This window comes from Salminus brasiliensis, chromosome 5 (genome assembly GCF_030463535.1).
Source record: "Salminus brasiliensis chromosome 5, fSalBra1.hap2, whole genome shotgun sequence".
Lineage (NCBI taxonomy): Eukaryota > Metazoa > Chordata > Actinopteri > Characiformes > Bryconidae > Salminus > Salminus brasiliensis.
In genome coordinates, this window is record NC_132882.1 from 27604230 (window position 1) to 27748408 (window position 144179).

Sequence of the window (144179 nt, forward strand, 5' to 3'; positions counted from 1 at the left end):
AAGCTTCAGCTTCCTCACTGAAGGCATGATGTTTTCTCCCTGTTACTTTGTTGAATCCAGCTTGCCCTCCACAAGCTGCAAGTTTCCAGTGCCAGAGGAAGCAAAGTAGCCCCAGAGCATCACAGAGCCCCGCAATGTTTCACTGTAGGCAGTGTGTTCTTTTCAGGGTATGCTTAAGTTTTCCTCTTCCAGACATTCCAATGATCCATAGGCCTGAAAAGTTTCAGTTTTGTTTCATCGCTCCTCAGAAGTTTTAGGAATCCTTTTGCGATGGGCATTTGATTGTAACTGCATATACATACACATACACACATATATGCACCATGTGGAGAAAAAGTATTGGGACACCCACAGGAGCTTTAATAAAATCCCATTCTATATCCGTAAGCATAAATATTGAGTTGGTCCCCCCTTTGCGCTCTAACAGCAGGTTTGGAGCTCTGCAGTTACTGACTCAGGAGAATGTTGCCTGCTGTGGTTCCTAAATGCTTCTATTTTTCATCAAATACCACTTACAGTTGATGGTGGATATCTAATTTTCAGTGGCATCCTATTAATATTATATTATTTTATAGTATATATATATATATATATATATATATATATATATATATACATATATAGGTATATCAGCACTTTAGAACCACCAATTCTTTCACTAATAATGTAAAGGTAGACTGCATGGCTAGGTGCTGGATTTTATTCATCTGTGTCAATAGAACTGAATAAAACACCTGAATTCAATGATTAAGAAATGTCCCAAAACTTTTGTCCATATGGTGTATATTATTTCGATAGTTTAGCTCTTTTAAAACCAGCTCTCTCTGTTTTTTCCTGACTTTTCTTCAGCCCATTCCCTGACTGTCCTGTGACTAGTCCTCCCTTTGCAGCAACATCCTCTACATGGCTGTAAGGATTTAATTACATTCAGCCACTAGAGAATTAGTGAGATCAGTTATTGATGTTGGATGATTTTTTCTGGATCACAGTTGCAACTCTAAAAAATCCCTTGGGTACTGGAAGAAGCTCTATCATTCCAGAGAACACAGTTCCACTGCTCTATAGCCCAACGCTAACAGGATTGGTATTCCTTGTATGGAGATCTTAGAAGTTGTGCTGATACCGTTCTTCTCTGCTATCATCCACAGTATTCTGACATCATTCATCACTGTCTGGTACAGCAACATCAGCTCACTCACAGAATGAAACTGGAACGGATTGTGCACCTGGCTTCAAAGATAACAGGCGGTGTTCTACAATCACTGAAGTCAGTGTACACCAAGTACATCAGGAAAATTACTTCTGACGGATCTCAGCCAGCAAATCTTATATTCCAGCCTTCCCTTCCATTTGGTAGATGGCAGATGACTCAATATTGATCGCCAGAACAATCTGCTTCAGCAACTGTTTCCTCTCTTCGGTCATTAGAGGACTGAATTCATACCTGCACTGCAGTGGCTGCTGTTTACCACTGGTTCTTTCAGCTTGCAATGCTTGTTAGCTGCTAACATGTCACATCTCAGCCTGCAGTGCATCAAAGGCATCATTATAGTACTATATTGTTGCAGCCAAGCAAAAGCCTCATATCTCCGAAACAGCAGCTTTACACGAGAGGAGAAAAGCTTTTTAGATTTCAATGGAAGTCAATATAAAACAATTCCATACCAAGTCATTTTGAAGCATATCTGGTCCATTCATCATGAAGTTTGGATAATTTGGATGAAGGTATATATGATATACTAGATTTCAGCATCTCTCAGGTCATTATTTGTCATTTTATGATTACATTTTATTATTTGTAGTGTGTAGAGTCCACATGGAACTGGTGGCACTGAGCATGCATTGAGCGTACCAGTGGGGTTAGGTAAGGCCTTATTTACCAAGGAGGCCAGTGTGGTTCTATATTAATGAAGTTAGTTAAATGATAGTTGGAGGAGAGAGGGTCTAAATTTAGGGAAACACTGATGAAGGGAGGGGCCTATCTGATGACCCCCGTGAAGAGCTTGCAATGTAGTGGGTGATTAGAATATGGGAGTGAAGGGAAATGGGCTGGGCCCTATGTGTAACCCATAGTAACAAAAGTATTAGGAGCAGGATTTGTGTTTCCTGTAGTATTTCAGGTGGAGTTTATGTGTAGGTTTTGACCGTTATAAATGCATATTCATACCCACACAGATCTGTACTGAATGTACTGAATACCACCAATACTGTTGCATAGCAGACAAGAATACTACATTTTGAATATCAGCAAGGGGTCAGGAATGGGTGCACGCTAATGTAGCCATATATATGTATGTATATATATGTAAAATCACAGATGTTGATCCAACTTCTTTGTCTAAATCTGGAGGTGGGTGGACAATAATCCTTCTACCAGCTACTTACTGGCATTTGGTTTTAATATGTGACCTAATCCATAGATAAAAAGAAAAGCCTAGAAATAATATACATGGGCTTATCTTTTTTACTAGTCACTTTATTTTCGACCATGCTTGACCACATGTTTGGTGATGAATATTTCATCTCACCAGATTTATAAAATAGTTTCTGTGATTTGCTCTATCACAGTCCATAAAACACTCCATAAAACACTCTTTTTCCCCATTTTGTCTATCAGCAGTTCGTCTATCAGTAGAGAGTTTGATATTCTTTCTGTTGAGTGTAATCAGTTTTCAGTTGACTGCACTCTTCATGCATACAGCCCCTTTCACATGTGCAGTTTTCAGCAAGTCAAAGCCACAGAGGAGATCTTTTTACACCACTCTAGAGAAAAACAGTGAAACTCTACCCTTCATAGACGCTTGACCAGTTCTGCACAAAAAGATTTCAGTTTTCAGAGAGAAAAAAAGTCGTAGGAGTGTGTTTTTGCATATGATTGTGAAATGAAGAAGCTGTTGGACTTTTATACTGGGGACATCGTGTCCTATTTGCAAGGACTTTATGGTTAATATGAACATGTGCATAAAATACCCTTTACAAGCTTCACATGTGACTGTGTGATGCAGAACCCGAATATTATCGGTAAAAGTGGCCTTCTAATGTCCTGTGGGGTTTGAGTGTGAAAGCAACTTAAGATTCTTTAAGCCTCATTTTTTTCATTTAGTCATTAAACAAGTAACAGTCTCAGAGGTATGCGTTTCAGTTCCACTTCAAGACTCATCATCTTACAGTCCTTTAGGGCTGTGGTCTGCTTTTGTTAAGCAATGAAGAGACTCCATGGCTCTTGCTGTGGTAAGTGAGAAGCAGAGTGTAGCCTGCCTACTCAAATGGTATATGTTCAGTTCTCATTTCACAGAAATGGAATTTAGAGCATAGTGATAAACTGGAAAAGGTTATTTCCTGAAGGTAACACAGAATGATTACCCAGCTTAAGTGGTTTCCACCTCCATGCAGTTGCTAGGCTGTTGCTATGTAGATAGATCCTACAGGTGTTGCTAGGGTGGTTGCTAAGGTATTTTGTAGTTGCTGTGGTAATTGCTAAAATGTTTTTTTGGCAATTGCTAAGGTGTTTCAGGTGGTTGCTAAGGTATTTTTGTGGTTGCTATGGTGTTTCTAAGGTATATATAGATGGTTGCTATGGTATTTCAGATGGTTGCTGGGGTGATTGCTATGCTATTTCTTCTGACAGTTGCCAAGGTGTTCTAGGTGGTTGCTATGGTGGTTGCTGTGGTACTTTAGGTGGTTTCTATTGTGCATCAGTCGGTTCCTAAGATATTGCTAAGTGGGTGCAATGACAAGGTGGTTGTTAAGGTATGCTAGAGACTTGCTAGGATAATTGCTATGATGTGGTTTTTGGGGTTGCTCCAGTTAGTTTCTGAGGTGTTCAAGGTGGTTCCTAGGGAGTATTTAAAAAAAAATGACCGGCCTTGGATAGAAAGGTCAGATTTCGGTGTGGTGAAGACCAGAAAGCAATCACTGACATTCAAAATTAATCAGCATGACTGTTTCCTCTATTTCTAAAAGACTCTACTGTAGCCTTCTAATGAATGCATTCTGCTACTTTAAGTTGCACCCATTGCTGACACAGATGTGCAAATGCACACACACAGCTTGTCTAGTCCCTATAGGTAAGTACTGCCAATAGGATAGGACTGACATGTGTGGGCCATAGTGGTATAAAACCAGCCAGTACTGAGCTGTGGAGCAGTGGAACTGTGATCTCTGGAATAATGGTGGTGCTGCATCTAATACGTTTGGGATGAGGTAGAGTGATGATTATTCAACATCTCGACCTCACTCAACTTTTATCTAATGCAATCAAATCCTCACAGTAATGTTTAGAAAGCCTTCCCAGGACTTTCTCAGTAGAGAAAGTTACTCTAACAAAAGCAGGTGAATTATTTTTAATACCCTTCATCCTTTTCATCAATTTACAGGCTAACAATCACCCTTTGTACCTCCATGTCACTGTAAACAACCATGTATTTCTTCAGACAGTGTCATATGACTAAGTTTAACCCCTTTATACCCTGGAGGCCTGTATTTTCACAAGAATGTAGCTAACAATCAGTGGTTTTCAAAATTACCTGAGAATGAGTTCGCCATAAATCTGTAGCTTGGTGGTTGCATAGGTAAAGAATGCCACTAGTCACATAATCAGAAGAAAAGCTCATCAGTGGAAGACACACTTTGTAGTGTACCAAAACAAATGAGACGACTGTAAAACAAGGGCGTATCTTTCTTTACTCTGATAAAGGACATGGGCTTTCACTTCTCTGTGCTAAACCACTCGCATGTCATGTACATTCGGTGGTCCTGATTCCCACTTCTCCAAAACACAGTCATAAGACTGCTAACTCACTGCTAGTTAATTAGTTAGCCACCGAGTGCGTAGTGATTGCGAGGTAATTTCACTCATGTTGTTTTCACAGATACAATATTTGATTTAATAAGAACTTTAAACTCTAATAAACTTCTCCAATCATTCTCTCTAGATTTTTTTTGGGACAGTGCCTTTGGAATTGCCCAGTCTATGGGTAATCCCCTTCAAAGGTCTTTCCTCCTTGGGTACTTTTCCTTTTGTTTATTCATACAGGATAAGACTAATTTATTAAACAGCTGTAGTCTTTTATTTGAAGACACACTCATGTGACATTACCAAACAAAAGCATTTTTTTAGCTGAACTAGCTGAACCTGATGCTTCATGCCCTACTGCATTGCATTAGAACCGAGCATTGAGGGCTAGTATACATTAAGAAAAACATGTCAAGATGAAACCAAGAATAACAAATCCACTGCATGTTTCAATTTGCCAACCAGAGCCTTTCCAGTTTCACATTTCTGCTGCAGCTGGAGAAACATTACGACAATGTTAAAATTTCTATGAGATACTTGATGGTAAGAAAATCTCATCTATCATATCTATTTACAGGAACAGAAGAAAACGCTCTTAACTTTCAATGGTTTCAGAAGGTTTCTATTGGTCAATTCACTATATAATAAGAACACAGTGTAAAGCTTTCACAGGACTACCTATTTAATTTAATGTATTATAATGTGTTATATCACTGCTGTCTAATGAGTTTTCTCCATGGTTTTCTCTGTACAATGTGCAAATAATTCTGGATGAATTGACCAATAGAAATGCTCTAAATGATTTGGAATAAACTCTTATTTTACTTCCATTCAAAGTTAGGACCATTTTTGCCCTTTCCTGTAAAGTCACCTTTTTGGAGATACAAGTTTTTCATTGGACAGCAGCGATATACTTTATATACTGTGGGTCTCTGCTCATTTTCATGTTCCTGCAGCAACAGCCTGTTTGCATTAGCTGGTAACTTTGAATTTTATGGGAAGACTGTGGAACATTGCTGTGAGAATTTGAGGGCATCATTGTGCCATTAGGTACTGTGTTAGATCACAAATGCCTCTATAAAATATCTAATATCTAAGAAAATATCTAATGGAATCCACTGTTGCACAGCCCGAGACTCAAGTATCCTCTAACTAATGCTTGGCCTTGGGTATAGTAACCTTGGACTCAATGTGCAGCCGACCCAGATCATCCCATTATATAGTCTGTGCGTTTCAATGGAGATAATACTTGCTGTATTTGCACAGATGAACACCTTCTAAGTACAGTAATTAGAAAGGGTTACTGGCTATAGAAGTTAATATGTAGTGTAATGTCCGATCATAGTATGTACTAAAAATACTCAAATACTAGGTTCACTTACTGTACTCTTAGGGTGCTACCAAGACTGACATTGTTGTTTGAAATACACATTCTTATTCTCCTAGTAGTTACACTTGCAGCCTGTAGTCCTGCCTTTGCCCAGCCCCAGCTCCCACCCAAACATCCTGCCCATACACACTCCCATACATAAGCACACCACATGCAGTCTGAGGCTCACTACACTCTTCCACACTCTCTTACTTCTCCAGCATGCACACACTGCTCTCTATCTGTGTGACTAGCACTCTGCTGCTGCCCTTCTGCTGGGGTAAGTACCACATCCCCTTTCTATCTCCCCTTTTTAATATTCTCCACATATTCAACACACACATTCACGAGACTTTGACAAAAAGCTTATGTAAATGAAATAATGAATTCATTCACTGTGTTCTTTAGGTCCTTTGTAATTCTATGCGCATGCACATTAGATCAACAACATGCAATTAGATGAATAAGGAGGCCTAAAGCCTTTTAATTAAACAGCCAGTCATGTGTCACGTGTGTCAGCTTAAAAAGTTAATGAACGTTTTGTGGGCAGCTTTGATCTGTTTGTGCAGGCAGAGGAAAATGCAGGAACGCCTACATACAATGCAAAAAAATAAAGATAAATTATTTCGAGAAAATAAATTATATGTATTTCCTATTTATTTTTGGAATTCATATTGAGGAAAACCATGAAAAGACACCATAAAAATATCATGTATAAAATGTATGACATTTTATCCCCCCAATAGAAAACAACTAATCAGTAATTGTGTATTGCTTTTCTTATGTAGAATAGGTGGTCCTAAAAGTGGGTCAGGTTAACGTCAGCATACCCCTGACCAAGCGAACACTGGATAACGGGGTGGTTTAACCACTCTCTGTGTTCTGTGACTTCAGATTTGTAAAAAAAAAAAGCTTCAAAACAACGAAAACTGTGTGCTGTCTAGTCTAGATAATGAATCGCGTCTGTGAGGCACAGCTCCCAGTGTGAGTTTTGTTCATGCTGTGGCGTGTCTGATGCTGATAAACATCCCCACTAGAGTCACTATCAGGTGCTAAGATACATGGCACGCATTTGCTGGGATGTGCTTACAGTTTAGGTCATATTAAGAATTCTATCATATATAAATGACTTAGAAAGGCACACGCAAATACATGTTTATTGATTTGAATATTTAAACTTGATTCTAATCAATTGAAGCTGCAAACAGAGTACAGTGAACTGAAACCAGTCACCAGTCCTATTCACAAAGGTGCTATTGAGAGCGATGCCATTGAGGAACCACCCTTATTTCTGTTGTCTTGTATAAATTGCAGTGAACAAATTGATTTTTTGCAGCCTAGAGGATATAGCCAGCCCACCTACATAAAAGTGTTGGACATCCCACTCCAAAACCGTGGGTGTTAATATGAAGCCTCTGCTTTCCTAGGACGGTTTTCTGCAAGCGAGTATAGGTCAGGCACTGTCATTGGACAAGAAGGCCTGGCTCACAATTCTTGTTGCGGTTCATGTGAAAAATATTTAGGGGAGGGTTGAGGTCAGGGCTCTATTCAGGCCATTGGAGTTTCTTCACACCAGACTTGTCAAACCATGGACCTTGCAATGTGCACGGTCAAACTCTTGTGCTTTGTCTTCTGTAGAAATTGAAATTGTCCCTTCAGAGAACATGTTTTTAGCACTCCAGAGATCAGTGGCTATGCGCTTTACACCACTCCAACTGATGCTTAGAATTTTCGTAATAGTATTTTAGGATTGCATGCAATTGCTAAGCCATGAAAACCTTTTTACTACAGTTCCTCATTCACAGTCCCCATGCTGACGTTGCTTTCAGAGGCAGTCTGGAAAGAACTTTGTGGTGAGCGATGTAGCATAAGTCAGGAAAATTTGATGTGCTGTGCACTTCAGGAGTTGGCATTCACACTCTATGATTTGTTTGCATGGTCTACCGATTTGTGGATGAGCCGATTTGTGGTTTCTCCTAGATGCTTCCTTCACAATGATAGTATTTACAGTTGTCTGGGGCAGCTATAGCAGGGGTAGAAATTTCACAAACTGATTAAGGTGGCATTGTATGACAATGGCATATTTAACTTTGCTCAGCTAATCAATATAGATTTCATGTACAAAAACAAATATTTGCTATTATCTATTATAATAATAATCTTTTCTTATGTGATGCTTAGGGGTGATTCGGGCTGCTCCTGGTTTAAAACTGGATGCAATCAGTATTTCCCTAAGGTTCTTGCAGACAGTGATTGCGAGATTGAAGAATGTGAAGTGGACACTGAGCGTATTCAGTTTTATGTGTGGGTAGTAGTCAAATTGGTTTGTAAACAATGAGTCTGCATGCCAGTAATTATGATCTGTGGATAAAAGTCTTGTTTCAATCACTGTAACAATGAATAGATATGCATTTCAAATGATAATCTCCTTCAAATCACACCAAAGTTGGCAATCCTAGGTTTACACTCTACACTCCCTGGAAATCTATATGGTGTTCACAGTAGGGTAGGTTGAACAGTTGGCTTACAAGCTAACAGAGTCCCCCTCTGGCTTTTTGCTGTGGGCAGGCCTCTGGATACTGAGCCTGCGTAGTTAAATTGTTAGGTGTGCTCAAAACATGCTTAGTTTATGGTTGGCATGAAAATGTCTTGATTTCTTACTACTTGTTGGTGGCAAAAATGCAGAAGTGTGACTTGTTGAAACAACAAGAAGATGTTTGTAGTGAGGGTATGATGAGATCCGTTGGCATCAAATATATTTGCGACCCGCTATACCCCAGGTCTGAATCCAGTTTTCAGTCCTGCATTTTGTTCTGGCTGGAAGTTAAGGAAACAGTTAATGTAATTGACTGACCATGTAGTGTCACACCTACTAAAACTAAATGATAAAAAAAATGGTCAAATGACTGGCTGTAATGATTGCCAAACAAAAGCTGCACAAATAAAGTCAAACACTATCTCAAATTCAGTGAAAAAACAATACATTTACAGACATTTTTAATTATCTATCAAAACACTGACAGAATAGTTCTGCATGAGAGTGAACACTAGCACACGACCAGCACAGAGTCACACTCTACAGAAAAGGCAACTTTCTCTTTCAGCCTACAACACTGAGGCCAGGCAATCAACCATTGCATAAAATACACACATACACCTGAGTGAAGGTGGCCCCAGAAACACAAGTATTACAACATGTGTCCACATCATGTTTGGACTTGTTGAGAAGCAGATTACACACTAATTCATAGAGTGATACAAAAGTTAACATTTGGGTCCATCAAATAGCATGTTTGCTTGTAATATATGACCTGATAACTTGACTCCATTGGCCAGTATGATTCCATGGCAAACTGTTGTTGGGCCAGGCTTTCTGGAGTAGGGGTGTATAGGAATAAATAAAAAAAAAACATACAGAAATACAGTAATTTTAGCAAGGTTGACTGATACTGGATATACAGTTCATAGTATGGTATTTACAAAGCGTTATAATTAGTGTGAGAACAATGAACAAATTAACTCATGTCGAAGAGAAGATATATGTGCCATGTGAGTCATGGCACACTGAATATATCTAGCCTAAGGGAATCACAATAGGGGAATTACAAAAAGAAAACACAAAGAGAGACACTGTGCACTTATGACTTGTGCCACTGACTCAAAATGGAAAGGAAAATATCCAATGTTGCCAGCAAAGCACTCTCACTTCAGATCTGTATTAAGCAATGCTGTTCAATGTACCAAAATCCTGTCTATACTTGTTCTGTATGGGCAATGTGGTGAGGAGCCAGATTCAGTTACAAGAAGATGAACTGCTGCCCTCTTACGAGAATAGGTGTGCTCTAGCACCAAGTTCACATAGTCTGTTTGAGAAAGATGACAGCCAAAACAGACTTAAGCAGGCGTTCACTGCCAAGTTTTTCAACGTATTGCCTTATCTTGAATTCTCATGCCCTGAGCCATTTCCTCATACATTCCACCTCAGTGAAAAACACATTATACATTAGATCTGAAAGAAGGCCTAAAATAAAAGCAGAAATAACTTATATGGATGTGAAAGCTCCTTTTCAATAACTTCTTCCAAACCTACATGTGACAAATGATCGTACTACATGGACACAACCCATTAGATACCAATCCTGCTCTTTGTGAGAGGTGGGAAATACTAAACACATCCACCAAGACAATGCACCATATACCCCACAAGAGACACATCCTCTTACATTTTATGAGAAAATCACCAACAATATAACCTTGCTTCATTAAACAAGCTTTAATAGACAGTTACTCATCCGTGAATGGACGAACAGGAGGAAGTTTCGTACTCAGATTCTGTAGCAGGAGTCTAGAGAACATAAGATAGTCAAAGGTGTCAGACGTATTCACATTTATTATTCAGGTAGAAGTGTAGATACTAGAGTTTAAAAAGACTTCTATAGAAGTTGAAGTATCAACTTCTAAGCTGAAGAATCATCTTTTTACTCAAGTAAAAGTGTAAAAGTACTGTTTTTTAAAACTAATTAAAGTATAAAAGTAAAAGTAATGTAAGAAAAAAACAACAAAAAAGGCACAATACAAACTATAATGTTATATTAAAATGTTAATGTTGAAAAATGTTGGGATGCACTAGGCTACCTGTTTCAGCTGCATATCTGCCCATTGAAAATGAATGCATTTTAGTAATATTAAATATAAGGATCATCATTGTGTACTACTGAGCCTTAACGTGTTTTTGAAGCTAAAATATTGATTAGTAGTTGTCTATAAGTATTGTAATGATGCAAAAAGTCAAACTTCAGAGGCATGTTACCAATAACCTTTATTGGAATGTAAATGTGGTGTTTAGTCGGGACATTTCACTCGAGTTCTCTTGAGTCTCGGCCACGGACGTCTTCATACTAGACTACATACTGCAGCTATATCCTTGCTGGAGTGTGTCATGTACAGGTTCAATGGATCACTTACAAACCAATAGGGTGTCTGTGTTTATACTTTTTATCCAACACAATCAAATTCATACTTTCCAGATGGCGCACGAAATGAAAACTGAAATGAAACTGGAGTAATGAAGCTATAGAAGTAAAAACATCAGCTGAAAAACTATTACTGCAGTAAAGTATTGCTAACCAAAATTTCTACTTACGTAAGGTAGAAGTATTTGTACTACGTTACTTTACACCTCTGAACATAGGTCACAATTCTGTGGCACTAGAATCTGCTATAGATGTAGAATATGTAACTCATAATTCCGAGACAAGTTTCCATTTATGATGGAAAATAACACTGTGTAACAAGTAGAACAAGGCAGAGTTGATTTGAAGTGATTCTGTGGTTTGAATTGAAGTAGAATATTGCCTTTATTTATCTTGCTTCATGAAACCTGTTAAATTTTAAACTGCTGCTTTCCACATATTAGGCTGTGAAGACAAACCAAGAAGTAAAAAGTGGATGTTTTGTTTTGACAGTGACTGTAAAAGGGAATAGGGCAATGCTGTAAGGAAATAAGAAAGGTCATGCTGATGCTTTCCATTCAGGGAAAGCATCAGCATGACCTTTGTTATTTCCTTACAGCATTGCCCTATGTCCCGACCTATAAACAAAACAAACTGTCTCAGAGCTTGTAATGACTCGATAGAAATCAGTGCATATAGAATGATATATATATATACATATATATATAGTGGAATCAAATTTCTAAAGACTTATTTGGGTATATGTTCATAGGGTCAAGCATTTCAAATGGACAGTGTCCATGAGTCCATGGCTGTGATGTCAGTTTTTCACAATATATAGGAATTGGGTTTCATTAACTGGGCTTAATTTTTTTTTGCCTATTTAGAAATCATGCATTTTAAACTGTTCATTCCACCCCAATCAACAACCTACTATCACAACCTTCCTTATAATACTAAACACAAAAACTATACTAGATTTCCTGCCCTTCCCAGTGAAACACAATGATGTTTTTCTGAGCCCACTTTCAATACTTTGGAGGGAGCCATGCAATAATCGATATACATATTTGGTTTGTACAAAACACTTACAATGACATGAAACTGTATCCTTATGGGAGGAGGAATTGAGGGTGGAAATAACTGGCGAATGGGACCCTATGGGAGTAGGTACACATATCTCTTCTGTTTGAGCATGCCACAGCCTTTCTCAATGTAAACTCATTCACAGGACTTACTGGACCAAAGCACGAATATCCAAAGTTTACAAGGATGTGAATCTCAACTGTGTGTTGTGACCAGTTTCCTGCCAATCATGTACATATATTTGGATGTTGCCTGACCATTACTGATTTCAGGAGGGATATTTTTAAAACACTTTAGGCAAAAGGATAATTTTTGCTCAGTTGGAAAATCCCCTGTACCTCCTCCTCATACTCTCTGGATTCAAACCATCTTAAATTGCACATGGTTAGAACAACATATTTAAAAAAATTCCAAACAAAAAAAATATACATATAATATAATCTTGAGAAAACCAAACAAATAAATAAACAAGTAAATAAAGTTATTACTGAAATCAAGAACCAAAACAAATACAAAAGCAAAACAAAAACTATAGCTGTTTAGCTTACCAGACTTTGTGGAGTCCCACAGGGTTCTATTTCAAGGCCTTTGAAACTGATTTAAATTATGACAGTGTGGGAGGTTAAAGGGTCAAGTTATAATATGTAGGACTAGATGTTGCACCTCTGAGACATAACGGGAACTAATACAGGGTCTGATGAACGTCAGGTGAGAGGGTGCAGTGCTGAATTCTGCTATCCTGAAGCTGTCTGCTTACTTAAGTGCTTTACCTTTTCATCCAGAGCCACTGACTGATCTTTCAGCTGTTCTGGATAAATCTGCAATCTGTCTGAGGAGTCTTGATGTGCACATAGCTATAAAGCCCATGGCCAGATCTTGACTTTCCAACCACGTTATTGAGCATTGGATGCAAGCTTAGAGTATCTAAGCTTCTTATGCTCATAGCCTCCATAGTTTACAGAGTTCTGTAAGCTCAACAATATAGGCGATTTTTAGTGAGCTGGACCATAAAAGGAGATCTGGCCTCTTCTGGAACACAAAGCCTCTGCCCTAAGTCGACTGCCATATTCCAGTATTGTGCCTTGCCATATTCCAGTATTGTGCCTTGCCTAGCTAGCTACCCGTTGTCTGTTTCTTTTGTGAGGAGACTGGCTTGGCCCTCATCTTTCCAGCAATTGGATGGAAATGGATGAAGGCTGTTGATGCTTGTCCTCCAACTTTTCAGCACTGTTGCCAGACACTGGGTATGTACCAGCTTTGGCGAAGGCTTGTCTTGAAGCCTGCCAAGAAGATATTCCTCTGTTACAGACTAGAGGTGGATGGCTCTAAATTACCTTTGCCATAGAGTCCCATAGTGCTAAAGCCTAAAGCACATAGGAAGGCTAGTCCATTTTCTTACATATGAACTGATCACCCCCTCTGTTTACACATGGGGCATGGCAGTAATCCAGACAGCAAACACCAATAGCTTCAACTATTGCTCTGTCTAGTATGATGCTATTGATTGTATCCTTGGTTGTTTACCTGCTGTATCCTAGCTGCTTTGAGAGGGATGCATTATGGCAACACCCTTAAGTTCATTATTGGCTGTTCAAAGATTGATGGGATTGTTTCTGAGCCAGGGTGAAACGGTTGAGCTTCCCTTTGACCCTGGAGATGCTTCTAGATTTGTTAGGCCCACTCAATGGCTTATTTAACAGTCAATTCATATATGTAATCCATATATGTTTATAACTGGTGGTAGCTTCAAACTTATCTGCTGTCTTCTGACCACCCACTGTAATGCTCTGATAATCACAATAGGGAAAGCTAATGGGCAGAAGGTGCAAACAGCCATGACTTTTATTTTCAGGCATTGCCAAGCCATGCTGCATTCTGCTGTTGACAAGCATAGCTGCAGCTTTTGTGAGTCCTTAATTAGGGTTGTAAGGGTTACCAGGGCCCTGAAATACAATAAAATAAAAATGCTGTCCAAAGGAAGCCTAAAAAAACACCTCTAAAAAGTCTGCATGTTCCTTTTTGGCACCCTGAATCTGACACCAGATGGTCCTTGCATGTTCCAACTCCCAGCGACATTTTCGGCTTTTTGGATTGATGTATCAACCAGGCGGTTCCTATCCAGATAATGTTTGTGTCTCGCTTTCTGCCAGGTACCACAACTCCTGATTATGCTGAAGTGACACCAACTACAGATTACCAAGATTACACCTTTGACTATGACGGTATGTTATGAACAAACACAGGCTAAAAATGAAACTCATGTTTTTACCCATCCTGTAAACACATGTTAATTGTCATTAAAGGTGACACCTCAATAAATTATGATCAGTATGAAGTTCTCCAAAAAAGTGATACAAAACACTCAGTTCGTCAAGCTCCGAATGAGGTACAGTGGACCTTTAAAAACATAAGAAAAACTTGAGGAGCTCAACCTTTCAGAATTAACACACACTTTTCTTCATCCCCAGGCCCCAACGCTAAGTCATGGGTACTATGCTATACTACTGGCACTCATGGTCCAACAATTCTGCCAACGAACATGAGTGGGACTGCACAGACAAGCTGTTCAAAGGTTAGCTGTTCAAACAGTGAGTAGCACAGTATGTACAAACTGCAATATGGGGAAATTATATAAGAGCCTCCACTCCTATACATATATTACTATATATTTTTTTAGGATTCGAAGCCACAGCGAGATACAATTCCAGATGACCAAGCAAAGTCACACCAATTCTTCTTAGAAGATTCACCATTTCCCTCAGCCAGCTGTTCAATTTGAGCATGTTCAATCTGAATTCTGTGAAATCTTAATCTTCACTGTATTGTATGTACTGTAGGTTTGTAGCTCACTCATACATCTATTTACCTTAAGTACCCTGAATAAAATCAATGCTTAAGTGGAACTTGAAAACCAGACTTTAAGTTTACGTTTGTTTGTTTAGGTTTTGTGACCGCTGCATAAATCCAACCTAAGTTTAAACTTTTCACAGTTTCACAGTAATGCAAAACCCTTATATCACCACCATTGTTTGCTGTTTTCCACTTTTTGACATCATTTGACTCCAATAGTTTTTTTTAACATTGAAATTGAAAAAGAAGAAGAATAAATGAATTGAACGGCAGAATAGAAATGTAAAAAAAATAAGTAAAAAAAAATAAATCCTGAAAGTTGCTATTTTGAAGATAAAAGGTTTTTGCATGACATCGATAAACTGTATCCCTTAAACATTCCACTTAAAATAAATGTTAAGATAAGTTAAGGTGTTTTATGCAAGTCACTGGTCAAGAGTTTAGCATAGTCTGAGTCAGAAGTTAAAGATTACTCATGTATATTTCAGTTTGTATATATTATTTGATCCAAGGTGGTACTGTGAGCTAAAAAGCCAGATAGGAATAGTGATTTCAACCTGCTGCATAATTCTATACATGACCTTTACAACTGATCTTTACTGAATACATTGAATCATGTTAAATGAATGTATATGAATCTTTATGCTCTGTTCTATATTGCTGCATTGGTATAGATTCTGCTACAGTTTTACAGTAAATCATGAAATGGAAGACTGGGCTCCTGAGTTGTTGTTTTTTTCAGATTATATTTATAAGGAAAACTCAGAGGTTCAGGTTTTAGTTTAAATGTATTAGAATGATGGTATAGGGTAGGTTGTAACATTTACTCTGCCGTGTTTACTTTACTTTCAGCTGAATTGGACATGAATAATAGATGATGGAAACCTAGCAGAGCTGTGTAGGATGCTTAGGAATAAATATTATAACAATTATAATTATATTTATATATATAATTCTATACACAATATACAATATATAATTATAATATATAACACTTTTGCGGTGTTAGTTATTGAGATATGTTAGATATGTTAGATTGTGCCCTGCTCTCCTCTGCTCTCCACTGTTAAAATGAATAAAGACAAAAACTGAGTTCGGGTAAACACTTGAAAGAACTTTCAGTGTATGGTAATTTTAAAATGTATAAAATTGTACATATTGTAAATGTTAAATATGAGTTCAACTGTCTACTCAAAATATGATTTGAGAAGTAACCATTTTTTATAAGGGAGCCACTTAACAAACCACTTAACAAACCCCACATAACACCTTATTTTAAAGAGTGTAGACAGAGGCAGAGGCAGAGTTTTCGTACTTGTTTCCATCTCCATTACCTCACACCTTCCCCTAAAGGCAGACTTAATGCTGTATCTTTGACATGTTGCTGATTTGTTATCTTTGATTAATCTACCCTGGAGATCTCATGATTGGCCTTTGTAAGCTAATGTAATTTACAGACATGTTTAGCCTTGTTTTGTTATGTTGAGTGGCGTACTGGTGTTATGCTCCAGTAAAGTTAGATTGACTTATCTTAATCAGGTGTTTAAGATAACAAAGAGATGCGCTGGAGCATGCTTCACGACTAAGGACACATTGCCCAATGGTAGGCATCAGCTAGATGGTATAAAGCTAGAAATAAAGCCCCCCAGCACTGGGATGTGGAGCAGTGGAACTGTGTTCTCTGTAGTGATGGCGCTCCATCCAGTACCTTTGGGATGAGCTAGAGTGGTGTTTGTGATCCAGAACTGACCAACATCCAACATCAGCACCTGACCTCTCCAATGCTCTTACATTTACATTGATATCTATGGCATTTAGTAGACTCTCACAATATCCAGCAGAAATTTGTGACAGCAGAACTTTTTCAATCAGGCACACAGGTAAATAGCACCCAAAAAGAATGCTCAGAAACTCTCTACCTTCCCTCCATAGGTTTTACTAGTGAAACTATGGGCATTGTGTGGTAAATACAATCTCCTAAGTGAGTCTTATGACTCGGCAATACAAGAAGTGAACAAAAAACAAGTATATACATCCAAAATAAATGTAATCACAGTAGGCCTTCATTGTGTTCATGAAGCCTAAACAGAACATCATCAGTGATCAATCTTACTTTAAAATGGAAATAAGCAGAGTGGTCCAAAATGAACAGAACTGCCCAAACAAGTCCAGGCTGAGAAATCCTTTCGCTGCATTCGCAAAGCTTTTATAGGTCATAAATAATACCGCAAATGCCAACTTGCATGCTATAGCCAACTCTGAAACACTCTAAAGTAAATTCCTACTCTGCACAGGGTTATGATTACCAGCCTTCCAGCTCCTTCTGCTGGTCAGAGTCTAGTAGCAACCAGGACTCTTTAGAGAGCTCCAATTTTGCAAGCATGCCCATTTCTCCAGAGACCCCAAACAAGGGTTACACAAGTTCATAAAAAAAAACGGCACTCCAAACCTTTTAAAATATTCCATTAAACACCACTTGGTGTTTCTCCATCCTGCACACCCATGAGCTATAGTACCAGCAACATCTGAAAACTCTGCTTCAGCAGTTCTCCAGGGCACAACACTGAATAATGTCCTCATGTGGAATTTGCTGAATATTCAACATGGCGGCTTTTGTTCATTGTTCTTCTGGCTTAATAAATCAGGCTGCTGCTCTGTGTTTTGAGTGCCCAATTAGGGTGATCTGTTTAGCCTGCTGTGAGATCATTAGTAATGGATACAGGTCGGAGTGAGTCATGAGGCCATCTGCCACACAACCTTCTGTGACTTCTCGTATCTGCCAGTGAACTAACTCTAAGATATATCTAAGATTTATACAGCAGGTGCCCAAAAGTGCCCTGTGTCCCCTACTAATTTTGGAGATGAGCTATTTGGAGATGTACCCTTAGCTGACACAGGTGTATAAATGAGCACCTGCAGAGGCACGCAAATGTTTTCACTGAAAATAGTTAAGCAAGTAAAGGAAGTTGAAGCCATTCTCATTTTCATCTTTAGCATTTCTTTGACGGTGTGATGTTTTCAGACTTTGTGGGTATTTCTTGTGGATAGTTCTTCCAACAGTAAAAAGTTCCACTGGTCCACTGGCTGCCCAAAGCATGATTGATCCACTCAGATGCTTAACAGATGTGTTCATTAAAGTTCTGCCACTTTCTTCAATTTTCTTTAAATATACCTTTGCTAATTGCACCCCAATGGTTCTTTTCTAACGTCTTCGGCCTATGGGACCTGCTCTGAGAATGCATCAGGCATATTTATGTGGTCCTATTACAGCATTTTATTTTAAAATTTTGCTGAGATTTGTAATTGTTCTAAAATCCCTTCCCAGACTCATCTGCATCTACAACCTTCTTTCTGAAGGCCTCAGAGAGCTCTTTGGATCTTTCTGGTGATACCACTCACTGGCAAACCAAACTAAATGCCTGAGGTTTAAATAAGAGGTCCAAAATCTGGGGGTGTCCTAACTTTTTCTTCATAAAACACGCCTTTGTATAAAGGACTTTCTTCACCTTTAGTGATAAGTTATATTACCACCATCCTTCAATATCGTTCAAGTGACAATCAAATGTCCAGATGTTTCAATATGTAAAAATGAATGTTTTCGTGGTACGTCCTCATTTTTTCACACCATTTGTGAACCAGATCTGATGGAATGTTCAACATCTAGTGTAAAGTGTGGAGAGTGTTGCTGGAAATCAAGACTCATCAGACATGGAAACCTTATATCCAATCCTCTAAAGTTCAGTTCTAAAACTTGCATGTGTACTGTAGGAGCGTTCAAAAGTGGACAGGGGTCAGCATGGGCATTCTGACCTGCTGCCAGTTTGACTTGTTGCACAGGTGGCATCCTATCACGGCACCACGCTGGATTTCACTGAGCTCCTGAGAGCGACCCATTCTTTCACAAATGATTGCAGAAGCAGTCTGCATGCCTAGGTGCTTGATTTTATATAGCTGTGGCTATGGAACTGATTGAACTATCTGAATTCAATCATTTGGATGGGTGAGTGAATACTTTTGACAATATAATGTATCGTTCATGAACTAATGTAAGCACCTAAGCTAAGGCCTCAGTAAGACTGGGTGGGTGATGTCAACAAAAGGGTATTAGCAGATCAGACACAACAGTGTTGCTTGGATTTTCACACCTCAGTGTTTGCTGCTTGGCTGAGAATAAACCACTAACTAAACACATCCTTCCAGAAGTGGCCCTGAGGTCAGAAACAGCATATCAAGAGCTACAGGATGACTAACACAAGAAGTGCATGGTCAAATGAGCTGTGATCTCTAACTACCAACAAGATGTGTCAGCTAGGGCGGTCAGCGAGAATTCAAAAACCCTAGAAATACAGTGCAGCACCTGACACACTCATAACAGTGCAGCACATCACCTTGATAGTGGCACAGTGCTAAAAGTGGTCCACCATTGCACTAATATCTGGCCACATTCTAAAGAATGCTGGGTTATTTTTTTCTACTCCAGTGCTGGATTGAGTCAGTTAGGTAGCTCTTGGGTTAGTTTACTATGCTGACACTAAAAGTCTCAGTGCTTACCCAGCACATGTTCTGTCTAGGATTTACCCAGCTCTGGGTTGCCAAATAACCCAGGTTGGGTTGATTCCAAACTCTGTGGCCATTTACCACTGATTGATGGGGAAAAGGGGGGTCTGATAAATTATGCAAAGTATCAGATAGGCTACAGAGATTAAGGCTGCATTCACACAGCAGGTAAAAGTGGCCCAAATCAGGCACACTGATTGTGACATTTTCACATTGTGTCATTTTTTACACCTCTTTCAATGGAATATTTTATTTTATTGATGCTGAATAAAAAACACAATACTTATTTAACAAATATTTAAACAGTAAATTTAAACATGATACAATTATAAATCATGGTTATTATGATCATATTAATTTAGATTTATATATCTATAATAATTATATTAGAATACTAAATGTGTGTCAGCCACTTTTAAACCATCACTGTCAAAACCTTTCAACCTTTAACTCTCTACTAGTTTTAGACATGAGATTTCATCAAAATGATTGGCCCCCTATTTGGCCTCTTTCTGGGCCAGATGTGGGTGCTATACAGGGGAGAATCAATGTTGCCAGCCTGGGTGAGCATTCCCTCAGAGAGACAACATGATTTTTTATGAAGAAAAATAAGAAAAAAGTCAGAGTGTATTGAGTCAATGTAACCTCAGAACAATTGCAATGGAAACGTGTCCTACCTTTGACAACTTGGTAGATTTTTTTCTGAGACAGTGAATTATTATATCTCCTCAAGAATATCTCCTGAAACACGTGTAGCTTTGGTTCTTTTGTAAAGACAATGGTTATACAGAACTGTACCAACTCAAAGAACAGATTGCCAAAGCTCCATTATAATGGCAAATGTCACTCAAAAAAAACTTTGAATCTCCAAAATGGCAACTTTACTGAAAAAGAAAAAAAAACCCCTTCTAAACCTTCAATGGAGAACAATTTGAGGGGGCATAAAGAACTGTCAAACTGCGTCAAACTATGGTAAAAAGTAAAAAATGGAACCCAAAAAAAAAAAAACTTTTTTTTTCACGAAAGCGACAATGTGTGTGTGGGAGGGTGTTTTTACAGAGCCTCTAAAGTATCAAGGTAGAAAATATTTTTTAGAGACTTTTAGAGAGATGTTCCCTAGACTAAAAATAATAAATAAATAAATAAATAAATAAATAAATAAATAAATAAATAACCTATTTAAATCGTTTCCTTAAATTAACAATCCGTTCTCTCACTAAAAAATGCTCCGATTTAAAAATCAATAAAAATCAATCCGACTTAACACTGTTTCTTCCTCTATTTAAAAAAAACAGTCTCTTTATCTATTTGCTTAATTTAATAAATAATTCCTCAAATAAAAAAAAACATAAATCTTCCTCTCAATTTATCAATTCGTTCCCTCAGTTTATTAACCGCTGCCTCACTTTCAAATAAACACGCTGTTCTCTTACTGTAATAAACTGTAAACTGAGGGGATGGTTTATTAAATGGAGAAACAGGTTTACTACATCAGGGGAATGTTATTTTCCTATCTTGATCATTTAGGGGCTCTTCATGTGTTTCACCACCATCACGCTTCTTAACGCTCACCGCAGCCAATCACTCGGGTTCATCAGAGGAAGCCCCGCCCACAGACAGATGCTGCGCGCTCATCCACACAGTCGGTTTTCTTACGCACTTCTGAGGGGATGGAGTTGACCGCCGGGTCTGGACCGAGGCACCCCGGCCACACGAGCTGCTCTTCGCTTCGGCCCAGCGTTTTCATCATCGATACGGATTAAAAACTGGAACTTTTTTTGCAGCGCTGTGGGAAAACGGCAGCCTCCCCTCAGCCAGTGTCCACACACACACACACACACACACACACACACGAAGAGAGGCTCCGCTGCGGAACGGTGACTGACAGACCCAGAGCCGCTTTATGTCCTCTCACAGCTTCTTTATTCGATGAAGAGTGTTATTTAGACTATAGGCCTACTACGAACTAGACTGCAGGCGAGGGCCCTTTCTACAAACAAGGAGATGCCGAGATTACAGCCCCCAAACAGCACCTCCAGCATCGCCAACAATGATTATGAATGGAGGTACGAATACTACGATGACGAGGAGCCTGTGTCCTTCGAGGGACTCAAGGCGCACAGATGTGAGTGACTGACTGTTTCTGACCTGACTGAGATCAGGCTTGTCTTTGTGCTTTTGCTTTTGTACTATAGCAGAAATATAAAAATGATCTCCTGTAGCCTGTCTGAACCACTGCGAGACAGTTTCCCACTCAGGGGGGAATTATGAGGGTGGGAGGGTAGTGGTGGTGGTGGTGTTTGGGGGCAGGGGGGGGGGGGGGGGGGGTTAGTACCTCTATAGGATGATAGGATCTATCTGTAAAGACTATAGCTAGATCAATTTGGGCTTAGAGGCTAAGGAAGCCCATAAGATGGGTTTGGTAGCCCACAGTGCATGCTGTAAACAGGGCACCGTTAATTCACATCATCAGTATTGGTGGACTTGTGGAGTTGTGTCAGGTCGCTACTAACAGTTGCATCCAATTTTGTTTCAGATTCCATCGTGATTGGCTTCTGGGTGGGCCTTGCCGTGTTTGTCATTTTCATGTTCTTCGTGCTGACACTGCTGACCAAGACAGGAGCTCCACATCCAGAGTAAGTCACGCGCCACAGTTCAGCCGCTCTGGCACGCCTCAGCCGGCGCTCACGTCACTCTGAGGGACGTCATTAAACTGCATGGTTCATACATTAATCAATACGTGCTGCGAGAGCCCACCTGATCATTTCTCCCATAAACATATTTCACTGAATCCACCTCAAAGCACGGCCTCCGTCCCACATGTCCCTAATGTTCCCAGCCTGCGTGGTGAAGCAGTTACTGCATGCTCCTTGCTTGTAAGTTGTGTTCAGAGCTGTCTGTGCTGTCCCCATCCTGATGTCTCATTATCTTCTCTTGCTGCGTGTGAACTTGCCAACCTCTCATTAGCTGCCGGTTAGGTCTGCAGATCTGGAGTAATGCACTTTTAACGCAAACTCTGGAATCCTCCCAGAAACCTCACCTCAAATAAACACGGTTTGGAGATAATATGCCATTAGCATAACGCTCTGCAGCCATAACCACCGGAGCACTGTGCAGACCTTGGGTGGTTTTGTCATCTTACAGCGTAAGACATGCGTCTGTTGGAAATAAGAAGCCCACAGACACACACCACATGGAAAGTTGGCATCTGCAAGGGTTCACAGAGCATGTTAATGAATCCTATCCATTTATTAAAAGAAATTAATGAGTAAGAACCCAAACGGTATTATATAGCCATGTTTGTTTTCCCCTCCTTAACTAAACTGCTCTAAAGCTATGACTCATCCTTTTCTTTGGACAAGTAATAGTGCCAACCCTTAACAACGCCAGACTGTTGAATACCATAAAAAAAAAAAAAAAAGCGCATACCTTTGACTCTCACGGATACAGGAATAAAATAAAAGAGGACCATGAAACCAAGGGCAGTTTATGCAATGGAAAGCTCCAGAAGTGTTGGGACATGTGGCAGGTTCTTTTCGGCTGTGAGCTTTTTGAAGCAGAATTCAAAATACTGACACATTGCACAGTTTGTGTGTTGTGCAGTAGCACCACTGATTATGGCCAATTCCTTTTCTTCACAGTAAAATAAAAAAAGGTAGGCACAGGTCTGATTGGCTAGCCCACGTTATTTATGTCATAAAATTGTGACACAGAGTGGCCAGAATAAAAGCAACCTGGCTGACACATCATATTTTTTAGGAATGTCCTGATCAGGTTATTCTGCCCCTTAATTAAAGCAGAGTCTCTTAATGCTGAGTATTAGCTGATACCGATCTGATCTGAAAAACAGTTTAGATAAGATGAGCTGCTAATTAATACTTAAGTTAAAGACTTTTCTTAAAATGACTGTTTTATAGTGTGTTTAATAATTTATAATCCAGTCTGACTCCTGACCTCCCTGACCATTCTTCTCCCAGCTCCTTTAAAACACTGCAGTCAAGTCACTATATATGTGCCCTTATTTCTGCCTGCTGAGAATTCTGTTTGTTAATGATGTGTTAAGGATACCAGATGACGCACTGAACACTGTGGTTTAAACAACTGGATTGGGATTAAAATACCCGATACCCGATCCATTCAGACATGCCTAGTTCGGGCCCGATCCTGATCCACTTGATAGGATCGGAACAGTCCTAATTTGTTCAGTAAGTGAAGAGGCCTGTTCAGTTCTGGGACAAATTCATACTAGAGCTGGGCAATATGACAATATTTTATTGTATTGTGATACATTTTGTTAGCGTGATAACAATATGCTTTTCTAAGCATATCAATATTGATATCAGCTGCAGGTTTCATTACTAACAGAGTGATTAGACTGGTTTAATTAGATGAAGTGCAGCAGATGTTGAATAAATCACTCTATTCAGTACGGGAGAGTGTCTGAATAGCAGTTTATAAGGATCTGTTATTACAGATGTTTTTAATCTGTGATTACATGTATTATGATAATTATTGTGTATCGCGGAATATCGTGATATAGTCTTTTTGCCACATCGCCCAGCCCTAATTCATACTGCATGACACATTGACATTCCCAGCCCACATTATTTGAACAACATCTAGTATGTCTTACAAGAGTAATGCAAAAAATTGTTTATTTATTAGTTTATTTTATTAGTTTATTTATTAGTTTATTTTCCATTGTCAAGGTGTGCAGTTTGGTCTGATGCATTATCATGGTGCTTTTTAGTGACGTTTACAAGCCAAACCTAAAGTATATGGACAATGATACCGTATTACCGTTAAACATTAGTCCTTAATCACAGCCTAGAAAACCAGTATTAGCCTAGTGTCCAACCTATTTATGTATTTTAGTTATTTAGCAAGTAACTGTTTTAACACACCTTAACTGTTTAAAACTTTAACTGTTTTTAGACTGTATGAATATTTAATATTAGAGAAATGATATTCAGATGTTCTGTAGGGTGAATGGATGTAATTAAATAAGAATAGGTAATATTATTCAGAAAGAACTGCAGGAAATGACTTGCTTAGTTGCATCTAAGACATTTATTGTTAATACATTCATTATAGTATTCAAATAATTCTGTTACTAGTGCTGCTAGTTACAAGTGGCGTAAAAATGCTTAAACAGCAGGGTGTGCAAGTCTAGACAACACAAGGACACGGTGCACCAAAACAAACTTGAGTACTAATAGCGCCCCCTTGCGGAGCAGCTATTACGTGAGTGAATAAGTTAGCTAGTAACTACCAGGTCTATGAGGTGCTTCACATCTAAAAATAGCATTGTGTGCCATCAGTTATGTGACAGTGTGGCCTGATGTACTATTAGGATGTTTTCAGTAAAGTTCTGGAAAGGACTCTTCAGCAAACCCAAAACACAACTGTAACTATTAGAAGGGGAAAGAGGTTTACACCATTTTGTAAGGATAGAGCAGAACTGGCTTGCACAAAGACAAGTATTTGTATTGGAGACTGGCTACTGGCCACCTTATCTTCACGCTCCTACAGCAACCTCAGAAAATTCGAGTGGTCCAAGGTTATTTGTTGTATTTTAGTGTTGCCATGTTTACAAGATTGCTAACAGCTTAATTGCTGCATGGTTGTCATAGAGACGTTGCAACCTATTTCTGTCCATAAACACAATTGGGTTCTTGTTTTAATTAAAAAGCTCAAATAAGGTTTGAGGCAACAATTTGCCGAAAGTTGCTCGGAATACTGGCTTGTAGGGCTGCCCCTTGGAAGTCGACAAGTCACATCATCAGTCAGATCCCCGTCAGTCGACTAAGGTTCTTTTTTGCGTACAAAACACACAAGGGTTACATTTTAATGCAGACTTATAAATAATGGGAATCATAAATATATGTATATATGTGTAGCAGGGCTGACTATCTGGTGCGCTTGCTAAAAGACAGTCTACATGACAGCCTGCACTGGTGGTTCACTGTGGAGGCAAGCTGAAGCTGAGAAGCTGAGAAAGCGGAGGGGGTGGGAAATTAGGCTAGCAATAACGCTGTTTCAGAAAAGGTCTAAAGTATGAAGGCATTCTTACGTCATACCTAGCTATGTCTGCAAGAATCTGCTCATCGTTCAACAACATCCAACATGGCAAACCATATAAAACGTCTGAATTCCTATAGCCAGTCATTTACAGGCTAATTCAAAATATATGTTGTGTATCTCTCTGTTGGACCTGTCTGTCCTTTTAGACCTATTAGCTCTTTGTTGTGCAGGAAAAAGAGACTGGAGACAGACATTTGCTTTTCCATGTCAAATACTTTAGAATCTTAATCACAAGGGTTTTGTTTGATTATTCATACATTTATATGTATGATTTATTTATATTTAATGAGAAATACAGAGGCCTAATAAGCGTGTAGAAGACACAAAATTATTATTTCAAAGACAAAACTTTGTCAACCTTTTTTTTCACTGTAAAAATGATTCAAATCTTCACTCATTTCTTTTTTTATGTTTAAGGTGAAATAAAGAAGCTGACTGATCCTGTTGAAGAAGGGATTTTAATGTTTGAACTGAAATAAAAAAGTAAAACAAGCCATAGTAAGATATCTAGATTAAAGAGCATATTTTAAACATAAATACATGCTGCTGTCTGTCTCAATATTTTACAAATCCATATGGTAGCCCTACATTATATATCGGCAATTAAAATAGTCTGCAGTCTTTCACCATGTGCAGTGTCTACTGATTTTTAAATGCTCAAAAATAAAGGCTTGATGTCCAAAGTTTCAAAGCTTCTTTAGTTTTGCTCTGAAGCTACAAGGCTAATATAGCTAATAATAGAAGCTTCTAGCCACCAGTTTACATCATGCAAACTGCATTCCTGAACCATCACACAGTCACCTTGTAGATATAGTTTATGCTCTATTACACTCTTAAAAATCAGTCTTCATCAGTCTTAGATTGATGGCACCATAGAACTCTTATTTCTCTTGATATAAAGGTTCTGTACCTATTTAAAGGGTCTTCGCTCTGATCGACACATCTCAAGTACAAAAACGGTTCTTTATGGAACCAAAAGTGGATCACAAACGCCCGTCAGAGTATGCAGCACCACTGCTCCACAGGTGACCTTTCAGTGATTTTCTAAGGAGATTATACAAGCTGTGTACAAAATTGAACATCTGTGACAGCAAAATGTGCAACCTAAAAGTATCTGAATGAACTAATTAGACGTGGTATGTGGGATATGTAGGAAATGTTGTTCCAGATTTGTGAAGCACCAGATCTGTTGTGGCTTAAAAGGAAATGGCATGGCAGTGACTCATTCATAAACATGGCTGTGATTTTACTGGAGGTTTTACCATTTCCGCGGAATTCCCGCTCCTCCCCCCTCACTTGCCTGCGCCATCAGCAATTCATAACCCACACCATCACATAAGCAGTTGCAGCACCTTTTCAAATTTTCAAACCATTTAGGTCACATGGGGCAGTCTTTTTATTTGTTTTATGTTACGTTTATTTACTTTTTTATGTTTATTTATATGTGTATGAGCTTTAATTCCATGCTTGTACATTGTCATGTTATTATTAAGACACTTGAAGTATTACAGTGCTCTTCCAGTGTTCCTGTTAGTGACAATCCTGAGGATCTACAGCTGGAATATGCTATATATACATCAAAAATGTATGCTCAACGACACTCATTGGATTGACAGACTCACAATTCAATGGAAAGTTTACAGACTTCCGATCTGAAAAGGATGATGGTAGATGTACACAGTCAGTAAGCTCTCTTGAGGCCATTTTTCTTGCAGATTTGGCTTTTTCTTCAGTCTATGTACCTACATATAGTGAATCTTCTTGTACCTGCCTTCTTACTATCTGTCAATGTCTAACCATACTATTCAGTATGATAGCATATGTATGAAGTATATGTCATAATATTTAAAAAGGAAGTCTCAGCCAGTTTTTTTTATCTTTATGTATTCCGTTCATATATAAAATAAGAACCCTGCATCCCCCAAATATCTAGAATATAGAAAATTCTCTCTCTATGACTTAATGAGGTGACTTCCACTGTAAGTAGCATATTCTATACCTGTCATGATGATTTTATACACCTGCAGCAACGGGATTGAATGAAACACCGGAATTCAGTGATTAAGAGGGGTGTTCCAATATGTTTGTCCGTGTAGTGTATTATATCACACCGTCTTAATAGGCTAGATCTCAGGTCTTTAAACTCTAGACCTTGAATCTAGTTTCCAGTCCTGGATTAGAACAGGAAGAGGAACAGGACATGTAACTGATTGGCCACATAGTGTCACACCTAACAAGATTACAATTAACAGGGCTGGAAACTGGATTCATTGGACTGGATTATTGATACTTTTTGTGTCAAAGTTCTTTCCATTTTAAGCCATCTGGGCTACACCAGCAAGCTCATGGCCTTACCTGAGCTGTATGATTGTAATCCCCTAGGCAAAAGGAGGTTTAATCCTTCCTTGTTCGTTCTTAATTGCATTGTTCTAAATGTTATCTTAGGTTTTTCCTTTGCCGCAGAAAGCTTGATATTACCCTATCCCATTCATCAAACTGCTGAATAAAGCCACTTTGATGTGTTCATTTTCATAATTTCTATGCCCAACAAAACAAAACAAAAACAATATTTCATTTCATGTATGTCTTTACTTTGGTATTTGAAGACATACCAGTTCATTGAACACATTGTGTATAATTTTGAGATCATTTAGGCATGTAAACACCTAAATATTGATTTGATCTGTCATCTCAATTACATTTTTATGTCTTTCTAATATACTCAAGTCATTAATCTTGATAATGACTGTGTGGGTTGAAATAAATATATAAACTTATCGTCATCAGAGCACGTTGGCGTTCACCAGATGTCATTATTTTTTACTTCTAAAAACATTCAAATTTAAATTGTCAAATCAACTGACTGGTTCCATTCAGCAAATCAGAGGGGTGAGGCTGGGCACCACTGCTTCGTTCCTCATTCCAAAATACAGGAACTTGAAATGCAGCAGTTAATCTTAAACTTTGCACATGGTCCATCTTGCAGTGCCCAGTACTTTGTAGGTCTAATGATGTGTAATGACCTTCAAGTACTGTTCTGTGTTTGTCTTACTCTAATAAAGCGAGTCTGGTCTTAATGAAGTCAGTTCAAGTAAAATCGCTTCTAATCTTTATGCCAACATGAACATACTTTGGACTGAAATGTTTGCCGTCCTCCTAGAAGGTAGAATGTGCCATTTTTCAACACCCAGTTAAAACATTCAGTAATATCAGGGGCAGCTTCTCTTTAAATGACTTGTGCTGCATTCAAGAGGTTTTGGAAACTGGCAAACTGGCAAATAGCACATCTGTCAACAGCTGTCAATTTCTTATCCCTACTATTCAGTATGATAGCTGGAATTATATGGTATAATATTTAAAAGGAAAGTCACAACCAAATGCTTTATGTATCCTGATGTATCCTTTTCAAATATGGAATAGGAACCCTGCATCCCCAATAAAACAAAGTAATGGTTAGTATCATTTTGCTATCCAGTGTCTCCAGCATTCTGGACCACTATCTAGATGTAGCTTTGATATGGGCGTCATAAACGCATTATATTTTTCCAAGAAAATTCTCCCCTGATGACTTAATGAAGTAACTTCCACTGTTATTGCCTGTTATTGTTGTTATACTGTTATTCTATACATGTTATGAGGATTCCATGTAGCTGTGGCAATGGGACTGAATGAAACACCTAAATTAAGTGATTAAGAGGTGTGTTCCAGTGTGTTTGTCCATGCAAATGGACTGGGAAATAGCATTCGTACCACTTGAACAGCCAATGAAGTGCTATTTGCAAGCGGGAGCCTGAGGATTCTAGATGATGCATAAGTAGCTGACAAGTAGCTTAACACGTAGCTGGACTACTATTCAATCGTTTGGTTTAGTAATTTGCAATAGGTTTTGTTTAGTAGTTTTGACAACAATATCCTTGTCTTGGGCCCTGGGTGGTCCAGCACACTAAGGCGCGGTCACTGTAATCAGAGGATTGCTGGTTCGCATCCCCATTACACTGCTAGCCATCGGCAGGGGCGGCCTCGAGAGTTTTCTTCCAATTCTTATGAAGAGCAGCACTTGCACAACAAAATATTGGTTGTTATAAGCATGATATTTGAAAGATGGTGAGTAAGCAGTAAGTAGATCCCTCAGTCCCTTAAGTCACTTTTAAAAGGTACTAGATGCCAATGTTCATTTTGCCTTTTTGATCCATCACTGAATGAAGTCATCACGCCAGTATACTCTCTCCCACAGGAGTGCTGAGCCCTGTGAGGACTGTGTGCATCTGACCAGCTGTGTTGAAGAATTGGGCCGTCCGAGGGACGCAGACAACGCCAGAGCTGGTCTGTCCCGGCCTTTGCTGGAGGAGTCACGCTTTCTCTTCAACTGCTACATTAATGAAGAGGAGCAGGCAGGGGAACGCTCCCTAGACAGAGCCGGCAGAGCTCATGCACCGTCCAGCAGCACGGAGTCGAGCGGGCAGGTGGAGACAGTCGGCCTCGTTGTCCAGAGCACCCAGGTGGAGACAGGTGAGGATAACGAGGCAGCTTTCCTGGCACATTTCAATATCCCGAACTTTGTGAACTCTGAACTCAGCTCCACACTGGGGGACGATGACTTGCTGCTGGGGGAGCCGCCGATCATCATGGACAGCGAGTCCCATTCCCACAGCACCCACCACATCAGAGACTAAAGCGCTAAACCACTACCGTTGTGTCTGATCTGACCATAGTAAAACATGCATGGTTGCTAAATAAAGGGAATGGCACATCTACTCTAAACATTAGCCTGAACACAATCCATGAGGTTGGTGGAGCAACCAGTGGAGCACACCACTTCAGTATTTTGTGACCTCTTATTAGAGTTGGGACAAACGGTGGATTGTTTGGGAGCCAATTTAGAGGTGCTACAAAAGAGAAAGATGTGCCTCTTGAGAAGCTACTACCAAAACATTTTCCATGCATCTTCATGTATGCTCACACTACCTAAAATGTGGATCACCAAGAACGAAGGAGGCTAATGAGAGAGGCTATCAGGAGAGCGACACCAGTGGATAAGGTACAGGCTTTGATAACTGGAACAGATCAGGTAGACTGATGATTTATTTATTTATTTTTTAAATTCATGCTAAATGTGAAACACTTCCTGGTGTAAACAAATGGACAAACAGCCGAACCTGTGCCAACATCATGATTCACATAAAGGACATTATTTTGAAAATGCCTTTTCCTTTTACATGGACACTGCCCTGGACTGACCTCGCTGGAGTCAGACTCAAATCAAAACATAAATAAATGCAACTATTCAGAATCTGATACTGTGAAAACCTCCTTAGTGGATACTTTAAAGTCACTGAACTTCACATCAGACTTTCTTGGATAATCGCAATGAAGGAGGAAATCAACTCCCCAGCTGCCGCACTCCAAAGACCGCCAAACTCACCCAACACTGGCTGCACTCATCAGTGTAAAGATGCTGTAGATTAGAACTTTGTCTTGGCAAATATACTTCTGGGATAAGGGGTTATACTATTTAAGACTGGATGGTAGACTTAATTTTTATGGTCTGTTGTGGTGGTGGTGGTGGTGGTGTGTACTTTTGCACTTGTCAAGACCAGTTCAAAACTGTGCCAAGTGACCGTGAATGTGAGAATTCTCATTAAAGAACTGCCTTTACAACCATGTTATAGCGTTTAGAAATGGGTCCCATGTTAAGAGGACTATGTAGCACATGCATTACGCTGGTCTAAAGTTAAATCCAGGTCATGGATTTTTATCAAATTTATTTAGAACATGATTTTTCTTCACTCTCCTCTTCAATAGGAGGTTTCACTTGTTTATATATACACACATATTACTGCACAAAGGTCAGAGACCACCCTTCATTTAAATTCCATTCAGAACGGCCATGAAGGAGATATGATCCCAGGAGATATGTCTGAGGAGATAAGACACTCTGCTCGTATAAGAATGAGTAAAACAAAAATTTGAGTAAATGGGACTGCTAAGAACTACACAAGACCTGCTAGACCACCAGATCTGTCCCCTTGAGAACAGCACTTAAAGCTTTCATCTTTCAGAGATGGAGGACAGTTAAGCACCACTCTCGCTTCAGATCTAAAACAATCTACAGGTGTTTCTGTCTGTCCTTTCACTCTGAGATGACGCTGTCGGCCTAAAAGGCAGTGGAGCTGATCAAGAAGCTCTTAGCAAGAAAAGAAAACAGATGGAATGAAGAGCATTTGATCAAATCAAACCACTAAAGGCTGCCGGTGTCCTCAGAACAACAGAGTGGTAAGTTGGGGATTACTTAGATGGAACTTCCAAAGCCCCACACGACATATCTGTATTTTTTATTTTTAACCTAGCCTTTTCTCTGAGTTTTAGGCGATATGAAAGGTTTTGTTCAGAAGTCACATTTCTGTACATTACTGAGCCAAGTGCTACCAACTATTCATGAGGTTTTTAGCAGATTTGATCAGTGGTTTATAATATATATTTGAAACAGTATTTTGAGTTTAGAAAGTTTAGAGTACTTTGGGCCCTCCCATTCATAGAGATAGGAGGGGGGGGTGCAAAAATGGCCGCTGAGTGAGCAGACTTGCCTACAATTTGCTTGCTCTTGCTTGTTGCTGACTGATAACTGGGTTTACTTTTTCGTTACAGTGCAACAGAACATGCTGCCCTCACATTTGAATAAAAGCTATAAAACTCCACCTTTCTGATTGATCAGGCTATGTGGGAGATTCAGTGACAGCAGGGTCACCATGGCAACATAAAGATTTTCTTTCCTGGTATTAGCCTTTTTTCTCCTGATCTGGATTGTTTTTTTCAGTCTGTGTAAAAACAACAGAGCGAGAACATTATTGGTAGAAAATGCTTTATTTAGGTCTGCTTTGGCTGTTACACTTGTTTTTGATGAATTTGACACAAAACATTGTAAGGTGTTCACTCCCCCTGCTGGGCAGTCATGCTCATGCTATTATTTTAGGGGCGTTTTTGGATTCCTGTGTGAATAAAGAGAGATTTTCAGTGGCTGCAGTTGCAGTCTCAAGCTGCTGGAGACAGGGAGGAAAAGTAAACAGCACAACAGCAAAGTATAGACAAAGAGGAATATGTTTTATCTGAAAAGAAACTACCCAGACCTGCTGAGCATCAAAACAGAAAAATCTAAGTTTGTAACGAAGGCAGACTTGTCAAGTGATTTAGACAGTATGAAATACTGCAGTATTGCAACAATCTTCCTGCTGAGTTCTGAAAAGAATGAAAGCTGCATCTGATCTTATATTTAGTGTATACATTTTAATATTTTAACTGATGCTCACAAATGAAAACTTCATGACTTTTCTGACCAGAGATTAAATAAAGTGGTCTTGAACCCCCACTGTACTGTTTTATCCAGTATTGTATTTAAGCACATAGTATATAGAATACTACAAAAAAGTCCTTTGTAGAACATGGTGGCCCTGCGCAGCAGCATAGAACTGTTACTTGATCTTTGCCCATCTCTTGAGCACAAGCCCTGCTTTCCTGATTTTTAGAACCACTTACATTCTAGTGTCAACTAAACACAACAATCTGGCATCTAGTCAGTGTTTTCTGTCAGATCAAGGCATGTTTCTTACAATGTCACTTTTAATATCTTGAATAACATGAGCTGAATTATTGCTCAGATCATTTCTGTATCACATTGTTGTACATTTTTCAAACTATCACAGTCCTGCTAAATGATTTTAGCTGGATTTCTCTGTACTGTCTTGTCATTAAAACAATATTGTCCTGTTCTGTGCTGAGTAACTTCTGCTTTGTTGTACAGCTCTCAGCTCATTCCTTATGTAACTGCAGCTAGTATCAATGGCTTGTGAATATGCTCTCTGTAGCGACTGCATTTGTTTCATTAAGAAATCTAGACCCAGAGTATTGGCCATTAGCGGTTGCGCTCTCCAGGTTGGTTGGATGGCACGTTCTTCTCACATCACTCCAGTGCAATGCCAGCACTGGTGTCTGATGGCTGATTCATCAGAGCAGAGTAAACAATGCTTTCCTCTGGGTGCGTTGGTTGCCCAATGGCAATGCATTGCCAGCAGTTCGGGAAAAAAGGGGCTGGCTGGCTGAGAACATGTTGGAGGAGGCTTCACCCACCCAGTGTCGGGAGCATTCCATGGGATAGGGGGATAATATGTATGGGTTGGGAAAATGGCTAAATCTAGATCTAAATGTAGGAGACAATAGGTTACAAACAAACAATCAATCAAATATTTTAATGTATATTGTCACTGTTACGCAGAACAGTCATTTTCTACTTTTGAAATTATTTGAATCAGGAGTTTTTCCACATTGTGTCAGTTTATGGTGAATGGACCAACAGAAATGCTCCAAAGTTTGAGCTTGAAATAAAAAGTTTTTAGTGTTCAAATGAGGCTATATAAAAGGTAGACTTTAGAAAAGCTATCTGATGATCTAAAACGCCTAAAACAGGCATTTCGTTCGGTTCATGGGAACTAACAGCGGGCAACTGACAATGTCTTAAATGTAAAATGCTAATCAAGCTGAGATCATCAATTTTGTTGTTAATTCTGAACCCCGACAGACAGTTTGATTTGAAAATGGTTTTGGCAGACCCTGACAGCCCTGAAAAAAAACAGTTAACATGCAATTGCATGTGAACGAGGAAGAAATGATGGCAAAGAGAACTGTGCAGATTGGAGAGAGGAGAGCATGCTTGCTTTAAAGGCAGAAATCTGTTAACAAAGATTTCAACTTGCTCAAGTGTTCATGTGCTACAAAGGAGACTTTCAATCACAAATTCTGCTATTTTAAAAATATCAAAGGATTTAAATAAAACTTAGCACTAACGACTGAAACATTTATTAAATATTCAAAACACCTCAACACACTAACTAAACAGTCCTGTTATCTACATTATTCATATATTAATGAAATTAATTGAAATACTAGTGGTAGGGACCACTAAGCAAGTCCCCATGTGCTTCAGGTGTGGGTGAAATTAAACTTGCATAAAAGTAACAGTTAACTGAGTGTATGCTGACCTTCTTTGAGAATGTCAACAGAGGGCGGCGAGGGGGGTTGTTATTAGTCCTTTTATAATCGGCTGTTTTCTAAAGGATGGTCTGCAGATGTTCACATTTGAGGAGTCATATTATATATGATTCCATATAAACAAACAAACAAACAAACAAATAAATAAATAAATAAACAAAGGTCTTCTGTTAAGGCTAAATATGCTTTCAGAGTGTGCCCCTGTTTAAAGTGGACATAACAGTCGTTTGGATACTGGTCAGTTTCACACAGAGAAAAGGACTAAACCAGAGAATCCAAAATGCACTGGTCAAGATCAGTGTAGGTATGTAAAAATCTGCATGTAAGAGTTTTATTTTACCTCTATAACTCTAATCTGCTCTACAAATTGTCTGTAAACAACAATCAATCTCCACGTGCCACCAGAGCTTACTACCTCATTTCTAAACTATCTTTTCAAGATCTATCCAGCTGGCACTCAGGACAAACTGAGTGCCATGCTGAGTCACTACATCTGTGAAAGCGAGAGCATGTGAAAACACCCTGCCCACACACACACACACACACAAACAACTGTTTGGAGAAGGAGAAAAAAGAAGAAAAAAAAAAATCAAGTGAATTTGACAATCCCTAATACAGTACAAGCCTTTTCAGTAATAATGCAGTCCTTGAGTTTGCTGTTCTCACAGTGTAGGGTGCTCCAGTGCTGCTCGCAAATTTATAATAATACAAAGCAGGTGACCCAATTTCCAGATTAGATTGGCAAGAGGTGTAGTCAAATCCGAACTCCAAACATACCTGAGTGTAACAGTTAGTTAATAGAAAAACCAAGTCAGGATCTGAGGGGCCGGAATACGAAGCCAGAAGCAGAGGAGTGCTGTGTGGCAGGGATGACCACACCCTGTCTCTGGAGCTCTCGAAGCACATCCAGTATGGAGTCCAGCTCCAGTCTGAAGGCCTCTAGCTCACTGCTCTTCCCCTGTGCTAGCCTTTTCCAGCGAGCCACCTCCGTCTGCTGCTCCTGCTCTACCACTGACCGCGTCTGAGCTATCACCTAAAACATGGTAAACAGCAATGACAAGGTTTGTATGTGCATAGTGAACGTACGTGTACATGCATTACACACTAATCAGCCATAACATTAACAGCACCTGCCATTAAATTAAGGTCCCTCTAGTGCTGCCACAACATATCTGAGCATTCAAGGCAGGGATCCTCCATGGATCGCACCAATGAGCCTCAGGTGCCCATGACCCGGTCAGCCTGCCTGCATGTTTTGGAGATGTTCTGACCTGTCTAGCAATCACAGTTTGGCCCTTGTCAAAGTCGCAAAGGTGCCACTGTAGATGAAGATAATCAGTGCTGTTCACTTTACTGTGAGTGGTGATAATGTTATGGCTGATCCAAGTATATTACTGTATATTATAGATTAGAGACCAGTAAGTATTTAAAATGTTTTATGGGAACAAGGAGTTTTTACATAATAATAATAATAATCCTTTAATTAATTAATTAACTAACTATTACATTTTGTCTAAATGGTTCTGACTGATCAAGCCTTGAAATAAGGGGCATTCCAAACATTATTCACTGTATTCTAACCTTCTTCTTGATATTATACAACATTCTTAGTTATTTTACAGTCTTCTACAGCCAGGTTGATCATTCTGGAGATATCTAAAACATTTACATCTCTCACTTTTTGCAGTTTCCTTACAAATAATATAGAACTATCAACAGCATTATTTACATAAAACAACAGCATTCTATATATTATTGACCACCACACTGAATAATACGTTTTAAATAGTACTGTATGATTCACTTACCTGCTGCAGTTCTTGCTCACGCTGCTGGTATCGTAGCTCCATTGAGTGGATTTTGTGCTCCAGGCTGGTAAAGTGCCTCAGCTCAGGACTGTGGGCCTCTTTCGCCTGCTTCAGCTCTTCTAAAAGCTTAGCCAGCTACCACAAAGAAACACAAACACTTTTTGTATGTATGCATGTATGTGTATGCATACACTTACCAAGCACTTTATTAGGAACACCTATATACCTTGTCATTTATGCAGTTATCTAATCTGCCATTTGTGCGGCAGCAGTACAATGCATAAAATCCTGCAGATGCAGGCCAACAGGTTCGGTTGTTTGAGTATTTCTAGAACTGAAGATTTCCCTGCGTAGCCTGTTCAGCATAACTAAGGTTAACTCAGAATGGCGCAATGAATTATAAAAATAATAAATAAAAAAAACATCCTGTGGGCGGCAGCTCTGCAGACAAAAGCACCTTTGGGATGTTACAGAATGGGAAATGAAAGCACTACTGGAAAATCTGCAGGAACTGCATGATGCAATAATGTCAACAGGAACCAGAATCACAATGAATGCTTCCAACATCTTGTAGAATTCATTTCACGAAGAACTACTGGAAGCTTCCATCCAAAAATCTACCAAAATCTCCAAAATGCCAACTTTACAACTAGCAAAAAACATGGGAAGTTAATATACAAAGATTGGAGTCAATTTCTAGGATACATTATGAAATGTACAGGTGCCATTTTTAAATTAGACAAGAATTAGATGACATTAGATCACAAGAATATTTTCCCCTTGATCGCGATTATATACATTTTAGACACTTGGTCAGCTACTTGATTAGCTACACAGAAATGATGCAGATCACAAACGATATCCTCTCTTTTTTAGCTGGTCCTGCTCAGAGCATCACATTAGGGAATACTGCCGTTTGGTATTCCATGGTGAAACTGTTTTGAATGTAGTGATTTAAATTGTATGCCTGCAGGTTTAAATGCCTATCCAAGCTTTGCTTAAGGGCTTTAGGTTGACCTGTTCTGACCACTGGCAAGGAGCTGCAATATGTAAAAACAGTGCTCTAGCAAATTTCAGCAACAGTCCAACTGCCTCAAACACAAATGCCTCTTATGTAACACACTGAATGAATCAGGATGGAATTATTCAACCTTAACAAATAATGTAACTCCCAGATAAAAAGTCATTATAGATTCTAATGCAAATGGTTGTGCACCCCAGGTCAGATTACATGTGCTGATCATTTTCTACTCCACAGAGAACATGGTTTTGCACATTCTAAAGTAGGGCTGCACAATATATATTGTTTCGGCACCATCATCACAATGTGCAGTAGTTAGTAGCCAGTAGTCACACTGCAAGGCCATGCATTAATAAAAAAAAAAAAAATGAAATCCCCACTGTTCTCAATTTTCAATGTATACATATAAAATATAAATAATGTCACATAAATTAGTTATGCTTTGTTTTCCTCCCCAATATAAAACATTCAGAATATAATAATTGTACTCCAAAATAAGCACCATTGACCAGCCTGTAGCCATAAGGCTGTATCTCAGCAGCAAAAAAAAATCCTTAAGTGTTATTAAAAAAAAAAAAAAACCACACACACACACACAAAAAAAGGACTTTTTGTAAGAATTGGACAAAAAGACTAAATATATACTGTGTATACACATTGGATGATATGATGGATTGTACTACCTGGTTCTGCAGTGTCTCTTCTCTGAGTTTAGACACAACAAGAGCATCTTTAGTACTCTGCAGTTCCTTTAATTGCTCACGCAAATGCAGCACCATGATCTGGAACACATACATAAAACATATTTCAAAATATATAAACCTTTCCCACCCTACTTTTAGTTGAATATGCATTTTCTACTTGTAATCATTTTTGTAATAACCAACATCATTAGATCTTTTTCAAGCAGTTAAACTTCACATTCAGTCTTTTCATGGAAATTCAGAAGAGGCATATTTATGTTCTTGTGACATCAAGCTATAACAGGAACAGAACATAAATGCTGACAAACCTCTTGTGTCTTCATTTGATTTGTGAGTTCCGCCACTTTGGAAGAGGAATGCTCGAGGGCGTGGCGTGCCACAAGATGCTCTACCTCCCTCTGGTGCTCAGCCTTAAGTGAGGCAAGCTGCTCTGCAATGCGGTCCTGAACCCTGAATAAAGGGTTGCACGGCTGAATCAGTAATCTAAGCCATTCAGAAAACAGACTAAATGGTAATATATTCATTGTCTTAAGACACTCTCCAATCTCCAAGAAAATTAAGGTCATCTTGGTGAGGAGGTGTTATTACTCACCGTTGGAGTTCACTGTGTGCTTGTGCAGCAGCAGCCTGCAGTGAGATCCTCTCCTGCTCCCACTGCAGCTCAAGCTGCTCCTGTCTGAGCATCAACCGGTCGTTCTCCTGCTGCACCTCAGAAATGTGAAATCCTGAGAAAGCCCTGGGCTGATAGTCTTTCTCGTCCTTGGTAGGAGGGAAAGTCTCGGTGGCAGCGACAGGAATTGGGTCTTTGTCAGGGCCAGAGTGCTGCTGTCTAGGCTTTGTGCTGGACCCCTCGACCCTTGAAGGCACAGAGAGCATGGTCCTCCTCTCTCTCTGCAGCCTCTCCACGGTGCGATGGAGGTCCTGAATGGTCCGGCTCTTTGCAGAAAGTTCTTGGGTCAGGCGTTCCAGCCGAGCCGCCTGCGCTGCTTCAGCCTGCCGCTGGTGTCGTGAAGGGCTGCGGGTTGACTTCTCTGGCTCTGCTGAGGAACGAGCCTGCTGGACCTGTTCCTGCAGGGAGGCCACTTCAGCCTTCAAAGCATTCACTTGGCTTTGGTGGGCCTCCTTTAGCTGCTTCAGCTCCTCCTGCAGCAGCTCAGCCTTAGTCCTCGACTCCTGGGACAAACCATCTCGATGCTCTGGGCTTCGCTCAGTTAACTGCTGCTCTAGCTCTGAGATTTGCTGCTCATACTGGAGCTACAGAGAGTGAGACATTCAATTTAGGTTTAGATCTCACAACCTCACAATTTAGATCTCTGGAACTGTCTGAGAGATTCATGCAGATGGTCTGAGATATTAGACCAAGAATGGGCAGCTCAAATTCATAACAATGTATAGAAATCAAAATATAACTGCAAAGCACAAACCTGAAAGTACTGCTCATAAGTTAGCATAACATTAATATATTATTATTATTATTTATTTTGGTAATTTCAGTAGCATGCCATTAAAATAATAATAATAAAAAGTCTATAAAACTGCAATAATAGTTTCACTCCAAACAGTGTGATCCACTGGTTATGTTACTTTGTTTTTGCTGTGGCTTCTGTGAATAAGACTTCCATTAATTTAAAATAATGAGCCACAACTGAAGCGTGAAACACAGGAAAAACAAATCTATCTGGCACAAACAGGCTTCCATTAAAAAAAAAAAAAAAAATTATGTTAATTAGATGTTTGTGTTTGTTTGCATTTGCAAGTTCTTAGTACACAACACACAAAATTGGCCACCCCACAGGTGCCAAGTAACTGTAGATGGTATGCAATTAGCACCTTATTTAATACAACTCTCACAAACTCATTTAGATTCCACATCTATGTTTAGAGACCAGTGGAGAACCAATTAAATGCACTTCAGAACATCCTCAAGAAGTTAAACAGCAAACTCTAGCAGTAACAAGACCAAGACCAAATCCACAGCTTGGTACAGCACAGCTGGCTTGGATAAATGCCAAGCCAGCTAAAACAGCTTTAGAGTATAGGTATAGGGAACTGATATACAGTCATGTAAAAAAAGAAAAAGTTAGGACACCCTATGATGGCCTCATAATAAACATATGGACACACACACATTATATATATATATATATATATATATATATATATATATATATATATATATATATATATATATATATATATATATAAAAACATATGGACATATATATGGGATATATTTGATCTTTAACAATTTAGAGAGATAGCGAGGGTTTTCTCTTTGATCACCTGCCATTAACATAAACCTCTGCAGTCTCTTTCTGATGGTAGATGATGGCATTTTAGATATGTTGAAGACTCTTTTTTTTTTTTTTTGGCACATCTTTGGCTGAACTTGCTAGGATGAGCTGACCTGGCCATGTTGGCAGTTGTTTTGCTGGTAAATTATAATTGTGAACAGTGGAATGGCTGGTTTCTAAGTGTTCTGAGATGCTTTTAATCTCCTCCTAGACTCTATGTCTACAACCTTCTTTCTCAGATAGCTCTTTGGATTGGTCCCATCATCCATGGCGATGCCACTCACTTCAACACTCAGGAGCAAACCAAATTATATGTCTGTGGTTTAAATATGATAAAATCCTCTCTTACCATGTTCTTAGCATCGGAAATATTGTCCAAATGTCCAAATATTTTTTAAAAGACCAAGGTTTCCATGAGGTGTCCTATATTTTATTTTTTATTTATTTACATGACTGAACATAATGGGAGATGGAATGTCTTGCACAAGTACAGTCCAGATGAATGAGAGAGAAACGCTCTAATAGGGTTACATCGTGGCGCTTTCAGAGCTTTAAATAGATTTCCACTGCGTAGCCTGTAACTCAGCCTGTTTGCCAAGACGGATTTCAGGATGAGGTACAAAAAAGCTTATGCCATATGCATCAGTTCCTTTTTTATGTAAATTTGTACATAAAACAACGCTGGCTGTTTGCAATTTGCTGCATGGACTTTAAACCCAGGGACCCTGGGAAGTGTGTCTAAAATAATTACTGAGGGTAGTGCTATTTTGGGTTCTATGCATGTAGAGATGACTGTCCATGTTTGGTTCAGGTCCTACATTTCTAGTTCATGGTGTTCCTCTCTGTTTTGTACTGGCATAATTACAAGATGATCCACTGTATCTAATTTGCAAATGACTACAGAACCCGATGGGGCAGTGGTGGCTCAGCGGTTAGAGCTCCGGGCTGTCGATAACAGGGTTGTGGGTTCGATTCCCGGGCTCGGCAAGCTGCCACTGTTGGGCCCTTGAGCAAGGCCCTTTACCCTCTCTGCTCCCCGGGCGCTGGAGTTGGCTGCCCACCGCTCTGGGTGTGTGTGTGTACTCACTGCCCCTAACACATGTGTGTGTGTGTGAGTGTGTTCACTACCAGATGGGTTAAATGCGGAGGACACATTTCGCTGTACACTGTACAGTGACAAATACGTGCACCTTTACCTTTACCTTTTATTTCGGTCTGTTTTTTTTTTTTTTTTTAAGGGACATGCCATAATGGCATACTCTCACTTTCAGGCACTCGTTTCCTCAGAAGACTTTCTACTTGGAGTGTTGAGGTAGGGCTGCAACTAACGATTATTTTATTAATCGATTAATCTGCCTATTATTTTTTCGATTAATTGATTAATCTGATTAAAATGTCCTTTGTCTTTATTTAAAAATAGAACATTAAATAACAGAGCAAATATGTGCATACAATAATTCAATACTAATACATCTGTAAATTAAATTAAATCAAATGTATTCAGAAATTAAATAAAATGAGCATATTGCTGATTCAAACTCTGCACTGTATTGGATTACTTCTTGATGTTAAACTTTTTTGGAATATTACGCCTCCGCTCCAGCTCGCTTCGTTCAACTTGCTCTTATGTATTATTTATTTTTCTGTGTAGACGAAACAATGCAGGTGATGTAAGCGGATATGACAAGGTGAATAACACGTAAATCGTGCAACGGATCAATAATGAAATTTGTTAGCCTTTTAACACTTAACACTTTTAATAATTAATTCTATTGATTCGTTGTTGCAGCCCTATGTTGAGGTTAATGTTATTATGCTTTTATCATCATACGGTACAATATTTATAGTGATGCCTTCGAGAGAAACTCCTTACTGACGGACTCTGTGATTGCATTTTTGTGATGATCTGCACAAAACGCTGTAGAAACCCATTAAATATGCATGTGTCTATGGTGGACTGGGAACAGAGAATGTTAAAAATGCAGTCATAAAATAAACTTTCTGTTTCTATGGCAACAACCTGCTTGTCTAAAGCATGAACCACTGAGAATGAAAACACACACACACACACACACACACACATACACACACACACACATACACACATACACACACCATGGTTTGCTCATTTTGCAATAGTATAAAATTAAACTGTACTTGTTTTTCTTATGTCAGGGCTACACCGAAGCACCACAGCGGCACCATAAGCCGCTGTGGTGCTCATAAGTATCCACAGCGGTGGATACTTATGAGCACATATGTCATCCCTGTTGCTTCTATTATTTTCTGATCCATTGCAGCTTTAATGTACCTAAACCAAATGCACAGCCACAAGCACAACTATTGTGCAGAATGCACTTTTCCAAGAAAAGAGAACCCTCCTGGAAGCCACCCCACATTTAGTAGAAACACTTCAACATTCCTTGCCTTCTCAAAACAGTGAGACTTAAAAGCAGCAGCCTACACTTCATGCCACAAACCTTAATTCTCTGGAACTGCTGCTCCATGGCTCTGAGAGAGCGCTTGGCTTCGTCATCGCGGCCCTCGAGCTCAGCCTCCAGCCTGTGGATGCGTCGCTCTAGTAGGGCTACCGTCTGGGAGGGTTGAGGAGCTGCATGTTGATGGTTGCTTCCTCCCTCTTCACCACCTGCTGCCACTGCAGCATAGATCAGAGCAGGCAGGGAGTTTGGGTGCCTACGCCGAAGGATCTCCTCCATCTCCCTCACCTGTGAGACATGTTTGATGATATAAGCACTCGGAATTAGGAGTGGGCCAGACCACAAAAAACAAAGGACACTTGATTTCCATGCTGTGTGAGCAAGCTGTAAATAAGTAAGCACTCAGCATGGAAGGTGAAGAGCCATTTGAGGAACACAGATGGTGTATAGCTCATTTCTGCAGTACTGAGGAGATGAAGCAGAAAGAGGAGATGTGCTCAGAATGAGAAAACTGCAGAATGAGACAGCTGCCTACTAGCTGAGTACACAGAACTATTCTCTACAGCTTGTTTCTGACCTGCCGCTCCAGGTCCTGGATTCTCTTGGCCTCCCCAGCCCTTTCTTTTGCTTTCTTCTCCTGCAGGTTGGCTCGCTTGGCTACCTCCATCTTAAGCTTCTCCACCTACGGAAAAACACACATTGGGCAAGCACTATAAAAATATGAACAGCATATTTTGTCCAATTTCAAAATAATAATAAAAAAAATAAAAACAAAAAACAACAAAAAAAACTTAACTGTAGAGCTACACAACCCTCTAGATGTGCCACCTAGGTGCTCGGTCAGTCTTTCATCATTTCAATATTTGACTACTGGAGCTCCCTCCTGGCTGGTCTTCTTACCATCAGGCTATTCTTTTTACTGATATTTTGCTGACTAAGTTCTCCTCATCAGATTCAGAACCCTGAAGTTGGCCTACAAAGCCAAAATGGACCTTCACTTTCACCTCTAATGTCAATGCTCAAAACCCAACCCGGACCAAGTGCCCTTCTTCAAGGGCAGCATGCATAGACTGACCTTCCCTCGGAAGACAACCATTTAGAGCGGAGGTCACCAATGAGTGGACCATGGTCCGGGTCTACTCAGACCAGGACCTGATAAACGTAATTTTGAGTCTTTACAGTACAGGTTTAGCAGCTTACAAAACTAAAAATCACATGCGACGCTATTCAGCCAATGAGATCTGTGCATTATGATAAACACTGCAGCTCGGGTGCATGACACATACAGGGAAGAGATGAGAAACAGTGGAGAAGAATGGAGGCAGAGGAAAGTTAATTCACATGTTATTTAATAGGTGCTCATTGTTTTTCAATTTTTTTGTTTTTATTTTACTTGAAATGAGAAAAGAACATTTATGTTCTTTATTATTCAGAATTGCTCCAGTTCAGTGTAAATATGACAATATTGTTGAAATATTGAATTAGACATTCAGAGCCACATCCGGTATACTGAAGCCAACAACTGAATCATAATGCAGGTCGGACATTAAGATGTTCTGGACTTTGGCTTGTGGAAATGTTCTTCCAGTTTCTCTAACTGGACCATAATAAATTTGAATGAAATACCCCTGATCTAGACTTTTCTCTGTCCTGAGGTCGAGGTGGTGGAATGAACTTCCCCTGGGTGTCTGAAGGGAGCGGTCTTCAAACACTGACTGTAGACCATCTTTTTCAAGAACACCCAAATTAGCACTAATATCAGACACAGTGTCTATTCACACTAACTATGGATATTTTCTGATTGACCAGCAGAGCACATGTGTAAGTCACTCTGGATAAGAGTGTCTGCTAAATGCCATGATCGTAAATGTAATTGGGATTTTGCTCCAGGTCTAATGTAATTTTTAACCACTGCTGTAAAGGAGCTTGTGACAGTTTGCAAGTTGTGCCTCAGTTCACAGGGGTACGCCTGCTTGCTGTTTCACTGATAAGCAACTACTGTGCAAACACAAGACAAGTGAATCTAGACCCTTTTAAAAACCTAGACCTTTAAAAAAAGTTCCACTACAGCTGTGCATCAAGAAGCCATTTTTAGTACTATATAGAACCCTTTTCAAGGAGACCGATATCTCTCAAGAGTCAAAATATTATGATTATTATATTTCTATGGCCTTCAAAATACCTTAATACAGTATACCTATACAGGTTGTTCTTGGTGTTTACTGGAAAAAAAACTGAAAAAGTTGCACAGAACTTCTACAGTGAAATCTGGACTTTAAAAACTAGGTTACTGTATATCCAGGCTTTTGTTCAGCATACAGCAGATTTTAAACCATATGGCCCCTAGACATATAGACTGACAGTGTAGATTACACTGTAAATTCAAGAATTGCTAAGCATTATGTAATACGTGTTTAATGGTGCTTTTACGCTCCTGGACTGGAGGCGTTAACACAGGGATCAGGGACCTAAAATCTGTGCGCTGCTCATTAAGCATGGCCATTTTACATAAATGAGAGCTGAGCATTTAAAACCACTACTGTATAAAGACGTATTCAGACACATCAAACCTGTAGGTGGTGATTGAAAGCAAACTTGTTTAAGGAATGCTACAGCAACCACACTCTCTGCTGCAAAGCATTCAGTCCTCCACAGAAATAAATGATTTATTACATAAGAATGTTTCAAGATGTTTTATACCCGTATGAGTGTTATGTATGAAGGTAAACAAGTTTGTTAAAGTAAAGTTTGAGAACATATTTTCTTACAAAAGCTTTAATAAACAATCTTTAGAAAAGGAATATATAGCTGATATGGTATCATAAAAATACTCTCATGATACATGAACAGTACAGACTAAATACATCAGTACAACAGATTCTTAAAAACTACTATTCAGATACTCTCCAATACTGAGCACAGTCTGCTGCACTTAATCTAATTAAACCAGTCCAATTACTCCGTTTGTAATGAAACCTGCAGTTGATCAGTGTTTAAGTACTGATGATGTCCTCGATATGCTTAGACAGGCTTATTGTGCATCACAATAAAAAATCATCTTATTGACCACACTGTACATTACATATTAATTAGTCAAGCGTGACTTTCTAAGTATAAATAAGGAACTAAATGTACATATGACATGTCCTGCAAATTTCACAACACAATTTGCTTCATGAAATCATCATACGGAGGACAATAGAACATATTTAAATGTGTCATTAATTTCGTATATACCACATTTTGAAATTTGATGTGAGATGAAGTAAATGAACAGTACAAAGCATGTGGTAAGAATTTCAGTTATGTCCTGAAGTCTTAAAGCATGTAAAATACTGAAATCTTTTCAATACTGACACTAGAAGAAAGCATATATTTAAGGCATACATTTTCTGTCTTAGCTGCTGATCTCAGGGGGAGGAAAAAAACTACAGTATTTCAAAGCCATGAAGCAACAATGTTTTAGCTCTCTATGAAGGGCAAAATGTGAAACAGTCACTTAGGGGATTATCATGTCTCCCACACATGAACGTCAACTCTGTGAAATCAGAACATCCTGACCTAGTTCTTGAGAAACACAAAGTTCTAGGCGGAGTATTAGTCCAAGAATACTGGTCTGTAAACCACTGAGCTAAATCAGCGATTCCAACCCTGGTCCTGGAAACGGTTAGCTGAATCAGGTGTGAATCAGGTGTGTGAACCACAGAGTTAGATGATCCACTTGGCCTGCTATCAAAACAACTTCTCATATTTGCCAGTGTGTTATTTTGTCCTGACTTGAATGTAATGAATGAAGCTGCTGAGTTCCTTTTGTGGATATGCAAAATAAAACACTGTTTACATTTACTGCTGACACCACCTGAGCCCATAATGTATCAGTGTAAGTACAATGCATGTTAATTAACAATACCCATTTGTTTTCATTTTGCGTGTGTTGGATAACATTGTCAGATCTTCATGGTCATTTTTCTTCACATCATGTGAAACAGCAATTAAGGGTATTCCGATTGAAGTACATTTAGTAAAAAATGGATTTAAAAAGCATATTGTATCAAAGTCTAAATATGTATTGCAAATCCTAATGCTTTGATCTCTTCCCAGGGCATGTCAAGTGTTAGCATTTGTGGACATCACGGTCCAAAAGGATTAAGTAAAGTGGAGTAATGAGGAGTAGTTGGGGGTTATTCATGCACCTACACTGAATTTTTATAAATCAACTATATCTGTTGCATTGTTGTCATTTTTGTTAGCATCTAGTTTATTCCCAGGTTTATTTTGTTAGAGGGTGGCACATCAAGCAATCAGTGTGTAATTAGTACTCTGTGCAATGATTGTTTTCAAATGTTTAATAAACATACAGAAAATTTTAATTTTAATTTCACTAGGTATGCATCCAACTTTCTCAGTACTACACAGAATGCTTTTCAAGGGGTTTATCAAAAACTAAATTCAAAGCAAACAACATACGGGTTTATCTTGTGTGCTCCATGCTCGACATGAAGTTTTGGATAATAGCATTCAAAAGCACTTCATTCTCAATTCTTAAATATCAAATTTTAAATTTATACTTGTATGTACTTACAAATATGTCCATCACTATTGCTGAGTGCAAACATGATCAAATGAACACTTTAAAGTCAAATGTATATTTGATGTATATTTGATTTTAAGACCATTGCAACATCAGTGTAAATATTATTGTTAATTAATAAACATCCAAAAAAAACATTTTTTATAAGGATAAGAAAATGAATTCAGATACATGTTTTCTGCTACCTGGCGAATTGCACCACAAAATACATATTTTACACACACAATTTCAAAACTTAAATGACTTAAAATATAAAAATATAAAATATAAAAAAAGGCTTAAACAGTTTTTGTGTTTTATATATTTTAGTTTGTTTAAAAAAAAGTTTTTGTGAGCATTATATTCCAGATGCATCAAATATGACAAAATTAAAAAAATCTATATATACAAAGTGTTTATATTTAAATATATGTAAATGTATATTTAAATATATTTACATTTCTATTTTGAATAATTGCTCAGAAGGTTATAAAAACAGTTCAGTTTTAAAGAATCAGATTTTTCTGACAATTATTTGATGGTTCCAGTTTGGGGGCTGACATTACCACAAGGTACATATGCAACAGGGTTAACAACATTAGGGGGGCTGAAGGCGTAGAAACATTGTGAAATTGCCAAACTGGGGTGGGGGCAGTTGCGGCCTAAAGGTTTAGATGAAGCAGGCTTGGGACCAGAAGATCAGAGGCTAGATTCACAAAAACATTTATAGCTGTTCTAGGCTGAGTATTAGTCCAAGAATACCATGTTGGAAAACTACTCAACTAAATCAGAGATTCCCAACCCAGGTCCTGGAAATTGTAGTGTTTTCCTGCTCCATCACACTCATGTCAACTCAGGAAGAGCCACTGAGCAACACACCTAACCCCCCAAATTTCTCCACAACACTGCTCTGGGTGTGTTCTTACCAGCCTAATCAGTAGTGTGTGTATATTCACTGCCACAGGTTAAATGGGAAGGCTGAACTCTTGAATTGTTGTACTGCTGTGCAATGGCTGTAAAGCAAGTTCATGACACTCCTCCTGCCTCCCGGCTGCTGTCTCATTAGTAGAATATTGTACACGTGGACAGCCATTATTTTTCTTCATTCAAATTTTAAAATATTGCCAATATTGATTTGTTAACCCCTTGACCTTTGAGATTATTATTGAGATATAGATTTAAGACCTATTTTCAGGAACTGCTATAAAACTTAGTTAGAACTCTAGAGTTTAAAATGTGAACTCCGGACACGGTCATGAATTAAACAGCTTGGTCGGTGCGCACATTGTTACACCCCTAGCGACGATACAAAACAACTGGCCACACATTATTTGATCTGAGTGTGTGTTTGTGTGTGTGACCTACACAGATATATAGAGAGTGCTTACCTGGGTCAGGGTTACTACTGTGTGAGCTGTCTTACCTGCTCAGTTAGTTTCTGTGTCTCTGCACTGGCTGCTCTCAGTCGAGCTGCATCTTTGTCCAGCAGCTCCTGATTCTCAGCATACCACTGTAGCCTCTTTTTTAGCTCGGACACCTCTTCCTTATGCTTCTCTTCCAGAAGCTTCAGCTCAAAGCCTTTATCACCTGAGAAAATGGTCAACCTGTTAAAATGGTACTCACCTAACCACAGATACACAGGCAGCTCAAACTACCATATTGGTTTGTCCTACCTGAGGTGTAGAGGACCTGTGCTTTTGCTAAGTCCCTCTCTTTTTTGATCATTTGCAGGTCCACCTGTAGGGCCTGCTTCTCTTGTTTTAGCCTGTGGGTTTCCGCCTGTAGCTTTGCTTCTTTCCTCTACGGAAGCACATACATAGACAACACAGACATCAGGACAAAACCAGATATTTATTTAGCTAAATTACAAGGACTGGATCTGAACAGCTTACCTCTGCAGCTTGCACCTGAGCCATTAGCTCAGTGACACTGTATCCTTGATCTGCAGCAGCTACACTTCCACTTCCCATAGTCTTCTGCTTATTGATCCTGTGTAACTGTTCTCTGAAATATACAACAGATTAGTGCTGAATGTTAAAGGTAGGGGTTTTGGCTATTTTACATTATTATTATAGATTTGTTTAACAAATGCAACCTCCTAGTTAAGTAAGCCAGGCCCTAACCTTCTTGTAGTACAAGGCTACATTTTACTTGTTGCCCCCAATTCTGGTCCCCATTTCAATTTCAATGTCTCTGGTCTGAGTCTTATAGATAATGACATTCGGTTGACATAAATGTCTCAATGGTTTGGCCCCGGATTTGTAATTTGCTGACTCATTTTTAGCAGGCTACAAGCTGCTATTAGCTCGTAAATGGCTTGTGTGCACCACGCAAAAGTGAGGAATCCCACACCAGCAGGATCCAATGCAGAGATAATATTTCTTTACACATATTTAAAAACAGTGAACTGATACACTGTTCACTGTTATTTCATATGTGAGCAGGGAGTATGGGTTCCAGTGTGGCGTCATATGACATTTTTTTTAATGCAACATAACTGAAGACATTGTATCTGTTAATAACAGGCTGACGTGTTGTGGCTTTGGATGGATCAGTTCGGAGGGGCTTTGTGCTCGATTGTCCATCACAGTAGAGTCACTGATGATGACTTGAACCGTGAAAAGGCCTTCACAGCTGAGCAGTCACAGCCAGTCAGAGCTCTAGTCTTGTGACAGATACCACACGGCTACAGCAACTGTTGAAATGTTAAGAAGCTGACATGCTTCTCTTTTTCTTTGTTAGCTTTGTTGTATTCATAGTCGCTTCTTATCACTGCATTTTCACATTTTGAGCCATTCAGAATGACCTAGAACTAAGTTTTTAAGCTAGTAGCCTACTAGCCTAAGTTTTTAAAGCTAGTATTACTTGTAAAAAAACAAAAACGTATCATAGATCAGAAAGAATGGGATTCCATGGTAAATCATATAGTAACATACCAGTAGTCAAAAACAACATTGACAATATGTTGCCATGGCAATAGGACTACTCAAAATAGCTGTATGCATGATATGTTTTGCTAGTAAAAAATGACTGTTCATTAGAATTAGAATTTCTACTATTACAAATGAATTACAGAGATTAAAATAAAATTTTACTAGTAAACACTGAGCTATGACTTGCACTGTTGGTGGCATTTTAGGCTTTGTTTCATAAGCTTTGCAGTGTGTGTTCAACTTCCTGACATACATAACATTAAAAAAATATTTATACCCAGAAAGTTAAAGACAAGACTTGTATTTTCTTTCTGTGTAATGGATTAGAAAATGCATTATTATTGGTGGTTAGTTTTATAACCCACCCTGAAGCCAGTTACATCTGCTATTTGACTTCATGATGACCCATGTAAACTGTTTGGCTTAAACCTTACTTTGCGGTCATCCTTGTCTTCTTGTTTAATGTTCTACCAGATCCTAGAGCATTATGTAGTGAGCTGAAGGAGGGGTGGAAATATTTCTTTTTAACTTACACATACACTCACATACAGATAAATATGTACATATATATATATATATATATATATATATATATATATATATACACACACACACACACACACACAGACACACACTATTCCATCTGTATATTTTCTTACTTCTTTTATTTCTATATTTATAAATATATCTATATATTTTATTTTTACTTAAATGTAACTTTAAATTTAGATCTTTATTGTATAGCTTTGATGTGGGCAGACTGTCTAAAAAGCATTTCACTGCAAGTTATACTGTGTATGACTATGTATGTGACAAATACAATTTGAATTTGAATTTAAACATTTTTTGAATTTGAATTTGAGTGTGGGCTGAGGCCTACAAAAATAATCTGCGAGAGCACCTCTGTTTAATGAAGGTTGGGGTCACACGGGCAGACTGCACAATTCCATGACTGCTAAAGCTGCCTCCGGCAAACTCATAGCCTTAGGCAACTTCCTTATTGCCTATGCCAGGAACTGCTACTGCCTACACTGCACTAATCTTGTTGTACAGACTGAATGCCCACCTCACTACGCATGTGTCCCAATCTGTTTTCTTAGTATTCTTAGACAGATGTATTTATGTTAGGATTAAACAAACATTCAAAGCTTGAAATGTTTCACCTTCAATTCCACCCGTGAAGTGAAACAGCTCATTTAGCTGTATCTATCTAGATACCTGAATTGGTCAATTTATCTTTATCATTTAGCCCTTTTGTTGCTAATTAAACCTTATAATGTAATAAGCCTAGAACTGAAATCTTTCAGGGTTTAAAAACAATCTTTTGACCTTTAAAGACCAAAGGTGGTCCTGAGTTGATTGAATATATATATATATATATATATATATATATATATATATATATATATATATATATATATATATATATATATATGGCATAAGAAGAAAAGAAACAGAAAGTACAGAAATATCCAGTGTTACCAAGGCCCTCTTCACACCATAATAACCACTTACTTCAAGCATAAAATATTTCCTTTCCCTAACACTTGAATTTCACTCCTCTGGCAATACCCTTCATTTAGCTGTTAGAGATGTCGTGTGAAGCGTGTGAGAAATGACATTCTGCAATGACAATGACAATAAGCCAACATGCAGAACGATTACATGTTGAATGCTGCCCAGACGGAGTGTGTGGGTAAAATGTTTCCCTAAAATTTACATGAGCATTGCCATTAGCTGAATATTATACACTATTAGGAGCGGCCAGGACAGCTGCGTAAAATGCTCAGACCACAACACGATGTCTATCCACTCCATTCATTTGCCAAGTTTATATCACTACTTAAGCTACTGTATGATAGAGAATGCACCACAGATCCTTCACAGAACCTTTCCAAATGTGAATATGACTATTAAAAAGCGCAGTGAAGATAAACAGATGTACATGTTTGTCGCACCGCAACGTGTCAGTGCCACAAATGTGCATCGCAGATGGCCCTTAAGTGTGAGGAGAGCCTTTATGGACACATGACTGGAAAGACTCACTTAGTGAAGGCTAATTCAGAGAGCAGCCGCTGGTTCTCTGTGAACATGGCCTCTTCGTTTTGTTTATTTTGCGCCTGGAGAGCCTTCATCTGCACGTATAACTTCTCGTTCTCCTACAGGGCAAAAAAACACAAAAAACAAAGCATTTACTTTGTGGCTGGTTTGGCACAACGGATGACACCAGTACCTAGCATTGAGCTACCATACCAAGTGGGAGACTGGGGTTTGATTCCTGGTCTGGGTGACTATCCTGTGCTACACCAATTACAGGCCTTGGGCAAGACTCCTAACACTACATTGGCCCACCTCTGTAATTTAAGTAACCTATGCTAAGCTAAATGCCATAAATGGAAATGTACATTTAGAGACCGCATTATGCAAATAAATCACAAAAATTAACCAAAAATCAATCACCACACAAGTCCACATCAAGATTTCTAAAATTACACCATTAAAAAAAATAAAAATAAAATATATATTTTTTGTAAGCTCTTTTATTGCCATCCTATTTTAGATTTTCCGTGAGGTCCACTTGCATAATTTCTGTGGCTTAATGTTCGACAAATGTATGTAATTCATTTTTACACCACTATTTTGTACACCAATATCCTTTTGTTATTTTCTTTGGTGCAGTGCAGTGTTGATTCTCCTGAGAGGTACTAGCTAACACAGTTGTTGTTGTATTGCTGTTGTAATGTTTGTTTGATATCTAACTTTAATGAAATAGTTCAACACTATTTCTGTGTCTGTTTCTCACCCCTTTTTTCTGTTTTTATTGACTCAAACTGTCAGTGCCATGTTATTAATCTCATATCTTAACACCCTAGACCTAGGAATAGTTCAGCCACACATCCTAATGTTGCTGTAGTTTGCTTTTTTTCTTGTTATATGTACTTGTACAGTACAATTAAATTCTTCTTTTTCGATTAGCCCAGCTTACAAAGATGGGTTGAGAGCGCAGACTCAGCCACGCTGCAGCAACCCTGAAACAGAGAAAGTCAAGGTCCTTGCTCAAGGGCCTTTAGTGAAACCTACAAACCTGTGATCTAGAACTCTGAGAGAAGCTTCAGGTCAATCACACCATGGCCATACAGACTTAAGAAAAGCTTCTACCTCAAGGCCATACATGAACTGAACACTACCAGATACAAACACTGACTGTTTTGGGACCTGCTTGCATTTACAACATGTTTATTCCAAAGGCACCTTATTCATATGTTCTTGTAACTGTAAAGAGCACTGGATCCTGTATATGTCAATACTCTCAGCTGCTATATTTACGTACTACATATTATGATATATTATTAGTTTTTTTTTTCATTCATTAATTATTTTTAGGACCACTGCCTTCACCATTTCCAGAATGTGTGTAATTTCTCAGTACTATACATCAGGTAAATGATTCATGTTTTTATTTCAACCAGCTGCTATATTTCTATTGCTGTCTGTTATGTGTAAACGCTATTGCAGCGAAAGTTTGCTGTACACTGTGCAATGACAATAAGAGGAATCTAATTTATAAATAAAAATAATAATGAATAAATCCATTATTAAGACAGTCTTATTAGTGGTACCCAAAGGTGTATTCAAAGGATGCAGTCGAGTCTTAGACTTTAAGATACTGGATTTATAGTGTGTGTGGCTGGATTTGATTCTTGGCATTCTTTTCTTTTAGCCTATGTGCTCTACTCTGGAGCGGAGAGCAAAATAGAGACACAAGTTTACCAGGTGATAGCCCTGAATCAGTGTCTCCTGTTGCTTCATCTCTTTCTCAATCTGTCGGAGTTTCTCCTCCGTTGCTGGGTCTGAGACCTCGCCAAAACTCCATCGCTGTTTCTTACTGGTCTCTTCTAGGCTGCGCAGCTGAAAAACAAGCATTTTCAGCGCACCATTAGCGCAATTAGCAGTTCATACTTTAGCAGCCTTCTAAAGTCAGTTCCAATGCCAAGCACAATGCTAACTGACGTGAACTCAAACACACAAAAACATTGGGTGAAAGCAACCACTCATGCAAAGCTAAAGGATGCCCCTAAAGCAAAAAGAACGAAGAACGACAATATTTAATGGGAATAACGCAGAGTGTTATGTAGCATGGGCTCACTCAATCATTCTTCCTGTTGTCCATTTGTCTCCCTATGGGTCTTCTCTCTCTAAAAGGGCACTTATGTAATCAATCTCACTCTCCCAGTTCACAATAAAATTGCCTGAAATCCATTTAGAAGCCCAATATTTCTTTAGGAACATTGTTTTTTTTTCTCTGCAGCTCCGTGTCTGAACATTAATGACCGCTAATGCACAAAATTATACATAGTCAGTATCAGTACATGTGTATATATGTACATTTAGTTCTGTATAATATATACCTTTGCTCAGTGGTCACATTAGCAAAAATGTTTCTGTCATTGACTGTTTTTGTTTTTATTTGTTTCTTAGACTTGTTTCTTTAATTGTTTTTTAGACAAGGTCTAAACTCTGCCTGAAGTGGCGCTGCTAATTTCAGTCTCCAGTGCGGCAGAAGAATGCGGGTTTAGCCTTCAAAGAGCATATGCAGAAGTGCTCTGCTGCTGTAGCCCATCCCCTCAAGACCGGATGTGATGTTCATTCTAAGACGCTTTTCTGCTCAGCATGATAATAAAGAGTGGTTATCCGAGTCACCCTAGCTTTTGTCAGGTTAAGGTAGACTGGTCATTCTCTATTGACCTCCTTCATCAAAATGATGTTCTTGTCTGCAGAACTGACACTTGCTGAATGCTTTGACTTTAATGAAGCCTTCTGAGGAAACTCTAAAGATGTGTTGTAAAGTTGTGGTGAAAATTCTCGGAGATCAGCAGTTCTAGAAATACTCAAACTACGGAGATCACATTTCCACCTTATTCTGATGGCTGATGACTCGTATCTGCATGACTGCACTGCTGCCACATGACTGACGGATTAGATTATTGCAATAAGTAAGTGTATATTCCTAATGAAGTGTCAAACTGAACCTGAAAAGCAGCATGAGCAGACAGAAGCACTAACCTTGCTCTGTAACATGTAGTTCTCCTGTTTGAGCGCACTTATCTCCTTGCTATGCTCTTGCTGTAGCTGCTCCTCTCTGAGCAGGAGCCGCCTCTCGTTCTGAGCAAGCTGCAGACTCAGTTGCTCCAGAGAAGAGCGTGTCGAGAGCAGGTCCTGACCACTGACTGCAGGTACTTCCTTTCCTAAATCACTCTATCACAGAGATACCAGAGGAGGAAAGAAATGAAAACAGTAGCACAGCCCTGGATCAAAAAAGGAAAGACATTTGAATTCCATGCAGGTAGTGAAGCAGGAGATGTTTACTCACTGTGTTCTTTGTTGTTTGCTGTGTGTTGCGGTCTGAAAGGTCAGGGCGGTCAGGGTTCAGTTTCATTTGATGCTCTAAAAAAGCAGCAAAGGACTGGACTGAGGTAATGAGTTCACTGCTTACCCTCAAACCAGAGTCTGCGCCTAAACAGAAACATGAAGAACACTACTTAATAAAAAAACACACACTTAAAAAAACTAAACAAAAAAACAACAAAAACAAAAAGGTGATGTTTCACTGATCATATTTTGGCTCATTTTTGACATCTAGTGGCTCAAATCTGCTTTTACAACCTGCAGTTTTTAGCAGAAGAAAAGACATAAGTACTAGCAGTGACCAGTTGTATGTAAATTAAAAAAAAAAAAAAAAAAAAAAAAAAAAAAAGGTACAGAACGGTTAATGAAAGTCAAAGAAGCCTGTGGACTGATTAATAATATTAATATAAAGAGGCTTGTTAAGCAATGAGTGCTTTTTTTGCCCAAGTCACATATTTGCTACTACTTAAAATGTTAAAAATGCTTAAAATACTAATTAATGCATTCCTTGGCAACTTTAAGAATTTCTTGAGAAACGGCTACTGTAAATGTCAAGCGGACCGGTTTTACCTTTGACAGTGTGTGTCTGGTTTAGAGCAGACGATTTGTTGGTGATATGGCTCGGATTCTTTCTTTGAGCCAGTGGAAATGGAGGTTTGGCTATACGGCCAGTCCTGCTGGGCGCAGAAGGCTTCGCCAGCGGTCTGCTCTCAACTTTTTTAGTCCTCTCTGATGGCACTGGAGCTTTTCTAAAAACAGATAAAGTGGACCTTGTAGTAGTAGATCTGCCAGAAGCCTAAAAAAAAAAATTTATACCACACAATTATCAATAATATCACAATAGGACCAATGCAGAAGCTGATAAAGAGGTGAGGGGGCCTGCAAAAACTATGTGCACGAAATGATCCCACCTTCAATTTCCATTACTGTATGGTCCAGTACTACTATTAATCTGTTAGCTCAAATAAATATATAAATAAATAATAAATAAAATAAAAATATATATAATACAAAAGGGGGGGGGGTCAGGTTCCGACTCACCTGCGGCTTCTTGCCCTTGCTGGAGACACTAGGGCGTTCCGGAGAGTCCTCCTGCATGAGCCTTTTCAGCTCCTCAGCAACGCTCCTGTGTCTGTTCTGAAGGGTGGCTGTGTGCGGCTCCATTACTGCAGGGATCTCTTTATTTACTTCTCTGAGATCATCAGCTCGCACTGGACTGCCATCTAAAGCCATCCTTTCAGCACTGCCATCACCTGCTGCTTCACTATATCAGAAACACAGGGCAAACGTCTCTATTAGGAGCAATACCTGCTAAAGGTCATATCTAATTCATCTGAGGGGTGCTGGACATCTTACATTAGGGGCTGAAGGGACAGGCCATATGTGAATCCAGAGTCGGGTCCAATAGCCTGCATCAGTTCCTCTGCAGTCGGTAAATCTTCAACACACAAACAAGTCCTTGTGTTTTGTTTTGGCTTTTGGTAAAGTATATAGCAATAAACCTTAATTGTCTGACCTGTCCAGATGACCTGACCGACATTTTAAGTGCTTGAGAACTGAACTATAACCATGGACAGGTCAAACCGACACAGCTTACAAAAGAGCTCATCACGATGCCTGCTGGTTTCCCAGTCACTGAGACTGACCTGATCCTGCTGTGGAGACATGTCTGAAGGTTCCTGTAGAGAACACTGGAGTGGTGGGAGAAGTTGGACTCCTGCTGGACTCTTGCACTTTGTCATCCTCGTACTCTCGCACAGAGTGACTGATCTGCCAGTATGCCTCCTGCAGTGCCTCCATCTCACTCGCACCACTCTGACCATACGACTGACCTAGACAGGACAGATGGACAGGGAGTAAGAGAGAGTACGAATGGGAGGGGAAAAAAGACACAGAAAGAGAACAGGCACAAAAAAAAACATTTTTCACTTATAAGATCAATAGATATGGCCAGACCTGGAGCACCTGGTCCTGCTGCCTCTGGCATTCTGGAGTCAGGCCATTCAGGTCTTTCTGTACCATCAGTTCCCACAGCAGCCCCTTGATATCCATCTGTGGAGTTCAGAGAGTCATGAAGTGACACTAGAAAAAAAACAAAAAACAAACAAACAAAAAAAACAGTTGGTAAGACTTTCTTTCAACGGGACACTTTAGATGCTTTGTAGATACTTACGTTTTCTTTAACTTACATTCTAGTAGATATAAATTACTCCTGATCCTACACCTGGTCCTCACTTTAACCCTAACTTTAACCTTAACCCAAAACTAAAGTGTTCTTGTAGTTGTGGTTTAACATGTGCAAAACATAAATGTAGTGAGGTTCACTTTTAGCCAGTCTTTTAGGATACAATCCACAGGATTCATAGATGTAAACAGACCTGGAGCACCTGGTCCTGCTGCCTCTGCCACTCTGGAGTTGGGAAATTCAGTTCTTTCTGCAACGTAATTTCTCAAAGCAGCCACCTGATCTCCATCCGTGTCATTCAGAGAGTCATGAAGTGAAACTAGAAGAAAAAAAGGTAGTTGTGGTTCAATAAGCGTACAGACAAACAAACAAACACAGGCAAACACAACCACATGGTCGCTCACCTTTAGCCAACATGCCTCGCCTTTCAGGTTTCTGAATAAAATAAAAAAGGGGAAGAAAAAAAACAAATTAAACACTCATTTTTTTAACATAAAAGTTGGAGTAGAAAAACCATCCAAATCATCAGTTCATGAAAAAACATCTTTCCTTAACAGCTGATGGGAAGTGCAATTGTGGCTTTGATTGATGAATGCTATAGAGGTATTGCCACTGTAGTGTGGTAGTGTTGCAGTTATTGGACAAATGTAAAAGCTGAATGACTAAATGACTAAAAGTGAAGACCCTAAAATATGTACTTACCTTCTTTTCAGCTTTCTTCTCACTTACTTCATCCTCAAAATCGTCACTGTAAGCAGGTGACGGTGCTGAGAACACAAGTGACATTTATAATTATATTATAACTTATTATATTACACAATATACGGGATGACAGAAATGCTCCAAAATGATATGAAATGATCCAAAATAAAATGACTTCCACTGAAGAAAAAAAAAAAAAGATATGTTTCTTATAATGAGTCTGTCTTAACAATGCCCTTACATGTGTTGTCTTTAGCAGAAACCCGTTCGCCATCTTCTCCCTGATTTTCCATTGTCAAAGATACAGCTCCTTCCCTAAAAAAACACCCATTCAAATTAAAACCTCTGAAAGCCTTTTGCAGGACACCATATTATTTAATAATCACATGACAGCACTTTGTTTGCTCTGTTCATTGTCGGATAAGTGTAGAAAGGCACCGTTTTGGTGAGGTGACAGTGGAGCTGCTGGATTCTCTCTCTTTGTTCAACCTGAGGTCATCAGACTCAGAACCTCTGTCCAGGTTGGGAAAAAGTCTTGCCTTCTCCTTCTCATCCAGGTCTAAGTCAGCTGCAATTTGTGCAGATCGAGATACAATCAGTGATTCTGTGAGGAACCCAAAAAACAGCTGCTTACTAAAAATACAAATCATTCAGGGACTATGGATCAGGGGTGTTCCTGAAGGGCAAGATGAATAATTTTCCTGCTCACGTAACACTTAACAGTGGAATCAGACACTTTTTTCAAATATTCTAGATAGAGGAAGTAGATGTGAAAATATTATAGACCTTTTATATGTTACAGAACATTTATAGTGATTGCAGACAAAATGCATCAGTAGTGACCAATTCCTAAAAACTACTATTCAAATGCTCTCCCATACTACGTACAATGATGTTTATTTAAAATGTGCTGCACTTCATCTAATTACACCAGTCTAATTACACTGTTATGGCATGTGCAGCTGATCAATGTTCTCTAAGCACTACTGATATGCTTAGAAAAGCATACAATTTACCATTATACAAGGAAATTGTTATATTGGCAACCTCTAAACATTAATAATAAAATCATTAAGACAATAATGATAAGACAGATGTGAAATGACAGTTCACTATAGAGAACCTACAGAATCAGTGTTCTTAACAGTGGTGTAGAGTTTAATGCCTGTAAAAGCTTTGTGGCAAAGTAATTATATGAAATGGTCAGGCATGTGCATTTTAACTTTTTTTTTCCACATAATTTGAACCTGGTGCTCTCACCTTTGGGTCAAAATGTTCTCAATGATGAATGGACCAATAGAATTGCATCAAAATGACTTGGAATAAAATATTTGCACACTGAGTTCCATAGAAAGTTTTAATTTCCTTCGAGTAAATTTGTTATTTGGAGAGGATTCTGTGTGACAGTGATGATATTTCTTTTTAATGTTCAGGGAAGAAACACTACCCAGGTATGCATCATCACTATTTTACTGCAGAAAAAAATATATAATATTAAGACTAACATGCTTGTTATGCATAAATAAAATGGCTGTCTTTGCTTTTTAGACATGCGATCCACCCCTATTATAATAAACCCAAGTCAATAACTTTTTACACAACAAACCATTTCACACTCAAACGCTCTGAACGTCTGTTTACATCCCACTCATTAAATGATGCCTTTTTGTTTAACTGTACATTTCCCTACAGCTTTGTTAAAGAATGTCTGTTTGAGAAGGAAAATCATCAAACTGTGGTGGACACCGGCCTTTAAAAACAAAAGAAACAGAACTATGGATAAGAAACCAACCCTCTGGCTCTAGACTGTCTCTGCTGAAGATGACTGCATCCCCTCTGGGCCCATTCTCCAGCAGTCGCTCTTCGTCAACCTCCTGGATGGGCTGAGACTTCCTTAAGGATTTGAGGAAGGTCTTCCCAGATGCCAACAGTCCTATCAGTAACATAAGACCCAGTAATTAGAATCAAATCAAGGCAAAACTGAAGGAACATGACACTGCATTACTGTCCCTGCCTTCGCATTAGTCATTCACATCTGAAGCATGATTTACCACATACGCTTACAGCTCATCAGTCACACATAGCTACAGCTATTATGTGTTCACCAAGCAGTAAAGGGTCTGAAAGGAGTCGCAAGCACATTTTTCAACAGAGCTTTCTGCTGCAGTTCGACGTCACAGGACGATGGATGAACAGAGGATTTCATTTGAATGGATATATATTTATGTTGGGGGGGGCAGTGCTCAACCATGACCTTCAGAGTTAAATAGGAGTGCAATGACTAATATACTTAGTTGAATAAATTCAACAACAAACTAGTGGGTGACATCACATATGTTTCTCTGCTAACTAGGAATAATTCACCACACACATGACCTATGAATTATTCACCCAAGTTTAACCATAACAGTGTGAAATGCAATAATTCTCTTAATCTGGATGCAGAGCTGCAGCAGAAACATAAAGACTGTCTGTCATGTGAGCAGAGCATGTGGATAAAACCATTACGCAGCCTTTACACAACATGGCCACACATCTGCAGCGGCAAGTGGAGAGCAGACTCATAACTTATATGGACACAGGCTGAGTTTAAAAAGGAGGACTCTTCTCGTAAGCCCGTCTAGAAAAGTTATAAATACACAGATACACAGTTACAGATAAAATTACAAACAAAAAAGAGCCAATCAGCTGGCTGGTAATAAATAAAATTCCTGCCTTTCAACAAAAAGAGCCAATCAGCTTCATGATTATGGATAAGTTCCCACCCTTAAACAAAACAGGCCAATCATCTTGCGGAGTCGCGTCAATGAAATTGTGGATCTAGCTAAACCACTCTTTTTTGAGTCACCTCGCAAATCTTGGTTTTAGTTTTTGACAGGAAAAAGCTACTGGAGATGTATTAATCTTTTATAATACCAGTAAAGTTCCATAAAAGTTTTTTGGTAACTGAGTGATTTATAATCGGAATAATCAATTATTCCTTTCAACTTTCAAAATAGTAATTTATTGCAGAGTTCAATGGGAATCAACTGTGAATATGAATAACCACCAGCAGATATTCTACTGTTTCAATTTGCATTTGCATTTTTAAGTCCTAAATATGCTTCAAAATGAACACATTTTTGCACTTCCCCAGTTTGAGAAAAGCAACACAAAGGAATAGAAAGAAGGACAACAGAGTGAAGGTGCTGAGAATATTGTAACAGGCAGTACTGAGTTAACTGTCTTAGAGGTTTACCATTGTCACTACTCGATGTGTCACTGCCACTGCTCTCTCTCTCTGAAAGAGCGTTATCAGAGTCTGTCAGAATGACACTTGTCTGTCTCGGTGTACTGTGGGAGTACTCAGCCGTGAATGGACTATCTGACTCCAAGGGAAAGTCGTCTTCAGAGGCCCTCTTTTCTTCTGAACAACTGTACTCATTGGTTAACAGCTTCTTTGGCTTTGCAGCAGTATGTTCAGAGCCCCTCTGCCTATCTGTGTCAGGGGAAGTCTCTTGATAAGGCAGATTGATCTTGTCCAGACGGCTGGCCCTGTCGAGGGCCTTGCTGCGAGGTTTAGGGGTGGGCTTAGAGGGGACTATGGAAAAGAGAGGGTGAGGAAAACAAGAAAAAGACAAAGAAGTGAAAGAAATAAATTAGAGCAAAACGAAAAAAAAAAAAAAAAAGGTAGTCATAGCGACGGGGTTGTGAATAGACAGCAGATAAAAAGGTCAGCACACCACTGACAGTCACAAATGGGCCAGACAAGTGTACTGCTAGCTAAGATTGGGGGGGGTATTAGGGAACACACGACAAGAAAAGTAGAGTTATGAAACAAGCTACATGACACGGGGTATTTCTGGTGACGGCTACAGCTAACACGTCAAAGGTTCCTATTCACACAGCTGTACCCGGCGAAGGAATCTTTTTCTGCCCGCTCTTCTCCTGAATGTCCGCCGCTTGAGTGTTTTTACGCTTGACGAATCTATATTTAGCAGCTTCATCTGGGTCAGGAAATAAGAAAATCAATAACAATAGTGCATGATATGTGCACAGAAATGGTGTGAATATGAGATGGGGTTAAATGATTAGTCTACTTGCGGCAGAAGACAAATGGCAAGGCAAATGAGTTCATGATGATATTAGAGAGTAATGAAAGGCAACAAAAATCTCAAGGACGAGAACAGCAGAAACACACAGTGCAGAAGAACCTTGATGAAACACAATGTTCTGTGGCTGATTAAGCAAGGAAGGCGCAGGAACACTTTCGCATGGTATTTTTTCCCCCCTCTACATCACATGTTCACTCAAAACACTCAAGGAATACATGTCCGCACTCAGGGGACCTGGAAAGGAATTAATTACTAAATGCCCCTGGCCTCTTTAAACAATCTTTATAAGCTTCACAAAAAAAAAATGAAGGTTTCTTTTGTAAAGTAAACCATCACAATTCAAAGAACCAGTTGGATGCTTAAATGCTTCGATTCTCAAAATTAAAATCTAGAAAATCTAGAACTGTATTTTTTTTCAATACTTGTATGTTTTATTGGTTCATAAATGGTCAACCCTTTTTTTAACCCTTCTTCATCGAATTAAACAGGCTGTTTCTGTTACTGTACCTTTAAGACGGGTATAAGATTAAATGAGCTCAGTTCTGATTATGTATTAGAAATATGTAAACAAGTCACTTCATCACCTGAAAGAAATATGATTTTAAAACCATATATGGATGGTATAAACTGAGGAGTGAATGATGTGCTTTTAATACTTTAACATTATTTACATATAACTTTATTTATTAAAAATAAAGAAATAAATACAAAAGAGAGAGGGTAAAGTCATTTTCCATAATAGAGGCCCTTGAGGTATTACCAGTTTAGGCCCTTGAGGTAATGCCATTTTCCATGAGAGAGGCCCTTGATAAAGTAGAGTCTTTTTATTATAAAGTGCGTGAGATGCGATGTAATTAACATCATGAATTTTTGAAAATTATGCAGTGGTTACCAGCAGTCAGGTGAGGTGTATAGAACAGGAGATTAACAGGAGGGAGAAAACTGTCTTACAGTGAGAATTTAGTTTCAGAGCAGCCTATATGCCATGTCTGATGTGTATACAGACAGTAACAAATTTCATCTAAATGTTTATGTTTTAAAGGCTTGACATTAAGGTCAATATACTTCAAAAAGGTTGACACCAATGAATACAGTCAATAAAAAATATACTTACATTTAAGTGTAAAATGAACAGTAAAATAGTTAACAAGTTAACAGGCCAACAATGTTCAGCTATTTCAACATGGTTATAAAAGCGTACTGTGAATGCAACAGTGACTTCTATGTGCCGTTACACCCCATATATATTTTCTAGTGAGAGAATCCCTCATCAATCCCTTATAGTACACAGTTAAACAGAAGCTTAGACCACATAGCATTCTACAGCTTTGGCAGCACTGAAACTTGAACAAACTGGTTAGGGCTGCAACCAATGATTATTTTAATCATCTATGAATCTGTCGATTATTTTTTCGATTAATCGATGAATCAGATTAATAATACATTTCCATGTCTTTACTTAAAAACAGAACATGAATAACAGAGCAAATACATGTACAAGTTAATAATTATTAAATAATAAAAGATTAATAAAATTACATTAAATCAAATTTATTTATAAATGAAAACTTTATAAATTAAAACCAAAAAAATGTAGTGAGATGAGGGAGACTTCATGTGTCATTTGTTACTTTAAAAAAGTTATAAAAAAAAAAAAGTAATTTAAAATACTACAGAAAACAAACTAACGTAAGATTGTTTCCATATTACAGCCTCTAATGCACTTGATATAGGGCTGATCCAAACTTTCCCTTAAACGAATGATACAGAATTCACAGTAACACAGCTTGTGTGGAAATCATCAGCTGAGCTGAGCTGAGGAACTGTTCTCATGCTTTTTAAGGTTTAATATGTTCTCAAATATCAGCATTTCAGTGTGTCTAATAGATCAAGATATCATCTACAACATCCCGCAAAACAACATGCAAGATGCTTTTAGTCCCTTTCTTAAAAGAAACGTATTACAGTTCCCTCTCACTTCAAGACATCTACAATAAAATGCTAATATGCTGCCACTGACTGTCAGCAGAGGGGAAAAAAAGAAAAGGAAAAAAAGACAACACCGGTAATTTGCAGCACTGATGATCAAATTACTGATCTCAAATGACTTCCAGCAGTAATTTCCCCCCTGCGTAAGCAAGCTCTCCTGATTAGAGAACGTCTGAACATAAATACTACATAGATGCTAATCCATCTTTCCACTTCAATTAATTATGATTGCATGCATCATGTTATACGATAATGCAGATCTTCTTCTAAAAATAATCCACTCCTACATACTCTTTGTTCCCTTTGCAGGTTATTCCCTTCATAGCCAGTGGACACTGTACAGCCCCAGGCTGCACATTATAGATGTGAATGTTACTAATATTACTGTATTGTCATAACCCTACAGGAACATGATGTGCTCAATTTCTAGGGTACACATGACTGATATGTTTTAATTACATGCTGATTTATAAAATGTGAGCATTGCTTAAAAAAAAAAAAAAACAGTAAAGCAGATATACATATAAATGGATAGATACAGAAGAGCAATGTGTTAATACACAGTATTATCTGAGTAAAAGTGAGGAGGAAGAAAAAATAAAACTCTGCATTCTAGCCCCACCAACTGGCTGATGATGGGAATTTCATTTGTCAGACTGGTGGCAGAAATGTTCTAAATGCTTAGAAAAACATGATTTTGGGACATGTCTTGCATACATGCACAATAATAAGCTCCTTATATGGACAATAGGTTTGTTATTTATGCAGTAAAACACCAATATCAGAATCAATACAATTAGGATTCATTCAGAAAGTAGTGGATTTACTTCACTGTGTTCATTAAAACATCTCCAAAGCTCTCCTCATGGGAGTGTAGTATTAGCTATAGTTATATCCAACATCTGGTTTAGTAAATCAGTGCTTAGTGATGTTAAATCAGGTGAGCTGCTGAAGGAATTGAACACATCTATATGCTGGCTGGAAGTGCCCAGGAAAAATCTGGAACCATGCTGTGTCCTTCAGACTAGCTCAAGGAAAAAACACTTATTGTCCAGATAAATGGTTTTAAATTATACGCTAACAATGATGATTTACACATGTTGACCCTTTTATACCCACTGTTTAAAAGCTAAGGTTGACTGAAATGTGACTGTGGATATGCAACACTGTTAAATACTGATTGCACACTTGCAAAAAGTCAAGTATATATTTTTTGCATCCAAACTGAATAATTTTGGAAGGGTAAGAGGTTTACATGTCTTTGTAGTAAGGGGAGAGATCAGCATACAACCTATATCCCACAGTCAAAAGTATATGGACACTCAAGCAACAACATGCCCATATCTGCTTGTTAAACATCTCATTCCAAAACTAAGGGAGTTTATCCCCCTTTGCTGCAGTAATAACCTCCACTCCTTTGGGAAGGTGGGTACATAGCTGCAGGCATTCATTCAAATCACAAGCATTAGTGAGGTCAGGCACAGATGCTGGGCGATGAGGTTTGGCCCACAACAAATCTGCCAGTTTCCGAAGCCAGACTCATTCGTCAGACCGCCATATGGTGCGGCGTGTTTCATCACTCCAGAGTCTAACGTTAGTGTCCTTTACACCACTCTGCCCAGTGCTTGGCAGCACATATGGTGATCTTCTGCCTGTCTGCAGCTGCTCAACCCTGGAAGCCCAACCCATGAACTCCCAGACGAGCAAGCCTTGGGCCAATGTCGGTTCCAGAGGTAGTTTGGAAGCATGTGCTGTAACCGAGGACAGCTGTTTTTAAACGCAGTACCGGGAGCGTGCGTGACCTACAGCTGAGCAACTGCTGCTCCTAGACATTTGAGCTTCTCAACAGGGCTGCACAATTATTTATTTATTTTTTTTCCCCTTCAGAATTCAGAATCCAGATTCAAGCAGTTTAACACACCATATTTCACCATATCGTCACTGTCACACAAAACCTTGTATACCCAAATAGCAAGTTTACAGGAAAGGGAAAAAAAACCTTCCTAAATTTCAAAGGATGTCAATGGAAAATGGATTTTATTCCAAGCCATTCTAGAGCATTTCTAGTGGTCCATTTATCATGACTTTGTGACACAATGTTAAGAACGATGGCTAGATGTAGATTATATCACAAAATGAACAAAAACAACAGTTTGTGTGTGACAGTGACAACATCTTTTGTAAGAATTAATTCTTAAATAGAAAACGCTGTTCACAAAATGCTGATTGGGCTTTACAGTGCACAAAGAATTAGCTCATAATTAATGTAGATAGGTGTTTGTAACTGAATTCGTTTTATTGTACAGTCTGCATGAAAATGAATGAGGCTTTTGTAATGCTGTATGTTTTTTTAAAAGACTTAAGAGAGATATCTTTAATTACAGCTAGAAAAAAAAAGACACTTGCCTTTTAATTGTTATTCTCATAAAACCCCAACAGATCCATATAATGCAGCCTAACTTCACAATAATGGAAATCTGACTTATTGGAAAGGTGACATCCTACACCAGTGCCATGTTAAAAGTCACTGAGCTCTTCAACAGAACTCATCCTACTGCCGGTGTTTGCAGAGACTGTATGGCTGTACACTTGGTTTTACGCACCTTTTAATTAAGAGCACGGTTTAACCAAGCGTATTTGGGCGATGTATAAACAAAAACAACACCCAAAAAATGTTATGGAATAAACTGAGAGTTTCAACACTATTTTGTTTCAGAAACACACTTTAAGTCATATCTGATAATTATTCAGACTAGAGAGCTAAAACACACAGCACATATTAACCTACTTGGTCTGACTTCTCAACATACCTTTTCCCAGAGCATCCTCACTGTCATCATCATCCTGCCACCAAGGCACGGACACGTCGCTTTTCTTCACCGGCTTCTGTGGTACTTTCCCCAATTGGTCCAAGACACTGTGGCGCGCAGAGCTGCTTCCCAGTTCAACAGAGTCATCGGAGACGGACTACAGAGAGGAGCCAAACATGAAACTCTAGTTAGAAATGCTCAGTGGAAATCATACGGATGCTATTTTGAAAGAACCGAGTGGTTACTATGACTTTGTAATGCACAGGTGCACAGATCAAGAGCTTAAGCGCAAAACCCTTGTATTGTTTTTCACTGAATGTCAATCTGACATTTGTCCTTTACATTGTGTCAAATCTCATGCACCCAAAAGGTTCTCCTGTCAAGTTGCCATTTTGGAGAACCGACAGCAATAATCTACTGATTAGACACTGATCAGGCGACTACCCTCCTGTATAAGCTTTGTGAAACTGTGCAGAAGGGTTGTATTGTAATATTCACATGTTTATTTTCAATCAATGATTTATATGGCTTAAAAAAAAAAAGGCCGGAAATGTAGAGGTTGCTGCATTACAACTGAGCACAAGCTACCAGACGACATGAGCTTTGCTCCTTTAAAACCACGCTTGCCAGCGTCAGTCCCCCTGAGTTTCTAATATTTCATTTTATGTTTTTATTGATTTTTACCCTCCCCCTAGTCATATTATCTGAATAATCAACAGCCTGTTTTCAAGTCTACCTCCATGTCATCCATGTGGGCACCTACACAAACCCCTCACATGTGTAACTTGGCAGATGAAGTTATGCTGATTCGGACTCTGATAGACACTTTTTGCCAAATCAGACAAAACAGAAATGCATAAAGATCATCTCAAATAATCTCACCTCTTTCAGAAACTGTTCAAACTGCTGGTCCAACTCCTCCTTTGTCATTCGGTAAGCCATGGTTTCCAGAAAGCTGGAAGTCACCCAGTTACTTCAGAGACATGCTGAACGGAGTAGCTGAGCAGGAGAGAGCACAGACCTTTAATGAGCTTACTGTACACCTGAAGCTTAACCTGCAGCCTGACTGAGCTTTAAACCACTGAATCTCACAGACTACGAGATATTACCTCTAGCTGAGTTCTGCGTATAGCTAGCTAGCTAGCCTTCAGTCCAATTGTAGCTAGCTAGCTAGTTATTGTGAAGGAGCCATCTGTCCAGCCATAACGTTAAAGAAGCAGAACACACTACAGGTAGACACTAGCTAGCTACCTGGCCAACATTTAACTTAGCTAGTCTGCAAGTTAATCTGTAGAAAACAGGCCAGTGGTATCTAACCTAGCGCTAAATAATTCAATAACTAGTTAGCTAGCTAGGTATTATACAGACATTTATAAATATACTTACTTAGTATATATATATATATATATATATATATATATCTCAATATAAGTTGTATGTGGCGTACAGCCTGTTGCTCCAGCTTCTGTAAGGTGTTTTCCCAACAGCAGCAAAAGTTTTATAAAAGAGACAACTCTTATAAAAGAGACAACTCACTAGCTACACTAGTTTTAGGTGTTTGAGACTACACCTCTCTGTTCTGAATAAAATGCTAGCTAGCTAGCATCTCTCAGGTCCACTACTCTGGTATATGAGTGTTGTTTTTGTGATTGTTATGGAGACTCCCGCGGCACAGAGCGGGACAGGATCACCGGCTGCGCTACAAACTGCACACTGCCACACTAGATAGTATGTAAATAAAGTAGAGCGTCGCCGTTAGAAGTGCATGCTTCAATCGAGTTCAGAGAAGTACAGAGGAGTGTGGTTTGGGACGCAACCCGCTGAAAGCGTATTGGCGCGTCTTCTTCCTTTGCTGGTTCGTTGTTATAAACGGTCACATTCCGCCACCTACTGTACAACTCGGTAAGTGACGGGCACGCTGCGTTACTGAGGCCTGATTTGGACCTATAATAATAATAATAATAATAATAATAATAATTGTTATTATTATTATTATTATTATTATTATTATTATTATTATTATTAGTAGTAGTAGTAGTAGTAGAGTGAAATACATCATGTAAAAGAAAATAAAAGATTATAATAATTGTGCTTGCCTAATCACATTTAAGGATACATTTATCATGTTAGAGGTCTGAAGTTGCCTTTTGTTTAATAATTTAAATATGTGGGTTTGTTTGTTTTAGGCAGGCCGAACCCCTGTACATAATAATGTTAATTATTGTTAATTAATGTTAATGTTACTAATTTAATAATAATTATATTTCATGATTTTTACTTGCATGTAAGATATTATAACACCAACATATCTCTGCAAAAAGTTTGAATTCAAAGTAAAATGTACAAATATTTGTTTTATTTTATTTATTATTATTATTATTATTATTATTAATAATAATAATAATAATAATAATAATAATAATAATAATAATTTATTTACTTACATGTACATTTTGCTGTCTGCAGCGTTTTTAAATACACACTGGCAGTTGACATTCTGCCAAAATGTCACAACACATAGATCAACTGAAATAATACACACTGACTTCAAAGTCTTTTTCACTGACTTCCAAAATAATTAAGGTGGGTTTTTATTTTCTTCTCCTGTAAAGTTGCAACTTTGCAGATACAGGGTGACAACAAGAATAAATATAATATATACATAAACAAACAAAGTGAATTTTTCAGGGCCCTAAGCTACAACCCCTGTGGGCTCCTCACCAAATGCCCTCCATCCATCAATACATAATTGTGTTCAGAAAAGAGTAGTACAGCACTCATATAACTACAGTATATGTATTATATACTTTAAAGCACAAAAGCTTCTGTGCTGCTTGTCTGTAAGATCTACACAAATAGGGTAGTTATATATTCTTTTATGAATTCAGCACCTTAAAACTTCACAAGGAGGGCAGTCTGTCTGTTTTCCCTTTATTATAATACCTAATTTTGCACATCAGCACACTCTCTCTACTCTAGAGTCTCTTTTTGATGATAAGTCAAACTGCAGAAATGATCTTACAGAACTAAGGTTATTCATAATGCTCCATTCTAGCGCTCTTTAACTGCACTGATCATTAGTGTGGCGACTAGTAAACTTCAGTGCAATGTTGCATAATAAAGTTTAGCATATTTCAGCCCTCATCGTTAGTACGGCCCAACTCGCTTAGTGGAAGCTAGTATTACCTTCGTGGGCAGACAATTTCGAGTGAAATTCAGGGTTTCTGTATTATGTTCATGATTTTGTGATGGTATATCGCATTTCATGCCAGAACCACGGCTATAGCTATCCATGCATGCAGGAAGTCGTCACACACTCACATCACACAAAACCTCATTGTGTTGGCTTCTAACAGACTTCTTTAAGTGGATTCCAACATTATTTGGCATACGTCATCTAGGCCTCCCTGGCGTGGTTTGAGACGCATGTGATAAACAGATGAATTACGGCCTCCGTACGTTAGCTAGCTAGTGCTACATTAGCCTTGAGGTTGTAGTGCAAGAATAAAGAGTGAAACTGTGACTGTATGATTGTTACAAGACATCATGCACCTCCAGGTCCTGATTAAGCAACTGATCTAACGGGTCCATACCATTGCAGGGCGGCACGGCATGGCCTTAGTAGCCGTTTGACCCTGCAGTGGAAAAGAGGCCCTTGTTTGCTTTTAAGGAACTGTGGAAAATGCCTGTAATTCCTAAATCCTAAACATTTTTGAATGAAAAGGTGACGTTTCTTTGATGTTCTGTTGGCACGATGCTATGATGTTCTTCCCTAAAAACCTTCGAATGAATGCTTCCTCAAAGAGCGGCTTATTGTAAATAGCGTGCGAGTGTGAGGAACCCTTATAAATTGGTATAAAAAAAACATTACATACACTTACAAACCTCCTACTCCAACATGTTTTTTTGCAACAATGAGAGGGTGTGGCTTTGAACTATACACAGGTGAGGGGAATGACAAGTAGGGAGGAACTACTACTAAAAAACAAAAAAAACAAAACACAAGCATGATTTCTCACTTAGCCAGATAATGTAAGCGTACGGTTAAGGCTGTCTCATAGGAAAAGAGCTGAGGGCCAGTCTTGTTGGACAGCCCTCACCTTTGGACTCGTTTATGTAAGTCATCTGGCCACCTCAGAAGTCCTGAGGGCTATTCAGTGAAGTGAGCTCATAAACACTACACATTTAAAACAGCCTCGCTTCATTTAGCCAAACGGTTCAGCCGCAATTTAGTGATCAAAGCTCACATGTGCACAGACAATCTTTACGAAGCCCAGAGAGTAAAATATGAAAAGCTGTTCCAGGCTGCTAAAAGCAAATCTACTTAGATACTTCACTGCGATGTGTTTATTATATATTCGAGCAATCACAAGAAACGCCTTGGGGGTGTGGGCGTAGGGGCTCCTGTAATCGACTCCTCATTATGATTCCCCGTAATTTCAGGAGTATAATTTACTGGTATCTTCAGAGATCATTCTCCCCAGTGAAGCTCTTATTTTATGGACCCAAGGCTAATGTTTTGCAATAGTGTGGAATGTCCTATCTCTGATCCTCCTTGAAAAACGCTGTGTCATAAAACGGTGTTTGTGGTAATAATCCCTCAAGGCCCTGTATAATTCAGCAGCTCAAATTCAAAACCCTCTGATCATTCAGGACCATCCAGGACCAGCAAGAGGATGAGTAGATGGGGTCTGTTTCCTGTGCCAATATTCACAGGACTTTGTTCAGTGCATCTGTGTGAGTGTGCTTCTTAAACCTGTGCATTATTATTTAAGGCAGGAAAATTGATGAAATGTCCAGTTAGCATTATAGGTGATGCTCTTATCCAGAGCGACTTACAAGGTTACTCATATTACAGAGGTGGGCCAATGTAGTGTTAGGTGTCTAGCCCAAGGACTCTTATTGGTGTAGTGCAGCATAGTCACCCAGACCGGGAATCAAACTCCAGTCTCCCAAGACTATGATAGCCACTTTTAGGTAGTGGTGTTATCTATTATTCAAACTGTTAAAAAACTATTAAACCTATTTTTAATTAAGAATCAATGCACATTAATTCCAGGGAGTACATCAATATCCCTTACTGCTTCACTATCCTCCACTGCTCAGCATGCAGTCTTATCCACTACTGTAGCTCAGATACTGTGGAAAAATGCACAATATGATTAGGAGATACTGCAGGCAGTTAAACCAGTACCAGAAAGCATATGTTACCATAGTAACTAAGCTGTCCTTCAAGATGTCCACAGAAAATGAACTGGACCTGGGCTCCCCCTACAGTTGGGTTGTGTAATTCACTTTTACTACACTGCCATAAATACAAATCGTGTTTCAAGCTCCTATTAAAGGACACACAGGCTTTGCACATGCTTTTCTGGACATGCTGAGAGATACAGAACCGGCAGTGAAAGTTACGGACATGGAGTGGCAGTGACAGAGACACTATGCTTGCTTTGCTACATAATATGGCTTTAATAAAATAAAGCTGGCTTATTGATTTTTTTTTCACTTCAAAGAATACCCACATGTCCACAGGTCCATTCATCATTCTGTCCATTCATCATTCTGCTCACCTGTGCCCACATGTGTTTTAGAACATTTATATCCCTTGTGTTTGTCTGCTTGTTGCTCAGCTTACATTTTTTTCTTTAAGTTATATTTCTAATATTATACCCCAATTTGGATCACCAATTACCCCACCCATACATGTTCTCCCCCTGTCACAAGCAATGCTCCTGACACTGGAAAGGTGAAGACCAACACACGCCTCATCTGACCTGTGTGCAGCCAGCCAGCGCCTCTTTTTCCGAACTGCTGTCGATGCAATGTCAAAGAGCAGACGCCAGTGCTGGCCAGCATTGCACTGGAGGGATGTTGTGAGAAAGTGTCATCTACCTACTTTGGAGAGAGCAAGGCCAATTGTGCTCTCTCGGGCCCCGGCTGCCGATGGCTGGACCCTATGACATTGCAGCTTTTTCAGTTTTTGAGTTTGTAATAATTTAAGTTAATATAAATATAAATAAAAAAGATAAAAATTAAAATGATTTTATATAAAATAAAATATTTTTTTTATAAAATATGTATAATATATTTAAAATAAAATAAAATATGTATAATATATTTTAAATAAAATAAAATATTTTTTTTTCTTGTTCGTTCCTCTATAGACATACAGACTTTAATAAACAGCATCACTTACTCTTGCTTTCTTGTGTTACATGTATATGTAAATGCTGAATACTAGAATACTGGAATACAGTACGGGTAAGAGCAAACATGCCATAGATCTTTTCATAAAGGCTATTTACCTTTTATTAAATGGAAATTAATAATCCATTCATGGAATAAATAGCAGGAAATAAGGTCATGAGACCCATGCTATGCTAATTGTAATACTGTCGCATTAAAGGTAATCAAACATGTTTGGGCTGCTGGCTTGTCCTTAGGTGTTTCTTGTTAAGCATGTGTATTCAGGGGAGCTCATTGTCAGTCACTGTGCATTCTTAAGCGGCCAAGTCAAGTCAAGTTTTAGCTTTAATATTTGGCTCTGGGCATTAAGTCGGGCCGGACTATGTGAGGATCAAAGAAATGACTCCAGGGGCTCAGCAGGTGCTTAAAGTTTTTAGAATAGAAATTGATAAGCAGGTATTCACTCCCACTTCATCAGATCATTTTGGCTGGTTTAGCTGCCAGCAAGATGGGCATGGTTAAGAGTTGCTGATTTGCTGTTCTTGTAGTGTCTGCCGGACATGTAACACATCTAGACAAATGAATATTGATTAGTAGAAGCACAGCCATGACACAGTGTTTAACATGACCTATGACCTGTGACTGAATTTATACACACAATCTAAACAACCATTACTGTAAGACATGAAAAACTATTTTTCAACATTTGCAGGAAACGTTTATTTTTTTAATATTGGCTTGAGGAGGTTGTATTTGCTTCTTGTCACTTGTCACGGTGTGAGTATATCCAACAGTATATATTCAACACTATACCTTTAGCATTGTCTATACCTAATCTAGCATTGTCTCGATGTTTACCTATTTTTATTATGGGTTCTGAGGATTAGCTAGGTGAAGCACATGGATCACTGACTGATATGAAAACCAATAATGTTCTCTCTCTCTCATATATATATATATATATATATATATATATATATATATATATATATATGTAGGTAGATAGATAGATAGATAGATAACTAGTGACTGGCTATGTATCCAAAAATCCACTACCAAATCCATATACAATCAATAAATACAAATCAATAATACTGTTGCCTTTTGTCATCCTTGGGGTGGAAAATATATATATTTAATATATTTGGTCAGCCACGTTCAATCAGCCACTCTCCTTAAAGAACCTTGAAGTTAAAGACTACACAGAATAGAACTAGATATACCCAGTGCTTGTATTTATTAAGAGCACATGGTTAGATTTGCAAACAGGAAACATGTGCCTGGAAGCAGCCAAATGTGCTTTTAACTGCATACATTATCCTCTAATAAAAGAAGAGGGGTCCAAAATTTACAGGAAGCAACTAGCATTGTTTCCAAGGTGTGTTCTACCAGATATCTCACAGAAACTGAAAGTGCCAATTATTTTGCCCAGTCCATTTGTGGAGCTGTGTGTGGAAGGATATCAGATTTGAGGGACTTTGTGAGTGATTCTCAGCTTTGGCTTTTGAGTTGTTCTAAAAGCAACAAAAGCAATAAACATGTGAATACCAAAGCGCTCGTAATTGCAACCACGTTCTGGAAGAAGTGATGCCTTTTCTGAAGGATGTGCAGGGATGCCAACATTTTGCCTCTGTCTATATATTTTGTAGGAAGATTGCATATTGCACACAGCTGGAGGAGAACACTGGACCTGTTGGAGCTTTACTGTGAGCTCCCTTGGGGGCAGTGTTGCTTCATATATGAATCTTCTCTGGTGGCGTTCATTCTTTTCTGACTCGTTATAGTGACATCTGATAACGACAGAAGCGTTAAATAAATGTACAAAACAATGATACACTAAATATTAGGCAATGCACTGTGTGAGAGCGAGATAAATAGAGGATCAGACGCCTGTTAAATGAATGCATGCCTTCAGCTAAGAGCTGTCTGTGTAAACAAAGAATAGTGTTTCTAACAGAAACCTCATGATAAACATGTTAAAGATGCAACCCTGGAGGCAGGCAAAGCATACCAGAGAAAACTGTCATCATTTCTGTACAGTTCGAGCCACCACTTGATGTGTCCCAAATAGGGAGAAATGTGAGATTTGAGCCCTGCTCATCCCTTGTCTTTGGTCTTTCCAAATGAATACTTAATGCATTCTAATTGTGGCCCTGGCGCCATGATAGCTCCATCCGATGCTGTCTGAATAAGATAACTGGATGAGTGATTAGGACACGGATGCTGGTGTGTGACTCCCTTTCTCTCCCCGCGTTTCTTATGTAAATAGAAGCTCTCCCCACCACCCACCCAGCCCTAATGAAGGCAGTGTCCTCTCCTGTCTCTTTGACATTGGGCTGCTGGGTGTGCTCCGTGTTGGACGGCCTCTCTCCACTACCTTTCTCACTCTGATTCATGTTCATGTGTGAGACCCTGTTCATATGTTTACTGTCTTCAAAATAATAACCTTTTAGGAGGAGAAAAAACATAGTTGGAGGTCACATGGATCACCTCAACAAGTCCTCTGAACCCACAAAGCAGCTTGGCTCTGATCTCAGGTAATGTTTCCAAGAATGTGGAGATTCAGATAGCTAGATAACTAGTCCAGCTAATCTGATAATGGTCAAGATAACATAGCTAATGATTAGACCATACTTTTCATTACAGGATTGGATTCCTCCACCAGATGATCTAGTTACATAGTTTATTATGCAGACATCATTAACATTGATGAGCTTGCTTAGAATAGGCTGTTAATGTTAATGCAGTGGTTATTAACCCTGCCCTTCACATTTTAGCATTTTCCCTGAAAAGCATCCAATTCATCAGGACTTAATTTCCCAAAAGCATCTTAGTGTTGAAATCTAGCAGAGAGAGTTGTTATTGACTGCTTACCCTGGTAAGAATCATTTTGGGGCTAAGATGCTTTTGGGAATCCCAGTCCATTCAGGTAACAACTCCAGGAACCTCTAGAACCATTTCTTTTGGTCAATTTGTCATGGACTGTTCCCCCAATGAGTATAGACAATGATTTTAGTTCCCACAACGAAGACGTTTAGCCAATGTATAGCTTTTTAATGTGTAATATATATATATATATATATATATATATATATATATATATATATATATATATATATATATATATATATTACACACATATGTATATGTATATGTGTGTGTGTGTGTGTGTGTGTGTGTATGTGTGTAACCAGTCATATCAAAACATATCAAAAACCACCTGAATGCTACAAAATAAAGCCAAGCATGGTTATTACCACTATCAGGTATGCTCATTTTAATAAAGGTGCTACAACCAGTCCTTTTGGTTTCATAAAAACCCATTTTTGTAATACAGATGTGACCTAAATTGATAAAAAAAAACTATATATAAAGAGAAAATAACTTTAAAAGGTTCTTTACATTCACACATCTCTTTAACATGGTTCTTGATGGAACCAACATTTGAGCGATGCAGAACCAAGGACCTTTTGTAGCACCTTTATTTTTAAGAGTGTCCTTAATAGTGGGAATAACTATGCTCGGCTTGGATGACACTAGCGAGATGTTATGGCATGGGCTGTATTGGGTGAAGGACAGTTTTCTTTATGGAGGCACCTCGATTGCTCTGTTCCACTCATCAGTGGAGTTGTCGTTCACCTCAGGCATCAATGGCCTGTGGGACACCACTGTTATGCCTTTGGAAGGCACTCAATAAAGGTACTGATAAGAGTGGTATCATCTTTGTGGGATGTTCTAGAGCTGCTATAATAAAAGTTCATTATAGCAGCTCTAGAACATCCCACAAAGATGCTACCACTCTTATCAGATAATGTGTCAAGCAAAGCACACAAATCAGACTGCATTGTAGTGACATGCAAATGATGAAGACTTTTAACCAAGTTGATCTGCTAAATCTCTACCCAGCCTCTCAAAGCAATGACAAGAAATGCAGTTCTGTCAGACATTTACAGGTATTAAAACAATGGCTATTAGTCAGAATATTAGAAAATTGACTGTGTTAAATAAATATCTCAGTTCTTATCTTGACCTATTTATTGACAATGTCTTTATTAAAAATGCTTAGAAGCAGTTATTTAGACAGATGTGTGCTTCTCTGTGAACATCTCTAGAATCCTTGACGAAAATAATCCTTTGATTGAAAATAAGTAAGAACGGTTGCAGAAAACATGTTTGCAAGAATTACCAAGATTACCAAGATGTCATCTCTGAAACTGACTACTCACATATATTCATCGGTAGCACTAAAGCTAGAAGTCTCTAGAATCATCTTAATCATCGTTTATCACCTGTGGAATATATGCTCATGCAATTATCCTCCTCTGACTACATCTTCAAAGTTATTGAAAATGATTGCATGTCAGGTTAGCAGTTCAGTCTATACAATACCATCCAGTATTGATCTAAAAGAATTAGTGGCACTGATGTGGTTTTCTGGGAGTTGCTTTTGTGCGAGGTGGAGGCCGATTAAGAGGTAGTGAAGAAAAATGACGCACCACATGTGAGAAGAAATGAGGCCTATTAGACACTGAGGTTGGCAATCTCTCTGGAAGTCATCTCTTTTACTCACACTCTTCTGATCAATTACCTCTGTCTGCTGAAACGCTTTGGCGGAAGACATTCAAGCCTGGCAGGCCCCATCCATCATCTGCTCTCTGGGCTTGTTGCCTCGGGCCTGCTGCTGTCACACTGAGGACCAGAGGAGGCTGTTTATGGGGGAGAAAACCCATCCACAAGCCACTATCGGATACTACTAGGCCTGACTTTTATGTGACTCTTGACGGACTCTTCTCTAGGCTGATTTTCTACATCAGCGCCTTATTGAAATGGCCGGCACTTTAGAGACCACACTATAAAAAGGAGGGGAGGGAGACACAATAAAATGCTGTAGACTATTACTATATAATCTGATAATCGCAAATTCCTGGGTAGTATTATATGTTAATTATAAATCATCCATTATTTCCTGGAAAACCAAGAATGGTTCTTCTATGGAATCGCTCAAAAAGATTTTTTTCACCACTTTTCTTAGCAGGCACTGATACAAGAACTCAGCAGAACAGAGAAAGACAGCAACGAAAGCCAAAGACCATCTGCACTGAACTGCTGTGTCAAAAGATGTCTGATCCCCCTTTTCTCCATAGAGCCAGCAACTCACCTGCAACCTACTTTAAACACCAAGCACTGGCCCAGCAAGAGACATGGGGGGCAGAGGGGTTTAATAACACTCACAAAGTGTTATATAAGTGTGAACATATTTTCTGATACCTTGTGATTTAGGAGAAACTTAAGATGACATCTACAAGATGAAATGTTCTCCTGAAGATATCACACATGGCTTCAAAAACAGAAGTGCCACAACGGGCTCCCTGGAGAGTGATGCCTTCGAAGAGCCACATTTCGTCCCCTAACAAACCTTCCAGTGGCTAATTCTTTACAAAATCAATTTTGCAAATAAGATGAAATGTTGAAAGTTAAAAGGTTTTTCTACACATCTACACAAGCTAAGACCTATTAGGAAGCATTGTTTAAAAGAGCACGTTAAAGGTACCCCTCAACATTTCACATATAATTCCTAGAAATGTGGTCATAGAAAGTGAAGGATGGTTGTGTAAACTTCAGGTACTGTACACTGTATCTACCAGGCAGGGTGTAACCGGGTTTGGTTCTGCTGTGTACCTGTTTTATAGCAGCCCCACTCCTCTTCTAAACCTTTTAACATAAGGACACTGTCTGGATTGATGTTTAAGAGCAGTATTCTTCACTTAGAAATGTATTTATATAAAGCATTAAATCCAATTTAAATACAAATTGGCTCCATAAAATATTGAAAAGAATGTAAATATTTAATATGAGCCCTTTACCGTGGACAGGTATTCATTAGTATGCGGCTGTGGATTTTAATAGGCTGTTCACTAGAGAATGATAAGTGGGTTCATACTGCAGTTTTGTACAGTGCTCAAGAGGGGGTGCAAAAAAGTACTTTAAAAACTCAAGACCCCTGTCTTTGCTTTTAGAGGTGGGCAGACCGAGGCTGATTATCAACCCCTTATACAGGCTATGGCCTCCTGACGGGCTAAAAGTGTATTACAAGTATTACAAACTTCTAGTAGCAAAGAACAGCCCCAGCAGTTTGTACAGAAGTCCCTGTAGTTACTGAGTAATACACCTTAGTGTGTAATAAGCCTTTCTGCGTTAAGGGGTTAAACAATGGAACCCATTCCAACAGCAAACAGAGAGGAACAATAGATACAGGATACAGAGACTGGAATCAGGTAGTTCATCCTACATTTCTGCTATATATTCTCAACCTCCCCTCCCCCATAACATTAGCATGAAGAGTGTGGAGAAGGCTAAATTGCTGGATGAACAGGATAAATGCATTCAAACCATGCCTTTTTTTTATGCAGCTTAATTTCCAAATATGGGCCGCATAGACTAGAGTATAGCGAGCAAATGAAGGTTTCAGCAACTTCGACAGTGTTTACATTAACATACACACAGATTCATGTCTTTGTTGGAGAGATGAAGCTGTAGTGCCTTCTTTTCTCAATAGGGGTCAGGATGGTACCGTGTAAACATGTGAGATAACAGCGGCTTTCATTCAGAGAATAGTCACTCTTGGCCTGTGTACATCTTTGTACCCCTCTGTAATGCTGGGATTTAGCAGGTAATCCCCTGAACATACAACGTGCCATCTAACCACAGAGCACTTCCACTTGAAGTATAACGCTCCATTTAAAGCCAATACAGCTCTCCCAAAGATGAAAAACTCGAACCTTGAGTCAACTGGTCTACAAGAGATTGGGACAACAACTCAGCACCACAAATCTGAGAGTGTTTTTCACACAATCCTATCGGCCAAAGGGCCAATATACAGCACACTGCTAAGAATATAAGTCTACCACAGAACAGTGAATAATGTAAATGTCAGATTTCTCAGCAGGTCTTTACTTAATTGGGGTTGTCCATTGCCTAATAGTCAGGTTGTGCTGTAAATATCAACGAGCACAACAAATGCAAAACAAACAATGTTCTACTTGTACTTTCTGAAGGCCAATGCATCATCAACCGTCAACTTTAGGCAATAAATGTCTCACACTACTGCTAGCAAGATAGCATTATAACTTTTATTACATCTTTTATACAAGGTCATTTAGAATGAGTGCTACACTTTATCAGCTTCTGAAATACGTGTTGTTGATGTACCTGATCTTGCTGCAAATAAAAAGCTGCAGGAGCAGCTAACGGAATAACGGAGCTGCAGGCTGTCAAATTTTTGGCTGGCATTGCAGACCCTTTACTATAGGACATTTTTGGCCTAATGCTTGGTTAACCTATAATTACTAATCCAGCTAAAGTTTAGTACATTCAATAAGGAATGTGATCTGTAACTGCCTAAAACTTTGGGCAAATTAGCTTCTGTGCTAGATAAAGTACTTGCTATCCAAACTACGTGCTTGTCAACTGTTTCAAGTTGTTTAGCTTCTGTCTACTGCGTGTAGCACTACCGCTTTGCTGTGTTCGTTAGGTTTCTGTAATGAAAGGCTCGTCATTTAAAGTCACATTGTACTTTCTGCCGCTGCGAACTGCAGAGCAGCAACACTGTTGTGACTAATTGGCAAAGAACAACTGACAAGAAAACTGAGGTTGGAAATGAAAACAGTCATTTATTCATTTACTGCATTAAGGCTGGTGTTTTTTCCCCTTCTTAAAGGAAAGTGAAGACAAATCTAGTCACCATTCACTTAAAGGAGATTCTACATTAAGCCACGAGTCAGTCGTTATGTACATGGTTCAAAGTAGCAAAAAGCACTGGTATCAGATTTAACACACCGTCAATACAATTTATATGACTATATTATTTAATTATATGAATTGCTGTTGAGTTGAGCGAAGGTCCTCGTATCTTAGTAGTGCCTCATTTCAAAGTCATTAAAGTCATTGTTGGCAATTATTGCAAGCATTCTGGGTGTGGTGTTAGCTTCACCTCTAGGGGACACTAGTACCCCGTTCTACTTTTAGAGCTCTCTCCACAGAAAAAAAAACTCTAACAGGAGCTTTCACTGCCTGCCACTCTCGCCATGCACCTGTTTGGGTTCTCAGGTTCGGCGGAATTTTTCTCAAGACTATATCTAACGGTGCTTTCTCATCATCCCGTCACGTCACAGTGCAGTAAAGGACAGCATGGGAGAATTGTGTGTGTGTATGTGGAGGGGGTATATACTCAAGGGAGGAGGAAGGTTTCAGGTCCACACAGTAACTGTGAGGAGGAGAGAAGAAGAGGACGAGGAGGAGGTGGAAGTGGAGGAGGAGGAAGAGGAGGAGGAGGGGAAGAGAAGTACTGGCACACTGCTCAAGAGACGAGAGGGAGAGAAGCACATTAATCATCCAGAGACATCTGTTCATTCTGCCGCTTTAGAATTCTGTCAAAGCACTCCTGACTAGGCTCCGTAGCTTCATTGAAGGAGGAAAAAAAGGCAGGTGAAGGAGAACGAAACTGTCCTCTGTTATCCATAGGCAAGACGGAGTCAAACGTCAGATCTGTGCTCTAACAAGTTCACTTTGTAATTTAGTGTCGTGTCAATTTCGTTCATGGTATTGAAAGACAAACTTGACGTATGGGCAGAGGAGTACAGAAGAAGTGCTGAAAAGCTTTGCTTGAGTTAAAATAGAGGCATGTCGATGAATCACTTTAACACAATTGAGCCTCCAGATATCAGCTCAAGTTCCTCTTTTATCAATGGGTTCCATATTTTAGTGCAAAATTTGTTATGAATCAGAATTATCAGCTATATTTGATTCAACTGGTCTCAAATCAAATGAATACACTGCAGTTGTAATGGCTTGCCTAAATGCCATTTGATGCCACATTGTCTTATCCCTTTCTAATTAGAAATACATAAAGTTCACTTTGTCTGCAAAATAGATCCCCTTAATTTACGCCCCATTAGTCAAACTGTGGATCTGAAGGAAAGCTGTGAAGATGAAGACCAAAAAGCATTTTCCGGAAATTAGAGATGAAGTTATAGACAAGCACAAGCTAGGAAAGGGCTGCAGAATAATACCCTAATGTTCGGATATTCCAGTGAAGATCGCTGGATCAATTGTGAGAAAATGGAGGCTGCACCATTCCACCACCCGCACTCTAAGCCAAAAAGATTCAATATAGTCAAGTCAAGAGGCCCTATTGCTGTTTCAATTGTGTACAAGTACTAAGTGGAGCGAAATTGTGTTCTTCCAGGACCATAGTGCAATATAGAGCAACACAACACTATGGAATATAAGTGTTCAACCCCGTTAGACTAAACACTTTGTAGGGTAACGCTTTATGGTTTATTGGATGCTCTGTTACAGGTGCCTTGTAGATGCTCACCTGACATTCAACTAACATTCAACTGAATTTGTATTAAATGCAACTGAACTCCTAAGTTGACTGTAAATGGTTGTCTACTGAATTCAACCCTAACCTTACTTTTTCTCTTGAATCAATCTTCCTAATTCCTAACCGTAAACCGAACATTTATCTAAACCATATATCTAACCCTAAACCTAACCCTAAAAAGGTATGGTTAGGGTTTGGTGTAGTGTTACATTCAATAAACAGTCAAGTTTAATGTCTATGAGTCATCTACAATAGACCATCCAAGTAAAAGAAATATTACAATAAGAGTTTAGGGATCAGGCAGTGTTAGGTTTCTACCACATATAGTATAGTACTGAAAGGGTGTTCTTTGACTTTTAAAAGAGTTTTATAAAGAACCATCCAAGAAAGTTTTTTCTTGTATTTTAAGAGCCATTTTACCAGAACCCTTTATATATTCAAATGTTTTATTTAGGTTGCCATGGTAAAGAAACAAGAAGAAGCAGGCACTGACTATACAAGACTCTCAAAACCAGTGTCTTTCAAAACCCAGCATCAACGCAAGGGACTTGTGAGTGAAGGCACAATGAGACCAACAATCACTTTGAAGGAGCTACAGAGTTTAGTGGCTGAGACTGTAGTGAAGCTGCCCCAAACAACTACTTCAAGAACTCTGCATACAAAGTTTTGGATGTTTTTGTGCAAACATTCACAATGGGTGATGCAAATTTAACCCTACCCTACCAGTAATAGGTAAAGTTCTTGTCTAAAGGGGCAGAATACTTGCCAGCAGCTTCTTTGAGTTAATCCTCTCAGTTCCAGTAGTTTCTTTACCTCTCTTGTTTAGCTCCAGCTTTGAGATATTCCTAGGTCATTTTGCTGCACAGCTTGTTTAAGGTCTATTCATACATTTTTCTTCAATGAAATGTAGGTGAGGGGATTGCAAAGTGGGGGCCATTCCAAAATATTTGGGTTGTTTCTGTTCAGGTGAAAAATTCATCCTCTTTTCAGCTTCAGCATTTTCGCAGATGGTTTGACATTTGCATTCAGGGTTTGCTGGTATTTTGTGGACTCCTTTCTTCCCTCCACTTGTGCAATCTTCTCATTAAATGCATTTTGTACCTTCATTAATCACAGCTAAAGAGTTCTACTTGACCTCATCAGTCCACAGTACTTGTTTCAAAAATTCTTCTGGCTTTTCTAGATGTTCAGTTACTTCAAACATTTTGTTCTTGTGACAAGGTCACAGTTAAGGCATGGTAATGACTCTTTCATGAGGACCTGTTTGACTCAGCTAAACTTTCCAGCAGGTTCTTGGCAGTCATATGGGAGTTCTACCAGTCTTGTCAGCATATAAGCACTTCTTTTTTCATGTTTGTTGGTCATCCAGCTCATCTTGATCTCAGTGGTTCTCCTGAAACGTCATTTCTTAACAACATTCAGCAAAACTGTAAAACTGCAAGCTTAAAATATTTGGTTATCATCTTATAGCTTTCCCTTACTTTGCTGTCGCTGATTTTGTACATTTTTGCTCTTTAGATAGTCCATGTTTGATTGCCCAAGTGTTAGCACAAGCTTTAAAGAGTTTTACATAATTTACAAAACCTGGACATTTAAAAATTCATCAGGCAGTTTTAATTATAATGTATGACATGCATCACTGGAAATATTATTTTAATGTAATATTTATTTCGAGAATTTCTTTTAGTCAGAGGTTTATTTTGGGGTTTATTTTATTTTATTTTTTCCATAGTGGCACATCTTTTTTCTCAAATAGCAATCCTTTTGTTGATTTTAAGGTTTGTAATGGCACCCATGCCAGTTTGCAGAATTTAGAGCCAGAGTATATTTTCCTATCATTAAACATTTACACTGTCCTATATCTTCTTTTATATGTGAGCATGTGTGATGTCTAAATGTGAACCACATGCATAAGACCACTTTATCTGTGATTTTAGTTACATTCTTTTATCTTCCAGAAAAACTGTTCTGATTTCAAAATAAAGCATCATGATCATCATAATAAACACCATAACTGGTTGACAGCTGACTGGAGCAATCATTGTGGAACATGCGTAATGGAACACATAATATTAGTGAACATTTTTAGCCCTCAAGCCACCTGTGCCACGTGGGATGGAAGATGGACTGTAAACCCAAAATGTTGGAATCCATTCTTTGAACAGAACAAATAAAACTTCTGTATAAAAATCTTTTATTCAGGTTAAAGTACACACACAGCCTTTTCAGCTATTTTTTGAGTTAATAAAACTGGAATCTGGAGTCCTATTAGCAGATTAAGAAAAAAGACGCTGTCCATAAAACATTCGCTGACACCTGAATGATATGAGTTTTACACCAGACAGTGTATTTGCAGCTAGACATTGGAGCTTCTTAGTAAGTGGTTTTGTTGGTTTTGTTAATTTGCTCTAGCTATTGACAAATCTGTTCTGTTCAAAAAAGATTGATTAGTGATCCGAACTTATTTTATTAGTTATCAATGCAGAAATCCAGGAAATCCCAAAATCACTTACTTGTATTTGGTTACTTGGTTTATTTAGGGAGGAAAACTGTTCAGGAATACAGCCCTCCTGGAACAGAGTTTCCCAGCCCTGAATTTGGGTAGTCAGTGATTTTTAGATAGTCAGTTTAGGTAGTCTCTCCTGTAATTTTGATTCAGAGTTTAATTAGACTGACTGAAGTAATTAAATATTCTATACTTTATATACATTGACTGACTGACTGATTGACTGTGGCCTTTCTCTTTCTCTTTTAAGGATAAAGCAAATAAAACATTTATACTGTAAACTACAATCCTCTGAGTTTTGTAAGTCAGATTTTATAAGCATAAAAATATCAATGCAACTGGTTGCCTTGACTATTTTGAGGTATGCTAGCTTAGGTGTTACAGTGTGAAAAGAGTGAAAAAGAGAAGTGGCTAAATATGGACAAACAGATGTGATATTGGGAATTGAAAGTTGGCTCAGTCACAAGCAAGGTAAACAGAAACCGACAGCTTATGTAAGTCTGGGCAGGAAATTGCACTAAGCAGTAAATAAGTGCTGACAAACCATTCAAAACAATGACTGGTACAAAACATTATTGTAAACATGCACGCTGCTAACGATTAAACGAAATATAAACTGCTTGTTTCCTTAATTCAGCGATGAGAGGCGGACCAAGGAGATATGTCTTTGACGTCTTATAGTGCTCTGATATGTACACCTCCTCAATTGTGTTCTTATTTTTGTTATACTTGACAATGACTCTGTCCATGTTGCTGTTTGGGTTATGTGGATCGTAGTACCTTGTGACCTCATAGGGCAGGTCACTTGCGTGTTTGTAATGTAGGTTTCCTAAAGTGAAGTAGCCATACATCTTCTTGTCCTTTAGCTTTGGGAGGAGGTTGAAAGGGCCTCTATTCTTGAACTCGTGGAAGCCATAATCTCCTCTCTTGGGGTTGCAGAGAGCCACCATGTTGTTGTCGATGCAATTGTCCACATACCACAAAAGCAGCACAAGGCCATGTCTTGGAGGTGGAGTGCCAAAGCCAGTCTTCTTTAGCTCCTCCACTGAGTTTAAGGTCTTCAAAGATGATAAGATCACCACCGCTGCCAACAGGACGAATCTCAGGAAGTTACAGCGTCCCATTGTGTCCGTCTATTTAGAGACATCATCATATTAAACATCCAGACAGAACTGTCACTTGAGAGCTTATTGTCGCTGTTGTATGAAAATCTTACAACTGTTAAAGGGTTAACTAAAACTTAAAACCTTACAAGAGATGATTATTTGTAGCATACAGTGAGGTCCCTAAAGTCTGAGATCACATTGGAAGCCTATAATCTTTAAAAAGCCTAAGTAAGCCTATAATCTATAATCTATAATCTCATTTTACCCTAGAATGAAGGAAAAATGAGGATGAAATAGTGAAGATTCTGCACTTTTTTCTAGGTAAACTTTCAAACCTAAGTAAAATTTTCACATTAACCATGTTAAAGGCCTTTGTACAAAAAGGTCAGATGATTTCTCAAATCTTATCGCTTCCATTAAAGCTTGTGTTTAGACAACTTTTAGGTGGGTGGATTTATTTACCCATTTAAAAATGATTCAATTTCATGCTTGGGTTGATGCTTTTGGTTCATTTTTGGGTCATACGGTTGGTGTAGTATAGTGGGTAGGAAATTTCTTGACCGGATCCTTAAGCAAGATTCCTTCCACTACTTTCACCTTCCTGTGTAACTTGTTTCAGATGGAAGTGACTGGAGACAAGCATCATCTAAATGCTATAAATGAAAATGTAATGCATACCGTCATTAACCCCTTATTACAGAAAGGCTTATTACACACTAAGGCGTATTACTCAGTAACTACAGGGACTGGCTTTTCATTGGCTGTTTAACGGGTAAAAGCAAAAGAGGGACATAACAAACATTAAAATTCGAACACTAAGAATTCATGTTAAAATTTAAACACTTGGACTTAAGAGAAACTAGAGACACTACCAGTCTCAGACTTCTGGATTTCCATTCATTATAAACAACTCACTTCAATTCCATCTACTAATCAACATAACCCAGAATGCTTTGAAGCAAACAGTGTCACTAGGTCTAAAGTTCATGTTATTTTAATGACTCTCTTAAAGGGGTTCTCATTTGCTTGTAAGCCTCAGTTTAGTGTATCTTCTATTCTCCTCCTCTGATAGATAATAATATACAATTCCTTCAAGGCAGAAAATATTAAACTTTTACCACTGCTGACACATTAACTTGATCTAATTAACTAGTGTCTAAGTGATATTAAGCTGCCTGCATTTCATAAATGCGTTCCAAAGGCAGGAGAAGATTTTTTTTATAGCAGGGGAGTAAAATGAATTGAATAAATGCAACAAATCTGCATGTAATAGCACTCTATCAGGCATAACGTTGATGTGCCTTACCTTAGTGCTTCAGCAGCCTACTAGAAGAGCTTGTGAGCATCTACAGGATCTGCCAGTGAACCTGACAGGATTTCTGAGGAATGTTAGCACAGTGTGTGCACAAGAAATGAAAGGGTCACGTTCACTCCACATGTATTTGCTCGCCACCACACAGGATGTGGTACAAGGTGTGGGGTTTACTTCACTTCTTGCCTTTTCTCGGTTTCGCTGGACGTGTTGTGAAGGGAACAATCGAGTACTGTTCAAAATCTTCAGTTTGCATCATTTTCATTCTAACTATTGATTCAGTTCAAAACACTGTTGGTGTGTAGTTGACAGCACAATGATGACATCTGACTAACAGACTGACAGACTGACAGACTCGATGTAAAAGCTTTCAATCAGAATCCAAAAAGGTCTGTTGATCTCCCTATGATGACAAAAATAGTACTTGGTAAATTATCAGCAAGACTTGAAAAGATATAAAATATACTTGAGAAATAGTTTCAGCATTACATACTAAAAATAACTAAAAGTAAAAAAAAAAAAAACATCAACAGGTCAACACAGGGACAGAGAGAAAGAGTGAAAAGCATGGTAGGGGTAAGAGCACTCTTGAGTGTCTTCCCTTCCCTAAATTAACACAGACTTGGTCAAAGCAATCTTACCTTTTAAGCTCCCTAGACAAAAAAAATTGTCACCTTACATTTTTAAGGTGGTAGTAACTTGAGGCTCCTGCAGATGGCGTTGCACAAGGATGATCATGGCTGTAAATACCTTCAGGGTGTGCAACGGGCAGCGTCCGGTCATACTGGCCTACCAGCAGTGGCAAGAATCCCAGTCTACAGTAAGTTTGTCCAAAACTTATGGACAAGGACCGTGTTCGTGTTTCGCGGCTTGTGAATGTAAACTGCTTTGCTTTCCAGCAAAAACTGATTCTAGAAAGTCAGCGCAGGTCCTTTGCAACCAATTTCTCTCCACAGGCCACTGCACACCTGAACATATGGAGCGAAGTGGCACACAAAAGGTCACTGCTCACTACTGCTGGTAGACGCGTATAACCGTATGCTACAAATCAACATGCAAATTCAGGTACTTCCTTCACACTATGGCCAAATGCAATCACTTCTTTTTGCCGGTCATTAACATCTGCTTTGCGACCCATTTCCCACACATCCAACGAGACACTCACTGCACTGTGCCACCTCCTCTCAATGTATCCTCGGCATCTGCAGGAGCCTAAAGTTACTACCACCTTAAATATGCAAGACATTTTTTATTTATAAATCTTATATTGTATAAAATATTTAAGACTTCTCAATCCTTATATTAGATTCAAAGGTGTCTATATGTTTATGAATTTATGTCTTTGAAGCATATCAAAAATGACTAAATGACTCAATAATCACAAAATATAAAACCACTGGATGGATCTATCAGTATGCCAATGTCAACAGTGTCAAATTCAGCTCTGATGATAGTGGAATGGTCTACACTCTGGTGTCTCCAACAGCTTAAAGATGAGCACAACAGGTCCTTATTTCATGTGACCGCACACCTCTCTGAGAACAACCAGTCTTCATACATCAAACAATCTTTAAGTGTTTTAAATTTTAGGAAAAGAATGAATAGAAAAAGGTTTTCTGGCCTGTATGTGGCTGTACGCCATGTAGAACAGATGTGTGCAGGCCATACTGAGGTGAGGTTGTGAGCATGTCTTTCAGATAGCTTGCTGTTCTATAGATCATACACTTGCAACCCTAAGCTCAGTACACCAGTTTCAGTTCTGCCCAACACAGCAAATGCGTCCTGATAGCCTCTACCATGGGACTGCTTTCTCATGTTTTAGCACAGGATATGCCTGCTTTTGTCCTGAGAGCGAGAGAAAGACTGTTAGGCTGTTGTACATCGCTCTGTAACACAGGAACATGGCTTTTCTCTCTGCTGTCAACTTATTCCAACTCAGTGGCGTCATATCAAAGCCTCCCCACTTCATTAGAAATAAATTAGACTTTTAAATGATCCCGGCACTGCACACAAGTCCAACACCACATGAGAGAGAGAGAGAGAGAGAGAGAGAGAGAGAGAGAGATAGAGATAAAGAGCGAGAGAGGTAGGTATTTGCATTTCATTTGCAAAGATTTAACACCAAATTATACTGTTCCGTTTTTCAGCCGTTACTTATTTATTTCTTCGTCTCACAGCTTACATCAGCTTGCTTGCTCTGGTATTCTCTACAGCAGCACAGCTGTGTGTGTGTGTGTGTGTGTGTTTGCCAGTTTCTTTGATTTCGAGTGCACATTCTTGAGGGTTCACACTTTGTTAGATCCTCCAGCTCATGTTCTAGGGGCCTGGAAGGGCCGTACCGAAGCAATAACAAAAACTACACCTTTCCTTTCCTTCAGCTGACAGGGAAAGAGTGACCAGTGTTAACCCATTCTTGTCCAATTAGTAAGCTGCAGAAAAATGCCACAGAACTTGTTCCTACTGGAATATGTATACTATACTATACTATACTATATTATACTATATATAAAAACATATATATATATATATATATATATATATATATATATTATATACAAAATTTATACTTGTATATGAATATACAATATACAAAAGAAACATTGTCTCTCTTTTTTAAAATGAAATAAATTTCATGTTTTGTTCTCTTAATGTTCTTTTTACCTTGTATGTTGCAGTTTTACAGTGACTGCCTTCATAGGTGCACTTTGCTACTCAATGCATATTCTTGTCTGCCTTATCGATTCTTGACAGAATTCCACGACACAACCCTGTTATTTTCTCTCAGACTCACTTTCTTAAGTCATACTGCCAAAATAATAAGCCTTTACTTTCCCTTCTGATGTGTGTTTAGCTCCAGTTTGAAAATCAACTGTGGTGGTCTAGTTTCCGAGGGAGCGTACGATGGAGAGTTCGTGTCAGCTAGTGTTGGATTATTGCCTAATTCACTTCCCCCAGGCTTAGTTTGCGCTCCACTTCTGAGGACCTTCACACGGGGAAGGTTAGCCTTCACATAGCAACCCGTATTCCCATAACTAGCAGAGTCTGGTGGTGATGTGCTACTCTCTAGTATCAACAACACGTTCATGTTCCCCTGAAGTCTTTGACCAGGGCTTTTGCTAGTGGCTGAGTTAATGTACATTTTGAGGTTGTAAAAATAATGAGTCAGGACTGTTTCATAACAGTGTTGGGTTTCTTACATAAGGTATGTTTACTAGAGTTTTGGGATGTTTATTTCATGTACATGCTGAATCATTGCCCAACATAACAATTAAAATATTATTCATTAACAACACATAACACATTGTTTTTTAAGAACTAGGCACATGCAGAATTTAGCTGTTGTGAGGCAGCTAATAGTTGCAGATTATAATTAAATTAACCCCTCAACACTTCATGGCGTATTACACACTAAGGTGTATTATTCAGTAACTACAGGGACTTCTGTACAAACTAGTGGGGCTATTATTTCAGCCTGCCCATCCATAGGGGTTAAAATACAGATTTCTTTATATTAGTTTATGTTGTGGTCAAATGTCAAGAGGTAACTAAACAAAAACATCTTTGTAATTAGATAATTAGATTAGATTAAATTAGATTAAAGCTCAAACATTTAAAAAGTCCAGCAGATTCAAACTGAACTTTACAGAAAGGAATTTCTCCAGGAAGAGTTTTAGTGACCCTCGGACTAGATTCATAGGTTTAAGTAGGCCTTTTTTCTTCACACACTTATCACAGTTTAGCCTCTGGGGAGGAAGTTAGCTAGAGTAATTGGCTGATCACTCACACCTGTTCCTGCTTTCCTCTGCCTTCTTAAACACCCCTCTGGTTGTAGGAAGTTATCAGAGGCCACAACTAACTGCCAGGCAGCTGAGCAATTATGAGCCTCAAAGAGGAAGAATGAATGCATGTGGAGGACTGAAACAAGTTGGACTTTAACCCCTTAATGCACAAAGGCTTCTTACACACTAAGGTGTATTACAGAGTAACTACATGCACTTCTGTACAAACTGGTGGGGCTAATCTTTGGTAACTGAAGTTAAACAATATTAAAAAAATAACACTTTCGGCCCGTAAGCGGCTATTTAAGGGGTTAACAAAGGGGTTTTTGTTTGTGTACTGGTGAAAAAACTGTTATATTGTGCCATATTGTCCAGTTCTTTAGTTTTTAATTTTAACCACATTATATTTTAAGTCTAGTTTTATATCTTGAGTATCCTTCATGCTGAAAATAGTAAATGTATTTATGTTTCTAGGAAAGAACTTTCATTGGTAAAGAACCTTAATAGTTCTTGGATCACACTCTCAGCTCTAATTTACAAAACTTTACAACTTTACTTTACAGTAATTTACTAAATATTACTTTAAACCATCTACTAGGGAAACAAAATTGGTTAAATAATGACATTATTCCAATAAACCCATTTTATGGGTTATTATATATTAGATATGTGTGATGTGTGGTTGTGTGTTGTCTATATATGCATACAGAATTATGTTATGAGTCACAGTATATCTGTCTGTTTTTGAATATCCTGGAGGTTATAAATTGATAGGGTTTTTTTGGAAAGAGGGTCTTGGGGGGATTATTGGTCTTGCATTGTTGCTGTGTTGATGAACAGGAAACATATTTGGAGAAAAAAAAAAGAACCGGAGCAAGTGCTTGCAGACACCAAGCGAGAGAAGGCTAAGAGAGATTAATGAAAACTTCCTCATATGCTTGTTACTACATGTAAAAGTAATTTGTCAAACTATATATTATATAATTAGCAGTAGCTACGTTTGTTGACTCAGTATATTTAGTATTTAATATTTCATGAGCTACCTTTTAGCTCATAATTAGAAAATTATGGTCCTTGACATGTTAGGGCAGGGCCGTTCTTATTACCTGGTAATTGGGTAAATGATGTGGCATTAATAGACTGTTTTGTACCATACGCACATATAGCCAGCAAGAAATAATTAGCAATAATTGTGTCCATGTAAAAAACATCCTCATTAAACATATTACTCTCAAACGAGTGATAGTAGACTAATCAAAAGGCTTGGTACACTGTGCTAACAGGGCTTATTTATTCTGCAAAATCCTGGGTTAGGTGAATGGAATATATAGTACCTACATCCATGGACCATGTGGCCCAAAATTCAGAAAGGTTTACTCTCAAATGTTACAGATCTAAATATTGCATCTATATTATATTACAGCTGGAACAGAGGAACTGAACAAATCCTTCATTGCAGGTTGAAGGCCTTGATGTATAAAAAAGGTCAACAAAAGCCACTAGTTGCTTCACATATCAAGCAAAATGTTATTAAATATTCTCCAGGGTGCGGTTCATAAGGATGTTAAACGCTAGTTTAGCTTATCCCTTTTCTCTTCTTTTACCGTGGTGAGGGTCATTTGAATGGAACGGTACTTTAATGGACAGTTAAATGCTAGGGCCTTTCTGGGCACTTTGTTCTGATGACTTGAGCAGAGCTTCTTAATGTGATTGTCATTTTCATTTTGCTTTAAAAGGAACTTTATTACAGGAAATAAAAGTGGTGGGCACCCATAAAGGCTCGAGTACCTACATGTTTGAGTAGCACTTAGTTTACATTTGTCTATTAATCTTAGAAATTGTGCATGTGTAAAAAAAACAAAAAATCTTGTCTCTGTAATGAAGCGAAACTAAAATCCATTTGAGAAGCGGCTTGATTAAAAAGTGAACACAAAGTAAATACGGTGGCCACTGAATTCTCTAAAACGCTTGTGATTTATAATGCAACACCTCATCATCCATGGTCTTCCCATCTAGGTGCCTTCTAAAGATACTGTTTGTCAGTGTTTACCACATGGAAATACGGTCACTACATACAAGCTTAATAAAGCAGCTGAAACATGCACTGATGCTGGAAGTGGATGTGCTGAGGGTGATGCAGTACTGCTGCAACTGCCTCAATATAATATTGTATTTTATAATACTGTATATTAAATATATGATTGTATACTTATACACTTGGTCAATGTGAATGTGAAATGTCAGTTAAATATTGTTTAGTTATATATTTCCAAAGTCTGCATTAGCCTTTAATAAATTCATGCTGTCATTTGTAGTCAACACAGTCATGCATTATTGATATTATAGCAACATTATGGAGCATTTTTATCCTAGAATATCAGCTTCAAACTCATTGTGATGCTCCACTTACCTATAATAGGGGAAAAAGCATGTCTGCCATTGCCATTCTTGGCTAAGCACACTGTTAACTGCACTATGGAACTTTAGTAAAGTGGGCAAGACAGTGCTCAGGAGAACTGTGTAGCGCTGTATAACCCAAGATCATATTTGTGTAAAGTCTTGTAGTATTACTCAACCACCTCACTTATGTCTTTCACTTTCAGAGGCCGGTTCTCTCAGCTTGTCCAGAAATGCATGTATTTATCAATACAGCATTCTTAATGTTCTGATATTTCGATGTAAATTATGAAACTTTTCAGGCTTATGGGAATAAATATATAGGGTGTAGTATTTAATACAGTGCCACATACATTCATGTCCAAATATTTGTGGAAACCCCTTCTAATGACTGCATTCAGTTGCTTGAAGGTGCACTCATTGCTGACACAGATGTGCAAAGGCACACACCTACACACAACTTGCCTAGTCTCTGTAGAGAAGTATTGACAAAACAACAGGACTATCTGGAGCAGATAAACAACAACCTATTGGCACCATGCTTAATGCCAGGTGTGAGCTGGAGGGGTATAAAGCCCCCCAGCATTGAGCTGTGAAGCAGTGGAACTGTGTTCCCTGGAATGATGGTTGGTGCTCTGTCCAGCACTTTTTGAATGAATTGGGGAGTTTGGGAGTGGTGTGGTGGTGATCATCTAACATCCTGACCTCACTAACACTCTTGTCACTGAATGCCATCAAAGCCTCTAGTAGAAAGCCGTCCCTGGACAGCAGATACAGTTACTCCAACAAAAGCAGGATAAACTCTTTTTTAAAACCCTTGATTTCAGAAGAAACTATGAAGGAACAGGTTCCCTAATGTTTTTGCCCATATAGAGTGTTTTTGTGTAATTTAATTTCCAGATCTAAAGAGCAATTCAATATGCATTCATGAAACAGCAGCAGAAGCAGCAGCAGAGAATCAGTGCAACAGCTGTATCCCACTCAGGGCTGCAGAGCAAACAGTGCTGCTGCCAGAATGCACAATGTTCTCATTGCCTAGATCAGTAAAAACATACGAGCTATTACTGTGTGATCTGCTGTCAGCTCGTGCACACACGCCTCTGGCAGCCAGCCAGTCAATCTGAATCTGGATCATATTACAGATTGCAATGGCTTCATCCATAAAGTCCAACTGACACAGAATGCGACTGATGGAGATCTAGCCTAATGCAAAAACTTACAAACATGCATTTTATTACTTTATGGGCTGTTTTTTTCCCCATATGTAATTGAACGTAGAAGAAAAGCCCATGGCAATCATCATATTTTAACCTAGTTTTCAGCTCCTGTTTCATTACTGGGTAATACACTGTAACACATTTTTAAGGAAATTGTAATGAAATATGCCATTGCAACGCTGCTAAAATCATGGTAAATGTGGAGATTACACAACGATCAGCCTTAACATTAAAACCACCTGCCCAATACTGTGTAGGTCCCCCATCTAGCCACCAAAACAGCCCTGACTCCTTGAGGCATGGACTCCACAAGGCCTCTGAATGGCCTGTTGTATTTGGCACCAAGTCGTTAGCAGCAGATCCTTTAAGTTCTATAAGTTGTGAAGTGGGGCCTCCATTGATTGCTTATGATCATGTCACTAGTTGAGTGGTTGTTCTGTTCCTTGACCATTTTTGGTAGGCACTGACCACTGCATACCAGGAACACCCCACAAGACATTTTTTGAAGAATCTCTGACCCAGCCGTCTTGCTGCTACCCTTTGGTCCTTTTAAAAGTTGATCACATTCTTACACTTTTTTCCTGCTTTAAACACATCAACTTTGAGAACTGACTGTTCACTTATATGACTAATATGTGGATTCCACCCCTTGACAGGAGCCTACTGTAACTACAGTTGTTGGTGAAATAGAAACCCCTAGTAAAAACCACACATCCAAGTTTTAGAAAAGATTTAAAACTACACAGTAATTTTTTGTTATATAAAGTTTAAATTTTTAGGGGATTCAGAAAAAACTATCTGCTGTTGCTGTTCTGTTGGCATAGCTTGCTGCAGGAATAGTAAAGTTGGTCGGCAAGGGTTAGCTTAGCCTCACTTTCCCAGCTTTAACTTTCCTCCTTCTCCAGATCAGCCATCAGGCAAAGCCGCTTCTATTTATCGAAATCACTACCAAGAGAGTTCCAACTCTTATTTTTTTTAGGCTCTAGGTCACCTTTAAAAGCACCGTATTTGTGCATCAGATCAAACTGCACACTTTGTAAATTGTACATTAACTAATTGCTTCAACTAAATAAGATGTATGTATGTGCTTTACCTATTAGGAAAGGATACAGAGATGGGTGCACCATGGCACATCTGGGGTTACTGATACCACTAGACTGCAGTACAATCCGTTTTTTTCATTCTTGAGTTGATAAAAAAATGTGTACGAAACAAAGAGGCTGAAATGTGATGTCTTCATATGAGGATGCAGAGTCTCAGGAGGGTGGTTGTTTAAAACGGAAGTGATTAAACGCTACTAATGCTTAAGCCTCTCTCTCTGTGGGAACGGTCTATAAAAGTCCTTGAGGAAGACAATGCCGCATTTGCCTACCTCTGTAACATGATTAAACTGTAAGCCACCCTGAACAAGAGCCTCATTACATCAAACTGTCTACCCACAATATTCAGGATGGGGTCTTTTATTTTACCTTATGGCAATCCAATGTCATTTACTTCATATAACAACATCTCATGTTCTCTTGCAAATACAGACGTAAGCAGGTCATAAGTACTCAGGTACTGCTTGTCAAATATTCAAAGCTAATAAACGTTCTTGCAAAAGCCTCAGTTAATGCATTTAATGTTTGTTTATTATTATAATGCATGTAATGTTAGTTTGTTTATTTACTGCTTTTTTTAAGCTGTTCTTTAAGAAATGCAAGAAACAAGCCTTGGACATTATCCACACTTGATGCTACATACATTGTAAGCTGGCCTAGAAATGACAACCCCAAAACATTAAAATCTACAAGCCCATTTCACATCTCCACAAATCAAATGAAGGGAGGATAGCAGATGAAAGGGAAACGATTTCAACTCCTCTCGCTCAATCAAACCCAGAAAGTTTAATGATCTAAGAATCATATCAAGACACAGCTCCTTTATCCATTCTCCTGCTCTTTCAACCCTTTCCACACACATTTTAACATTAGATTAAGCGATAGCTTTCTGAGTGGAGTCTGAATTTACTGTCCAAAATGGGAACCATATCAATTTGTTCCTCTTAGAACATTGGCTTTGAACGGGATTTATTCTGGATGGAAAAGAATGGCTGGAGGGGCGGAAAACAGACGTGTACGTGCAAGACTTGGGATATGAAACTGTGTTCGAGAAAAGAAGAGAGACCCCTAAGACGAGGGATTCTATCTCCAGCAGACTCAAGGTTAAATAAAGATAAGGGATGGGAAGGAGGTGTGGGCAAGGGTGCGCAGCATGTGTTCAGAGGTGGGGGGTTTAGTGGGAGAGGGATGGAGTAGGGGTGTGGTCTGGCCAACAGGAAAGCTCATCTTTATTACAGAAAAATGTATCTCTCATTCTTATTTCTATGACCAACTTAGTAGACAAATAACCAATTTCACAGTGAAATGCAACTTTTTAACATGTTTATGTCAAGAATTAGAAATATACTGGGGCATTTTTTACCCCATAATCCCACAAGGTGTTTTAACCCAAATAAATAATTTTTGTTGTATGTAAAACTGAATATATCCGACAGATTCCTCAACTGTTTGGAGGACTATTTGGGTTGCCATTGGCAAGTGGACAGTGACTGACCTATGCAAACTTTAAAAACCACACTTTTAAAAATTGCAAACTGCACCAATGTTGGAATTACTCATTTCTCTCATATTGATGTTTCCCAGCAATATGACAATATGTAGTAGTTCCCCCAGGCTGCCTTAACTTAGGTATGCAGATAATGGTTAGCTATCTAGCCTCAGTGTTGTAGACTGTTTGAGCAAGGTACCAGTTTATGTACTGTGTGACTGTGCTGGCTGAGTACTGCAGTGTTTGCATTATCACAATATGTGAGATGTGATGTGTATGCTGTCAGTGTTTTTGACAAGTTAATAATTGTCAATTATGCAAGATTTATCAGTTGAGAGTTTTGGGTTAAATTAACTCCTTAAATAAAATCGGTTAGGTGAACTTATTCAGGTTCACAGCGTAACAGTTCGCTTCAGTAATAGAAATGCACAAAATAGTTCAATGTAGCTTGTGTAGTAGAATAATTCAACTATACAAGCAGTTTAGCTTAAAGGCTCATCTCTAATTGATTGGCTTTTTCTTTAGCTTCTTGGCTTGCAGAGTTTGAATTACCACTCCAATAAAAAAGAAACACCTGATGGTGCTGTGTGATGAAAGGAGTTTATTAATTAAATGAACATAAGAAATTAAAAGTCATCTTATTAAGCTGCTGTTTGTGTTAATAAACTTGAAGGTGTTTAGTCAAAAGTTTTCCCAACTCACATTTACTATATATACTATATTTGTATTTTACAGTTGAAAGGTCAATTATCACTAAAAACTGCCAGCAAAGATATTTAAATACTATTCATGGTTCCTATTTACATAAATGTCTGCAATGTGATCTTTATTACTAATTAATCCTACATTTAATTTTCATTCTGGACAAATTAAACTTTAACTTCAACTTTAATACTTTAAATTAGAAATATGGTAAAAAAAAACATTATAAAAATATAAAATATTAAGTATCAGCGAAGCAAAACTATATAGACAACAATAACTCATCAGATTTATAATTATTGTATTATATTTCTCCACTTTTATTTACAAAATACAAACTGATTAAAAATCACATCACATCCTTCAACACAATATCTCCACTCATGACCTACATGTAAGAAATATTTATTATAAAATGAAATAATATCATGCTTTAATTGCAGATGATAACTGTGATTACTAAGGATCAAAGGTGCTTAAGAACCAGGCAATATTATGCAGATTACATTAAATAATTGTCTTAAATAGACGCTAGCAAAAACTCATTTAAAATACAAGAGCAAAATAAACACCCACTAGTTTAAAGAACTGTAGCAATGGTTTATTATTGTTTTATTGTTTGTTGTAATACATTTGATAATCAACCATAATAATGCATCCCATTCTAAATCCATAGGCATTAATATATGGAGTTGCAGCTCTAATAGCAAGTTTGGAACTTTTTAATATCTAGGAGGGAAGAAATTTCGATGAGATATCAATTTTGTCATCTCTTTAGAACCAACCACCCATCCATTCACTAATGATTGTAAAGGCAGACTGCATGGCTAGGTGCTTGATTTTATACACACTCTTTCATAGCACAGCTCTATTAGAAATTGTATAGGTCTGTCTGACACCACTCTGTGAGTTTCAGATCTTACAGAACTGGCAAATTCACAGAGCCAGACTTCATTCTGTAATGATTCATTCATTCTTTATTGCTGTCTTTTTTCTACACACTGCTAAAGGTACCCTAGAATAGAAAACTATATTTATCTTGGCGTAGTTGAATTACGAGAGTTCAGTACATGGAGGTGACAGATGGTGAAACTCAAACACTTTTCCTCTAAAAAATAATTTGGCATAACCAAGACAGAGCTATGAAATGGGCCAGTTCTAAAACCCTAAAATACTCAATGAAACACCTGAATTCAATGATTGATCTGTGTGTCCCTATACTTTTGTCCATATAGTTCATGAATAAACATTAGAAAAGTATCCATAGAAATATATTTCTTTGTTGTAGGTTGTAAGAAAACCACATTTACCTTTAAAAAGTACAAAGTATGACTTTCAGGCCATTGCCCAAAATCTACATGTCCATAGACATTCCTTTTAATTAATGAATTTAGCTATGTCTGCATCTGTTGAGGACATTTGTATACACCCAGCTTGCATAATCTTCCTAGAAAGCCTTGGACTTAAGATCACCATGCCCAATGTCAGGCATCAGCTTAAGGAATAGAAAGCCCCCTAGTATTGGGCTGTTGAACAGTGAAACAGTGTTTACCAGACTAATGGAGCTCCATCCGGTATCTTCAGAATAGGGTAATGTTGTGTTTGTTTCACTGGAACATTACTGCCTTACTTCCACAATGTTCTTATTGCTGAATGCAATCAAATACTCTCTGAAATGCTCCAACATCTAATGTAAAGCCTTCCTAGGAGAGTAGAGGCAAGCAGTGCAGTAACAGGGGACAAACTCCCAATTAATAGCCTTCATTTTAGAAGAATGACCTCAATAATGCTATTCTGGCATTCTGGAGTGCAGCGTCTAGCATAATGTTGCACTTGGAATGGCCGTGGCACCGTCCTCAGTCCAGATAGGACATTGCAGGAGTCTTTTAACCTTCAAGAAAAAGAGAGGGAGGAGCCAGGACAGGGAAACTTCTTCCCAGATAAGTGTAGGTCCTTATCCCTTGATTTTAGAAGAAACGATAGATGAGCAGGAGTGAACGTCTTGAGCATACACTTTATAATTCCAAGGGAATTTATATACAGTAGTAATGGCGAAACAAATCTTCTCTCACACTGTGCTCAGCTGCCAAGTCTTATTTTGTGCCATCTTGCTGCAAATCGCATTGGGGGAATGTTCAAAGCTATTAGAGGGCAAAGAAGAGGAGGGAATGCTTTGAGCTGCGGGTGATGAACGAGTCCTGTGGGTTACGTTTTGGATCAGGCCTGTTTATCGAGGGAACATAATGTACCATAAATTCCACCTCCACTTTTCCGCTCGCAGATAACGTTTTATCCAATTTGAACTGTGCTTTCTCTTCTGATTAAAAGCTACTCAGAAACCGCCATGTGGTATAGAGTACTTTTCTGTCTCTCACCCTCCATTCCTCCTCACCTCCTCCACAAGAATCGGGGGCAATATGTGCTGTGGGCTAATAAAGAGCTTGTCAACACATTTTATTATGGTCAATTTAACCCGCTTGTAAAAAGGTTTTCTCGAGAGGTAATACACCTTTCAGAAAAGGCGACAGTGGGATTGTCAACAAATTATGAACGTTCCACAGCTTCCATTGTATCATATTATCGCTGTTTGTTTTCTTTCGGTGCTAGAAAAGCAGAGAAAATGCTAACCAGATGCCTAGATGAATCATAAGGTTTTTCTTTTGCATTGGTTCATCTGACCCTTGAAAGCGTCTTAATGAATACTGCCTCTTATTCACATATACTTTCAAAGCCCAAAGTTTTGTAGTGACTGTTTCGGAATTATGCCCTCGAAATTGGAGACATACAGAAAAGCCTGTGCAGAAATAGAGCGTGAATGTTGGGATTTATCACACAGCACACCTGCTTAACTGCAACATATTATTAAAGCTTCAATAGAATGAATGCCACAGAAGGAGAAGTGAGGGTTGTGGAGTATGAGGATATAGCTGAATGAGGCCTAGCAACCAGTGAATGTCATTCTGAACCATGCTATGTATTCAAAAGCTTCAATCTATACAACAAAAAAGATTTAATTAGCTCAGATCTTGAGACAGAAGTCATAAAAAAAGGGCTAAAAATAAATGTTGAAGAGTGTCATGGTTCGCAGGTTAACAAGTCCAGGTGTGTGAATGTGCCGTATCTTGGCAGCGAGAACAATAGTTGTGTAAAAGTGCTCTGAATGAAGGTGGAGGTCAGCTGGAACTCACGATAGAACTCCTTCTGCAATCAGACAGTGCTGTGCATTGCTCAGTCAGAGACACACCTCCACACGTTCTCCAGCAGGCCTGAAGTTCTCTTGGCAAATAAAGACTGAAATTGGCTTGATTTGCTTTTTGGAGAGAGGCACAGGTGCATGTGCCAAGCAGATGTGTGAAACTGGCATCGTCACAGAGCAAAGAGCTGGAGCTGACAGTGTTGTCTTTGCAGGGACCCATCAGATCAAAATAACTGCAAAACCTTACACTTTTAAAAACCAAGGATCCTACAGGGTTTTTGCCTTGGGTACACGGATCTAGGAAATATCTTTGACTGGTAGAAAATCTTCATGGTACATAGAGGATCTTGGACGTATATAGAGTTTTAAAGAATCTAATTTATAAAAAAATATTATTTTACCTCTTAAACCCATTATTTTCATTATTCTCATTATTTATTTATTAATCATAATGCAGAAACTAGTGTAAATTATTCAGTAACCATTTAGTTTAGCACCTGAAGGAGTCCTACAGGGTTCTATATTGGGGCCTGATGTTAATTATGATAGTAATGCAGTTATGAGGGTGATGAAGTGGGGGCTAACATACAGAATTTAAGGGGTAAAAGGACCATTCATTGGAAAGTTTTTGGGAACCAAAAGTGGCTCTTTTATGGCATAGCTCTAAAGAAGAACTTTTTATGGTTCCATCTGGCACCTCTGTTTTTAAAAGGGTACAGTAAATCACTGACCACCAGACAGCAGGGTGACACCACTGAGGGTGAGTTTCACATCTTAGAGAACTGCCAACTTCACTGAGTCAAACTTCATTCAGTAATGATTCATTCATTCATTTTTTGCTGTCTTTTCTCTACACACTCCTTAAGATGCCCTATAATTGTCACGGTTTGCCACAAGACAGAGGCGGACGTACACACAGGATAATGTCTTTAATACAAGAAAACAAAACACAACAAACGGAAACCAAACTAGCACAAAGTGTAGAAAAATAAAGAACACAAGACTCACATGAACAGGCCAACTCAACGAACCGTGAACTGGCGTGAACACAAACGCAGGAACAGGAACATTTGCACACATACATACATACATGCACATCCACAACCACATACATGCACAAGACCAGACAAGGGGCGGCTGAAACAAAGGGGTACTTATACAGGCGCTAACAAGGGAACCACGTGGCTAAAGACTTACAAGGGGGTGTGGCTAAAGAGGAGACACCAGTGGAAGCACTAATAGACAAGCGTGGCTACGGCAGACAAGACACAAACAGAGCCATGCTTGGGAACACATGGCAACACAAAACAAAGACAGACATAACAGGGGCAGGCATGACAATAATTGAAATTGTATTTGTCTTGGTGTGGTTTAATTATGAGAGGTCAGTACATGGAGGTGACATATAGTGAACCTCAAACACTGTCCCTATCCTTTAAAAGACAATTTGGAATAACCAAGAATAGAGCAGTAAAATGGGCCAGACCCCAAACACTAAAATACCCCAAAAACGTACATACACCCAGCCCACTTGATAAAGCTTAAAGCTGTGATGCTTTGGGAAAATATAGTGTTGTTGATACTTTTAACACTGAATGCTCTAGAATCTAGAGTCTCAAGAACCTAGGATCTCATTGTGATGGGAATATGACTATGTTAATATTACTACGTGAATCAGGCCTCCTGGCCTTGCTTGTGCCACTGTCTGCAGATGGGTAACTCTAACTCTGGGAAGCTTCCCAAACTGGGACGGTTAAGCTAAAATATCCATCGTCCACTCCCTTTAAAACAACCTGGACTACCTCAGCTATATACCTCAGCTGATAACCAAACTGAAGCAAATGAGCAGATGAGAAAGTAAGCTACGTTAGAGAGCCAAACACAGGGAAGCCAGCAGGTGCTAGGTGGGTGCTCGGCTAAAAGCTGACCTGGCTACAATCTCTTGAGCTAGTTTGGTGTATACGATGCAAGAAGGGCACAGAGAGGACGGCAACATTATCTGGCAAGACACAAATATAATTACGAAAAATAATTGCAAATATTTTGTGGTTTCTATGACAAAAATCAGTCAATCAGAAAAGGACAAAGGGTGAAGTAGTCATGTACAATTGCATCTGGGCATTCTTCACCTCAACCATGCTACATATACATAAGAGATTTTCCATCATAGAGAAGAACCATTTAATTAGGCTAAGAGCCATTTAGGCATTCAATGGTTCTAGTTCATTTTTTGGGTTTGCCTTTCGTAAAGAACCCTAGAAAGGCCATGAACCATTGAGTAATAAGTAAGATTAATAGACATGAATGTCCATGAGAGTCCATGAGATGTTAAGTGCCTCTTAAGGCTCATTCTATTTACTGCCAGGTGAAACCTGATCAGATTCTTTCTTTCTATGCTACTGCTGTAAAGTTGACTGCACCTACAAAGTTTGTCCTACAACACAAGGCCAAACTTTCACTTTCCCAAGGTGACATGGATTAATGTTCCACATGACATGGATTAAATTTCTTCATCGCTGCTCTAAATTGGTCTTTGCTGTGTTTTTCCTCCTGTGCAGTTGGAAAAGCACACAGCTCAGCTCTAGCTGTAGTCATATTACGTTCCTGGCTGTACTGACATGTTTCATTGTGCTTGCCACAGTGCAGTGACTTGCCTGATCACCTGTGCCAGAGAACATGGTCCCTCAGTGTGTCTGCTAGAGGCGCTTGAAAGGAAAGTTCTCCACTGTGGTGCACACACTGCTGACACAGGCATTCGGTTGAACACACACACAGCTTGTATAATCTCCATAGAAAAACATTGCTTTACAGCAGCTACACACACACATGAGCCTAAGGTCACCATGTCCAACGTTAAGCATCAGCGAGAGTTGTATAAACAGTGGTAGGGCTGGAGCTCCAGCCCTATACATACAATACATTTGGGATGAGTTTGAGTGACGTTTGTGATCCAGAACTAATCATCCAACCTCACAAATGCTCTTGTGACTGAAGGCAATCAAATCTTCATAGCCATGTTACAACATCTAGTGTAATCTAGTGTAGCACTTTTCCAGAAGAGCAGAGGCAGTTAATACCCTTGTTTTCAGAAGAAGTAATAGATAAACAGATGTCTACAAAGAGTTGTTTACCAGGCCAAGGAAACCTCTGTAGTTGTTTAAATGAATTAAATATTAATATATGAATATGAATGTATTATAACTTCTTTCTTATTTATATGAAATTATACTTACCTCATGTTAAGTGGCTGAAATAATCATCTATATGCTGATAAGTTTGGGTGTCCAATTAGCTAATCAGAGCCTTTAATTTACATTAAAATGTCTTCAAAAAGTGACCATAAGCTTTATTATTTATCATTTATTTTTGATTACACAAGAACCATTTGAATAAGTTGTAAAACTAGGCTATTCTCACCTCAGCATAATCAAATTCAATTGTTTCCAGTGAAATGAGGCACTAATCATTGTTCTTTATCATGGAGACGTAATCTGCAGGTATCCTGCCTTCTCTTAGCCACTTTTTGCCAGTTTATAATTAGTCTTTCATCACATTTGAGTAAGAATGGACAACTTATTGTATTTATTTATTATTTCATTCATTAATTCGTTCATTTAATGAATTAATAACAACAAGCTGCCTCCATATATCACATTTCTACGTTTATATTGAAGACATTTAGCAGATGCTCGTATCCAGAGCGACTTCATGCGAAAAATGCTTCACTGTTTACTCAGAAAATATCCTTAGCTAGTTTGTATAGACTAGGATCCAAAATCTACCTCCTTAGAGGTTTAGAGGTTTAGATCCTACTAAATACAAAAGTCACTATTAATACGACAGCTCTCAACATGCACTAAACTTCGCCTAAGTACTCTTGGAAGACGTGGGTCTTCAGTCTGTGTTTGAAGACAGCAAGCGACAAGGGGAAGTTCGTTCCACCACTTTGGTGCCAAGACAGAAAAAAGCCTGGATGCTCATCTTCAGTGGATTTTAAGGGATGGCGGGTCAACCCGAGCCGTAATTAAAAATTGAAGGGCTCTTGGTACTGACCGGTGTTTGACCATTGCCATCAAGTATGGAGGGGCTGGTTCATTCTTGGCTTTGTAGGCCAGCGTCAGGGTTTTGAATCTTACCATGTGAGTAGTGATGCAACTCGTGGTTTTATTTATTTGTTTATTTTTTATTTATTTATTTATTCATTTTTATTGTACCATTTCTAGTATCTTGTTTACTGTAACACTTTAGTCTTTAAGATTATGATTTCAGTGCTTGGGTAGAGGCTGATTTTCTGGTGCTTACAGCTGGTGGGATACCTGTCTTCAATAGCTAGCTCTCAAGCAATAAAGAGATAAAGAGGGATTTTGGAATAGGGAGATATTTGAAAATGTAAAAAATATTTTAGAAGTTATATAAATTATTTATAAAGACTATTTTTGTACAAAAACACACACAAATGCCAAGAGTCCTCTGGACTTTATAACAAATAAAATAAAATATTTGCTGAATACATATCCTTTACATATTTAATCATAAATCTGTTCATTTGTGACTGTTTTATTTATTTTTATTTCTGTGCTTTCTGTTTCTATTAACTTGACACGGCTTCCAGTTTTCTCTTGCTGAATCTTTAATAGCATTAAACAATGTTAAGGCATGAGGTAAATGTTACTGTCAGTATGAGTTTATAAAATTGGCTCTTCAGACATATCACTTTATACAATCGATGGCCTGAATCAAAAGAGATTAATTGGCTTCTCCAAGCACAAAATCCCCTGATGCAGCCTCTTCACTCCTGGTCATTAGAGCACTGTACCTGAATACAAATGTGGATGCCTATTCTTTTGAAAGGCTTTGACATTATGCCTTTTAAACACTGCTAGTGTTATATTGCTCTCAACACGAGGAGAGGAATGGTGTTTTATCACACCTATAGGTTTGACATGAAACCTTAAATTAAAGGTCTGAAGGGTCATGCGTTGCTGAATTACTGCCTTCTGGTGGTTTATAAACAAGAGGTCTATGTGTTGAGTTCTCCACAAGCATGACGTATAGTGAGATAAAATCCCATCCCTCTATTCATTGGTAATTGCTTTCATCCAGAATGTATCGCATTACATGTAGTCACATTAATGATATATGTAAATGCATTTAGGGATGGGCATAAATTTCATAAACTAGCAATGCGTTTTCAGGTAGTTCTTTCATCAGTTTGTAATGTAATTAAGAAATAGCAGATAACAGGAAAGGTGGAGGTCAAGTGGAGGTCTGCTAAACTAAGAAAATGTTGATACAAATTTACTGTAAGGGAATGTTAAGAAGGCTACATGACACCTGCATAATGTCAACTACATAATGACAGTCTTCATAAATGACTAAGCAGACATGCAGACATGGTTGTTATGTGAACTTGACATCAAAGGCGACAGACACAGCCTTCATAATGCCTTTTGATACCTTTTGGAATAGGCATATATAAATGTTTCTGCCAGTTATTATGAAGTGCTTACGTACAGTCATGTGAAAAGATACGACATCCTTTGTCTTTTTTAAGGTATTTAAAAAATATTGACATAATGGTCATTTAAACAATATTAAGAAATGGAGGCAATAACTTTACCAAAAAGAAAATGTAAAATGTAATGTAATTATTTAATGTAATGTAATGTGTACTATTTGTATTTTAAGGACACTAAAGAGCTCCAGTTGATGCTCTTTAGGCCCTACTGCAGAAAAGCTGTCCCAAACCATGCCATTTCCACCTTCATGCTTCAAAATTGATCAGGTTTCCTTTGTTTAAATGCTGTGTCTGGTTTACACCAAACATGTCCTCTGTTATTGTGTCTAAATAACACCAACTTTGAATTCATTTGTCCAAAGCACATTGTTCCAGATGTTCTGATCTTGGTCTAGGTGTTTGCTGGAAAACCTAAGTCTTGCTCAGATGTTTTTTTTTTGGCAGCAAGGGTTTCCTCCCATGAAAATGGGCACACATCTGTGGTCTCTTTCTGATGGTAGATGATGTACTTTGACTTCAGCTGTGGCGAGAGTTACCTTTTTGGATGACATTTTTGGAATGTAAGAGACTTATTTTACGCTTTTACACATGTGTCATGTAGCTTTTCTAACAGTGCCCTACAGTAAAGTGTTACAGACCTTTTCTTCGGTGACCTGCTTGTAGGATTGGTAGAAAGGCCCACCAAAAATGTTGTTTGACAGCAAAAGACTTCAGAAAGATTTGGCAGGCTCTGGAATAGTGGTTTTTGCTAAACAAATGTGATGCATTTAGGAAAAGTCCAGGATTTCTTTAACTACAACTTTTGGCAATCAGGTTAGGACTCACTTAGCTATTTACAGTGACCCAAAACTTTTGTATGAAACTGTATTAGAAGAATGACAGAGCAAAAATAAACTCTGCAGAACCAACAGTGGTTCCAAAGTTGCATTCCTCACTCCGATAACCTATAATAATCAGCCTCACTGCATTTTGATTTCCATGTAATTACTGAATAAGGATTCTTATGATGTAATAGAAGTTTTAGAGTTTAAGACCACACTTTTCTTCTCACAAAGAGTTTGTAGTTCACATAAGCCTCCTAAACAAGACAGACAGCATATTGCCAGAAATAGGTTTGGATCAATTGTTCTGAAGTGAATCAAAGAAGGCATGAAGGGACTGCTATGAACTGTTTACAGCCCTGAAACCACTGGACTGTCACCAACTGGTCACACCCTGATCTCTAAGGGAACACAGATGGGAAGTGCTTGCAGTGCGTGACCTGCAACACCAAACATTTTCCACAACAATCTTTTATTTTCTCATTTAACAATTTTAATTATGTCATGTTCGACTCTGGTCTTTAAACATAATATATGCTGAGCAATGTGGAGCTTTACTCTATATGAAGAAATGTTGGTTAATCAACTGCCTTTTTTGTTTTTGATTTGGTTACTGTAAAGCTGCCTTGGACATCAAACCTACTGTTTTCATGTGATCTGGGGCTGTTTGTGTGCTACTATTCCATGTGACTAGCTATGAATAACTACCACATTTAACATGAATGGCTATCAAAGTGCTTGAAAGGTGGAAAAAGCATGTATAATAATGCTTATTATTGGATGTTCTGTTTGTAAAAGCTGAAGTAGTTTTCCAGCTCAGCAGAGAGCCAACAGGCTGACAGTCCCATCCATTAATATTGAGTTTTAGGCCTTAAATTGAAGTAATTTCTGTAGAACTGAATGCACCAACTAAAGCCAGTGAAGTGTTTCTCTGTTGGCGTTTTTCTGAGAGGAAATTCTATAGCTTGGGTCTTGGTTAAGCTGTTTTTGGACAGGACAATAACTACTAATATGAACCAATTGAGTGCACCCTTTCCTAAAAGTCTGGAAAAATGACAAAACAGTCAATACATATTTTTAAATAGTTTTTGGAATAAGATTGACATCCATATGTTTCCACATTGATTGAACATCCATTGGTCTTCGTGTCCATCTTAGACTTCTTGGAGTGGGGTAGTTAAGGAATACATTTAACAAAAAAACAATGGGAAGGCAGATAAGAAAAGGATGTGTCAAATGTAAAAATAAATGAGAACCTGTCATAGAGACCAGATCTATGATGGCAGTCAATGGAGGAAAGCTGGCTTTGTCTCACTTGAAATGCAAATTAAGCCTGTCTGAGAGAACATTAGGATGAAACATTGTGTTAATTGATGGTAGAAGTACAGTAGTATTAGCTAATTGTCCTGTCCCAGCTCATTTTGACTAGTTATACATTATCAGTGGTTTAAAAGAACTAACATGTAGATGGCAGTTGCTGGCAAAAGGTGATGAAATTGACCAAAAAAACATTTTTTGGGGGTCTTTGCATGTGGTATACAGATGTATATCAGCTAGTGCAAAGCTAAGGTGGTAGTTTATTATGTAGTCTATAAACTTATAGACTACATTAAGAAGAAATTAAGAAGCAATGTGTTAACAAATATTAGCTTGTTTTAATGTATGAATAAACTCTGGTTCTACTACCCTTTTGCATACTTGCATGTGCCTTTACAACACCTTTTCTACAAGTGTGTTGTAGACAAATCATGATTCATGTGCACACACTCAGCAAATTATTATATAATTATATTATATTATATTAAAATAACTCTTTTGGATTTTGGATTTAGTATAATGACAAACATAACAACTGCAGTTGTAATGAGCTTGACTTTCATGGCGAATTAATATAATGCCCATTGGGCAAATTACACATTTAGTCTTTCAGAAAGTACAAGGTTTGAAGAGTCCATGGATTTCTAATGCTTGGGAATTTGATTTAGCTCACAGTTCCTAACTATAATTAATGACATGCTTACATACTTTTTTTGGCTAGTTTCTGTAATTTTTCAACTTTTCTCATTAGAATTTTAGAGTTTTATTAATCTTGTCCTATGTTACAGTGTCTGTTTACAGATGACACACACACTTTAACAGTCTCTCACAGAAGCAGCCCCTAGACATTCATCAAAGGAAAATTTGAAAAGGACTGGTTACTTTTATATTTTTTATACAGTAAAAGTATAAAAAATATAAAAGTAACCAGTCCTTTTCAAAATTTCCTTTGATGAATGTCTAGGGGCTGCTTCCCCATATGCATTATCAACCCCATGGTTGACATTTAAATAAAACCTACATATTGGAGCAGCTATTCTCTGTTGCTGGTGCACCTTGGGGAACCAATACATATGGCTTACAAGCATTACAATGCAATACTTTCTCTATACTCTGGTTTTACTCTGTATACCACCCCAATGTTACCTACCAGAATAAAAGCCATGTGCACTGTCAGATCCCATAAATCTCCCAGATACCTCTTCCTCGCTGTCCCATGTTCCTAACATATACATTCTATCCAGGCAGAAGTGGGGTAGCCCTGACATTACAATCATATTTGTGCTTGTACTGGCCTGCACCCAAACTGCTATTCCTTTTTACCAAATGGAATATAAAAGACAGTTTGCAATGTATCCATTTTTCTTGTGATGGCCTATCCTGGGGGACATCTACACTGAGGTCAATGTCATCTGAAAGAGGAGAGTGCATCCCAAACATTGAGTGCACAGAATTGAACCCTGTTTAGCTATCAACAGTATTGTTATTAGCTAACATGACCTTAGGGAGATATTCAAGCCATTACTCTGTTTCTCCTCCTCTTGAGTATGTAACATATTTGGTTGTCAAACATCTTTCCTACCATTTACCACAGGGTGGTAAGGGGTTATCCTAGTCTTGCATGCTCTGTACAGTGTGGGAAGTTCCTGCATTAACACTAATTCACATCCTTGAGCTAAACGAAAGCACACTGTGCAGAGAAATGAGCTAAGAGTTAAGGATAAGAATGTGGTGAGGGAAATAATATATAGAAACACAATTCTAAGAAGTAAAGATATAGCTATATCATTACATTGGCTTTTTCCAGCAACAGGTTTCAAGTTACACACCCAGATGCATAGGCTGAATGATGCTTCACTTCCAAATCAGAAGATAAAAGCTGAGCCACCTACCTCTACTCTGTACCTCCTAAGTGGCCTGCAGATGGGCCAGATGGGCTTTCATGGATCTAGTTGTATCTTGCACATCCTAGGACTTACATGAAGAGTAGTTTGCACTTATATAGTTGCAGTTTCAATCCAATTCCTAATTTCACAACAGCAAAAAGACTGTAATGATGTAAAGATCCAGTAAGTACACAATGATATCATCAAAAGAAACCAACAGGGATTCAGAAATCTTCCTACACCGACATTGCTGCATCAGCCAATGTAAAGTAGCAGGACCATTGCAGAGCTCAAAAGGCATGCTGTCAAATTCATATAACATAAGCTGTGTGGTAAAAGCAGTATGTACTGTGCAAAATGCTGTAATTGTGGCATATTGGCTTACTATCCCAATTACATACATATGATTATTACTGAAACTACAGTGGGTGGGGGTGTATTACAGCAGGGAGATCTCAGCTCTCTAAGCAGCTTTCTTTGTTCATTCCATCTGGGTTTTAACCTTACCCAATATCTCTTGTGTCACAGCCTGCTTCCAGTCCCTCACTACTAGTGCTGCACACAGCCCTTTGGAACTCTGAACTAAAATGTTCCCCTTCCAGTAATCCCACTAGTTGACAGATGGCAGCAATAGACTCCTCTAAGTTCTAGTGAACATACGTCTTGAGAGTATGTCTCAAACCCCCATCACTCAGCCCAAGCAGCAACTGGCATTTCTCAGCTGGCCATCTGAGTGGGTGCTGTGTTGATTGGCATTCTCAGTTTGGCACTGTGTTACTTGATGCTTCCCTGCTTGGCGCTACTTTGTTTGGCTAGGCCCTGCATTGCTCAGTGTTTCCCTACTTGCTGTTGAATTCTTACTGTTTCTCTGCTTGGCACAACATTTCTTTGAGTTTTGCTGCTTAGCCCAGCATTGCTCACCAATGCTGTGTGGCTCAGCATTTCTTCTTTTGGCACAGTGTATCCCAGTGTGCTTCTACTTGACACTACATTGCTCTACAATGCCCCACATATGTGGCTCTCCACCATCTTGTAACCTCAGTCTCTTTATTTGAAAAATAAACACAGTTCCACCAATGGTGGCATTATTGGTCACAATACCCATGCTCTGGCCATTTAGTCCATCCATCAGTCAATTATATGGAATTAGTGAGATCCATATGAGATTACATATTCCATACCTACTACCTCAGTACCTGCTGTGTTTCATGTTTCATGTGCATTATAACCTGTCTGGATATAATGTCACAGCACGTTACATTTCTATGTACCTTACACTCAATACGTCTACTCAGAATTGAGTCGTATTTATTGTATTTATTGTATTGTCTTGCATGTTGCACTCTCTGCAGTCTGTCCTGTACTGTATTGTTTTTGTTCTTGCATTTGTTCCATGTTGCACCCCTGAAAAAAAAAACCCAGAATTTAATTTCACTGTGTACTTGTACCGAGCTGAAATGACAATAAAAGCTACTTGACATTAATTAACACCCAAATACTGCATAATATTTCACACTAAAGATACATTTTTAATTCAGTTATATGTGTACAATGTGTAACATCTGGGTGGAAAGTCTTGTAGTGCACTCTCTTGGGAGAAGAGGGCAATTTGAGATTTAACCCAGAAGTACTAATTCTTTCTTTCCTGGTACAACCTATTTTTTCCAGGAGTATAACTATTTATGCATACAGATGTACACCTATTTTTGTATATTTAGCTAAAAAAAGAGGGTTAACAAATACTCATTAGCATGTGTATATAATCTGTGTAATATATTCTGTTGGGGCTATTTAAATGAGTTTCAACAAATCATTTAAGCAGTTGAAATAAAGCGGTCTGATGAGGCTAGTAATCAATAAATAGGAGAAATGAGTCTGGAATTAGTGAGATCCATATGCAAAAGTATTGCCTTGCCTAGTCAGACAGCTACAGTAAAAGTCTACAAGTGAACATCACCAATGCAAAAGCATTATCATATTGCACGCAACCCCAATAATGATCACATATTCACCAAAACACACACAGTGATCTGACACAATGTTGTGGGTTACACCAGTCACTCCTCATTTTCACTCATTTCTATTGAAGATCAGAGCTCTGTGCCAGTTTCGGCTACAAGGCACTATATTGACATCATACGGAAAAACACTAAGGTTCTAGACTGATCACTTTGTTGCAATGGATTGACCAGGATGACTATCTGAATTGAGCTGGACACCTAATGACTTGCTACTCAATACTAAATTCATTATGTAGGCCTTCTGAGAAGATCATAGGGTCTCTCTCTTCTCTGTCACAGGCATTAACACCACACACTGCACCTGTAAGACCATCAGCATTGTGAAGGACCCCACTCATCCCTCACATGGACTTTTTTCACTGCTGCAATCAGAAGGAACAGGAGCATCCGTGCTGTCACTGCACAGTTCTGCAATAGCTTTGTCCCACAAGCAGTCAGACTGAACTACCCCCCCCCCCCACGACCCATAGCATTTTAAAACTGTCTGCATCCTATTTATCTTATTTATATATTCCATACTTCCTACCTCAGTACCTGCTGTGTTTCATGTTTCATGTGCATTATAACCTGTCTGGATATAATGTCACAGCACGTTACATTTCTATGTACCTTACACTCAATACGTCTACTCAGAATTGAGTCGTATTTATTGTATTCATTGTATTGTCTTGCACGTTGCACTCTCTGCAGTCTGTCCTGTACTGTATTGTTTTTGTTCTCGCTTTGTTCCATGTTGCACCCCTGTTCTGAAAAAAAAACAACCCAGAATTTAATTTCACTGTGTACCGAGCTGAAATGACAATAAAAGCTACTTCACATTAATTAACACCCAAATACTGCATAATATTTCGCATTAAAGATACATTTTTAATTCAGTTATATGTGTACAATGTGTAACATCTGGGTGGAAAGTCTTGTAGTGCACTCTCTTGGGAGAAGAGGGCAATTTGAGATTTAACCCAGAAGTAGTATTTTTTTCTTTCCTGGTACAACCTATTTTTTCCAGGAGTATAACTATTTATGCATACATATGTACACCTATTTTTGTATATTTAGCTAAAAAAAGAGGGTTAACAAATACTCATTAGCATGTGTATATAATCTGTGTAATATATTCTGTTGGGGCTATTTAAATGAGTTTCAACAAATCATTTAAGCAGTTGAAATAAAGCGGTCTGATGAGGCTAGTAATCAATGAATAGTAGAAATGAGTCTGGCTAAGATAGTCTTAGTCCTAAGCATAACCTGAATAACAGTGTTAGCTGGTTTCTCTAAATAGATTTGGGCATGTAAACTCGGTTAACTGGTTCGCACAAGGGGCTTTTGCCTCATTTTGCGGATCAGATGACAGCTTTTTGACAACAAAACAAAGGTCATCTTCACAAACCTCGCAAGTGCATTCCACCAGTGTTATCCAAGCAATCACTTGCAGCTCAGAGGGACAAGAGAATCAAGAGGATTTTTTCTTTTTTATTGGAACACACTCATTCAGGAAGAGATTTGTCACATACTAGATATTACATAGATGTTTCAGTTAATGCATTTGCCTGATGTTGTTATCTAGAAATGTTTACATTTGAATCACACAGCTGAGGCAAAGGTAGTATAAAAGACTATTGGTGTGATGTGGTGCGCTTGCCCAGCCTGAAAACTAAACCGTAGTCTAGTACAGGAAAGGAGGTGTTACCCATTATGCTGCACCAACCACATATTTAGATGAAAGGAAAAAAACAATAATACTGATTTTATTAAACAGAGAGAATCTCGTCATATGGATAAACTTTGTGGTCTCATGAATGGGGTGTTTCGCATTGCAAAGTCAGCCTACATCAGCCAGAAAAAAGCTTATAATCAACTGAGACATTACCTCTTAAACACCTTCCATATCACTGTAGTGTTTTGACAACCTCATACATCTCTGTCAACTGGAAATCCGGTGTTTGCACTGCCTGCAGAACTTCCATTCAATAAGGCAAGGTTTACTTAAGTTCAAGTTCTGAAATAAGCCAGTGGGGTCATCTATGGTCATGCAGACTCTTGTTATGAGAAGGCGTGTGAGATCACATCCTTGCATTTGCACTTCATGAGGTGAAGGGGGAAGTCTACGAGAGAGGAAGTGTTCGTTAAAGCGTTGTGGATTTAGTGCTCCACAGCAGGTCCCACTGTAATGACCAACCTGGGTGCACAGCATTAAATGAACGTGGACAGATGGCCTAGTTCTCCGGACTCAGGGTGAACCCATAATGGCTTGTAACGAGTGCACGGAACATTTGGACGCAGCCACATGCTGCTCTCATCACTGGGCAAAAAACGGAACCATGCAGCCTGAAGTGTCCAAATGTTTCAGAGAGAACAGGAATGAGATGGAAATGCAGGGCACTGTGATACACAGAAACAGGTGCTCTACTTTCGTCATCAAACCGTACTATGCCATGAAAAGCAGCTGAAAAGCAAGAAATGTAAAATACCTTCAGGGAAAAGATGTTTTGACAGTGTGAAACATCTGAGGGTGTTCAGTGTTGTCACTGGGATTCCGTTTCTTTGCAAAAACCCACCAAAAAGAATTCCTCACTGAAATCATATGTTGTTAAACTTTGGGAGAAATGTCAAAGAGCTTTTTTTCCCCCCCACACGGATGCTAAGCTCTACAGAGCCTTTATATTTGATACTCAGTTTGTCACACAAGAGAGGCTTTCACTCAGCTTTCATATTTATCAGCAGGGAATGACTCATGAAAAGAGCTCTGACTGACACAGTCATGCCCACCCTCCTCATCGTGGCGGCATGGAGTCCACACTCTCTTAAAAACCAATAATTCTCATCCTTAATTTAGATTTTGGGTGAGTCTAGTCATCAATCAGAGCAGCTGCTCCATTTTATAGCCATTTTCAGTTACTGAAGTGAGACATGAGGCGTCCACAGCTGAACGGCCGAGGCAAAAACACAGAGTCTTCAACTGACAATGACAAATGCTGATAGCAGACAAGCAGCTTTTGCAAAAGGCCTCAAAAGCACCGCCATCAGTGCACATGTGATAGACAGCCACTGTGCTTTAGTGTGAGTGCGAGACAGATACTGTGTATTGGTGTTAATGTGAGCATGATGCCGGCACCAAACTCAATGAATTATTTTACTCCTGATCAATATTTCATTACACACACAGCCCCTCTCTCTGGCAGTTACACAAAATGCAGTGTCCAAATTTCCAATTGCTTTCTTTCACTTGGAGAAGTGAAATAAAGAGCTGCACACTGTACAAGCCATATGCTGGTGACCAAAGAAAATTAACAACCAACCAACCAAAAACAAACTAGAACAAATACCTTCAACAAATAAATGTCACCATGTCCTAATAGAAAACAAATGACTGTTTATTTAATTTTCCGTCAAAACAGTCATTAAGTGCAGAAAATTACACAGAAACCTCAACAACTTCAACATAATACCTGATTGTCCAGCATGTAGTGGGTCCACCTTTTAACTTTCTGACAGCTTCCAATCTATTCAGAAGATTCACTTTTTCTAGTTTTTCTGCAGAAATCTGCAGGGAGGTTTTTCCACAACTCCAAAGCTCAGTCATAGAAGTTGCAGCACCATTTGCTGCTTCTCAACATTCAAGTAGTCCAAAACATTTTCAATGATGTTGAATTCTGGACTCTGGGGTGGTCAGTCAATTGTTCTAAGAATACCAGCAGCAACTTTCTACAATTTTTCCATGTTTTTTCTTTTTTTTATCTCAGAAAAGATTTTCTAGATTATGTGTAGATGTTATCAGATATGAAGAGAGTGGAGTTTGATTTTCTGATAGGGGCAATTTTGGTGGTCTACCAGGTCTTGTATAGTTGTTAGAAGCCCTATTTTATCTTTAGTTTTAGAAACACCATTTTTTCCCTTTCATTTTTCTGCGATTTTCCTCTTCCTTTCTGCAAATGGTCTCTCTCACATCTAATCTCCTAAGAAACATTATTGACTGGAAATGAAATAAACAATGAGTGGTCTGTGACATATTCTCAGAACTGTATATAATAAATAATCATAGGTTCGAAGATGTACTCTCCCAATAATGTGCTACCAAACGTCCTGCTTGGTTGCAATCTTCTGATGTTATCCACATCCCACAACACCACCCCCAGTGAACAGAGGTAGGACCAAAAAAGAGGTGGTGAGGTGTGAACACTGGCGATAGAAGATTATTGGAAGTTACATAGGAAGGAGCTTCAGCCATGAGCAACCTCCCAACCTCTCAGTTATATCATATCTCCATATTGTGGTTAAAACAATATTTGTGCAGAAGCCACATAACACAACCCACGGTTTGGAGTTTCCTGCACTACAAAACTTTCGCCATAAAAGACTTTAAGTAAGTGTTAAAATTAATACCTGCTCCTCCATTTCAGGGTGATTTTTCTTCTTAAGTGCTTTCAGGGGACCCAGACAAGACTGTCATAAAAGTGAAAAGAGCTGAGAACCAGATGATGAATGTATATTAGCATTGAGGAGGAGCAGAGATGAATGGAAAAGGAAATACACTTGGACAGGAAAAGGAAAAAGTTTTGATCCCGTGGGGTCCAGAAGAATAACCGAATGAGTACATAAGAATGTGTGAGTCAAAGAGCCTGTGTGTGCGGCCAGGCTAAAATCTCTGTGTTTGGCTCACCTTGTTCTCTTGCGTCAGGAGCTTATTCAAATATGGTCAAAATTTATTATTTATAGAATTACGAAAAACTTGCTAATAGGCTGCTCACCCTCATTTCTCAGAAACTTGCCCGTTGTGGTCTTTTTTTATTTATTTGTATAAATGCTAACCTCCTTCATACATCTGGAACTACAGTATCTGTTAAATATTGATTATATTGACTGCCAGAGGATGCTCTCACATATTCTATTTAAACTCAGTCACTGCGTTTGATGCTATGTGGTGTTGTGACACAGGATTTCAGGTTCTGTTTCTTGGCACCAGTACCACCTTCACGTCACCCCTCTAGGGAATTCTGTTGTGTACACTGGTGTATTTGATGTCTGGACTGTATTTGATGTCTGGTGTATTTGACAGTCTTCTTTTTTCTTTTTTTTTTTACACCAATTGAAAACGGACCATTACGTCGTGTATATTTTGTTTCAGGTGCACTAAAAACAGCCAAGACAGGTGGCTAAACTGGTAACCAGTTTACCTCTTAAGTAGCATATGGTAGGTTTTCAGAGGTTAGCTGGTCCATCAGCATGACCAACCTGACCAATCCGACCAATCTAGTCAACCAGTATGAACAGAAAACCGGTCGACCAGCATGACCACACTGGTCCACCAGAATGACCAAGCTGCTCTACCATCTTGACCAATATGACCATGCTGGTTGACCAACATGACCAACATGATTGACCAGCATGGCCATACTGTTCCACCAGTATTACCAGCTTGAAGACCAGCTTGGTCAAGTTGGTTATGCTGATAGACCAGCTAGCCCATCAAACTTATCTGAAAACATCAAGAACTAAGCTGGTCAACTAGTCTAACCAACTCGCTTACCAGCACATACTAGATTTATGCCAGGATAACCATCTCTTTGATCATGTTTAACATCAAAGACCAGTTGGTCTTAATCTAACCCCTAAGAGTAACCCCTTAATACTCCAAGGCTTATTACACACTAAGGCGAATTACTCTAACTGTAACTACATGAGCTTTTGTACAAACTGGTAGGCTATAGGTAATAGAAGTTTGTAATAACACTTTCGGCCCGCTGACGGGCCATAGGCTGTTTCATGGGTTAAATTGGATCAGCATGGTATTACAACAACAGTAATAATAGTACAGTCATTTTAATATGTTAATACATCAGTTTTGAAATCATGCCTCCTTAGAACTTTTGCACAAATGTAGTTTCTTCTACATTCAAATATTTCCATGTTTCAAAGCTCTAAAGGCTCCTGGTGTCTGTTGCCTTGAGCGGGCAGTCCGACTCCTCTGAAGTGTGAACAACCATCTCTGGAAGCAGACGGATGAAATTACGCCATGGTTCTGAAGAGTGCCACAGACCACATGGTTTTTCACTGCTATGGGCTTGTTTCATCACAGTTTACACTGAAAACATTGCCGTTAGCAAAGAACACACACACACACACACCTTCCCTCCATAGAAGACAAACCTTATGCAGTATGTGTTGTGAAATATGCTTCAATTTTTATATATTTACTCTTTTCATAACTTAGTATTCACATCACATATTCAGTCTCAGTGGATACAAGGGACATTAGGGGTATATATATATATAACAAACCTATACAATGTTGAGAATGTTATTTTACACTATATGCAAATATGTCTGTTTTAGGTTTTTTAGGCCCAATTGCATCAAGTTTGCAGCAAGCAATGATGTAAACCAGGCTTATTAAACAGGGACATCAAATCAATACATAAAAACAGGAGTGTCTGGAAACATGGCAAATGTGCATACTACTATTTTATCAGTAAGCGAGTAAGCAGGTGTATCTTCTAGAGTACATTTAAAACCAAAGTGACCATTAACTTGCTTTATTTTGGCCTTTATTTTCACTCTAAAGCATCACTACAATACAATACCATAGAAAATCATAGAGCCCTAAATACTGGCCATCAGAAATAGGACTCTTTGGCTGTGGTGTATTTTGTACACTGGCCATTGACACTGGCAGGGTTAGCTTTGAAGTCACTGAACATATCTTGAGCCATCTTGAGTTTAAATGTGCCATAGAATGCATTACTACAGTATTTTATTTATTGTTATTTAGAGTTGTTCTCTGATGTCTACATAGCAGCTATGTGACTTAGATTGGGGCCTATTTACAACCCTGTTATTTGACTTCGGTTTATGAAGGAACACCCTGAAAACTGTAATGTTTGCACTAATGTTAGAACCTTTACTTTTGTTTGGACATCCCCATTGCATTGTTTCCAGGGGCTAGTCTACAGCTTCCTTCCAGTATGTCTTAGTAACCAACCAATGCCTCCAAAAACTGGGTCACTGTTTTTCCAGATGTTTGCTATTATTTTTATTATTACAATGTTTTTATTATTATTAATCTTTTACAAAAAGGGTTCTTTATTGAGTTCTTCTTCTTAGTTCTTCTATGGCATCTCTCTTGGTTGCACCTTTATGTTTTAAAACTGCAAGGTTAGGGTTATGGGGCAGGTTTGGAGAGCTTAAGGGGGGTTTAGAGGGAAATTTAAGTGAATTGAATGTGTGGTCACACTATTATAGGAAACTTTTTTTTTCACTTGCTTGTTTGTTGCCCTGTGCAGATCTGTGAGGAATATTTTTGCCACCTTGTCATTGTAAAAATATCAAATACATCTCAATTTCAGATTTTCCTGATTCAAAAAATACTCTGTGATATCTGTAGCTGTGGAAATGTAACACACTAACTTCATATTTGCAAAGAGTGATGTACTTTTGTTTCTTTGTATAAAACTTTTTTGTTTGTTGGTGTTTCTTCCCTGAACCTACTCAACAATTTTTAGTCGGGCAAGGACAATGCATCTTCAATTCAAGGCTTTATCAAAAAACAACGCAGAGGAAATGAGTAAGAGGCACACAGCAGCCTGTTGTTCTTTATTGCTTCTGATAAGCACTGCAATGAAAGAGAAAGTGGATAAGTACACAGGCACCGCTACTGCCATTTTCATTCATTTCATCTCCTTTGAATCGAAATGCCAGTGTTGACGTTTTTCCTGCTTGCTCCTCCATTATGTGTTTTGTGTCGTGTATGAATGTATGTGTGTGTTTGCGTGTTTGTGTGTATTGTATATTTCGTATGCCATGTCTGCGCATTCATATCCTGATTTGTGCTGAAGGGGCTGAAGTGGAAATGGTAGGCTGCTGCACATTCGGGGTATTATACCTGCAGTAGGACAAAATCTGACATGGATGAAGAACATCAATATGATTCTCAATGAAGCACATCTACAGATGTCTTAAAACTGTCTCTCAAGAAATGTAAAGATGCTGAGACAGTTTCAAAGTAGTGAAAGGACATATTATGGTGGTCAGAGCCAAGAACTGAACCTTAATCCTCTGTGTGCAGGTTGGTGGTGTTATCTGCTATGCTATCAAACAGCAATGTTCAGTTAAAATAACAAGCAGCTGTTAACAATGTATCCCATTAATTCCCCAAATATCATCCTGGTTTGCTATTCAAAACAGCATCATATGTTCTAATGTTGTCTTGACCGTGGGGAACCCTCAGGGCCCTCTCATGCTGCAAGGAAGTTGTTCAATTTGTTTCAATTTCTGGGAACTAAAATAATTTTTTTGTATTTTGTATTTAATTGGTGCAATTGGTGGGACCAATTCAGTAAGACAACAAGCCACTCTAAGTGTTCTGGAAGTTTTAACCAGATAAAACCAAACAAAACATAGAAGACAAATGCTTTGTCTGAAAGGGTCAAAAAGTGTTTATATGCAAACTGGCTGAGTTGTTCCAGCCAGGAAGCCCCAGTGGTTCAGAGACATTTATACATAGCACAACATACAAGCATGAAAAACAGTATCATGTATGTCATTTCAATATGATTGAATTTGGTAAAACTGTCTGTAACTGAGGTTTGTTACAAATACAATGACGTTGCACATTTAAATAATCAACAATATGCAGGAACAGATTTGGTGAAAATCTGTTAAGTCAGCAAATAGAGAGGAGGTCAAGCTCCCTATTAATATCCTTGATTTTATCAAGAAGTATTGGGCAAGCAGATGTCTGGATGCCTTTGAACAGAGTGTGTAGACACAGATGGAGAACTTTAATAAAGATTGCTGTTGCCTTGAGAACGATGCTTTCTAGTCCATCAGACTGGGCCAAATAGTTCACATGATCTTTATTTAGTTTTTTGCTCTGTAGTCATCTTATTCAGCCACATTATTAACAATTATGGTAATACTCCCCCTGTATGTATATATATTTTTACTCTCTTTAAATACACTGTATTAATATTAGTATTAATATTATTTTTAATCTGATCAGAAAGAAAAGAAAACATGCAGAGAAATGTTTAAAATGCATAAACATAAATAATAAAAAAAAAAATTTATACTGAGTTTTGTATAATTTGAGACAATTGTGACAAATTATGGTTGCACTTTCTGTATAGTATCCAGGAATCACAGCCTTTACTGTTGTAATTACTAATTGTACTGCTGTGCAAAGGTTACAAGTATCTGCAAGTAGAAGTCTTTTTAGTTGCAAGTATCAAGATTTTCAATTTCAACTTTAAATCTCTAAACTAAAGATATTTGAGAAAAATGTTTTTAGTTTACTTATTTTTAGAATTCAAACCACTGTAAAAATGACACAGTTCAGAATGGCTCTGCCAAAGGCCAAGCCGAGGCCAAATATCAAGCCATGCTACTTCCGAAGTCTGAGAAAGCACAATGCCTTGCTCTCTCCCTGTGTGTAAAAAGTGATGTGAGGCGACTCTTAAAGTGATGTTGGCCGACACAGGTGGCTGTTAGCTGGTGCAGCGGAGCTGGGGTCCCGGCACTTTTCTCCAAGCATGTTAGCTGTCCGGCGATGCAGAGGCTGGCTTTGCATGTACTGCATGTACCTCCTAGTGTCGGGAGCACTGCTAATGCTAGGGGGAGTTTGAAACGGGTGGACTAATGGAAAAATGAAACAATGGTGTTAAAGCATCTTTATCAAGATTTAAAATGCTGATGGAAAATGCTGAATTTACAGTTGGCATGATGTATTTTACTGTGTAATTAATACACTCCATGGCATTACCTCCAAAATGCCCCAAAACAGCTTCCTATACATGTTAAAAGTTTGCTACAATAGTTATGATATGTGAAGTTATCTATCTATAATTTCACTAGATTTTCACTGTCATGCATCTCCAAAATCTCAACAAAAATCTTTTTAGTATTCAAAATAAGTCAATGTAAGAAGATTTTACATTGGACCTTGATGGCAATATATAATGAATGTCAAAAATATATATATTTTTTATATAATCTAGTGCATAAAAAAAATAAAAAGCAGACTATTTGTCAAGACTTTAAATGCAGTGGAAAACTGCACTGAAATTGTTTATTATGCAGAGATATTTTTGCTGTGTGGAAGGCAGTGGAGTTACCCACTATGCTATACACTAGCTGCTATATGAATTACTGCACAGCACACTTGTTTATGTATGTGACGCTGCTATAATACCAGACTGGTCTAAAATGTATTCCATTTTACTGTTAGTATAGTAACTCAATGTGGACCTTAATCACCGAGCCTTCATGCACACATTTGTACATGCACATATTTGTATATTTTGGATTTATTGTCTTTGTATGTATTATTTGTGCACCCTGTCTCGTGTTTTATCTATTGTCCTTGCATAATTGTATCATGCCCTATCTATTCTGCACTGGAAACTTGGAGGCTTGAGGTTGAATTGAATTGAATTGAATACCAACCACATATTATACATTATTACTTGATATTATACTATTACTTATTACTTGAACTCAGGACATGTATCTTTCTCCTTTAACCCTTTTGCAAAGACAGTCCCACTATTGGGATTTACAGAAATCAGCTTTAGTTCTACTGGTTTATCAATCCACCTGATCTTCCACCAACACAAAGTGTAACTCTAAAATGCTGGCAAAACATGGAGATATCTGCAATCTGTGTTAATGAATGTACGTTAGCTTCTCTGCAGAGTGAGACTGCCCCTGCTCACCTGTTCTCTGTGGCTTTTTAAGGATCTATGATCTTGTGGTAACTTAGTATATTGTTAATCAACCTCAATCCTGCATCCACAAGACTAAAATTGACTTCTGTGCCACCTTAAATGGTGCAGTCGTTACAGAATGGAAAGGAAAAAAAAACCTATACCACAGGATCCATGATCTGATAATGTCTGTAAGTACAACCTGCTGATTCCACACACCATTCTGCAGAAGAGAACTCAGTCGGGCTGGACCGTTACAGACAGCCAGAGCTTACTTGCGAAAGAGGTAAACAATCATATCAGTGGTCTTGGTCACAGCCCTGACCAGGGCTGTAAGAGATGGTGAATATGTTGGCCTATGTACTCAGTTGCAGGGTCTGCAGGAGGTGAATGGGCTATCTGCTGCAGAGAAAAGACCTTTATCTCATCTGCTCACTGTGTTTGGAACAAGATTCACACAGAGAGCTGATGCTATTTTAAGACTTTTGTAAGTGCCCGGACACAGTTTACTCTAGCAGATTAGGGATCTCCATCACGGCCCAGTTGTCTCCGTACTCAGTGCACCAGTAGGATTGGCCACAAACTGACCATGGCTGACAGCTATTATCAGTCTGATTTACTGACCATAGATAGAAAGTGATTAAGAGGAGAATACACAAATGTTGTATTTTAAAGCAACATTATGCAGCATGTTTAACTTAAGACAACAGCTTTAAAATCATTATGATGCTCCACCGGTGTGTGATAAGAAGAATAATGTCTCTGTCGTAGCTACTCTGGGCTTGGCACACTGCAAACTGCACTATGTATGTCATGCGAACTGCGTAACACTGGTGTAAAGTCCTGTAATATTAATCTAACACATCAGTCCACTGACTCCTTTCACTTTCTGTATGTCTTAAAAGTCCAAAAATGCATGAGAAAAGCATATCCTTCTTGAGGGGTGTCTCAAAGTGCAAATTCCACTTCTGTCTGTAGGAGGAGAGCAGGAGCAAGAAATACCAATTCTCACATAAATCTGCTTTAACATAAAATGTAAAAGCTTCACAAATCATATGTACATTATATATGTATACACACATACAACAGTATTGGATGTATTTGAAGGGATTTATTTCTTCTTTTTTTTTGAATGAGTAACCACAAACAATAATCTGATATTCCAACAAGACAACAAGAGATGCCACAGCGCTCATCCAGTGATGGAATATCGTGCACCCCCCTCAGTGTTGCTCCATATTGAGCCTATCCACATATTAGTTTGGTTAATTTCCTGTAAAAAAGTTCTCAGTTTTTAATGTTTTAACTTCCAAATGCTTCACAAGAACACCCCTAGTCATGACCAGGGGTTGACAGAAATACTTTTTGATGGGCCACTAACAGGTTATTGTCAGGATGTGTATATCTTCCATCTTACATCATCCTACAACCTAAAAACTTCTGACTCATGGTGACACCAAACAATCTAAAAACTGAACAGCTGTGTACCTTAACATATACCCATTATCCAAGTACTGGATCACAGATTTCACTGTTCGCGACAGGCACGACTTTTGGCCAGTGAGGATAACTAAAACGTATCTACTGCCATGGTGAGCTAGTGTTACTGGACCATTTATGTATTCCCATTACTCAGTAGGTACACTGTAATACACATTTCATTTGCTATGAAATTTTGACATGTACCTATTAGGCTTTTGAAAAGAGTAGCAGTACAAGTACCACCTTCAAAGACACACTGTTTTTTTCTTGTGTCTAAAAGCCAAGTCTGAAGTGAGCTTCTTTTTTGTTCTGTTTAACCCAAGTACACACAGAACCACAACAGAACCTTTACAACAAATTTAAAATATCCACCACATTTTTTTTTATTTCTGTGATAGAAGGTTCCAGCATCAACACTGCTGTAACACTGCTGTTTACATTCCCATACAGCACAGGCATGTCATACTAAGCTAAATGTACAAGTATAAGTTTGAGACGAAACCCAACACAGAAATCAAAGAGATTAACTGATTTTAGAAGATTTAACCCCCCTAAAAACATTCCTACATGATAACACGATTTGATTCATCAAGCTCAGAACACTGCTATTACTAACATGCAACTCCCCTCATTTTCAGATTAAGGCTTTTAAGACATTTAGGTTTAAGTATTGACCAAAGGAAACTTGTCTTAAACTTGTCTTAGATCTGAAGTGCAGTTTTAAGTGTGCAGCTGCCTTCGGAACATTCAAACGACGATGTGTATTGATACTTGTGGGCAGCACATCATCACCGGATTGCTAGTTACCTAGTGAACAAGCCAATATGGCTGTAGCTGTTACTGTGCTAATGTCTTAAACTCTTAAATGACTTACTGTGCTAATGACTTAAACTCAGCACACAACAAAGCAAAAGTTGGGGGTAACAACAGGGGATCCACACTAGGCTAAAAGCTACTGCAAGCCGGCAGTTGTCCCATGTCTTGGACTTTCTCAGGTGATTACCAAACTGGAGCTAAATGCACCTCAGAAGGAAAAGTACCAACTTACCAACCCAAGAGGGGAAAAGACTAAAAGCTAACCGGCTAAAGTCTCTTCAGATGAGGGGAGAGCAGCACTGTCCTGAGAGAAATAATGTTTTTGTTACAGTGTTAAAACTATGCTGTAATGTGGCTTCCGTGAGCTCGTCAAAGTGTAAATCAGCATTTAAAACAAAGCTTTTCTTTCTTTTTTTTTTTTTATGAGCCCTTTTTAAAAGGAATGTCAGTGTGTTTAAATCTGAGGCAAAACAACAGGGATGTAAACAGGGTTGTAACATCGCATCTGAGCATCACCCCGGACCAAAGTCACATACGTGACTATTTATTAGTGGAGTGAATTGATTAAAATTCATAACTAAAAGGTTTCAATTATAACAATATTATAATTATTAAGTTTTGAGAACTTTAGCCTCAAACACCACAAAGTTTGGACACAGAAGCTTTAAGAGAGAAACTGATTCAACTGATTCTTTTTAAGAGATAAATGGATGATCGGTCATTGGGCTGGATTAAGCTTAAGGGAGGCGCAGTTGTATGTGAGAAAGAGAGAGAGAGAAAGAGAGAGGGAGAGATATGAGGGAGAGGTAAGAGAATGAGAGTTAGTTATGAGATTTAATCCATATTTCAGCAAATAAAGTGTAATCTACCCTCTGAGCTCTAATAAAACCACTAATAGGACACTAGGCTCTGAAAGGAGAGGGACCTACTGGAGGAAGTTGGGACCAAACTTGGTTAATTTTCTAAAAAAAAACAAAAAAACATTGACAGCTGGCGCATCTTCATAGTGTTATGAAATAACAACATTTGGGAGAAGGAACATGCCTGAAACCCCTCCTCCCAATCTGAGTAAATCTAACCTGCTAAATACCACCCCTACCTTGTGCACGTGTCTCCGACAAAGTTTTCACAAACCTGCATCACCCAGTCACCTCGCTTTAACTCTGTCAAATCTCTCAATCCTGGCTCCACTTAGCCTCCTGAACTCCAGCCCAGAGTTCTTTGAGTTTTCTCCCTTCTCTTGAAGTCTCCTCCCAAATCATCAGAAGCTGAAGGTATGGTCCAGACTAGCTAAATTCTACATTATGACAAGATATTAATGTAATAATGCTTTGTTCTGAATGCGTTTTAACATTTCCATTGGAATCATCAAAAGTACACATTTGTAATACTGGAAATGTTTCATTTGGAAATAAATATTTTAAAACATTTTAGAAGTTGATCAAATGTCTTAAACTGTCAGGGGGTTTTCCTCAAGAATGTGAGAATGAGGTGAATTATCCATGAATTATACAAAGCTTTTAACATCAGGACGTCCTTTATTTGCATTATTAGCTGATAAAAATGAATAGAAAAAATAGAACTGATAGGAGCTGTCAGTATTATATATACACACACAACCACAAACATGCGCACATGCACAGGACTTTCAAAAACGTCATCATTTTAAGCAGAATGATCAATAATGTATCTAAATGTGTTCATACATGCCCCTATAGAAACTCAGAGAAGCCGACAGTGCAAGGTCTGTTTAATAAGACATGTTTGTGTCAGTGTACGCTGGTGTAGCTCTGCCAGTAGCTGGACTGCAGATGCTGTTTTTCTTCTCCTCCCTGGCTGTGGATTATGAGTGGTGTTTCGATTATACCGATTAAAGAAAAAAAAAAAGGAGGATAGAAGATGAGGGCTCTGGAGATGAGTTCTTCGCTTCACAATTCAGCCGGTCACGTCGATTAAGATGTGAACTTTTACAATTCCAGCAGTTCACATTCAGCTCAGGGGGCCTTATCTGAAATTAAAAAAGCCCCCTTCTCTTGCGCTTTGAAGTTTCTCAAAGCCACTCAAATAGTTTTGTACAGAAGATGGGGAGGCTGCAGGAACACTTTGATTTCCTGAGTTGGTTTTGCCTGTCGCTTCGGGTTACACACTGAGGCTGGTGGTGGTGGTGGAAGGACAGGAACACGTTGGCATGCTTTTAGCTTGCCCCCGGCCCTTTATTACCATGCAGAGTCTGAGACAGTGGTTTGGTTAATGACCACATGCTAAATGGAAACACTATGATTAGAAGCCGGTAGTCAGAAATCTTTTATGTATGTCTGCTGTGAGAGCTTACAAATCTGAATAGGGCGATACTGTGTACTTAGCATCTGAGTCAGAGTCTCTGACATTTTGCCCCAAAGCCAACACAGATCTGAGATCCAGACACAAACCCCACCACTTTGTTTGACTTCAATCTGCTTCTAAATAATTCAATATAATAAAAGCTAATCCAGCTTCCCTATGTCTTACCTATGGCACAAAAAGGTTAATTCTGCTTTAATTTACATTTTTTATTACATGATACTTAATAAAAAAAAAAAATCAAGAAATATATCATGAACAAACTAACAAAAAATAGATTTTTGTCCTGAAATTAACAGACAGGACTACTTCCGACTTCAAGTGCCTCTTGTTGGCCGTATTCATACAAGCACTGGCAGATTTACAATGACGTTAAGAACAAATAACATAAGAGATAAATGGAGATAGACATATTTTCTCATTCATAAATGAGAATTACTAGCTTTTTACTGTGGCCTTTTCTCTGAGGTTCTTCAGTTTGAAACTGTGGAGGGACCTCTTAATGTGCTTTGAGGAACCTTGAAGAAAAGGTGTTTATAAGAAAAAGGTTCCTTGAAGATTCCTCAAAGCACCTTATCTTCCAAATTGTAAAAAAACGAGTAATTATGACAGTGGATTTTGGCTTCTTTTTTCCTCTGGCTCGATCTCCCTCGTTCACTTTCCCTCATGTCTTTGTAAGTGTGTGTTACTATTTACCAGAAGATGAATGCAGTATTACTGAATTTGTTCCTTGGCAGTTTATTAAATAGTCTGTAGCATTGTCTAACAGAGCTGTTACCAGAATGTGAGCACTGTGAACTGTTCCACCGTGTTGTAAAACCTCCATTGTTCCTCTAGACTGTTTACAGTCTCCTGGAGCAGGACAATTCTGATGAGAAGCCGCTGTCTATGTTTTTTAAGTGCACATTGGTGTGCTTTTTTACATTGGTAGGTAAAATCGAATCTCATCTGGTCACACTGGAGACACATTTTAATAACAGAATCTGGTCAACGTAGAGTTTGTTGTTGTTTATCTTGTCAGTGTATTCCTTATTTTTAAGAACGTACCAGAATTTTTTGGCCACAGAATTTTGGTAAGAATAATGATGGCCTCCTTTACTTGAATTGACACCTCTTGGACCCCTCATAAAGAAGTATTCAACACTTGGAATCAACTCCAGAACTTTTAAATCCTTAAAATGTCATGGAATAATAAGGGTACAGGCCACATATGACCATGACACTGTGTATCAGTCAAGCGTCCATTTACTTTTGAACCTGTAAAGATGAAAGAACACTTCAATTGATTGCTTGATTGCAAGGCCTTGGGGTGGTGTAACAGAGACCTGGGTCTAATTGCATTGTACTGTAAAGTTCTTACACTCCATAAAATAAAAACTACTACAAAGGGCTTAACCCTACTAGGATACTCAGTTTGTGTTGAAAAAAAAAAACAGCCATGTTTAATATGCTTGTGATTCATTTTGACTTGAACTGGTTTAGGAACATTATGTTTGAGTTGGAACTGTAGAATTAAAGTATTATGTAAAAAATGGCTCTGCTTGGCCTGAACACTGTGTGAGGTGCGATAAAGAAAATGACCAACATCCATTAAAATGAAGGACGGATTCCACAGCTAGAGAACATTGGATCAACAGGAGTTTGAGGCTGCTGTCTGGGCACTAATCTATAATGTACTGTTCCTACTTTTGGACAATGTCTTCTTTCTTGGATGGCTGTTGAGTTTTCCATTTTAATGCTTAATTTTTCAATGGTTTTCAAAACATAACTTCTTTTTTTTCTCTCTCTGATTCTGATACCCTCCCCCGTAAATCTCACCCTAAGACCAATGTCAGGTAAGCATCTACAAGGCTTCTACAATTGACCATCCAAGTGAAGTGTAGAAGTCATGCTGAGGTGGGCTTGATTTTGCTCAAGAAATATATGGTATTTTAAAATTATTATACTTAAGGTGTTAGTATTATCCTACATTATGTTGGCTTTCAGTTTGCAAATAGCAATGATCATCCGATATGTGTGTGTGTGTGTGTGTGTGTGATTATGTATGTATGTATGAGTGAACACTGATACTCATAGCTCATTAAAACAAGCTGTCTGCAAAATGCAGATTCTAAACTTTCAATCAGCACCACATTTATGCTTCTAAATAAACACAATCAATAAACAAAGGGGTGAAAATGAAAATATGTAAAAATAGATCAACAATATTTACTAAGCAACGCAGTTGCTTCAGTAAGCTGTGATTGTCAATTATGAAACTGCATTCTGTGTGTACGGGTGCCATGCTTGCCAAGAGAGCGCTCATACAGAAAGAGTTGTGCGACCTTCACTGCAAAAAGTAGAATCCAGCCTAAAGAAGGAGGGTTTGCTACATTACTTTACTTTATGCCTTTGAATTTCAACCGGTTTTCTGACAGCTTTATAAAGGCTTCCAGCACAGATTGCTACCATTGTCTCGCTAGTTAGCAACTTGTTTTGTAAAAATATTAGCTATATCTGTTGATTACATTGCTAGCTACGTAGTTTCTTCATAATCCTAAAATTATGTAGGACAGTTAACATAGTTCTAAAGTGATACAAACTGTTCATATGACAAATTTAATAAATCAAATTTCGCTAGTTGCAAAGACATGCAAATTTAGCAGTCTTCAGTTGCTCTAGGTCTCTTCCCCAGTCCACGAGGATAGACACAGCTTCACAACAGAATAAAGTTTGTTTACAGAACTCAAATCATGTGTATTCAATTGATCAAGAATTCAATTCAGTTCCACCCCCCAAAAAAAAAAAAATCACACGGGGCCTGTATGGGTAGCCCAACTGAGAACCAGAAAGTTTTGTCCAATGGTTCCATGTTGGCCCCACATATGAATGCCCACCAGGGTCGGTGATGGGGTTAACATGGGCCCCAGATGGGTTGTACACTGGTCATGGGGCCTAGATGGGCCCATGTGACATTAGGGTGAGCTGTAATGATGCGACCCTCAGTAACAACACATGTACAAACCTGCTCAAAGCCCATGCCCTCCTGAAACCCACCTAGTCCATATTCCACCCATGTGAACCCTACATGAGCATTGCTTTATAGTATTTTTTACACTGTGGGAATAACTGAACATGTCTTTTAAACATGTCTGTGCTTGAATTCAGGAAAAACGCTGTGATAAGAGCACGTCTGAAGAGGCCGTATGATTTTTTAATGGAAGTCCTGCCATCATGTCGTTGCAGCCGCTGTCATTTCATGCAAGTGGGTCTGAATATGAGTCTAACCTAATTAGTAACACTGTGCACTCATGCCAGCAGGAAATTAGAGCCCTCAGTGTTGGATTAAAAGTTATTGGATAACTAGTGAGTGTGTAACACCCAACTTACATCACATTACGAGCCAGCAAACAAGTCGTATATGGAAACTAATCATTGGTTGTTTGTACTACCTCATTTGGTTAGGCAGTGTGTAAAATGTGTTTCTTTCTTAGTGACTATCAATTAATCAAAGGAGGATATGCACTGGCGTCACGTTCCCATTGGAAGACGCCCCCTTTGGTCAGATTGAGTGGTGTTGTGGTGTTCTTGGAAGAACTTCTTCTTGAAAGGAGACTTGTGACCACTGTCTTTCAGTTGCAATAATAAAACATTTTATTCCAATCAAAAGTACAGTGTGGAGAGAGCCTGCCAATTCTCGGTGCCCCTCTGCTCTCTCTCTAGACAGAGGAACACCTCACATTTTATACCCTTCTACAGGTCATGTGTTGTTGCACTTTCCATATATAGGGTGTCACTGTCTAACTCCATGAGGGGTGTACATCAACTGTCACATACTATATTTGTTCAGTTCATGTATGGCTTTACCAAGTTAGGCCTGGGAATGGATCACATTCTCCTTTTTCAGGTCTAACCCATAGGCCTCACCATATTATTCCTCAACTCCATACCATTTCCTTAGATCTGTGAACACCCGCAGAGCCAGTGTATATACACTACAGTGGCAATACATTCTGCAGAATGGCTGCCAGTATTAGGGGAAATCAGGAATGAAACAAGCGATTATCTGCTTTCAGGTTAAAGGCAGTTGGACTCGACAGCAATCCAGCCAAATTACTAAAGAACCAATGGTCTACGGGCAGTGATGGGTAGCCAGGAATGTCCAGCTAACTGAGGCTCAAATCATACCCATTTAAAGGATAAAGACACATATCTGAGAGCACAAAGTCGAGCGAATGGTCTTAGGAGTGTTTTCGACTGTTTTCAGACACATTAAGTAGATGTTTGTTATCTTTCAAGCTTTCAAGCGTATAATTGAACTTAGCATGTTGCTAAATATGCAACCACATTGGGCTTTGTTTTTTCCCCACCTGTTTTCAGAGCGTGACTTCACCACTCACATTTCGGTGCACAGATTCCTGTTGTTTCTGTGAATTGCAGTTGTTTTTTTCCGCCACTCAGTGGGTATGACTCCCATCACCATTGACATCACAGGCATGTCCTCTATTATGATGTTCATTAGAAAAGTGTTTGGATGTTTTATGCATCCAAGAAGGCTCCAAAGGACCATCACCCTTTAAAACCAATGATCTGAGTCCAGCCCTTGAATACGCGCTTAGATATACACATGAATATTTCCAGTACATATGAATAATTATATAATCTATAGATAGATATATAAGTTCAATATGTAGCTCTTTGGCTGCTATGGGTTAGTGCTTCAACTGGGAAATGCTTAGAAAGCTGCATCACTAAACCCAGCTCAATATTACCTCCTTTACTTCAAAGAGAGATTGGACTGATGAATAAGCACTCAACACACAAAATGGATCATAATAATAATAATAATAATAAAGCCTATGAAGAAGAACATGAAGGGTAGAGTGGGTAGAATGTTAAGAGCATGTAAGTTATATATATTATATATATCCGTGTGTGTGTGTGTGTGTGTGTGTGTGTGTGTGCTGTGTGTGTTGGTATGTGTGTATATGACTGTGTGGGTGTGTTTATATATGCTAGGTCAAGAGGAGAAAAGTGGAGCGTTTGTGTTCTCACTGTGCCTGTTGACTCACAATCAGACACAAGGACCCTTAACAGAAAAGGCAGCAATCAGCAATACCTGACACCAGACATGATCCCCCTCTAACAAAGAGAGAGAGAGAAAGAGAGAGATGCATAGTGAATTGTCCCGGTTGCTCAGTATTTCAGCTGTGATATGACCTTCCCAGAGCTGGTCAAACCGTCCAGACTCTGCTGGGAAAATAAGGGCATCAGACCACAGGCTGAGTTGGTCATTGCATAAACCATCCACAACACAGAGTCCTCTCAGCCCATGTCTGCAGCACAGGTAATCAAGGCGATGCTACAACCTAATGGAAAATCTTAGACTAGGAGAAAGACTGCAAAATGGATTACTTTATCACTTCATATTGCGTATTCCATCATCTCAGTCAAATAGACCCAGTCTGTCCGAAATGGAAAACGCAGAGGTGTTACTTTTAGCAGTGCAGAGAGGAGGGAAATGAAATTTGTTGTGTGAATGAAGATATTAGGCAGTGGTTAAATTCCAGAGTCCAGTTACTGAGATTACAATTCAGGTCCAAATGCTCTACATATACAGTTCTACTGTACATGTTCTTCTTCTTCATAGGACTCGTATGATTACTCATTTAGTGTGTTGAATATGGGCGATTACTCATTAGTCCAATCTGAATTAAAAGAAAAGGAGGAAATATTTAGCTGAGTTGAGGGAGCTGTTCATGCTTTATGCTGGTGAGGCTTGTAAATGTTCCAAAGGTACCTTTTCTCTGTGTGATGATTCTGTGATGATAGACGATTCTGTGAGACTGTGTTTTAGTGATGCGTCTGATGATTCTGTGATGACTGTGCTTTATTAATGCGTCTGATGATTCTGTGATGACTGTGCTTTAGTGATGGTGTCTGATGCTTCTGTGATGACTGCTTTAGTGATGCGTCTGTAATGACTGCTTTAGTGATGCGTCTGATGATTCTGTGATGACTGTGCTTTAGTGATGTGTCTGATGATTCTGTGATGACTGTGCTTTAGTGATGGTGTCTGATGCTTCTGTAATGACTGCTTTAGTGATGCGTCTGTAATGACTGCTTTAGTGATGCGTCTGATGATTCTGCGATGACTGTGCTTTAGTGATGCGTCTGATGATTCTGTGAGACTGTGGTTTAGTGATGCGTCTGATGATCCTGTGATGACACTGGTTTAGTGATGCGTCTGACGATTCTGTGATGACACTGGTTTAGTGATGTGTCTGATGATTCTGTGATGACTGTGCTTTAGTGATGCGTCTGACGATTCTGTGATGACTGTGGTTTAGTGATGTGTCTGACGATTCTGTGATGACACTGGTTTAGTGATGTGTCTGATGATTCTGTGATGACACTGGTTTAGTGATGTGTCTGATGATTCTGTGATGACTGTACTTTAGTGATGCGTCTGATGATTCTGTGATGACTGTGTTTTAGTGATGGTGTCTGATGATTCTGTGATGACTGTGCTTTAGTGATGCGTGTCTGATGATTCTGTGATGACTGTGTTTTAGTGATGGTGTCTGACGATTCTGTGATGACTGTGTTTTAGTGATGGTGTCTGACGATTCTGTGATGACACTGGTTTAGTGATGCGTCTGACGATTCTGTGATGACTGTGGTTTAGTGATGCGTCTGACGATTCTGTGATGACTGTGGTTTAGTGATGCGTCTGACGATTCTGTGATGACTGTGTTTTAGTGATGGTGTCTGATGATTCTGTGATGACTGTGTTTTAGTGATGGTGTCTGATGATTCTGTGATGACACTGGTTTAGTGATGGTGTCTGATGATTCTGTGATGACTGTGGTTTAGTGATGCGTCAGATGATTCTGTGATGACTGTGCTTTAGTGATGCGTGTCTGATGATTCTGTGATGACTGTGGTTTAGTGATGCGTCTGGTGATTCTGTGATGACTGTGGTTTAGTGATGTGTCTGACGATTCTGTGATGACACTGGTTTAGTGATGTGTCTGATGATTCTGTGATGACTGTGTTTTAGTGATGGTGTCTGATGATTCTGTGATGACTGTGGTTTAGTGATGCGTCTGATGATTCTGTGATGACTGTGGTTTAGTGATGTGTGTCTGATGATTCTGTGATGACTGTGTTTTAGTGATGGTGTCTGATGATTCTGTGATGACTGTGCTTTAGTGATGTGTCAGATGATTCTGTGATGACTGTGCTTTAGTGATGCGTGTCTGATGATTCTGTGATGACTGTGGTTTAGTGATGCATCTGATGATTCTGTGAGACTGTGGTTTAGTGATGCGTCTGATGATTCTGTGATGACACTGGTTTAGTGATGCATCTGATGATTCTGTGATGACACTGGTTTAGTGATGCGTCTGATGATTCTGTGATGACTGTGGTTTAGTGATGCATGTCTGATGATTCTGTGAGACTGTGGTTTAGTGATGCGTCTGATGATTCTGTGAGACTGTGGTTTAGTGATGCGTCTGATGATTCTGTGATGACTGTGTTTTAGTGATGGTGTCTGATGATTCTGTGATGACTGTGGTTTAGTGATGCGTCTGACGATTCTGTGATGACTGTGTTTTAGTGATGGTGTCTGATGATTCTGTGATGACACTGGTTTAGTGATGGTGTCTGATGATTCTGTGATGACTGTGTTTTAGTGATGGTGTCTGATGATTCTGTGATGACACTGGTTTAGTGATGTGTCTGATGATTCTGTAATGACTGTGCTTTAGTGATGCGTGTCTGATGATTCTGTGATGACTGTGTTTTAGTGATGGTGTCTGATGATTCTGTGATGACTGTTGTTTAGTAATGCGTCTGATGATTCTGTGATGACTGTGGTTTAGTAATGCGTCTGATGATTCTGTGATGACTGTGTTTTAGTGATGCGTCTGATGATTCTGTGATGACTGTGTTTTAGTGATGCGTCTGATGATTCTGTGATGACTGTGGTTTAGTGATGCGTCTGATGATACTGTGATGACTGTGGTTTAGTGATGCGTCTGATGATTCTGGGATGACTGTGGTTTAGTGATGCGTCTGATGATTCTGTGATGACTGTGCTTTAGTGATGCGTGTCTGATGATTCTGTGAGACTGTGGTTTAGTGATGCGTCTGATGATTCTGTGATGACTGTGGTTTAGTGATGTGTGTCTGATGATTCTGTGATGACTGTGTTTTAGTGATGGTGTCTGATGATTCTGTGATGACTGTGCTTTAGTGATGTGTCAGATGATTCTGTGATGACTGTGGTTTAGTGATGCGTCTGATGATTCTGTGATGACACTGGTTTAGTGATGCATCTGATGATTCTGTGATGACACTGGTTTAGTGATGCGTCTGATGATTCTGTGATGACTGTGGTTTAGTGATGCATCTGATGATTCTGTGAGACTGTGGTTTAGTGATGCGTCTGATGATTCTGTGATGACACTGGTTTAGTGATGCATCTGATGATTCTGTGATGACACTGGTTTAGTGATGCGTCTGATGATTCTGTGATGACTGTGGTTTAGTGATGCATGTCTGATGATTCTGTGAGACTGTGGTTTAGTGATGCGTCTGATGATTCTGTGAGACTGTGGTTTAGTGATGCGTCTGATGATTCTGTGATGACTGTGTTTTAGTGATGGTGTCTGATGATTCTGTGATGACACTGGTTTAGTGATGCGTCTGACGATTCTGTGATGACTGTGGTTTAGTGATGCGTCTGACGATTCTGTGATGACACTGGTTTAGTGATGCATCTGATGATTCTGTGAGACTGTGGTTTAGTGATGCATCTGATGATTCTGTGAGACTGTGGTTTAGTGATGCGTCTGATGATTCTGTGATGACACTGGTTTAGTGATGCATCTGATGATTCTGTGATGACACTGGTTTAGTGATGCGTCTGATGATTCTGTGATGACTGTGGTTTAGTGATGCATGTCTGATGATTCTGTGAGACTGTGGTTTAGTGATGCGTCTGATGATTCTGTGAGACTGTGGTTTAGTGATGCGTCTGATGATTCTGTGATGACTGTGTTTTAGTGATGTGTGTCTGATGATTCTGTGATGACACTGGTTTAGTGATGTGTCTGATGATTCTGTGATGACTGTGGTTTAGTGATGCGTCTGACGATTCTGTGATGACTGTGTTTTAGTGATGGTGTCTGATGATTCTGTGATGACACTGGTTTAGTGATGGTGTCTGATGATTCTGTGATGACTGTGTTTTAGTGATGGTGTCTGATGATTCTGTGATGACACTGGTTTAGTGATGTGTCTGATGATTCTGTAATGACTGTGCTTTAGTGATGCGTGTCTGATGATTCTGTGATGACTGTGTTTTAGTGATGGTGTCTGATGATTCTGTGATGACTGTGGTTTAGTAATGCGTCTGATGATTCTGTGATGACTGTGGTTTAGTAATGCGTCTGATGATTCTGTGATGACTGTGTTTTAGTGATGCGTCTGATGATTCTGTGATGACTGTGTTTTAGTGATGCGTCTGATAATTCTGTGATGACTGTGGTTTAGTGATGCGTCTGATGATACTGTGATGACTGTGGTTTAGTGATGCGTCTGATGATTCTGGGATGACTGTGGTTTAGTGATGCGTCTGATGATTCTGTGATGACTGTGCTTTAGTGATGCGTGTCTGATGATTCTGTGAGACTGTGGTTTAGTGATGCATCTGATGATTCTGTGAGACTGTGGTTTAGTGATGCGTCTGATGATTCTGTGATGACACTGGTTTAGTGATGCATCTGATGATTCTGTGATGACACTGGTTTAGTGATGCGTCTGATGATTCTGTGATGACTGTGGTTTAGTGATGCATGTCTGATGATTCTGTGATGACTGTGGTTTAGTGATGCGTCTGATGATTCTGTGAGACTGTGGTTTAGTGATGCGTCTGATGATTCTGTGATGACTGTGTTTTAGTGATGTGTGTCTGATGATTCTGTGATGACACTGGTTTAGTGATGTGTCTGATGATTCTGTGATGACTGTGGTTTAGTGATGCGTCTGACGATTCTGTGATGACTGTGTTTTAGTGATGGTGTCTGATGATTCTGTGATGACACTGGTTTAGTGATGGTGTCTGATGATTCTGTGATGACTGTGTTTTAGTGATGGTGTCTGATGATTCTGTGATGACACTGGTTTAGTGATGTGTCTGATGATTCTGTAATGACTGTGCTTTAGTGATGCGTGTCTGATGATTCTGTGATGACTGTGTTTTAGTGATGGTGTCTGATGATTCTGTGATGACTGTGGTTTAGTAATGCGTCTGATGATTCTGTGATGACTGTGGTTTAGTAATGCGTCTGATGATTCTGTGATGACTGTGTTTTAGTGATGCGTCTGATGATTCTGTGATGACTGTGTTTTAGTGATGCGTCTGATAATTCTGTGATGACTGTGGTTTAGTGATGCGTCTGATGATACTGTGATGACTGTGGTTTAGTGATGCGTCTGATGATTCTGGGATGACTGTGGTTTAGTGATGCGTCTGATGATTCTGTGATGACTGTGCTTTAGTGATGCGTGTCTGATGATTCTGTGAGACTGTGGTTTAGTGATGCATCTGATGATTCTGTGAGACTGTGGTTTAGTGATGCGTCTGATGATTCTGTGATGACACTGGTTTAGTGATGCATCTGATGATTCTGTGATGACACTGGTTTAGTGATGCGTCTGATGATTCTGTGATGACTGTGGTTTAGTGATGCATGTCTGATGATTCTGTGAGACTGTGGTTTAGTGATGCGTCTGATGATTCTGTGAGACTGTGGTTTAGTGATGCGTCTGATGATTCTGTGATGACTGTGTTTTAGTGATGTGTGTCTGATGATTCTGTGATGACACTGGTTTAGTGATGTGTCTGATGATTCTGTGATGACTGTGTTTTAGTGATGGTGTCTGATGATTCTGTGATGACTGTGCTTTAGTGATGTGTCAGATGATTCTGTGATGACTGTGGTTTAGTGATGCGTCTGATGATTCTGTGATGACACTGGTTTAGTGATGCATCTGATGATTCTGTGATGACACTGGTTTAGTGATGCGTCTGATGATTCTGTGATGACTGTGGTTTAGTGATGCATGTCTGATGATTCTGTGAGACTGTGGTTTAGTGATGCGTCTGATGATTCTGTGAGACTGTGGTTTAGTGATGCGTCTGATGATTCTGTGATGACTGTGTTTTAGTGATGGTGTCTGACGATTCTGTGATGACACTGGTTTAGTGATGCGTCTGACGATTCTGTGATGACTGTGGTTTAGTGATGCGTCTGACGATTCTGTGATGCCACTGGTTTAGTGATGCATCTGATGATTCTGTGATGACTGTGGTTTAGTGATGCATCTGATGATTCTGTGAGACTGTGGTTTAGTGATGCGTCTGATGATTCTGTGATGACACTGGTTTAGTGATGCATCTGATGATTCTGTGATGACACTGGTTTAGTGATGCGTCTGATGATTCTGTGATGACTGTGGTTTAGTGATGCATGTCTGATGATTCTGTGAGACTGTGGTTTAGTGATGCGTCTGATGATTCTGTGAGACTGTGGTTTAGTGATGCATCTGATGATTCTGTGATGACTGTGTTTTAGTGATGTGTGTCTGATGATTCTGTGATGACACTGGTTTAGTGATGTGTCTGATGATTCTGTGATGACTGTGGTTTAGTGATGCGTCTGACGATTCTGTGATGACTGTGTTTTAGTGATGGTGTCTGATGATTCTGTGATGACACTGGTTTAGTGATGGTGTCTGATGATTCTGTGATGACTGTGTTTTAGTGATGGTGTCTGATGATTCTGTGATGACACTGGTTTAGTGATGTGTCTGATGATTCTGTAATGACTGTGCTTTAGTGATGCGTGTCTGATGATTCTGTGATGACTGTGTTTTAGTGATGGTGTCTGATGATTCTGTGATGACTGTGGTTTAGTAATGCGTCTGATGATTCTGTGATGACTGTGGTTTAGTAATGCGTCTGATGATTCTGTGATGACTGTGTTTTAGTGATGCGTCTGATGATTCTGTGATGACTGTGTTTTAGTGATGCGTCTGATGATTCTGTGATGACTGTGGTTTAGTGATGCGTCTGATGATACTGTGATGACTGTGGTTTAGTGATGCGTCTGATGATTCTGGGATGACTGTGGTTTAGTGATGCGTCTGATGATTCTGTGATGACTGTGCTTTAGTGATGCGTGTCTGATGATTCTGTGAGACTGTGGTTTAGTGATGCGTCTGATGATTCTGTGATGACTGTGGTTTAGTGATGTGTGTCTGATGATTCTGTGATGACTGTGTTTTAGTGATGGTGTCTGATGATTCTGTGATGACTGTGCTTTAGTGATGTGTCAGATAATTCTGTGATGACTGTGCTTTAGTGATGGTGTCTGATGATTCTGTGATGACTGTGGTTTAGTAATGCGTCTGATGATTCTGTGATGACTGTGGTTTAGTAATGCGTCTGATGATTCTGTGATGACTGTGGTTTAGTAATGCGTCTGATGATTCTGTGATGACTGTGTTTTAGTGATGCGTCTGATGATTCTGTGATGACTGTGCTTTAGTGATGCGTCTGACGATTCTGTGATGACTGTGTTTTAGTGATTGTGTCTGATGATTCTGTGATGACACTGGTTTAGTGATGGTGTCTGATGATTCTGTGATGACTGTGGTTTAGTGATGCGTCAGATGATTCTGTGATGACTGTGCTTTAGTGATGCGTGTCTGATGATTCTGTGATGACTGTGGTTTAGTGATGCGTCTGATGATTCTGTGATGACTGTGGTTTAGTGATGTGTCTGACGATTCTGTGATGACACTGGTTTAGTGATGTGTCTGATGATTCTGTGATGACTGTGTTTTAGTGATGGTGTCTGATGATTCTGTGATGACTGTGGTTTAGTGATGCGTCTGATGATTCTGTGATGACTGTGGTTTAGTGATGTGTGTCTGATGATTCTGTGATGACTGTGTTTTAGTGATGGTGTCTGATGATTCTGTGATTACTGTGCTTTAGTGATGTGTCAGATGATTCTGTGATGACTGTGCTTTAGTGATGCGTGTCTGATGATTCTGTGATGACTGTGGTTTAGTGATGCATCTGATGATTCTGTGAGACTGTGGTTTAGTGATGCGTCTGATGATTCTGTGATGACACTGGTTTAGTGATGCATCTGATGATTCTGTGATGACACTGGTTTAGTGATGCGTCTGATGATTCTGTGATGACTGTGGTTTAGTGATGCATGTCTGATGATTCTGTGAGACTGTGGTTTAGTGATGCGTCTGATGATTCTGTGAGACTGTGGTTTAGTGATGCGTCTGATGATTCTGTGATGACTGTGTTTTAGTGATGGTGTCTGATGATTCTGTGATGACACTGGTTTAGTGATGCGTCTGACGATTCTGTGATGACTGTGGTTTAGTGATGCGTCTGACGATTCTGTGATGACACTGGTTTAGTGATGCATCTGATGATTCTGTGAGACTGTGGTTTAGTGATGCATCTGATGATTCTGTGAGACTGTGGTTTAGTGATGCGTCTGATGATTCTGTGATGACACTGGTTTAGTGATGCATCTGATGATTCTGTGATGACACTGGTTTAGTGATGCGTCTGATGATTCTGTGATGACTGTGGTTTAGTAATGCATGTCTGATGATTCTGTGAGACTGTGGTTTAGTGATGCGTCTGATGATTCTGTGAGACTGTGGTTTAGTGATGCGTCTGATGATTCTGTGATGACTGTGTTTTAGTGATGGTGTCTGATGATTCTGTGATGACACTGGTTTAGTGATGTGTCTGATGATTCTGTGATGACTGTGGTTTAGTGATGCGTCTGACGATTCTGTGATGACTGTGTTTTAGTGATGGTGTCTGATGATTCTGTGATGACACTGGTTTAGTGATGGTGTCTGATAATTCTGTGATGACACTGGTTTAGTGATGTGTCTGATGATTCTTTGATGACTGTGCTTTAGTGATGCGTGTCTGATGATTCTGTGATGACTGTGTTTTAGTGATGGTGTCTGATGATTCTGTGATGACTGAGGTTTAGTGATGTGTCTGATGATTCTGTGATGACTGTGGTTTAGTAATGCGTCTGATGATTCTGTGATGACTGTGGTTTAGTGATGCGTCTGATGATTCTGTGATGACTGTGTTTTAGTGATGTGTCTGATGATTCTGTGATGACTGTGTTTTAGTGATGGTGTCTGATGATTCTGTGATGACTGTGGTTTAGTGATGCGTCTGATGATTCTGTGATGACTGTGGTTTAGTGATGTGTGTCTGATGATTCTGTGATGACTGTGTTTTAGTGATGGTGTCTGATGATTCTGTGATGACTGTGCTTTAGTGATGTGTCAGATGATTCTGTGATGACAGTGCTTTAGTGATGCGTGTCTGATGATTCTGTGATGACTGTGGTTTAGTGATGCGTCTGATGATTCTGTGATGACTGTGGTTTAGTGATGTGTCTGACGATTCTGTGATGACACTGGTTTAGTGATGTGTCTTATGATTCTGTGATGACTGTGTTTTAGTGATGCGTGTCTGATGATTCTGTGATGACTGTGTTTTAGTGATGGTGTCTGACGATTCTGTGATGACTGTGTTTTAGTGATGGTGTCTGACGATTCTGTGATGACACTGGTTTAGTGATGCGTCTGACGATTCTGTGATGACTGTGGTTTAGTGATGGTGTCTGATGATTCTGTGATGACTGTGTTTTAGTGATGGTGTCTGATGATTCTGTGATGACACTGGTTTAGTGATGTGTCTGATGATTCTGTAATGACTGTGCTTTAGTGATGCGTGTCTGATGATTCTGTGATGACTGTGTTTTAGTGATGGTGTCTGATGATTCTGTGATGACTGTGCTTTAGTGATGGTGTCTGATGATTCTGTGATGACTGTGGTTTAGTAATGCGTCTGATGATTCTGTGATGACTGTGGTTTAGTAATGCGTCTGATGATTCTGTGATGACTGTGGTTTAGTAATGCGTCTGATGATTCTGTGATGACTGTGTTTTAGTGATGCGTCTGATGATTCTGTGAGACTGTGGTTTAGTGATGCGTCTGATGATTCTGTGATGACTGTGGTTTAGTGATGCGTCTGATGATTCTGTGATGACTGTGGTTTAGTGATGCGTCTGATGATTCTGTGATGACTGTGTTTTA

At 38.8% G+C, this 144179-nt stretch overlaps 2 protein-coding genes and 1 long non-coding RNA gene across 9 annotated transcripts; 2 read left to right on the plus strand and 1 right to left on the minus strand.

Moving 5' to 3' along the window:
* Positions 1-6356: 6356 nt before the first annotated feature.
* Positions 6357-15116, plus strand: LOC140555619 (uncharacterized). Of its 3 annotated transcripts, none has more exons than XR_011979672.1 (5): positions 6357-6444; positions 14353-14424; positions 14506-14588; positions 14671-14790; positions 14880-15116. It is a non-coding gene; the product is annotated as an uncharacterized lncRNA (long non-coding RNA). The 3 variants fall into 3 exon arrangements; XR_011979673.1 differs by having other exon boundaries at positions 14671-14774; XR_011979674.1 differs by lacking the exon at positions 6357-6444 and adding an exon at positions 13349-13446.
* Positions 15117-21279: 6163 nt separating this feature from the next.
* Positions 21280-33456, plus strand: mrap2a (melanocortin 2 receptor accessory protein 2a). Of its 2 annotated transcripts, none has more exons than XM_072680053.1 (3): positions 21280-21734; positions 22146-22245; positions 29928-33456. In XM_072680053.1, the coding sequence occupies exons 1-3, from the start codon at positions 21614-21616 to the stop codon at positions 30364-30366; spliced, it is 660 nt and encodes a 219-aa protein (XP_072536154.1). In that variant the 5' UTR covers positions 21280-21613; the 3' UTR covers positions 30367-33456. The 2 variants fall into 2 exon arrangements, with proteins under 2 accessions (XP_072536154.1, XP_072536155.1); XM_072680054.1 differs by having other exon boundaries at positions 21280-21675.
* A 459-nt stretch (positions 33457-33915) lies between these two features.
* Positions 33916-69322, minus strand: cep162 (centrosomal protein 162). 4 transcript variants are annotated; one of them, XM_072680051.1, is made up of 29 exons: positions 69073-69322; positions 68569-68685; positions 67687-67843; positions 62032-62373; positions 60586-60726; positions 59232-59361; positions 59035-59108; positions 58794-58858; positions 58496-58526; positions 58285-58410; positions 57863-57988; positions 57553-57738; positions 57263-57344; positions 56948-57170; positions 56477-56702; positions 55872-56014; positions 55565-55756; positions 54272-54409; positions 52547-52659; positions 49460-49571; positions 49241-49367; positions 48991-49154; positions 43575-43679; positions 43040-43285; positions 38858-39519; positions 38574-38715; positions 38245-38343; positions 36541-36675; positions 33916-35765 (listed from the first exon to the last, which is right to left on the minus strand). In XM_072680051.1, the coding sequence occupies exons 2-29, from the start codon at positions 68626-68628 to the stop codon at positions 35544-35546; spliced, it is 4569 nt and encodes a 1522-aa protein (XP_072536152.1). In that variant the 5' UTR covers positions 68629-68685; positions 69073-69322; the 3' UTR covers positions 33916-35543. The 4 variants fall into 4 exon arrangements, with proteins under 4 accessions (XP_072536152.1, XP_072536151.1, XP_072536150.1 ...); XM_072680050.1 differs by having other exon boundaries at positions 57863-57958; positions 59232-59397; XM_072680049.1 differs by having other exon boundaries at positions 59232-59397.
* Positions 69323-144179: the final 74857 nt, after the last annotated feature.

Coding starts and splice junctions, on each gene's coding strand:
- mrap2a (XM_072680053.1), top strand. CDS start 21,614: ATGCCGAGATTACAGCCCCCAAACAGCACCTCCAGCATCGCCAACAAT. Junction 21,735..22,145: donor GGGACTCAAGGCGCACAGAT/GTGAGTGACTGA, acceptor ATTTTGTTTCAG/ATTCCATCGTGATTGGCTTC. Junction 22,246..29,927: donor ACAGGAGCTCCACATCCAGA/GTAAGTCACGCG, acceptor TCTCTCCCACAG/GAGTGCTGAGCCCTGTGAGG.
- cep162 (XM_072680049.1), bottom strand. CDS start 68,628: ATGGCTTACCGAATGACAAAGGAGGAGTTGGACCAGCAGTTTGAACAG. Junction 67,844..68,568: donor TTGAACAGTTTCTGAAAGAG/GTGAGATTATTT, acceptor TCCTCTCTGTAG/TCCGTCTCCGATGACTCTGT. Junction 59,109..59,231: donor ACTGTCACCTCACCAAAACG/GTGCCTTTCTAC, acceptor GTGTTTTTTTAG/GGAAGGAGCTGTATCTTTGA.